The sequence below is a fragment of the Oncorhynchus clarkii genome, chromosome 27, assembly GCF_045791955.1.
Source record: "Oncorhynchus clarkii lewisi isolate Uvic-CL-2024 chromosome 27, UVic_Ocla_1.0, whole genome shotgun sequence".
Classification (NCBI taxonomy): Eukaryota; Metazoa; Chordata; class Actinopteri; order Salmoniformes; family Salmonidae; genus Oncorhynchus; species Oncorhynchus clarkii.
The window spans coordinates 1740276-1859231 of record NC_092173.1 but is presented as its reverse complement, the minus strand read 5'-3'; the positions used below and the strand labels follow the sequence as shown (position 1 = coordinate 1859231).

At 40.5% G+C, this 118956-nt stretch overlaps 1 protein-coding gene and 2 pseudogenes across 1 annotated transcript; 1 reads left to right on the top strand and 2 right to left on the bottom strand.

Annotated features, from left to right (window-relative positions):
• Positions 1-50749: 50749 nt before the first annotated feature.
• Positions 50750-68485, top strand: LOC139386429 (NLR family CARD domain-containing protein 3-like). Its single transcript, XM_071132020.1, is given in 10 exon segments — positions 50750-50775; positions 54961-55056; positions 57136-57252; positions 57563-57647; positions 57777-58005; positions 60985-62719; positions 62998-63171; positions 67063-67236; positions 67413-67459; positions 67932-68485. Coding segments are annotated over 10 exon segments (3237 nt in total).
• An 11693-nt stretch (positions 68486-80178) lies between these two features.
• Positions 80179-80297, bottom strand: LOC139386442 (5S ribosomal RNA; annotated as a pseudogene).
• A 3282-nt stretch (positions 80298-83579) lies between these two features.
• On the bottom strand, positions 83580-118615 carry LOC139386217 (zinc finger protein 271-like; annotated as a pseudogene).
• Positions 118616-118956: the final 341 nt, after the last annotated feature.

Genomic DNA, 118956 nt, shown 5'->3' with positions numbered 1-118956 from the left:
CACACACACACACACACACACACACACACACACACACACACACACACACACACACACACACACACACACACACACACACACTGGACAAACACACACACACACTGGACACACACACACACACTGATACACACACACACTGGACACACACACACTGAACACACACTCACACACACACACATACGTCTCCCTATAATTGTGAGGACCTTGACACAGGACCTTCCAATGAGGATCATCATTTCTGATTGGGAACAAACACACACCTCTTACCATTTCTAAGTGGTCCCACAAACACAGAGGTGAAAATATTACAGGAATATTCTGCAAATGTTGATGAAGACGTCACTCAATCCACCCAAAACAACATGCAGTCTTTCCACAAGACTCGCATGAAGTTATAGTGTGACGTTATGAGTTGACGTTAAAGTAACATACTCAGAACATACTGCACTTGTTTTATACTGTTGTAGATGTATCCTCTGTTTAAACATTTAAACTCCTACAATAACACCGTTAAAATACCAATGTGATAATTTGTTGTGCGTCTTTTATGTTGAATAACAAATTATACAATTAAATATGGACAAACGCTCCATAGTTGTACAAGTATACAAGGATATATTGTACTTTGTATAATAAAACATACTTGAAACAAGGAAAAAGCATGTTAATTGTGAAAACAGTTTAGTTATTATTTTACATTGCCTCTGCCAGTCGCAGGTTGACGTTTGTTATGAATCTTGACCTGGAGGCAGAACTGTGCAATTTCCTCTAGATATGTTAGCTGCAAAGTCAAAATTGGCTGTGGAAAATAACGTTGTTTTATGGTCTTAATTTACAGTTTTTTCCAACTGCTTACACACGTTTTCAAAACTGTCTCTTTTTTCCCAAACTCTACACACAATTCCCAAAAATGCCATAAACACATGTCGGAATGAAGCCTTTGCATCAAATGGCAAACACTGCTTTCATAATAGTACATTTTTGGATATACCATGTAAACACTGTTGTTCTAAATCTAAAGCTCTTTGGTATTTCATAGGCTTATATCTACATTCCAATACAATGTTCTACAGTGAAAGTAATCTGCTGAGAGGGGTAACAGTACACTGTAAACACCAATGCAATGTAGAAACAAAAAATATTTATTAGGCCAAACATTACTGCTGTATACAGTAGCATACAACAAAACCATAAACATATACAGTGCCTTGCGAAAGTATTCGGCCCCCTTGACCTTTGCGACCTTTTGCCACATTTCAGGCTTCAAACATAAAGATATAAAACTGTATTTTTTTGTGAAGAATCAACAACAAGTGGGACACAATCATGAAGTGGAACGACATTTATTGGATATTTCAAACTTTTTTAACAAATCAAAAACTGAAAAATTGGGCGTGCAAAAATATTCAGCCCCTTTACTTTCAGTGCAGCAAACTCTCTCCAGAAGTTCAGTGAGGATCTCTGAAAGATCCAATGTTGACCTAAATGACTAATGATGATAAATACAATCCACCTGTGTGTAATCAAGTCTCCGTATAAATGCACCTGCACTGTGATAGTCTCAGAGGTCCGTCAAAAGCGCAGAGAGCATCATGAAGAACAAGGAACACACCAGGCAGGTCCGAGATACTGTTGTGAAGAAGTTTAAAGCCGGATTTGGATACAAAAAGATTTCCCAAGCTTTAAACATCCCAAGGAGCACTGTGCAAGCGATAATATTGAAATGGAAGGAGTATCAGACCACTACAAATCTACCAAGACCTGGCCGTCCCTCTAAACTTTCAGCTCATACAAGGAGAAGACTGATCAGAGATGCAGCCAAGAGGCCCATCATCACTCTGGATGAACTGCAGAGATCTACAGCTGAGGTGGGAGACTCTGTCCATAGGACAACAATCAGTCGTATATTGCACAAATCTGGCCTTTATGGAAGAGTGGCAAGAAGAAAGCCATTTCTTAAAGATATCCATAAAAGGTGTTGTTTAAAGTTTGCCACAAGCCACCTGGGAGACACACCAAACATGTGGAAGGAGGTGCTCTGGTCAGATGAAACCAAAATTGAACTTTTTGGGCAACAATGCAAAACGTTATGTTTGGCGTAAAAGCAACACAGCTGAACACACCATCCCCACTGTCAAACATCGTGGTGGCAGTATCATGGTTTGGGCCTGCTTTTCTTCAGCAGGGACAGGGAAGATGGTTAAAATTGATGGGAAGATGGATGGAGCCAAATACAGGACCATTCTGGAAGAAAACCTGATGCAGTCTGCAAAAGACCTGAGACTGGGACGGAGATTTGTCTTCCAACAAGACAATGATCCAAAACATAAAGCAAAATCTACAATGGAATGGTTCAAAAATAAACATATCCAGATGTTAGAATGGCCAAGTCAAAGTCCAGACCTGAATCCAATCGAGAATCTGTGGAAGAACTGAAAACTGCTGTTCACAAATGCTCTCCATCCAACCTCACTGAGCTCGAGCTGTTTTGCAAGGAGGAATGGGGAAAAATTTCAGTCTCTCGATGTGCAAAACTGATAGAGACATACCCCAAGCGACTTACAGCTGTAATCGCAGCAAAAGGTGGCGCTACAAAGTATTAACTTAAGGGGGCTGAATAATTTTGCACGCCCAATTTTTCAGTTTTTGATTTGTTAAAAAAGTTTGAAATATCCAATAAATGTCGTTCCACTTCATGATTGTGTCCCACTTGTTGTTGATTCTTCACAAAAAAATACAGTTTTATATCTTTTTGTTTGAAGCCTGAAATGTGGCAAAAGGTCGCAAAGTTCAAGGGGGCCGAATACTTTCGCAAGGCACTGTATAAACCAAAAGTATATTCTTTAGAATACAGTAAAGAACACAATTGTGTGTGTGGGGTCCCAGGGGGGCAGTCCAGGAATTGGTAGGGGGGGGGGGGGGGGGGGGGGGCAGTCACCAGTGCTAAGCTACGCTTCATCTCTTCTCCGGCCTGAGTCTGGCCACAATACTTCGTCCACATCACAAGATACGTTTTGTCTTGCCAAATATCGAGTGAAGTATCTCCTAGCATGGCGTATCCAACCTTGGACAGAGGAAACCTCTATGTCCCCACATGCATCCTCCATTGCCTGGAGAAGCGTCATGCGGGCATAGGGTTGGCGATCATACACTTTCCAGCCCGGTGAAAACTAACATTGTCCCATAAAACCACAAATCTAGCAGGCTCCTGATCTGGATCAGGGACATGCATTGTGTAAATTGCATCCAGAAAAGTGAGCATATGGCCAGTGTTGTACGGACCCAGTGTGGTATTGTGATGCAGGACCCCGTTTTGAGTGATGGCAGCACACATAGTTATTACCCCCATGCTGTCCAGGGACATTGGTAATTGCCCTGTGTCCTACTACATTTCATTCGCGGCGCCTGGTTTTGGTGAGGTTGAAGCCAACCTCAGCCACATAAATAAATTAATGGAGAATTACATGGGCATCCAGCTCCAATACTCTCTGTAACAGACAAAAGTATATACAGATGAGTAAATATGGTATGTCTGAAGTACTGGAAGTAGTGTTGCATACATACCTCTACAAAGTCGTGTCGCATATTCTTGACTCTGTCAGAGTTTCTCTCAAATGGCACCTTGTAAAGTTGTTTCATCGTCACTCGGTGCCATTGGGGCATGCGTTGTATGGTCGACAGGCTTACAGCATTGATGTTGTTAAATATGGTGTCATTATTCAAGATATGCTCTCTTATCTCCCGAATCCTAATTGCATTGTTGGCCAAAACCATATTTCTAATTACAGTTTCTTGTACATACGTAAACAAGCGTACTCGTCCTCCAATATGTCTTTGCCTTTCCACTCTGTACAGGATTCAAACACAGTATGTGTTCAGCATAGGAACTGTAAACAATGTACAAAAAAATGTAGTACAGCATGATAACCAACCTCATTCATTAATTGCAGTGCAGTAAATGGATGGCTATAGTTGCATACCTGTTCTCATTTCTGAAGGTTAGAATTATGGACGCCACTGTAAATCGACTCTCAGTCCAGCCTCTCTCATGGTCAAACCGTGGTTGATCACATGATCACATGATCAACAAGTGTTGCCCTAATCTCAGAAGGATGGCTCTCCTTCCTTCTCTTCTTTGCCCCGTCCTCTTCTTCCTCTTCCTCTCCCTCCTACTCCTCTTGCTCTCTGTCCATTGTTGGCATCCATTGTTCAAAACAGGTCATCTGACCTTTGACCTATTTATAGGCCTATACTACAGTAAAGCAGTGATTGGTAAGTGATCAGTTAAGCTATTAGTGTTTGCACATGTGAGGAGTGTGTGTGTGACCTGGTGAATAATTGTAGCATTTTGATTGGTTGTGTTTGGAAAAGGAAAGCAAGTCACTTCCTGTTAGATTTTTGTGTTTTAGGTTAGAGAATTGTGTGTAGTGTTTTGAAAAAAGTGTTTTATGCAATTGACAACTGAGTCAAAGGCTGAGAAATAGCTTATGGTTTTGGATATTTGGTGTGTAGTTTTGTACTTTGAGTGAGAGGTTTCAAAAATCGTGTGACATGAAAAGATTTTGTGTGTAAGCAGTTGGAAAAAACTGTACAACATATTATACATTGAGAGAGATAACATTATAGATACAGTCCACATTAGAGGTCGACCCATTAATCAGAATGGCCGATTAATTAGGGCCGATTTCAAGTTTTCATAACAATCAGAAATCGGTATTTTTGGGCACCGATTTGCCGATTATTTTTTTAAATATGTTTTTTTTATACCTTTATTTAACTAGGCAAGTCAGTTTAAGAACGCATTCTTATTTTCAATGACGGCCTAGGAATGGTGGGTTAACTGCCTTGTTCAGGGGCATAATTTCACCTTGTCAACTCGGGGAACCAATATTGCAGCCTTAGAGTTAGTCCAAGCAATAATGACCTGCCTCTCTCTAGTTGCACTCCACAAGGAGACTGCCTGTTACGCGAATGCAGAAAGCCAAGGTAAGTTGCTAGCTAGCATTAAACTTATTTTATAAAAAACAATCAATCATAATCACTAGTTAATTACACATGGTTGATGATATTACTAGATATTATCTAGCGTGTCCTGCGTTACATATAATCTGACTGAGCATACAAGCATACAAGTATCTAAGTATCTGACTGAGCGGTGGTAGGCAGAAGCAGGCGCGTAAACATTCATTCAATCAGCACTTTTGTGCGTTTTGCCAGCAGCTCTTCGTTTTGCCAGCAGCTCTTCGTTGTGCTCAAGCATTGAGCTGTTTATGACTTCAAGCCTATCAACTCCCGAGATGAGGCTGTTGTGACCGAAGTGAAATGGCTGGCTAGTTAGTGTGCGCTAATAGCGTTTCAAACGTCACTCGCTCTGAGCCTTCTAGTCGTTGTTCCCCTTGCTCTGCATGGGTAACGCTGCTTCGAGGGTGGCTGTTGTCGTTGTGTTCCTGGTTCGAGCCCAGGGAGGAGCGAGGAGAGGGACGGAAGCTATACTGTTACACTGGCAATACTAAAGTGCCTATAAGAACATCCAATAGTCAAAGGTTAATGAAATACAAATGGTATAGAGGGAAATAGTCCTATTATTCCGATAATAACTACAACCTAAAACTTCTTATCTGGGAATATTGAAGACTCATGTTAAAAGGAACCACCAGCTTTCATATGTTCTCATGTTCTGAGCAAGGAACTGAAACCTTAGCTTTCTTACATAGCACATATTGCACTTTTACTTTCTTCTCCAACACTTTGTTTTTGCATTATTTTAACCAAATTGAACACGTTTCATTATTTACTTGAGGCTAAATTGATTTTTTTGAAGTATTATATTAATAAACCTTTAAATAAATGATCCATATTATTATTAAACAATACTACACTTTAATACCCAAAAAGTGTTTATATGTATAATTATTGTTTGTAGGACAGACTGTTTATTATTATTATTTGCTCCTTGATCAGGGTGATGTCACCAAGGGTTCTTTCTTAACTTATACCACCTGGTGATGTCACCAAGGGTTCTTTATTAACTTAAACCACCTGGTGATGTCACCAAGGGTTATTTATTAACTTATGCCACCTGGTGATGTCACCAAGGGTTCTTTCTTTATCTTATACCACCTGGTGATGTCACCAAGGGTTCCCTCTTAAATTATAGCACCTGGTGATGTCACCAAGCAAGCCAAAGCTCCATCAATGTTAAACCTGCTGATTAGAAGGTGCTATGTAGATTCTATTTTCAATCAGCAACTATCAGGAAATAACACTGTTATTTACCTGGAGTCCTTTCCTGCAGTCAGATTACCTAGTGACCTCATGGTGGAATATTATTCATATTATATCATTATTACCGAGTGACCTCATGGTGGAATGTTATTCATATTGTATCATTATTACCTAGTGACCTCATGGTGGAAGGTTATTCATATTGTATCATTATTACCTAGTAACTTCATTGTGGAATGTTTTTCATATTCTATCATTATTACCTATTGACCTCATGGTAGAATGTTATTCATATTCTATCATTATTACCTAGTGACCTCATGGTGGAATGTTATTCAAATTGTATCATTATTACCTAGTGACCTCATGGTGGAATGTTATTCATATTGTATCATTATTACCTGGAGCCCTTTCCTGCAGTCAAATTACCTTCATGCTGGAATGTTATTCACATTTTTTATAATTTCATAATTAATAAAGAATTTGTTTTTTATGCCGAAGATCCGGTGTTTCTATGCCAAATGGATTTGCTATATTTCAGTCATCTGTGATCTATATAAAGTGTAATATTGGGATGAAAAAAAACAATATGGATTCCATTTCAACTCCATATCTGATATGGTACAGGTGTCTTCTTTCATTAAGCCCGTAACCATGTGTTTGTGGTGCACACCTTTGTTTCAAAGTAGATTGGTTTTAGACTTCCAACAAACACTGTGTGACCCTGATTCAGACCACTGCATTTCAAGTTCAATCATTAAAAACAACACCGTATGAACAACTAGCAGTCTCCAGGACCATTGATTCAAGTCTGAAGCCTGTCCCAAGTGGAACCCTATTCCCTATATAGTGCACTACTTTGACCAGGTTCTATAGGGCTGTGTAGTGTATTATGGGGAATATGGTGCCATTTGAGGAGTGTTCATTTTGTTACCATGAATGTAAGAATGACAAACTAACAAAATTGTGTATTCGTCGCCCTCTAGTGGTATGTGGTGATAATGTCTCCGGTCTCCTCTCTCTTCGCTCCTCTCTCCGTCTCCCCTTCTACAGTCTCCACACTCACACTCCCCCCTCTCTCACAAACATTGACCCTGACCTGTCCAATGAGCTAAACTGATTAAATAATCCCACAGTACCTTTCTCTCTCTCTCTCTCTCTCTCTCTCTCTCACTCTCACTCTCTCTCACTCTCACTCTCACTCTCACTCTCACTCTCACTCTCACTCTCACTCACACACACACACACACACAGTGTAGGCCTGCCAGGCTGTTAGGTTAATGGACTATGGAAACCTACTGAGAATCTGCCATACAGAGAGAGTTTCAAATTAACATGATTAAAATGAAACCGTGTTAAACACAATTCCATGTATGTTGTTGTCTCTCTGTTTACAGGACTAGAAATATGGCTCAATCAGGTCAATACAGCCAGAGAATGAATTATATATCCTCAAACTTATACTCAATCAGGTCAATACAGAGAATGAATTATATATCCTCAAACTTAGACTCAATCAGGTCAATACAAAGGATGAATTATATATCCTCAAACTTAGACTCAATCAGGTCAATACAGAGAATGAATTATATATCCTCAAACTTAGACTCAATCAGGTCAATACAGAGAATTAATTATATATCCTCAAACTTAGACTCAATCAGGTCAATACAGAGGATGAATTATATATCCTCAAACTTAGACTCAATCAGGTCAATACAGAGAATGAATGATATATCCTCAAACATAGACTCAATCAGGTCAATACAGAGAATTAATTATATATCCTCAAACTTAGACTCAGTCAGGTCAATACAGAGAATGAATTATATATCCTCAAACTTAGACTCAATCAGGTCAATACAGAGAATGAATTATATATCCTCAAACTTAGACTCAATCAGGTCAATACAGAGAATGAATTATATATCCTCAAATCTTAGACTCATGTCCATCCACATGCTGGCTTCAACCAAATCCAACACTAACCTAACCCAACCCTAAACCAACCCTAACCCCAACACTAACCTAACCCTAAACGTAACCCAACAGTAACCTAACACTAATTGTAACCCTAACCCTATCCCAACCCTAAACCAACCCTAACCTCAACCCAACACTAACCTAACCGTAACCCTAACCCTAACCCAACCTTAACTCAATCCTAAACCAACCCTAACCCAACCCTAACCATAACCCAACTAAACCAACCCTAACCCTAACCCTAACCCAACCCTAAACCCGCCCTAACCCTTTCACAACCCAACCCTAACCCAACCCTACCCTACCGTACCCTACCCTACCGTACCCTACCCTACTGTACCCTAACCCAACCCTAACCCAACCCAACCCTAACCCAACCCAGCCCAGCCCAACCCAACCCAACCCTAGCAATGACTTATACCAAGTTGTTTGGGTGAATATATAACAGCCTGATATATTCAATATACCATAAACTATTGTTTTTTTAACAGTTCATTAATTCATTCTAATTAACTTAATAATTATGACACACCCCTCACTATTGTCATTGGTTGCACTAATTGCACTGTTTGTCTACATAACCGAGTTCAAGTATTCATGACATCACCCTGAAGAAGGAACAGTGATGCTGAAACATTGGTAAAAACCCAATACATTACTGGGAGTTTATATATGGAGTGTGGGACTCTCTTTTTTTAACTTTATAGTTTATTTGCCGTTAGTCAGCACCTCCACACAAAATAATGTTTCTGGGTGTGTGCCAGCTTAATGTTATTTATTGTGCCAGACCACAACAACATCTCTGAGTTCTTTATTAGATTAGAATGTTCCGTATTGTTCCCATATTGGAGCCAAATTAGTAGAATGCTTGAGCACTTATTAAACTTCTCTTCCTCTAGTCCCACTTTACAGGGAGAATCTGGTCCTTCTGTCTCCATTTCAGTAGTTATTATTCTGAGACCTGTCCCCAAAGGTGTCCAGGGTGTTCATATCTTCTTCACTCGCAGCAAGTCTTTTATTAACTGTTTTCCAAGGTATTGATACCCACTTCCCCAGAGAATAGTTATGGTATTGATACCCACTTCCCCAGAGAATAGTTATGGTATTGATACCCACTTCCCCAGATAATAGTTATGGTATTGATACCCACTTCCCCAGAGAATAGTTATGGTATTGATACCCACTTCCCCAGAGAATAGTTATGGTATTTGTGCCTTTTAATTGGTCACGGCACTTAATACTTTGTATTAGAACCAATACTATAGTGTATGTTAATGTATTACTGGAGAATATGGGAGACCAAATGTCTTCTTCCAGTGTTACACCTCAAATATCACTGTTGTTGATAACACACCTTACCAACATTATTCACTGTTGTTGATAACACACCTTACCAACATTATTCACTGTTGTTGATAACACACCTTACCAACATTATTCACTGTTGTTGATGACACACCTTACCTACATTATTCACTGTTGTTGATAACACACCTTACCAACATTATTCACTGTTGTTGATAACACACCTTACCAACATTATTCACTGTTGTTAATAACACACCTTATCAACATTATTCACTGTTGCTGATAACACACCTTACCAACATTATTCGCTGTTGTTGATAACACACCTTACCAACATTATTCACTGTTGTTGATAACACACCTTACCAACATTATTCACTGTTGTTGATAACACACCGTACCAACATTATTCACCGTTGTTGATAACACACCTTACCAACATTATTCACTGTTGTTGATAACACACCTTACCAACATTATTCACTGTTGTTGATAACACATCTTACCAACATTATTCACTGTTGTTGATAACACACCTTACCAACATTATTCACTGTTGTTAATAACACACCTTACCAACATTATTCACTGTTGTTGATAACACACCTTACCAACATTATTCACTGTTGCTGATAACACACCTTACCAACATTATTCGCTGTTGTTGATAACACACCTTACCAACATTATTCACTGTTGTTGATAACACACCTTACCAACATTATTCACTGTTGTTGATAACACACCGTACCAACATTATTCACCGTTGTTGATAACACACCTTACCAACATTATTCACTGTTGTTGATAACACACCTTACCAACATTATTCACTGCTGTTGATAACACACCTTACCAACATTACTCACTGTTGTTGATAACACACCTTACCAACATTATTCACTGTTGTTGATAACACACCTTACCAACATTATTCACTGTTGTTGAAAACACACCTTACCAACATTATTCACTGTTGTTGATGACACACCTTACCTACAATATTCACTGTTGTTGATAACACACCTTACCAACATTATTCACTGTTGTTGATAACACATCTTACCAACATTATTCACTGTTGTTGATAACACACCTTACCAACATTATTCACTGTTGTTAATAACACACCTTACCAACATTATTCACTGTTGTTGATAACACACCTTACCAACATTATTCACTGTTGCTGATAACACACCTTACCAAAATTATTCGCTGTTGTTGATAACACACCTTACCAACATTATTCACTGTTGTTGATAACACACCTTACCAACATTATTCACTGTTGTTGATAACACACCGTACCAACATTATTCATCGTTGTTGATAACACACCTTACCAACATTATTCACTGTTGTTGATAACACACCTTACCAACATTATTCACTGCTGTTGATAACACACCTTACCAACATTACTCACTGTTGTTGATAACACACCTTACCAACATTATTCACTGTTGTTGATAACACACCTTACCTACATTATTCACTGTTGTTGATAACACACCTTACCAACATTATTCACTGTTGTTGTTAACACACCTTACCAACATTATTCACTGTTGTTAATAACACACCGTACCAACATTATTCACTGTTGTTGATAACACACCTTACCAACATTATTCACTGTTGTTGATAACACACCTTACCAACATTACTCACTGTTGTTGATAACACACCTTACCTACATTATTCACTGTTGTTAATAACACACCTTACCAACATTATTCACTGTTGTTGATAACACACCTTACCAACATTATTCACTGTTGTTGATAACACACCTTACCAACATTATTCACTGTTGTTGATAACACACCTTACCAACATTATTCACTGTTGTTAATAACACACCTTACCAACATTATTCACTGTTGTTGATAACACACCTTACCAACATTATTCACTGTTGTTGATAACACACCTAACCAACATTATTCACTGTTGTTGATAACACACCTTACCAACATTACTCACTGTTGTTGATAACACACCTTACCAACATTATTCACTGTTGTTGATAACACACCTTACCTACATTATTCACTGTTGTTGATAACACACCTTACCAACATTATTCACTGTTGTTGTTAACACACCTTACCAACATTATTCACTGTTGTTAATAACACACCGTACCAACATTATTCACTGTTGTTGATAACACACCTTACCAACATTGTTCACTGTTGTTGATAACACACCTTACCAACATTACTCACTGTTGTTGATAACACACCTTACCTGCATTATTCACTGTTGTTGATAACACACCTTACCTACATTATTCACCGTTGTTGATAACACACCTTACCAACATTATTCACTGTTGTTAATAACACACCTTACCAACATTATAACACTGTTGTTGATAACACACCTTACCAACATTATTCACTGTTGTTGATAACACACCTTACCAACATTACTCACCGTTGTTGATAACACACCTTACCAACATTATTCACTGTTGTTGATAACACACCTTACCAACATTATTCACTGTTGTTGATAACACACCTTACCTACATGATTCACCGTTGTTGATAACACACCTTACCAACATTATTCACTGTTGTTGATAACACACCTTACCAACATTATTCACTGTTGTTGATAACACACCTTACCTACATTATTCACTGTTGTTGATAACACACCTTACCAACATTATTCACTGTTGTTGATAACACACCTTACCAACATTATTCACTGTTGTTGTTAACACACCTTACCAACATTATTCACTGTTGTTGATAACACACCTTACCAACATTATTCACTGTTGTTGATAACACACCTTACCTACATTATTCACTGTTGCTGATAACACACCTTACCTACATTATTCACTGTTGTTGATAACACACCTTACCAACATTATTCACTGTTGTTGTTAACACACCTTACCAACATTATTCACTGTTGTTGATAACACACCTTACCTACATTATTCACTGTCGTCTTCCTATTTCCACAAATAGAAACCTTTTATTTGGCACTAAATAGGCACTTATTATAGTAATTTCTTTATTTAACCTTTATTTAACCTTTTTTTTACAAATTTGAATGTGTTCTTTATAACAGAATGTTAAAATGATGGGAAGTTTTAGTTATGGATATAAACTGGTAATAATCTAGTGGCCAATCTTCATTGTAAAAGGGTCAACATGTTTCTGATAAGATTTCAGTTTGACTTGGATGCATATTTGATGTGGTTGAAAAATGATCAGCTTTTATGATGCTGATAAAGAGGAACTTTAACAGATGGACTCTAACTGAGCAGTGTAGTCTACAGGTTATGCACTGAGTGGACTAGATATTATTCTAACTGAACAGTGTAGTCTACAGGTTATACACTGAGTGGACTAGATATTACTCTAACTGAGCAGTGTAGTCTATAGGTTATACACTGAGTGGACTAGATATTATTCTAACTGAGCAGTGTAGTCTATAGGTTATACACTGAGTGGACTAGATATTACTCTAACTGAACAGTGTAGTCTACAGGTTATACACTGAGTGGACTAGATATTATTCTAACTGAGCAGTGTAGTCTATAGGTTATACACTGAGTGGACTAGATATTACTCTAACTGAGCAGTGTAGTCTATAGGTTATACACTGAGTGGACTAGATATTACTCTAACTGAGCAGTGTAGTCTACAGGTTATACACTGAGTGGACTAGATATTACTCTAACTGAGCAGTGTAGTCTACAGGTTATACACTGAGTGGACTAGATATTACTCTAACTGAGCAGTGTAGTCTATAGGTTATACACTGAGTGGACTAGATATTACTCTAACTGAGCAGTGTAGTCTACAGGTTATACACTGAGTGGACTAGATATTACTCTAACTGAGCAGTGTAGTCTATAGGTTATACACTGAGTGGACAAAATATTAAGAACACCTTCCTAATATTTTGTCAACCTCACCCACCCCTCCCCCACTTTTGTCCTCAGAACAGCCTCAATGGATTCTACAAGGTGTTGAAAGCGTTCCACAGGGATGCTGGCCCTTGTTGACTCCAATGCTTCCCACAGTTGTCAAGTTGGCTGGATGTCCTTTGGGTGGTGGAAAATACCGGTGCGGAACATACCGGTGACACATACCGGTGCGCTTGGCACTTACTACCATACCCTGTTCAAAGGCACTTACATATTTTGTCTTGCTCACTCCCTCTCTGAATGACACACATACACAATCCATGTCTCAATTGTATCAAGGATAAAAACGATTCTTTAACCTGTCTCCTCCCCTTCATCTACAAGTGCCATCAATAAGGGCTCATAGCTTTCACCTGAATTCACCTGGTCAGTTTGTCATGGACAGAAAGGTGTCCTTAATGTTTTATACACTTAGTGTAATGTTTTTTAATTTGCTGTTTTATGATTTTGTTATACTCTTGTGAATTCTATGGTTTTTACTAGATTACTTGTAGTTTCTCATGTTGTTTGTCTGTCATTTTTGTAATGACTTGGTGCTGCCTATCGTGGCCAGGATGCTCTTGAAAATAGATTTTAAATCTCAATGAGCCCTTCCTGGTTAAATAAAGGTTTAATAATAATAATAATAATAAATTGCACACATAATTATACATTTATTGATTTTTTTATGTAGCCTATTGTTTTCTCTTTAATCAACCTGCCATCTACCCATCTGGGGACTGAGGGTTATGAGAGAACCCCCACATCACTAGCTTCTCTTTATTCAACCTGCCATCTACCCACCTGGGGACTGAGGGTTATGAGAGAACCCCCACATCACTAGCTTCTCTTTATTCAACCTGCCATCTACCCATCTGGGGACTGAGGGTTATGAGAGAACCCCCACATCACTAGCTTCTCTTTATTCAACCTGCCATCTACCCACCTGGGGACTGAGGGTTATGAGAGAACCCCCACATCACTAGCTTCTCTTTATTCAACCTGCCATCTACCCACCTGGGGACTGAGGGTTATGAGAGAAACCCCACATCACTAGCTTCTCTTTATTCAACCTGCCATCTACCCACCTGGGGACTGAGGGTTATGAGAGAACCCCCACATCACTAGCTTCTCTTTATTCAACCTGCCATCTACCCACCTGGGGACTGAGGGTTATGAGAGAACCCCCACATCACTAGCTTCTCTTTATTCAACCTGCCATCTACCCACCTGGGGACTGAGGGTTATGAGAGAACCCCCACATCACTAGCTTCTCTTTATTCAACCTGCCATCTACCCACCTGGGGACTGAGGGTTATGAGAGAACCCCCACATCACTAGCTTCTCTTTATTCAACCTGCAATCTACCCACCTGGGGACTGAGGGTTATGAGAGAACCCTCACATCACTAGCTTCTCTTTACAACCTGCCACAACCTGCCATCTACCCATACCCACCTGGGGACTGAGGGTTATGAGAGAACCCCCACATCAGTACCTGCATCTACCCACCTCTGAGAGAACCCCCACATCACTAATCAACCTGCCATCTACCCACCTGGGGACTGAGGGTTATGAACCCCCACATCACTAGCTTCTCTTTATACAACCTGCCATCTACCCACCACATGAGAGAACCCCCACATCTAGCTTCTCTTTCAACCTGCCATCTACCCATCCTGCCTATCTACCCACCTGGGGACTGAGGGTTATGAGAGAACCCCCACATCACTACCTGCCATCTACCCACCTCTGAGAGAACCCCCACATCACTAGCTTCTCTTTACACAACCTGCCATCTACCCACCTGGGGACTGAGGGTTATGAGAGAACCCCCACATCACTAGCTTCTCTTTTACAACCTGCCATCTACCCACCCTGAACCCCCACATCACTACCCACCTGCCATCTACCCACCTGGGGACTGGGGGTTATGAGAGAACCCCCACATCAGTAGCTTCTCTTTAATCAACCTGCCATCTACCCACCTGGGGACTGAGGGTTATGAGAGAACCCTCACATCACTAGCTTCTCTTTATACAACCTGCCATCTACCCATCTGGGGACTGATGGTTATGAGAGAAGCCCCACATCACTAGCTTCTCTTTATCCAACCTGCCATCTACCCATCTGGGGACTGAGGGTTATGAGAGAACCCCCACATCAGTAGCTTCTCTTTAATCAACCTGCCATCTACCCACCTGGGGACTGAGGGTTATGAGAGAACCCTCACATCACTAGCTTCTCTTTATACAACCTGCCATCTACCCATCTGGGGACTGATGGTTATGAGAGAAGCCCCACATCACTAGCTTCTCTTTATCCAACCTGCCATCTACCCACCTGGGGACTGGGGGTTATGAGAGAACCCCCACATCACTAGCTTCTCTTTATACAACCTGCCATCTACCCACCTGGGGACTGGGGGTTATGAGAGAACCCCCACATCAGTAGCTTCTCTTTAATCAACCTGCCATCTACCCACCTGGGGACTGAGGGTTATGAGAGAACCCCCACATCAGTAGCTTCTCTTTAATCAACCTGCCATCTACCCACCTGGGGACTGAGGGTTATGAGAGAACCCTCACATCACTAGCTTCTCTTTATACAACCTGCCATCTACCCATCTGGGGACTGAGGGTTATGAGAGAACCCCCACATCAGTAGCTTCTCTTTAATCAACCTGCCATCTACCCACCTGGGGACTGAGGGTTATGAGAGAACCCCCACATCAGTAGCTTCTCTTTAATCAACCTGCCATCTACCCACCTGGGGACTGAGGGTTATGAGAGAACCCTCACATCACTAGCTTCTCTTTAATCAACCTGCCATCTACCCACCTGGGGACTGAGGGTTATGAGAGAACCCCCACATCACTAGCTTCTCTTTATCCAACCTGCCATCTACCCATCTGGGGACTGAGGGTTATGAGAGAACCCCCACATCAGTAGCTTCTCTTTAATCAACCTGCCATCTACCCACCTGGGGACTGAGGGTTATGAGAGAACCCCCACATCACTAGCTTCTCTTTAATCAACCTGCCATCTACCCACCTGGGGACTGAGGGTTATGAGAGAACCCCCACATCACTAGCTTCTCTTTAATCAACCTGCCATCTACCCACCTGGGGACTGAGGGTTATGAGAGAACCCCCACATCACTAGCTTCTCTTTATACAACCTGCCATCTACCCACCTGGGGACTGAGGGTTATGAGAGAACCCCCACATCACTAGCTTCTCTTTATACAACCTGCCATCTACCCATCTGGGGACTGATGGTTATGAGAGAAGCCCCACATCACTAGCTTCTCTTTATACAACCTGCCATCTACCCATCTGGGGACTGAGGGTTATGAGAGAAACCCCACATCAGTAGCTTCTCTTTAATCAACCTGCCATCTACCCACCTGGGGACTGATGGTTATGAGAGAACCCCCACATCACTAGCTTCTCTTTATACAACCTGCCATCTACCCATCTGGGGACTGAGGGTTATGAGAGAACCCCCACATCACTAGCTTCTCTTTATCCAACCTGCCATCTACCCATCTGGGGACTGAGGGTTATGAGAGAACCCCCACATCACTAGCTTCTCTTTATACAACCTGCCATCTACCCACCTGGAGACTGGGGGTTAAGAGAGAACCCCCACATCACTAGCTTGTATGTTCTGCAGCCTTGTAAAGATAAGGAGGGGATGACTGGGAGGCAGGTTGGTATGCTTTTCACAATTAACATGCTTTTTCTTGTTTCAATAATGTTTTATTATGAAAAGTACAATATATTCATGCACAATTTTTTATTCAGCATAAAGACAACTAATTATCACATTAGTATTTTAACAGTGTTATTGTAAGAGTAATGTTTAAACAGAGGATCCATCTAAAACAGTATAAAACAAGTACAGTATGTTCTGAGAATGTTACTTTAACGTCCACTCATAACGTCACACTCTAACTTCATGGGAATCTTGTGGAAAGACTGTATGTTGTTTTGGATGTACTGAGTGACGTTTTCAGTAGTTTATTTGCCATTTGCAGGTATTAAAAGTAATACATACATTGTAATTCCTTGTTGGAGCTCTCTCGCATATAGGACAGTACATAGTGGAGGCTGCTGGGATAGAAGCTGTTCTAGAACCTGTGATCCAGAAACGGATTTAACAGGCAGATAGAACTTGGATAGAAGCTGTTCTAGAACCTGGTATCCAGAAACTGCCTGGCAACCACTGGTCCTCCCAAGTTGGTGCCCTACATGGCAATTTTTCAATTAAGGTCCTGTGTCAAGGTCCTCACAATTATAGGAAGATGAGTATATTTGTGTGTGTGTGTGTGTGTGTGTGTCCAGTGTCTGTATGCCAATGTGTTTGTCTGTGTGTGTGTGTGTCCAGTGTGTATGTGTTTTGTCCAGTGGGTGCGTGTGTGCCTTATGTCTGTGTGTGTGTCAGTGTGTCCAGTGAGTGGGTGTGTGTGTGTGTGTGTGTGTGTGTGTGTGTGTGTGTGTGTGTGTGTGTGTGTGTGTGTGTGTGTGTTTGTGTGTGTGTGTGTGTGTGTGTGTGTGTGTGTGTGTGTGTGTGTGTGTGTGTGTGTGTGTGTGTGTCCATGGAGTGTGTGTCAGTGTGTCCAGTTAGTGTGTGTGTGTCCAGTGTTTGTTTGTGTCCTGTGTGTCATGGTGTGTGAGTCCAGTTTGTATGTGTCTGTGTGTGTGTGTGTGTTTGTCCAGTGTGTTTGTGTGTGTACAGTGAGTGTGTGTGTGTTTGTGGGTCGAGTGTGTGTGTGTGTGTGTGTGTGTGTGTGTGTGTGTGTGTGTGTGTGTGTGGTGTGTGTGTGTGTGTGTGTGTGTGTGTGTGTGTCCCATGGCCCTACTTTCTATAACTAAACATTTAAAGTCCTCTGAGTTTTGTTTAGTGTCCATTTACTTATGTATTATGTACTTGTTGTATATTGGATTTGTGCCTCAGAGCATCATGGGGGTTTGTATGTGTCGATATGATCACATTCCAGATAAATGTTTGAACTTATTCCTGTCTCCCGTCTCATCATTATTGAATTGTTATACAGACTTGGTTATGAAACCCACAAAACATCACAAAAGATTGGCGATGAGTAAGTCTGAATATACAGGAACTATTCTGTCTGGAAGAAGTTGGTTTTTACAACTATTGAAAACAAACATACTGGACACACACGCACACACACACACACACACACACACACACACACACACACACACACACACACACACACACACACACACACACAGTACAAACACACACACGCACAGTACAAACACACACTGGACACACTGACACACACATTGGACAAACACACACACTCCCTGGACACACACACACACACACACACACACACAGTACAAACACACACTGGACACACTGACACACACACTGGACAAACACACACACTCCCTGGACACACACACACACACACACACACACACACACACACACATATTGTCAAAGCAACTCTTTGTAAACTTTGGTGTCCCTGATTACTACTTCAGTAGAATTACAGCTGATATTTAATATGACCAAGTAAGTAATTATGGTGGTCTTTGACTTGAATTAAGACTTATTCTTAGTCATATTCTTCACAGCAGTCAACACTCACATTTTCTAAGCCCAGGTATCATTGTGTACTCTCCACCATGTTCCACACTGTAGCGGTAAGCAGAAGAACAGACAATCATTGAGGGATACACCTGAACTCTCACACACACACACACACACACACACACACACACACACACACACACACACACACACACACACACACACACACACACACACACACACACACACACACACACACACACACAGACACAGGACACACACACACACACACAGACACACAGGACACACACACACACCCACACCCACACACACACACACACTGGACAAACACACACACACACACTGGACACACACACACTGGAGACACACACAATGGACACACACACAATGGACACACACACACACTGGGGACACACACACACAGGACACACACACACACATGACACACACACACTCACTGGACACACACACAGTCAGCATATAACTTTGTCCAAGTGGTGGTGGGAATGTTTGTAGCCTGATAAGTCAAACATGTCTGATATGAACATTGACATAAACCCTCTACATACTTGAGTTTCTCCAGTCTGCAGTGTGGATCCTCCAGTCCAGCAGAGAGCAGTCTGACTCCTGAGTCTCCTGGGTGATTGTAGCTCAAGTCCAGCTCTCTCAGGTGTGAGGGGTTTGACCTCAGAGCTGAGACCAGAGAAGCACAGCCTTCCTCTGTGACTAGACAGCCTGACAGCCTGTAAATAGTCACATCATATTAAAATCACACTGCTATTAATTGGTGGTGACAATAGAGCCAGTATATTTGTTTCTACATTTTGAGATGCATCAGTGTCCTGAAACCTTCCATTTCTATTCATAAATGAATGTATTATTATTATAAATGATCATAATATTACTGGGGTTTTTCCCACCTAATAGGGTATTAAAGTAGTCAAAAGTGTAGTATTTGGTCCCATATTCTTTGAACACAATGACTACATCAAGCCTGTGACTGCAATGATTGAGAAAGATCATGAATGAATCATGAATAATAATGAGTGGGAAAGTTACAGAGGCTACAACAAAACATTACTAACCTCTCAACATTACCAGTAACAGAGGCTACAACCGAACATGCTAACCTCTCACCATTACCAATAACAGAGGCTACAACAAAACATGCTGACCTCTCTCACCATTACCAATAACAGAGGCTACAACAAAACATGCTAACCCCTACCATTACCAATAACAAAGGCTACAACAAAACATGCTAACCTCTCACCATTACCAATAACAAAGGCTACAACAAAACATGCTAACCTCTCACCATTACCAATAACAGAGACTACAACAAAACATGCTAACCTCTCACCATTACCAATAACAGGGATGAATACTTTTGCAAGCCAAATCAAATCAAATTTTATTTGTCACATACACATGGTTAGCAGATGTTAATGCGAGTGTAGCGAAATGCTTGTGCTTCTAGTTCCGACAATGCAGTAATAACCAACAAGTAATCTAGCTAACAATTCCAAAACTACTACCTTATACACACAAGTTTAAAGGGATAAAGAATATGTACATAAAGATATATGAATGAGTGATGGTACAGAGCGGCATAGGCAAGATGCAGTAGATGGTATCGAGTACAGTATATACATATGAGATGAGTATGTAAACAAAGTGGCATAGTTTAAAGTGGCTAGTGATACATGTATTACATAAAGATGCAGTAGATGATATAGAGTATAGTATATACGTATACATATGAGATAAATATAGGGTAGGGTATGTAAACATTATATTAAGTAGCATTGTTTAAAGTGGCTAGTGATATATTTTACATCATTTCCCATCAATTCCCATTATTAAAGTGGCTGGAGTTGAGTCAGTCTGTTGGCAGCAGCCACTCAATGTTAGTGGTGGCTGTTTAACAGTCTGATGGCCTTGAGATAGAAGCTGTTTTTCAGAGTCTCGGTCCCAGCTTTGATGCACCTGTACTGACCTCGCCTTCTGGATGATAGCGGGGTGAACAGGCAGTGGCTCGGGTGGTTGTTGTCCTTGATGATCTTTATGGCCTTCCTGTGACATCGGGTGGTGTAGGTGTCCTGGAGGGCAGGTAGTTTGCCCCCGGTGATGCGTTGTGCAGACCTCACTACCCTCTGAAGAGCCTTACGGTGATACAGCCCGACAGGATGCTCTCGATTGTGCATCTGTAGAAGTTTGTGAGTGCTTTTGGTGACAAGCCAAATTTCTTCAGTCTCCTGAGGTTGAAGAGGCGCTGCTGCGCCTTCTTCACGATGCTGTCTGTGTGGGTGGACCAATTCAGTTTGTCTGTGATGTGTACGCCGAGGAACTTAAAACTTACTACCCTCTCCACTACTGTTCCATCGATGTGGATAGGGGGGTGTTCCCTCTGCTGTTTCCTGAAGTCCACAATCATCTCCTTAGTTTTGTTGACGTTGAGTGTGAGATTATTTTCCTGACACCACACTTCGAGGGCCCTCACCTCCTCCCTGTAGGCCGTCTCGTCGTTGTTGGTAATCAAGCCTACCACTGTTGTGTCGTCCGCAAACTTGATGATTGAGTTGGAGGCGTGCATGGCCACGCAGTCGTGGGTGAAAAGGGAGTACAGGAGAGGGCTCAGAACGCACCCTTGTGGAGCCACTGTACATACAGTGCCTTGCGAAAGTATTCGGCCCCCTTGAACTTTGCGACCTTTTGCCACATTTCAGGCTTCAAACATAAAGATATAAAACTGTATTTTTTTTGTGAAGAATCAACAACAAGTGGGACACAATCATGAAGTGGAACGACATTTAGTGGATATTTCAAACTTTTTTAACAAATCAAAAACTGAAAAATTGGGCGTGCAAAATTATTCAGCCCCTTTACTTTCAGTGCAGCAAACTCTCTCCAGAAGTTCAGTGAGGATCTCTGAATGATCCAATGTTGACCTAAATGACTAATGATGATAAATACAATCCACCTGTGTGTAATCAAGTCTCCGTATAAATGCACCTGCACTGTGATAGTCTCAGAGGTCCGTTAAAAGCGCAGAGAGCATCATGAAGAACAAGGAACACACCAGGCAGGTCCGAGATACTGTTGTGAAGAAGTTTAAAGCCGGATTTGGATACAAAAAGATTTCCCAAGCTTTAAACATCCCAAGGAGCACTGTGCAAGCGATAATATTGAAATGGAAGGAGTATCAGACCACTGCAAATCTACCAAGACCTGGCCGTCCCTCTAAACTTTCAGCTCATACAAGGAGAAGACTGATCAGAGATGCAGCCAAGAGGCCCATGATCACTCTGGATGAACTGCAGATATCTACAGCTGAGGTGGGAGACTCTGTCCATAGGACAACAATCAGTCGTATATTGCACAAATCTGGCCTTTATGGAAGAGTGGCAAGAAGAAAGCCATTTCTTAAAGATATCCATAAAAAGTGTTGTTTAAAGTTTGCCACAAGCCACCTGGGAGACACACCAAACATGTGGAAGAAGGTGCTCTGGTCAGATGAAACCAAAATTGAACTTTTTGGCAACAATGCAAAACGTTATGTTTGGCGTAAAAGCAACACAGCTCATCACCCTGAACACACCATCCCCACTGTCAAACATGGTGGTGGCAGCATCATGGTTTGGGCCTGCTTTTCTTCAGCAGGGACAGGGAAGATGGTTCAAATTGATGGGAAGATGGATGGAGCCAAATACAGGACCATTCTGGAAGAAAACCTGATGGAGTCTGCAAAAGACCTGAGACTGGGACGGAGATTTGTCTTCCAACAAGACAATGATCCAAAACATAAAGCAAAATCTACAATGGAATGGTTCAAAAATAAACATATCCAGGTGTTAGAATGGCCAAGTCAAAGTCCAGACCTGAATCCAATCGCGAATCTGTGGAAAGAACTGAAAACTGCTGTTCACAAATGCTCTCCATCCAACCTCACTGAGCTCGAGCTGTTTTGCAAGGAGGAATGGGAAAAAAATTCAGTCTCTTGATGTGCAAAACTGATAGAGACATACCCCAAGCGACTTAAAGCTGTAATCGCAGCAAAAGGTGGCGCTACAAAGTATTAACTTAAGGGGGCTGAATAATTTTGCACGCACAATTTTTCATTTTTTGATTTGTTGAAAACGTTTGAAATATCCAATAAATGTCGTTCCACTTCATGATTGTGTCCCACTTGTTGTTGATTCTTCACAAAAAAATACAGTTTTATATCTTTATGTTTGAAGCCTGAAATGTGGCAAAAGGTCGCAAAGTTCAAGGGGGCCGAATACTTTCGCAAGGCACTGTAGGTATGTCTCATTGATAACAATAGCAAAGCTGACATTGTGATGCAGAACATTGGGATGGGAATAGAATGTTCAGAAGGTGAGTTGTTAATCAATGCAACGTGTTATTCAGGGGCAGAGCCCCACTTGGTATTCAGGTACAGAGCCCCACCTGTTATTCAGGTACAGAGCCCCACCTGTTATTCAGGTACAGAGCCCCACCTGTTATTCAGGTACAGAGCACCACCTGTTATTCAGGTACAGATTCCCACCTGTTATTCAGGTGCAGGGCCCCACCTGTTTTGCTTTTTTTGGTTGCCTGTTTTGCATGTTATTTTGGCTTTAATATGTGTCATATTGTCACACTCTGACCATGGTTTACGTTGTTTGTTTCTATGTTTTGTTTGGTCAGGGTGTGATATGAGTGGGCATTCTATGTTGTATGTCTAGTTTGTCTGTTTCTATGTGTTTTGGCCTGATATGGTTCTCAGTCAGTAGCAGGTGTTTGTCGATGTCTCTGATTGGGAACCATATTTAGGTAGCCTGTTTTGTATTGTGGCTTGTGGGTTATTGTCTATGTGATGTTGCATGTTTGCACACAGTATTGATAGCGGTCACATTCGTATTATTATTTTGTTTGTTTGTTTGTTTAGTGTTCTTTGTGTTAAAAAATTATTGGGGGGAGGCACACGGGGAGTGTGGTGAAACCAGGTAGGAGACCTGCGCCAACTCCCCGTACTTACCGTGGAGGGAGAGGGTGTCGTACCGGGCAGGCACCGTGTTATGCGCATAGCCCGGTGCGGTACATTCCAGCTCCTCGTATCGGCCGGGCTAGAGTGGGCATCGAGCCAGGTGCCATGAAGCCTGCTCTACGCATCTGGTCTCCAGTGCGTCTCCTCGTGCCGACATACATGGCACCAGCCTTACGCATGGTGTCCCCGGTTCGACAGCATAGCCCAGTGCGGGCTATTCCTCCTCGCCGCACTGACCTGGCTACGGGGAGCATTCAACCAGGTAAGGTTGGACAGGCTCGGTGCTCAAGAGCTCCAGTGCGCCTTCACGATCCGGTCAGCCAGGAGCCTCCAGCGCCGTCAGCCAGCCAGGAGCCACCAGAGCCGTCAGCCAGCCAGGAGCCGCCAGAGCCGTCAGCCAGCCAGAAGCCGCCAGAGCCGTCAGCCGGTCTTAGGTCCAAGGTCGGCGGCGAGGGTCGCCACTCTAAAGAGGCCCTTGAAGAGGGCAATGACTATGGTGGAGTGGGGTCCACGTCCCGCGCCAGAGCCGCCACCGCAGACAGATGCCCTCCCAGACCCTCCCCTATAGGTTTAGGTTTTGCGGCCGGAGTCCGCACCTTAGGGGGGAGGGGGGGGGGGTACTGTCACACTCCGACCATGGTTTACGTTGTTTGTTTCTATGTTTTGTTTGGTCAGGGTGTGATATGAGTGGGCATTCTATGTTGTATGTCTAGTTTGTCTGTTTCTATGTGTTTTGGCCTGATATGGTTCTCAGTCAGTAGCAGGTGTTTGTCGATGTCTCTGATTGGGAACCATATTTAGGTAGCCTGTTTTGTATTGTGGCTTGTGGGTTATTGTCTATGTGATGTTGCATGTTTGCACACAGTATTGATAGCGGTCACATTCGTATTATTATTTTGTTTGTTTGTTTGTTTAGTGTTCTTTGTGTTAAAAAATTATTGGGGGGAGGCACACGGGGAGTGTGGTGAAACCAGGTAGGAGACCTGCGCCAACTCCCCGTACTTACCGTGGAGGGAGAGGGTGTCGTACCGGGCAGGCACCGTGTTATGCGCATAGCCCGGTGCGGTACATTCCAGCTCCTCGTATCGGCCGGGCTAGAGTGGGCATCGAGCCAGGTGCCATGAAGCCTGCTCTACGCATCTGGTCTCCAGTGCGTCTCCTCGTGCCGACATACATGGCACCAGCCTTACGCATGGTGTCCCCGGTTCGACAGCATAGCCCAGTGCGGGCTATTCCTCCTCGCCGCACTGACCTGGCTACGGGGAGCATTCAACCAGGTAAGGTTGGACAGGCTCGGTGCTCAAGAGCTCCAGTGCGCCTTCACGATCCGGTCAGCCAGGAGCCTCCAGCGCCGTCAGCCAGCCAGGAGCCACCAGAGCCGTCAGCCAGCCAGGAGCCGCCAGAGCCGTCAGCCAGCCAGAAGCCGCCAGAGCCGTCAGCCGGTCTTAGGTCCAAGGTCGGCGGCGAGGGTCGCCACTCTTGAAGAGGGCAATGACTATGGTGGAGTGGGGTCCACGTCCCGCGCCAGAGCCGCCACCGCAGACAGATGCCCTCCCAGACCCTCCCCTATAGGTTTAGGTTTTGCGGCCGGAGTCCGCACCTTAGGGGGGAGGGGGGGGGGGGGTACTGTCACACTCCGACCATGGTTTGCGTTGTTTGTTTCTATGTTTTGTTTGGTCAGGGTGTGATATGAGTGGGCATTCTATGTTGTATGTCTAGTTTGTCTGTTTCTATGTGTTTTGGCCTGATATGGTTCTCAATCAGTGGCAGGTGTTTGTCGTTGTCTCTGATTGGGAACCATGTTTAGGTAGCCTGTTTTGTATTGTGGTTCGGGGGTTATTGTCTATGTGATGTTGCATGTTTGCACACAGTATTGATAGCGGCCACGTTCGTCTTATTATTTTGTTTGTTTGTTTAGTGCTCTTCATGTTCATTCGTCTAACATTAAAATAATGTATTCACACCACCCTGTGCTTTGGTCTCCTCACTACGACGATCGTGACACAGATATCAGTTTGCAAACAATGTAAAAAAAAAAATCTTTGAGTTAATAAGCCATATACAAACATGGTCTCCTTTTTGTTTTCTTGCGTAAGGCAGCTCCAAAATGCAGCTGTTTCAGCCTAGCTCAGTGCTTTCTGCAGTGCTGGGGCAGACAGCGGGAAATACTGAGCGTAGGGATTGGTAATGTTCTGTAGTTGCGCCTTGATTGGCTCAGTGTTCTATCACTCATGGAGACACTACGTCACCGCAAAATCTACAGGGAGAGCTTGAAAATTCAAGCCCATTGGGTGCTGCCCTAGAGTTACATTAGAAGTGCCCATTCAAAAGGCTCAAGGTCATTGGCCACAGATAAAATGACGTCAAATCACGTTTTGTTTACAGTAGCTTTGATTGGACTGATCATGTCAACATCATACGTTCAAAATCTTAGCTAGCAATGAGTGGTTTGGAATGAGTGGTTTGGAAGGAAGCTGTGGCTAACTGCATGCATTGCAAAGCAATCACTAGCCAGACAATTCAGTGGAGAGGGTTGTGGTCCAAATCTGCGTTTAATGGTCTCTTTTCCAAGCTTAAAAGGGGACAATTCACCTGCAACACCATGGGACAGAAAATGTTGAATACATTGGCCATGCTGTGAATCCAGCATGACTTCTGCTGTGTTCAAAACAACTGAAACTGGGAAATCTCAGACTTCAGTGAGTTCAGGACAACTGGAAACCCAGAAAAAACCAAGCTCCTACTGAGAAAATACGGTTTGAACAGTCATCCAACTCGAAATTCCAAGTCGGTAACTTAGGCCTCTTTCTAGAGCTCCGACCTGAAGATCACAAACATCATAATTCAAACTTCCCAGTTTCATTGAAAGCACCATAAATCCAGAGAATGACAGACTTTGATGACAAAATGTGCCCACAAGAACCGCTGCACCACCCTAACCTAGACAAAACATTTTAAGTGTTTCTACAATTCTTTATGGGGAAAACGTATGGTGGAAAAACTATTGTATTTTGACAGCAATGCTAAAAAAATGACAGATAAATTCAGAATGAGAGGCTACAAGGACAAAACTCTTGATGCTGCAATGATGAAAATATCTCAAAAACCAAGAGAGGAATTGCAAAACAATCTACCAAAGAAGAAAAACAACCGTCTTTTGCACCAAGTATTCAGAGAAAATGAAAGCAATCCTGAAAAAGCACTGGCATATTCTGCAATCAGACAAAACAATCACACACCTCTTCAAGGAACCCCCACTGGTGGTCTATAAGCGTGGTCGCAATATTGGAGATATCTTGGTGAGATCTGACCTGCCCCCTGAGCCCACTCAGACACTCTTGGAGATATCTTGGTGAGATCTGACCTGCCTCCTGAGCCCACTCAGACACTCTTGACACCCATTCCAAATGGGAACTACAAATGTAGCTCATGCACACAGTGCAATAGCACAATAAAAACATCCTTCTTCTGACACCCACATACAGGTAGAAACATCCCTGTTAGGGGATCATCTCATGCAAGACCAAGGGAGTAATCTATCTCATCACCTGTTTATGTGGAAAAGCATATGTAGGACAAACGAAAAGACAAATAAAACAATGCATAGCTGAACACCACAGCTCAATCAGGTGACATTGACTATCCAGTAGCAGCTCACTTTGTTGAAGCTAACCATCCAATCTCCTCCCTCAAATACACAGGCAGTGAGCATGTTGCTCTACCAAGGAGAGGAGGTAACATCAAGATCCTACTACTACAGAGGGAGGCTTACTGGATATCCTGTCTAAAAACATTGACCCCTAGTGGTCTGAATATTGACTGATCTCAGGCCCTTCTTATGAACAATTCTCTTTTAAATTGATATATTCTTTCTATAGCTTATCAGAGTATACCCAACATGTTCCCCCTGTTGATGATGCTTATTATGCTTTATGCTTGAACCAAAATATTACATGAAATAGGAAACAATTAAATATGTGAAATTGAATTAAACAATAATGTATGTTGATGCTAATGTTATGTACAATATTCAATTATGTTTCCATATGATAACAATAGCCTAATATATCCAATATACCATAAACTATTGTTTTTTTTAACAGTTTCAATAATTTATTCTAATTAATTAACTAGAATTAATTAACTATTAACGAATTAACTTGATCATTATGACACAACCCTCACTATTGTCATTGGTTGCACTAATTGCACTGTTTGTTTACATAACCTGGTTCAAGTATTCATGACATCACCCTGAAGAAGGCACGGTGATGCTGAAACTTTGGTAAATACCCAATAAATTACTGGGAGTTTAAATATGGAGTGTGGGACTCTCTTTATTATTTATAGCTTAAGGTTTATTAGCCGTTAGTCAGCACCTCCACATTGAAAAAATAATCTCTGGGTGTGCGCCAGCTCATGTCTTTTATTGGAAAAACTATTGGAACCATTTCCCTGTTTGACCGCTAGGTGTTATGGGTATTATGACACCACTGTGGGGCTCTATAGCGCAAATGAAATGGAGTTTCATCTTGCTGTGATGTTCTCAGTAAAATGTCAAATGCTAAAATCTATGAATTTAAAATCTTTAGAACTATTAATATTTTGACAAATTGTAAAATAATCCCTACGCCCAGTTAGCGCCATTTTGTATGATTATTTTATTTTATTTTTATTTATTTTTTTTTTACCCCTTTTTCTCCCCAATTTCGTGGTATCCAATTGTTGTAGTAGCTACTATCCTGTCTCATCGCTACAACTCCCGTACGGGCACGGGAGAGACGAAGGTTGAATGTCATGCGTCCTCAATGTCATGCGTCCTCCGATACACAACCCAACCAGCCGCACTGCTTATTAACACAGCACGCATCCAACCCAGCCAGCGCACCAATGTGTCGGAGGCTACACCGTGCACCTGGAAACCTTGGTTAGCGCGCACTGCGCCCGGCCCGCCGCAGGAGTCGCTGGTGCGCAATGTAACAAGGACATCCCTACCGACCAAGCCCTCCCTAACCCGGACGACGCTAGGCCTATTGTGCGTCGCCCCACGGACCTCCTCCTACTGTAGTCTACACTACTCTATTAATGGATATAACATGTCTATGTTGCCTACTGTAGTCTACACTACTGTATTAATGGGTAAAACAGGTCTATGTAGGCTACTGTAGTCTACACTACTTTATTAATGGGGTAAAACAGGTCTACGTAGCCTACTGTAGTCTACACTACTTTATTGATGGGGTAAAACCGGTCTATGTAGCCTACTGTAGTCTACACTACTGTATTAATGGATATAACAGGTCTATGTTGCCTACTGTAGTCTATACTACTTTATTAATGGGGTAAAACAGGTCTATGTTTCCTACTGTAGTCTACACTACTCTATTAATGGATATAACAGGTCTATGTTGCCTACTGTAGTCTACACTACTGTATTAATGGGTAAAACAGGTCTATGTAGCGCACTATAGTATACACTACTTTATTAATGGGTTAAACAGGTCTATGTAGACTACTGTAGTCTACACTACTTTATTAATGGGGTAAAACAGGTCTACGTAGCCTACTGTAGTCTACACTACTTTATTAATGGGGTAAAACAGGTCTATGCAGCCCACTGTAGACTGCACTACTTTATTAATTGGGTAAAACAGGTCTTTGCAGCCTACTGTAGTCTACACTATTTTATTAATGGGGTAAACAGGTCTATGTAGCCTTCTATAGTCTACATTACTTTATTAATGGGTAAAACAGGTCTATGTAGCCTACTGTAGTATACACTACTTTATTAATGGGTTAAACAGGTCTATGTAGACTACTGTAGTCTATACTACTTTATTATTGGGGTAAAACAGGTCTACGTAGCCTACTGTAGTCTACACTACTTTATTAATGGGTAAAACAGGTATATGTTGCCTACTGTAGTCTACACTACTTTATTAATGGGGTAAAACAGGTCTATGTAGCCTACTGTAGTCTACACTACTTTATTGATGGGGTAAAACCGGTCTATGTAGCCTACTGTAGTCTACACTACTGTATTAATGGGTAAAACAGGTCTATGTAGCATACTGTAGTATACACTACTTTATTAATGGGTAAAACAGGTCTAATAAGCCTACTGTAGTCTATACTACTTTATTAATGGGGTAAAACAGGTCTATGTTTCCTACTGTAGTCTACACTACTCTATTAATGGGGTAAAACAGGTCTATGTAGCCTTCTGTAGTCTACACTACTTTATTAATGGGGTAAAACAGGTCTATGTAGCCTACTGTAGTCTACACTACTTTATTGATGCGGTAAAACCGGTCTATGTAGCCTACTGTAGTCTACACTACTGTATTAATGGGTAAAACAGGTCTATGTAGCATACTGTAGTATACACTACTTTATTAATGGGTTAAACAGGTCTATGTAGACTACTGTAGTCTACACTACTTTTTTAATCGGGTAAAACAGGTCTACGTAGCCTACTGTAGTCTACACTACTTTATTAATGGGTAAAACAGGTCTATGTAGCCTACTGTAGTCTATACTACTTTATTAATGGGGTAAAACAGGTCTACGTAGACTACTGTAGTCTACACTACTTTATTAATGGGGTAAAACAGGTCTATGCAGCCTACTGTAGTCTACACTACTTTATTAATGGGGTAAAACAGGTCTATGTAGCCTACTGTAGTCTACACTACTTTATTGATGGGTAAAACAGGTCTATGTAGCATACTGTAGTATACACTACGTTATTAATGGTTTAAACAGGTCTATGTAGACTACTGTAGTCTACACTACTTTATTAATGGGGTAAAACAGGTCTATGCAGCCTACTGTAGTCTACACTACTTTATTAATGGGGTAAAACAGGTCTATGTGGCCTACTGTAGTCTACACTACTTTATTAATGGGTAAAACAGGTCTATGTAGCCTACTGTAGTCTATACTACTTTATTAATGGGGTAAAACAGGTCTATGTTTCCTACTGTAGTCTACACTACTCTATTAATGGATATAACAGGTCTATGTTGCCTACTGTAGTCTACACTACTGTATTAATGGGTAAAACAGGTCTATGTAGCGCACTGTAGTATACACTACTTTATTAATGGGTTAAACAGGTCTATGTAGACTACTGTAGTCTGCACTACTTTATCAATTGGGTAAAACAGGTCTATGTAGCCTACTGTAGTCTACACTAGTTTGTTAATGGGTAAAACAGGTCTATGTAGACTACTGTAGTCTACACTACTTTATTAATGGGCTAAAACAGGTCTATGTTGCCTACTGTAGTCTACACTACTTTATTAATGGGGTAAAACAGGTCTATGCAGCCTACTGTAGTCTACACTACTTTATTAATGGGGTAAAACAGGTCTATGTAGCCTACTGTAGTCTACACTACTTTATTGATGGGGTAAAACCGGTCTATGTAGCCTACTGTAGTCTACACTACTGTATTAATGGGTAAAACAGGTCTATGTAGCATACTGTAGTATACACTACTTTATTAATGGGTTAAACAGGTCTATGTAGACTACTGTAGTCTACACTGCTTTATTAATGGGGTAAAACAGGTCTACGTAGCCTACTGTAGTCTACACTACTTTATTAATGGGTAAAACAGGTCTATGTAGCCTACTGTAGTCTATACTACTTTATTAATGGGGTAAAACAGGTCTATGTTTCCTACTGTAGTCTACACTACTCTATTAATGGATATAACATGTCTATGTTGCCTACTGTAGTCTACACTACTGTATTAATGGGTAAAACAGGTCTATGTAGGCTACTGTAGTCTACACTACTTTATTAATGGGGTAAAACAGGTCTACGTAGCCTACTGTAGTCTACACTACTTTATTGATGGGGTAAAACCGGTCTATGTAGCCTACTGTAGTCTACACTACTGTATTAATGGGTAAAACAGGTCTATGTAGCATACTGTAGTATACACTACTTTATTAATGGGTAAAACAGGTTTATGTAGCCTACTGTAGTCTATACTACTTTATTAATGGGGTAAAACAGGTCTATGTTTCCTACTGTAGTCTACACTACTCTATTAATGGATATAACAGGTCTATGTTGCCTACTGTAGTTTACACTACTGTATTAATGGGTAAAACAGGTCTATGTAGCGCACTATAGTAATGGGTTAAACAGGTCTATGTAGACTACTGTAGTCTACACTACTTTATTAATGGGGTAAAACACTACGTAGCCTACTGTAGTCTACACTACTTTATTAATGGGGTAAAACAGGTCTATGCAGCCCACTGTAGACTGCACTACTTTATTAATTGGGTAAAACAGGTCTTTGCAGCCTACTGTAGTCTACACTATTTTATTATTAAACAATGGGGTAAACAGGTCTATGTAGCCTACTGTAGTCTACATTACTTTATTAATGGGTAAAACAGGTCTATGTAGCCTAATGTAGTATACACTACTTTATTAATGTGGGTGGGTAAAACAGGTTTAACAGTAGTCTATACTCTATGTAGTACTACTGTAGTACTACACTACTGTATTAATGGGTTTATGTACTATGGGGTAAACAGGTCTATGTAGACTACTGTAGTCTACACTACTTTATTAATGGGGTAAAACAAGGTCTATGCAGCCCACTGTAGACTGCACTACTTTATTAATTGGGTAAAACAGGTCTTTGCAGCCTACTGTAGTCTACACTATTTTATTAATGGGGTAAACAGGTCTATGTAGCCTTCTATAGTCTACATTACTTTATTAATGGGTAAAACAGGTCTATGTAGCCTAATGTAGTATACACTACTTTATTAATGGGTTAAACAGGTCTATGTAGTCTACTGTAGTACTACTACTTTATTATTGGGGTAAAACAGGTCTACGTAGCCTACTTTATTAATGGGTAAAACAGGTATACTACTGTAGTCTACACTACTTTATTAATGGGTAAAACAGGTCTATGTAGCCTTCTGTAGTCTACACTACTTTATTAATGGGGTAAAACAGGTCTATGCAGCCTACTGTAGTCTACACTACTTTATTAATGGGGTAAAACAGGTCTATGTAGCCTACTGTAGTCTACACTACTTTATTGATGGGGTAAAACCGGTCTATGTAGCCTACTGTAGTCTACACTACTGTATTAATGGGTAAAACAGGTCTATGTAGCATACTGTAGTATACACTACTTTATTAATGGGTAAAACAGGTCTAATAAGCCTACTGTAGTCTATACTACTTTATTAATGGGGTAAAACAGGTCTATGTTTCCTACTGTAGTCTACACTACTCTATTAATGGGGTAAAACAGGTCTATGTAGCCTTCTGTAGTCTACACTACTTTATTAATGGGGTAAAACAGGTCTATGTAGCCTACTGTAGTCTACACTACTTTATTGATGCGGTAAAACCGGTCTATGTAGCCTACTGTAGTCTACACTACTGTATTAATGGGTAAAACAGGTCTATGTAGCATACTGTAGTATACACTACTTTATTAATGGGTTAAACAGGTCTATGTAGACTACTGTAGTCTACACTACTTTTTTAATCGGGTAAAACAGGTCTACGTAGCCTACTGTAGTCTACACTACTTTATTAATGGGTAAAACAGGTCTATGTAGCCTACTGTAGTCTATACTACTTTATTAATGGGGTAAAACAGGTCTACGTAGACTACTGTAGTCTACACTACTTTATTAATGGGGTAAAACAGGTCTATGCAGCCTACTGTAGTCTACACTACTTTATTAATGGGGTAAAACAGGTCTATGTAGCCTACTGTAGTCTACACTACTTTATTGATGGGTAAAACAGGTCTATGTAGCATACTGTAGTATACACTACGTTATTAATGGTTTAAACAGGTCTATGTAGACTACTGTAGTCTACACTACTTTATTAATGGGGTAAAACAGGTCTATGCAGCCTACTGTAGTCTACACTACTTTATTAATGGGGTAAAACAGGTCTATGTGGCCTACTGTAGTCTACACTACTTTATTAATGGGTAAAACAGGTCTATGTAGCCTACTGTAGTCTATACTACTTTATTAATGGGGTAAAACAGGTCTATGTTTCCTACTGTAGTCTACACTACTCTATTAATGGATATAACAGGTCTATGTTGCCTACTGTAGTCTACACTACTGTATTAATGGGTAAAACAGGTCTATGTAGCGCACTGTAGTATACACTACTTTATTAATGGGTTAAACAGGTCTATGTAGACTACTGTAGTCTGCACTACTTTATCAATTGGGTAAAACAGGTCTATGTAGCCTACTGTAGTCTACACTAGTTTGTTAATGGGTAAAACAGGTCTATGTAGACTACTGTAGTCTACACTACTTTATTAATGGGCTAAAACAGGTCTATGTTGCCTACTGTAGTCTACACTACTTTATTAATGGGGTAAAACAGGTCTATGCAGCCTACTGTAGTCTACACTACTTTATTAATGGGGTAAAACAGGTCTATGTAGCCTACTGTAGTCTACACTACTTTATTGATGGGGTAAAACCGGTCTATGTAGCCTACTGTAGTCTACACTACTGTATTAATGGGTAAAACAGGTCTATGTAGCATACTGTAGTATACACTACTTTATTAATGGGTTAAACAGGTCTATGTAGACTACTGTAGTCTACACTGCTTTATTAATGGGGTAAAACAGGTCTACGTAGCCTACTGTAGTCTACACTACTTTATTAATGGGTAAAACAGGTCTATGTAGCCTACTGTAGTCTATACTACTTTATTAATGGGGTAAAACAGGTCTATGTTTCCTACTGTAGTCTACACTACTCTATTAATGGATATAACATGTCTATGTTGCCTACTGTAGTCTACACTACTGTATTAATGGGTAAAACAGGTCTATGTAGGCTACTGTAGTCTACACTACTTTATTAATGGGGTAAAACAGGTCTACGTAGCCTACTGTAGTCTACACTACTTTATTGATGGGGTAAAACCGGTCTATGTAGCCTACTGTAGTCTACACTACTGTATTAATGGGTAAAACAGGTCTATGTAGCATACTGTAGTATACACTACTTTATTAATGGGTAAAACAGGTTTATGTAGCCTACTGTAGTCTATACTACTTTATTAATGGGGTAAAACAGGTCTATGTTTCCTACTGTAGTCTACACTACTCTATTAATGGATATAACAGGTCTATGTTGCCTACTGTAGTTTACACTACTGTATTAATGGGTAAAACAGGTCTATGTAGCGCACTATAGTATACACTACTTTATTAATGGGTTAAACAGGTCTATGTAGACTACTGTAGTCTACACTACTTTATTAATGGGGTAAAACAGGTCTACGTAGCCTACTGTAGTCTACACTACTTTATTAATGGGGTAAAACAGGTCTATGCAGCCCACTGTAGACTGCACTACTTTATTAATTGGGTAAAACAGGTCTTTGCAGCCTACTGTAGTCTACACTATTTTATTAATGGGGTAAACAGGTCTATGTAGCCTTCTATAGTCTACATTACTTTATTAATGGGTAAAACAGGTCTATGTAGCCTAATGTAGTATACACTACTTTATTAATGGGTTAAACAGGTCTATGTAGACTACTGTAGTACTACTACTTTATTATTGGGGTAAAACAGGTCTACGTAGCCTACTGTAGTCTACACTACTTTATTAATGGGTAAAACAGGTATATGTTGCCTACTGTAGTCTACACTACTTTATTAATGGGGTAAAACAGGTCTATGTAGCCTTCTGTAGTCTACACTACTTTATTAATGGGGTAAAACAGGTCTATGCAGCCTACTGTAGTCTACACTACTTTATTAATGGGGTAAAACAGGTCTATGTAGCCTACTGTAGTCTACACTACTTTATTGATGGGGTAAAACCGGTCTATGTAGCCTACTGTAGTCTACACTACTGTATTAATGGGTAAAACAGGTCTATGTAGCATACTGTAGTCTACACTACTTTATGAATGGGTAAAACAGGTATATGTTGCCTACTGTAGTCTACACTACTTTATTAATGGGGTAAAACAGGTCTATGTAGCCTTCTGTAGTCTACACTACTTTATTAATGGGTTAAAACAGGTCTATGCAGCCTACTGTAGTCTACACTACTTTATTAATGGGATAAAACAGGTCTATGTGGCCTACTGTAGTCTACACTACTTTTTTGATGGGGTAAAACCGGTCTATGTAGCCTACTGTAGTCTACACTACTTTATTAATGGGTAAAACAGGTCTATGTAGCATACTGTAGTATACACTACTTTATTAATGGGTAAAACCGGTCTATGTAGCCTACTGTAGTCTACACTACTTTATTAATGGGTAAAACAGGTCTATGTAGCATACTGTAGTATACACTACTTTATTAATGGGTAAAACAGGTCTATGTAGCCTACTGTAGTCTATACTACTTTATTAATGGGGTAAAACAGGTCTATGTTTCCTACTGTAGTCTACACTACTCTATTAATGGGGTAAAACAGGTCTATGTAGCCTTCTGTAGTCTACACTACTTTATTAATTGGGTAAAACAGGTCTATGCAGCCTAGTGTAGTCTACACTACTTTATTAATGGGGTAAAACAGGTATATGTAGCCAACTGTAGTCTACACTACTTTATTGATGGGGTAAAAAAGGTCTATGTAGCCTACTGTAGTCTACACTACTGTATTAATGGGTAAAACAGGTCTATGTAGCATACTGTAGTATACACTACTTTATTAATGGGTTAAACAGGTCTATGTAGACTACTGTAGTCTACACTACTTTTTTAATCGGGTAAAACAGGTCTACGTAGCCTACTGTAGTCTATACTACTTTATTAATGGGGTAAAACAGGTCTACGTAGACTACTATAGTCCACACTACTTTATTAATGGGGTAAAACAGGTCTATGCAGCCTACTGTAGTCTACACTACTTTATTAATGGGGTAAAACAGGTCTATGTAGCCTACTGTAGTCTACACTACTTTATTGATGGGTAAAACAGGTCTATGTAGCATACTGTAGTATACACTACATTATTAATGGTTTAAACAGGTCTATGTAGACTACTGTAGTCTACACTACTTTATTAATGGGGTAAAACAGGTCTATGCAGCCTACTGTAGTCTACACTACTGTATTAATGGGTAAAACAGGTCTATGTAGCATACTGTAGTATACACTACTTTATTAATGGGTAAAACCGGTCTATGTAGCCTACTGTAGTCTACACTACTTTATTAATGGGTAAAACAGGTCTATGTAGCCTACTGTAGTCTATACTACTTTATTAATGGGGTAAAACAGGTCTATGTTTCCTACTGTAGTCTACACTACTCTATTAATGGGGTAAAACAGGTCTATGTAGCCTTCTGTAGTCTATACTACTTTATTAATTGGGTAAAACAGGTCTATGCAGCCTAGTGTAGTCTACACTACTTTATTAATGGGGTAAAACAGGTCTATGTAGCCTACTGTAGTCTACACTACTTTATTGATGGGGTAAAAAAGGTCTATGTAGCCTACTGTAGTCTACACTACTGTATTAATGGGTAAAACAGGTCTATGTAGCATACTGTAGTATACACTACTTTATTAATGGGTTAAACAGGTCTATGTAGACTACTGTAGTCTACACTACTTTTTTAATCGGGTAAAACAGGTCTACGTAGCCTACTGTAGTCTACACTACTTTATTAATGGGTAAAACAGGTCTATGTAGCCTACTGTAGTCTATACTACTTTATTAATGGGGTAAAACAGGTCTACGTAGACTACTATAGTCTACACTACTTTATTAATGGGGTAAAACAGGTCTATGCAGCCTACTGTAGTCTACACTACTTTATTAATGGGGTAAAACAGGTCTATGTAGCCTACTGTAGTCTACACTACTTTATTGATGGGTAAAACAGGTCTATGTAGCATACTGTAGTATACACTACGTTATTAATGGTTTAAACAGGTCTATGTAGACTACTGTAGTCTACACGACTTTATTAATGGGGTAAAACAGGTCTATGCAGCCTACTGTAGTCTACACTACTTTATTAATGGGGTAAAACAGGTCTATGTGGCCTACTGTAGTCTACACTACTGTATTAATGGGGTAAAAAAGGTCTATGTAGCCTACTGTAGTCTACACTACTGTATTAATGGGTAAAACAGGTCTATGTAGCATACTGTATTATACACTACTTTATTAATGGGTTAAACAGGTCTATGTAGACTACTGTAGTCTACACTACTTTTTTAATCGGGTAAAACAGGTCTACGTAGCCTACTGTAGTCTACACTACTTTATTAATGGGTAAAACAGGTCTATGTAGCCTACTGTAGTCTATACTACTTTATTAATGGGGTAAAACAGGTCTACGTAGACTACTGTAGTCTACACTACTTTATTAATGGGGTAAAACAGGTCTATGCAGCCTACTGTAGTCTACACTACTTTATTAATGGGGTAAAACAGGTCTATGTAGCCTACTGTGGTCTACACTACTTTATTGATGGGTAAAACAGGTCTATGTAGCATACTGTAGTATACACTACGTTATTAATGGGGTAAAACAGGTCTATGTGGCCTACTGTAGTCTACACTACTTTATTAATGGGTAAAACAGGTCTACGTAGCCTACTGTAGTCTACACTACTTTATTAATGGGTAAAACAGGTCTATGTAGCCTACTGTAGTCTATACTACTTTATTAATGGGGTAAAACAGGTCTACGTAGACTACTATAGTCTACACTACTTTATTAATGGGGTAAAACAGGTCTATGCAGCCTACTGTAGTCTACACTACTTTATTAATGGGTTAAAACAGGTCTATGTAGCCTACTGTAGTCTACACTACTTTATTGATGGGTAAAACAGGTCTATGTAGCATACTGTAGTATACACTACGTTATTAATGGTTTAAACAGGTCTATGTAGACTACTGTAGTCTACACAACTTTATTAATGGGGTAAAACAGGTCTATGCAGCCTACTGTAGTCTACACTACTTTATTAATGGGGTAAAACAGGTCTATGTGGCCTACTGTAGTCTACACTACTGTATTAATGGGGTAAAAAAAGGTCTATGTAGCCTACTGTAGTCTACACTACTGTATTAATGGGTAAAACAGGTCTATGTAGCATACTGTAGTATACACTACTTTATTAATGGGTTAAACAGGTCTACGTAGCCTACTGTAGTCTATACTACTTTATTAATGGGGTAAAACAGGTCTACGTAGACTACTGTAGTCTACACTACTTTATTAATGGGGTAAAACAGGTCTATGCAGCCTACTGTAGTCTACACTACTTTATTAATGGGGTAAAACAGGTCTATGTAGCCTACTGTGGTCTACACTACTTTATTGATGGGTAAAACAGGTCTATGTAGCATACTGTAGTATACACTACGTTATTAATGGGGTAAAACAGGTCTATGTGGCCTACTGTAGTCTACACTACTTTATTAATGGGTAAAACAGGTCTACGTAGCCTACTGTAGTCTACACTACTTTATTAATGGGTAAAACAGGTCTATGTAGCCTACTGTAGTCTATACTACTTTATTAATGGGGTAAAACAGGTCTACGTAGACTACTATAGTCTACACTACTTTATTAATGGGGTAAAACAGGTCTATGCAGCCTACTGTAGTCTACACTACTTTATTAATGGGGTAAAACAGGTCTATGTAGCCTACTGTAGTCTACACTACTTTATTGATGGGTAAAACAGGTCTATGTAGCATACTGTAGTATACACTACGTTATTAATGGTTTAAACAGGTCTATGTAGACTACTGTAGTCTACACGACTTTATTAATGGGGTAAAACAGGTCTATGCAGCCTACTGTAGTCTACACTACTTTATTAATGGGGTAAAACAGGTCTATGTGGCCTACTGTAGTCTACACTACTGTATTAATGGGGTAAAAAAGGTCTATGTAGCCTACTGTAGTCTACACTACTGTATTAATGGGTAAAACAGGTCTATGTAGCATACTGTAGTATACACTACTTTATTAATGGGTTAAACAGGTCTATGTAGACTACTGTAGTCTACACTACTTTTTAATCGGGTAAAACAGGTCTACGTAGCCTACTGTAGTCTACACTACTTTATTAATGGGTAAAACAGGTCTATGTAGCCTACTGTAGTCTATACTACTTTATTAATGGGGTAAAACAGGTCTATGTTTCCTACTGTAGTCTACACTACTATATTAATGGATATAACAGGTCTATGTTGCCTACTGTAGTCTACACTACTGTATTAATGGGTAAAACAGGTCTATGTAGCGCACTGTAGTATACACTACTTTATTAATGGGTTAAACAGGTCTATGTAGACTACTGTAGTCTGCACTACTTTATCAATTGGGTAAAACAGGTCTTTTCAGCCTACTGTAGTCTACACTATTTTATTAATGGGGTAAACAGGTCTATGTAGCCTTCTATAGTCTACATTACTTTATTAATGGGTAAAACAGGTCTATGTAGCCTACTGTAGTCTACACTAGTTTGTTAATGGGTAAAACAGGTCTATGTAGACTACTGTAGTCTACACTACTTTATTAATGGGCTAAAACAGGTCTATGTTGCCTACTGTAGTCTACACTACTTTATTAATGGGGTAAAACAGGTCTATGCAGCCTACTGTAGTCTACACTACTTTATTAATGGGGTAAAACAGGTCTATGTAGCATACTGTAGTCTACACTACTTTATTGATGTGGTAAAACCGGTCTATGTAGCCTACTGTAGTCTACACTACTGTATTAATGGGTAAAACAGGTCTATGTAGCATACTGTAGTATACACTACTTTATTAATGGGTTAAACATGTCTATGTAGACTACTGTAGTCTACACTGCTTTATTAATGGGGTAAAACAGGTCTACGTAGCCTACTGTAGTCTACACTACTTTATTAATGGGTAAAACAGGTCTATGTAGCCTACTGTAGTCTATACTACTTTATTAATGGGGTAAAACAGGTCTATGTTTCCTACTGTAGTCTACACTACTCTATTAATGGATATAACATGTCTATGTTGCCTACTGTAGTCTACACTACTGTATTAATGGGTAAAACAGGTCTATGTAGGCTACTGTAGTCTACACTACTTTATTAATGGGGTAAAACAGGTCTACGTAGCCTACTGTAGTCTACACTACTTTATTAATGGGGTAAAACAGGTCTATGCAGCCCACTGTAGTCTGCACTACTTTATTAATTGGGTAAAACAGGTATTTGCATCCTACTGTAGTCTACACTATTTTATTAATGAGGTAAACAGGTCTATGTACCCTTCTATAGTCTACATTACTTTATTAATGGGTAAAACAGGTCTATGTAGCCTACTGTAGTCTACACTAGTTTGTTAATGGGTAAAACAGGTCTATGTAGCCTACTGTAGTCTACACTACTTTATTAATGGGTGAACAGGTCTATGTAGCCTACTGTAGTCTACACTACTTTATTAATGGGGTAAAACAGGTCTATGTTGCCTACTGTAGGCTACACTACTTTATTAATGGGTAAAACAGGTATATGTAGCCTACTGTAGTCTACACTACTTTATTAATGGGTAAAACAGGTCTATGTAGCCTACTGTAGTCTATACTTTATTAATGGGCTAAAACAGGTCTATGTTTCCTACTGTAGTCTACACTACTCTATTAATGGATATAACAGGTCTATGTTGCCTACTGTAGTCTACACTACTTTATTAATGGGTAAAACAGGTTTATGTTTCCTACTGTAGTCTACACTACTTTATTAATGGGTAAAACAGGTTTATGTTTCCTACTGTAGTCTACACTACTTTATTCATGGGTAAAACAGGTCTATGTTGCCTACTGTAGTCTACACGACTTTATTAATGGGTAAAACAGGTCTATGTTTCCTACTGTAGTCTACACTACTTTATTAATGGGTAAAACAGGTATATGTAGCCTACTGTAGTCTACACTACTTTATTAAAACCTGTTATGGCAAGGTGATCCCCGAGGGGAACTCCCCCCCCCCCCCCACCCATTCAGCTGAAAAGGAATTCAAAAATATGATTTCGAAATATTTAACTTTCACACATTAACAAGTCCAATACAGCAAATGAAAGATAAACATCTTGTTCAACTACCCATCATGTCTGATTTTTTAAATGTTTTACAGCGAAAACACAACATAGACCACCACCAAAACAAAGGGAAAACGCAGACATTTTTTCCAGCCAAAGATAGAGTCACAAAAGCAGGATTAGAGATATAATGAATCACTATCCTTTTGAAAATCTTCATCAGATGGCATTCATATGACATGTTACACAATACATTTATGTTTTGTTCGATAATATGCATATTTATATCCACAAATCTCGGTTTACATTGAAGCCATGTTCAGAAATGCCTCCAAAATATCCGGAGGAATTATAGAAAGCTACGCCAGATAACAGAAATACTCATCATAAACTTTGACTAAAGATACATGTTCTACATATAATTAAAGATACACTGGTTCTTAATGCAACCGCTGTGTCAGTTTTTAAACGTTACGAAAAAAGCCTACCATGCAATAATCTGAGAAAGTGCTCAGACGTAAAAGTATTTCTCCGCCATGTTGGAGTCAACAGAAATACGAAATTACATTATAAATATTCCCTTACCTTTGATGATCTTTCATCAGAATGCAGTGCAAGGAGTCCTAGTTCCACAATAAATCATTGTTTTGTTCCATAATGTCCAATACTAGTGTCCAATTAGCTGCATTTGCTAGCACTTTCAGCTCACGTGCCCAAAAGCTGACGCTGGTCCAGGACAACGCACAGGAAAACTTCAAAAATATATATTCCAGGTCGAATAAAACTGGTCAAACTAAATAGAGAATCAATCTTCAGGATGTTATTTTCATATATATCCAATAACGTTCCAACCGGATCATACATTTTCAGCTGCAGCCAAATGGAACGACGGTGGCACCCACAGAGAAATGCGCCACAGGGAAATTGCATTCTGCCAAGACCTTGACAATTTCCCCTCCCATTCGGTCAAAGTTCACACCAAAAGCTCCATTCCACGTTTAACTGAATGAGGACATCTAGTGGAAGGCGTAGGATGTGCTACCAGATCCATATTTTGTTGGGAAAGGAAGGGGCGATGACGTCAAAGTTGACCCACATTCAGAATTTAACTTATTGTTTGGAAGATTGCCTGCCCTATGAGTTCTGTTATACTCACAGACACAAATCAAACAGTTTTAGAAACTTCAGAGTGTTTTCTATCCAATAGTAATAATAATATGCATATATTAGCAATCTAGGACAGAGTAGGATGCAGTTCACTATGGGCACACAATTCATCCAAAGTGAAAATACTGCCCCCTATCCTCAACAGGTTTAATGGGGTAAACAGGTCTATGTAGCCTACTGTAGTCTAAACTACTTTATTAATTTCAACATTAGTTTTAGAACAATTAGCTTGATAGTAAGAGAACATGCCACTCTCAAAAAGTAACAAAAGAAAGGTGGATAATGAAAATCGAAGTTTCAGGGAATAATGGACAGAGATATGCATTCATCTAACCATCTATCTCCAAAAAGACAGAGAGATATGCATTCATCTTACCATCTTTCTCCAATGCCAAGCCAGTGTGTCTTGTTTGCTGTGAAAATGTCACTGTTTGTAAAGAATTCAATCTCAGACAGCATTATGAATGTAAGCATGGTACTTTCAAAGTGGACTTCCCACCCCAGACAGAGGTACGACGCAGAAAAATTGAAGCATTAACTACAAGCTACAAACATGGCAGTAGAATCCTCCTTCGTGGCCTGACCCAACAACAGAAGGTCACAAGTGCTTCCTAAAAGCATCCTGGGTTTTAACCAAACACAACATGCCCTTCACAAACGAGGAGCTATTTAAAAAGTGCATGGTGACAGTTTTGGAGGAATTGGCTACAGACAAGTCTATGTATAGCATCATTGCGTCTGTCAAAAAGGTGCCCCTGTTTGCATCAACAGCCAGACACTGTTTCCGTGCTCTGGCGGATGATGTGCATAGGATTGTTCTGGAGGAGCTCAGTGAGGCTGAGCATTTTCCCTTGGCTATTGATGAGACAACTGACAACAACGATGTAGCACAGTTGTGTGTATATGTCCGTTATTTTCATGGAAATTACTTTAAAGAAGAGCTACTGGCACTGATTCCCCTGGAAGGACACACCACCGGAGACGTTCCCCTGGAAGGACACACCACCGGAGACGTTCCCCTGGAAGGACACACCACCGGGGACGTTCCCCTGGAAGGACACATCACCCGGGGACATCCTGTTCACAAAGCTGGAACAATTGTTTACGCAGCATGGCTTGTCATTCGAAGAAGTCAAATTTGTGGTCCCCGACGTGGCTCCTGCTATGGTGGGCAGACACAGGGGCCTGGTCAGCAGGTTGAAGGAGATTGATGAGAGAACTGTTGCTCCCCTGGCTATTGATGAGAGTACTGACAACAACGATGTAGAACAGTTGTGTGTTTATGTCCGTTATTTTCATGGAAATGACTTTAAAGAAGAGCTACTGGAACTGATTCCTCTGGAAGGACACACCACTGGAGACGTTCCCCTGGAAGGACACACCACCGGAGACGTCCCCGACGTGGCTCCTGCTATTGTGGTCTTTGACAGGGCTCCTGCTATGGTGAGCAGACACAGGGGCCTAGTCAGCAGGTTGAAGGAGATCGCCCTACAAATTAATCCACTCAGGAGTGCTGAATCCTTGTGTGCACAATAAAGAAACATGCCTTTTAAGTGCTAACAACGAGTCCTGCTTTTCTTCTATGAATGCAATCAAGACTCACGACAGGAACCGGCTTTCACCTAAGTCAATCGAGGACTGTCTGCGCATCAAAATCACATCCCTCTCACGCAACATTCACAAGATCATGTCCGAGGGGAAATGCAACTTTTCCCATGAAGTAAATAACTTAGTATTTAATAAATAGTCATATAGGCTGCTAATATTACTGTGATTATTATTATTATTGTGATTATTATTATTGTGACTATTAGTGCTTATCCTTGTCTATTTTAGGTCTCATGTTGACAGTATTTTCTGTTTGTTTTGTCGTTACAGGAGCAGGTTATCCCAGACTCTTGATACAGGACTACAGACATCACCTTTATTATCATTATTAATATTATTATAACAGGACTACAGACATTACCTTTAATTATCATTATTATTATTATTATTATTACAGGACTACAGACATGACATTTAATTATCATTATTATAATTATTACAGGACTACAGACATCACCTTTAATTATCATTATTATTATTATTACAGGACTACAGACATCACCTTTAATTATCATTATCATTATTATTATTATTACAGGACTACAGACATCACCTTAAATTATCATCGTTATTAGTATTATTACAGGACTACAGACATCACCTTTAATTATCATTATCATTATTATTATTATTACAGGACTACAGATTTTCAGACACAGACATCACCTTTAATTATCATTATTATTATTATTACAGGACTACAGACATTCAGACACAGACATCACCTTTAATTATCATTATTATTATTATTACTATAACAGGGCTACAGACATTCAGACACAGACATCACCTTTTATTATCATTATTATTATTATTACAGGACTATAGACATCACCTTTAATTATCATTATTATTATAACAGGACCACAGACACTCAGACACAGACATCACCTTTAATTATCATTATTATTACTTTATTACAGGGCTACCGACGCTCAGACATAGACATCACCTTTAATTATCATAATTATTATTATTACAGGGCTACAGACACTCAGACACAGACATCACCTTTAATTACAGTGCCTTGCGAAAGTATTCGGCCCCCTTGAACTTTGCGACCTTTTGCCACATTTCAGGCTTCAAACATAAAGATATAAAACTGTATTTTTTTGTGAAGAATCAACAACAAGTGGGACACAATCATGAAGTGGAACGACATTTATTGGATATTTCAAACTTTTTTAACAAATCAAAAACGTACAAATTGGGCGTGCAAAATTATTCAGCCCCTTTACTTTCAGTGCAGCAAACTCTCTCCAGAAGTTCAGTGAGGATCTCTGAATGATCCAATGTTGACCTAAATGACTAATGATGATAAATACAATCCACCTGTGTGTAATCAAGTCTCCATATAAATGCACATGCACTGTGATAGTCTCAGAGGTCCGTTAAAAGCGCAGAGAGCATTATGAAGAACAAGGAACACACCAGGCAGGTCCGAGATACTGTTGTGAAGAAGTCTAAAGCCGGATTTGAATACAAAAATATTTCCCAAGCTTTAAACATCCCAAGGAGCACTGTGCAAGCGATAATATTGAAATGGAAGGAGTATCAGACCACTGCAAATCTACCAAGACCTGGCCGTCCCTCTAAACTTTCAGCTCATACAAGGAGAAGACTGATCAGAGATGCAGCCAAGAGGCCCATGATCACTCTGGATGAACTGCAGAGATCTACAGCTGAGGTGGGAGACTCTGTCCATAGGACAACAATCAGTCGTATATTGCACAAATCTGGCCTTTATGGAAGAGTGGCAAGAAGAAAGCCATTTCTTAAAGATATCCATAAAAAGTGTTGTTTAAAGTTTGCCACAAGCCACCTGGGAGACACACCAAACATGTGGAAGAAGGTGCTCTGGTCAGATGAAACCAAAATTGAACTTTTTGGCAACAATGCAAAACGTTATGTTTGGCGTAAAAGCAACACAGCTGAACACACCATCCCCACTGTCAAACATGGTGGTGGCAGCATCATGGTTTGGGCCTGCTTTTCTTCAGCAGGGACAGGGAAGATGGTTAAAATTGATGGGAAGATGGATGGAGCCAAATACAGGACCATTCTGGAAGAAAACCTGATGGAGTCTGCAAAAGACCTGAGTCTGGGACGGAGATTTGTCTTCCAACAAGACAATGATCCAAAACATAAAGCAAAATCTACAATGGAATGGTTCAAAAATAAACATCCAGGTGTTAGAATGGCCAAGTCAAAGTCCAGACCTGAATCCAATCGAAAATCTGTGGAAAGAACTGAAAACTGCTGTTCACAAATGCTCTCCATCCAACCTCACTGAGCTCGAGCTGTTTTGCAAGGAGGAATGGGAAAACATTTCAGTCTCTCGATGTGCAAAACTGATAGAGACATACCCCAAGCGACTTACAGCTGTAATCGCAGCAAAAGGTGGCGCTACAAAGTATTAACTTAAGGGGGCTGAATAATTTTGCACGGCCAATTTTTCAGTTTTTGATTTGTTAAAAAAGTTTGAAATATCCAATAAATGTCGTTACACTTCATGATTGTGTCCCACTTGTTGTTGATTCTTCACAAAAAATACAGTTTTATATCTTTATGTTTGAAGCCTGAAATGTGGCAAAAGGTCGCAAAGTTCAAGGGGGCCGAATACTTTCGCAAGGCACTGTATCATTATTATTATTGTTACAGGACTACAGACATTCAGACACAGACATCACCTTTTATTATCATTATTAGTATTATTATTACAGGACTACAGACATTCAGACACAGACATCACCTTTAGTTATATCATTATTATTATTATTATTACAGGGCTACCGACACTCAGACATAGACATAACCTTTAATTATGATTATTATTATTATTACAGGACTACAGACATCACCTTTAATTATCATTATTATTATTATTATTATTACAGGACTACAGACATCACCTTTATTTATCATCATTATTATTATTATTACATGACTACAGACATCACCTTTAATTATCATTATTATTATTATTGTTATTACAGGGCTACAACACTCAGACACAGACATCACATTTAATTATCATTATTATTATTATTATTATTATAACAGGGCTACAGACACTGAGACACAGACATCACCTTTAATTATCATTATTATTATTATTATTACAGGGCTACCGACACTCAGACATAGACATAACCTTTAATTATCATTATTATTATTATTACAGGGCTACAGATATTCAGACACAGACATCACCTTTAATTATCATTATTATTAATATTAGTATTATTTCTATTACAGGGCAACAGACATTCAGACACAGACATCACCTTTAATTACCATTATTATTATTATTATAACAGGACTACAGACACTCAGACACAGACATCACCTTTAATTATCATTATTATTATTATTATGATTACAGGGCAACAGACACTCACTGTAACCACCACTGTCCCATTGTCCTGTAAAAGAGATGTCTAATATACCTGGATACAACTTCATAGTTGTTGGACCCCAGGAAGAGTATCTGCTGCTACCACCACTGTCCCATTTTCCTGTAAAGAGATGTCTATTATACCTGGATACAACTTTATAGTTGTTGGATCCCAGGAACAGTAGCTGCTGTTACCACCACTGTCCCATTGTCCAGTAAAGAGATGTCTAATATACCTGGATACAACTTTATAGTTGTTGGACTCCAGGAAGAGTAGCTGCTGTTACCACCACTGTCCCATTGTCCTGTAAAGATATGTCTAATATACATACCTGGATACAACTTCATAGTTGTTGAACCCCAGGAAGAGTAGCTGCTGTTACCACCACTGTCCCATTGTCCTGTAAAGAGATGTCTAATATACCTGGATACAACTTTATATTTCCCAGGAACAGTAGCTGCTGTTACCACCACTGTCCCATTGTCCTGTAAAGAGATGTCTAATATACCTGGATACAACTTTATATTTGTTGGATCCCAGGAAGAGTAGCTGCTGTTACCACCACTGTCCCGTTGTCCTGTAAAGAGATGTCTAATTTACCTGGATACAATTTTATAGTTGTTCTATCATTCTATCAGATCTGCTGGAATAATTTATAAGACCTCTATGATTCATTTAATTATTCAGTTCTACCAGCTAATGTGAGATATTTAGATTCCAGAACATTTGAGAACACCTACTGTAATGTATCTGGCCACCTTTCCCCCTCCCTTTCTGGCTGCCCTCCCCCTTCCCTTCTAAGTTCAAGTTTGTTTATTTTCATATACATGGAGAACACAGTGTGTTTATTTGTCATATACATGGAGTACACAGTGTGTTTATTTGTCATATACATGGAGTACACAGTGTAAACGTATATGTGTCATATACATGGAGTACACAGTGTAAACGTTTATGTGTCATATACATGGAGGACACAGTGTGTTTATTTATCATATACATGGAGAACACAGTGTGTTTATTTGTCATATACATGGAGGACACAGTGTGTTTGTTTGTCATATACATGGAGGACACAGTGTGTTTATTTGTCATATACATGGAGTCCACAGTGTGTTTATTTGTCATATACATGGAGGACACAGTGTGTTTATGTGTCATATACATGGAGGACACAGTGTGTTTATTTGTCATATACATGGAGGACACAGTGTGTTTATGTGTCATATACATGGAGGACACAGTGTGTTTATTTGTCATATACATGGAGTACACAGTGTGTTTATATGTCATATACATGGATGACACAGTGTGTTTGTTTGTCATATACATGGAGTACACAGTGTGTTTATTTGTCATATACATGGAGGACACAGTGGAATGAAATGCTTCCTTGCAGGTTAACCTCTTGCCAATGCAACAACAATAGAACAAGTCAGTAGCTAAGATAATAAAAAGAGTACTACAATAGTAATAAACCCTTCATTCATCAGTATCCTAAACATAGCTGGGTGTTTCTGGGATAAAAGTCAATATATTCAGCAATGAAGTAAGATTCTGAGACACAATCACTTACTATTGGTCAGCTGCAGGGAATATCCCATGTCTCTGAGACACAATCACTTCCTATTGGTCTTCTGCGGGGAACCTCCCACGTCTCTGAGACACAATCACTTCCTATTGGTCAGCTGCAGGGAACCGTGTGTATTTTAGGCAGTAAGTAAAACTGCCTGGGCCTTGGAGAATCTGGCACAAAAAGACAGACAATCTGTTTATCTGTAATGTTCTTATCCTCATACAGTTTATCTCCTGGATCCATCTTTGTGTTTTCTGGTTGTGTTGAGTGGGACAATGGAACATAGTGTTTAACATGATCCCATTGTCGACTGGCTTCAAGAAGATTTTCACTTTATCCATTACAACAATCTGAGCCCCTTATCTGCTGGTTTAATCACAATATTTCTATAGCTTTATTTTTGAAACATTTGTAAGGTTAAGCTGATAAAAAGGTCTGGTTCCGAATTATGAAAAGGTAACCACATTCCTATATATAAGAGTCTGTATAGTTTCTGACACTGACTCCAACTGAGGTTCCCAATGTGAGGGGTTTGGAAATAGTATATGAGGAAAATCTGTGTCATATTCAAAATGATCTGATAACTTTAATATTCTATGACAGACGTGTAGATCCCTCCGGAACTCCCCCAGTCCACCTGTTTAGGAGTTGGTATGAAAGTCAGTCCTCTTTCTAGAACCTCACTCTCAGCTTGGTTGAGCCCAATGGGACATTGCTGGTCAAGACCTCAAATCAGTTGTGAAGTAGTATGGGCATATTGATGGAACAAGGTCACTAAACTGGTGGTTAGACAGGGTTGATCCAAGAGCCTCATCTAGAGGGTGTTTCTCTGTAATGCTTGACACATGGAGACCCAATGGAGGCCCAGTGCAAGTGCTCAAAGTAAGGCCCAAACAATTGTTTGTAAGGCTGGGATCTATAAAGCAGTATGTTCTTAAATTGGATGCCAACTAATATTCATACAGGGGCAATAGGTGGGGCAGGAGGAAGAATGGTGGTCCTGATTTTCACAATTCCTCTTTTTTCTTGAGAGCTTCAGATTGGGATTGTTGTTGTTCTCCAATATGTTTTTCTTCAGTGTTGCACACTGGGTTCTCCAAGGGAAATACTCCCCCTATTCTCCTCTTGACAGTTGGAGCTCCATGCTTTTGCTGGGAATTGTCCACTTTTGGTATCTAGTTTTAGCTGAGTCCCCAGTTAGAATCCATGTGGTTCATTTAAACGTTTCCAAAAATAATAAAAGTCCATTTTTCAAAATGCACTCCTCGACATTTCACCACAATGGGCTTTTTCAGACAATGGACAAAAAGTAGCCAATCAAAGCCAAAGGAGGACGATGAGCATCAGCAGCAGCATCAGTGTCTGGAATACTGGGTTACTGAAGATGCTGAATTGCTGTAAGTTCTGAGTGGGGTCCATCTATTGGGAGATGCCTAACTAGTCTGTATATTCTACTGATTCATATGAATACCAGTCCATACATTGGCTGTAAAAGTTGATTTAAAAAAGCATGTAACTGTAGCTATGTGGTCTTTACTTGAGTGTGTTACAGCAGGGTGAGGTCAGAGAGATGCTTCCAAGTCAGTATTTTTCTGAACTCATAAAATCCTTTACACAATCTGATGGGATGGATGTTCAACCACATTAAAATGACCATGAGGTCTATATAGAAACTTTAAGTTAAGACCTCACAGATCTGTTCATAGCAAAGCAGTTCAATTAATGATACAAGTTGATTCTTATAGATTATAACTTCTAAATCATCTTGAGGAGTCACCTGTGACAGTATTCATAAAGAGTATGAGAGCTGATCTTGGATCAGTTTAGCCTTTTAGATCATAATGAATCAGATTACATGGAGAGGAGGACCTGATCCTAGATCATAATGAATCAGATTACATGGAGAGGAGGACATGATCCTAGATCATAATGAATCAGATTACATGGAGAGGGGGGACCTGATCCTAGATCATAATGAATCAGATTACATGGACGAGGGGGGACCTGATCCTAGATCATAATTAACCAGATTACATGGAGAGGAGGACCTGATCCTAGATTATAATGTATCAGATTACATGGAGAGGAGGACCTAATCCTAGATCATAATGAATCAGATTACATGGAGAGGAGGGACCTGATCCTAGATAATAGTTAATCAAATTACATGGAGAGGGGGAACATGATCCTAGATCATAATGAATCAGAATCAGAAATCAGATTACATGGACAGGGGGACCTGACCAGAGATACTTCCCTGGAGTCACCAGGACCAAGAAACCAAACACTTACTGTTGTAAAGTCTAGTTACAGCAGGTGTTTACTGCCATCTAGTGGAAGATACCAATAAAACACATTTTAATCAGGGTGGGGAGGAGGCTGAGTGAAACAGAAAGTAAAGTTGTTATTTTGTACAGGATACATGGTGAGATGACAGAGCAGAAAACACTATATTGAGAGAAGTACAAATAAAGTATTTGTGAACAATAAAGGACAGAGTTAGAGAATAAATACCTGGAATGACATATTATTACTAGTTAGTAGATCTCGCAGGGTTCTGTCGTCATTATTTTACCGTACACCAGTGACGCCAGGGGGGACGTGATTTCCTCAACTCAAAGTTCGTAACAGAAGGGAGACAACGTGGAGACAAGGAATAACAAAATATATGTATTAATAAAGTAACCTAAATACAATTAACAATGGTGTGTGTAATCAGTAGTGTAAATGAGTGTTTCCAAGCATAAATGCAGGGTGTTGAAAGGTGCCAAAGCAAAAAAACAAAAGGCCACAAAAATACCACAGCAAAATCTATAAAGGTGTCTGCATGGGGAAGTGGTGTATTTATCCTGGGACACACTCGGGCACAATGAATGGGGAAGAGGTGCATGCTGAGGACCCTCCCGGCACCGCCCACTGCAAAACAAGAGCAAAGAGAAAGAATACGGTAGACAGTGGGAGGGTCGTCATAAAGGTGACAAATCACAAGAAATCTACTTTAGGTTCTCTAGAGCGCGTTAGATAATTCACTTGAAGGTGGTTTAAACTGCGTCTTAATGTCGACTTTGCTGATGGAAAACCATATCATGCGGAGGTTTTTACTCATGCTCAGTTCTGGTGTCTTGTTTTTACGCATGCTCAGTTATTGGGTCTCTGGAGTGGAAATTCTGGAACTCCATCATGTGCTTCTGTTATGAGAAAAATTCCACAATGAAACTGACTTTAAATGTGGAGAATGAAACATCTGTTGGCCATCAAGTAGCCTATTCATCTTTATGCCCATCTAGGCTACTGTAGGCTACCATTATACTATACATATGTTGAAATGACTGGAGTCGTTGTAAATCGTTTTGTGCCACTTGTGTAGCCTACCTGGAGCTGGTAAACTGATTTAATAAATATCCTGTAACTTCAGTTTATTGTTGTTGTAGCCTTGTGTTATTATGCAACTATTAATGTCCATGTTTAGTTAATTCAATTGGAAGTTATCAAGTGTGACCATGGTAACACATCTATCTCAATGGCTGATCAGCATGTTAGAATGCATTAGATTGAAGGTAACATTCAGTCAGATTAGGCTACTGGTAATAAAACCCTGGCTGTTGTTGACAAGCATCGACTTGTTCAGTTCATTACCACAGTATTAATATTAGATTCATAGACCTGTTCAGTTCATAACCATAGTATTAGATCATAGACCTGTTCCGTTCATTACCATAGTATTAATATTAGATTCATAGACCTGTTCAGTTCATTACCATAGTATTAATATTAGATTCATAGACCTGTTCAGTTCATTACCATAGTATTAATATTCGATTCATTGATTGAAATCACGACCCCATCCTCAGTAGCCTATTGCAGCAGGCTACTGGGCAACAGAAGCACTTCATACCTCTAAATCGCCTTGCTATTTATGTTAAATAAATTAATCTGTCAATTTGAACTAAGCAAACTGCTAAATCATCTTGCCCACTGTATGCGCTAGTCGGCTGGCCCTCGCTACATATTCTTCGCCAGACCCACTGGCTCCAGTTCATCTACAAGTCCTGCTAGGTAAAGCTCCGCCTTATCTCAGTTCACTGGTCACGATGGCAACACCCATCGTGTATCTCACTGATCATCCCGAAAGTCAACACCTTATTTGGCCGCCTTTCCTTCCAGTTCTCTGCTGCCTGTGACTGGAACGAATTGCAAAAATCGCTGAAATTGGAGACCTTTATCTCCCTCACCAACTTCAAACATCTGCTATCTGAGCAGCTAACTGATCACTGCAGCTGTACATAGTCCATCTGTAAATAGCCCACCCAATTTCCCTACCTCATCCCCATACTGTTTTTATTTATTTACTTTTCTGTTCTTTTGCACACCAGTATCTCTACCTGCACATGACCATCTGATCATTTATCACTCCAGTGATAATCTGCAAAATTGTAATTATTTGCCTACCTCCTCATGCCTTTTGCACACAATGTATATAGACTCTTTTTTTATTTTTTTCTACTGTGTTATTGACTTGTTTATGGTTTACTCCATGTGTAACCCTGTGTTGTTGTCTGTTCACACTGCTATGCTTGGCCAGGTCGCAGTTGTAAATGAGAACTTGTTCTCAACTAGCCTACCTGGTTAAATAAAGGTGAAATAAAAAAATAAAAAAGGTTATCTGAATTATATTATTTTTATTTAACTAGGCAAGTCAGTTAATAACAAATTATTTATTACAATGACGGCCCGTCAGGGGCAGAACGACAGATTTTTACCTTGTCAGCTCTGGGATTCAATCCTGCAATCTTTCGGTTACTGGCCCAATGCTCTAACCACTAGGCTACCTGCCGGCACAAGATAAGATGTAGGCCTATCATGGCCTAGTTTTCAGGCCTTGTGGGCGGGTTTTGAGTAGTCATTGGGCTAGAAAAAGTCATTGAATTAAATCACCTGACTGTATGTGTATGTGTCTGTTAGTAAATGTTTAATATCTAAAAGATAATGAACAAAAGAGAACAATTGACGTTCAATAATTATTTGTCACGGTGTTAACCACACCCAACATGCTGGATGTCTGTTTAGGGGTCAGTGCTCTAAAATGAGTCTCTCTCGGGAGAGAGAGGAGGGCCCTGCCTCTAAAATGAGTCTCTCTGGGGGGCATGACACCAAAACTAAGAGGTGAGCTGACAATGTTATTTAAGAATGTATATTCTAAAACATTTTTAAATCAGAAAATATTGCTTATGGGTACATTCTATATACGTATTCTACATTTTGTTTTGTTTTGTTATTGATCTATTTTTCATCAAATCAAGTCTGGCATTTTTAAGTGGAAATTACCCACTTTTTAAGCCTTGAAGTCATTTAATAATTTCTATAAGCAATCAAATATAATTTAACAACATTTCTGAAAGTGGACACAGCGTTTTGGAATGTAACTCTTCTTATGTTTCCCCATCTGAGCTCAGAGTAGATGAGATGTAATATTTGTCTCTGTTGTGTTGAAGACCAACAAGGCGGAAGAGACCAGCCTCCCCTGTACCCAGCTGTGTGTCCATGAAGAGTGACTGGTCTATGATGCATCCTATATTATTTAGAGAGAGAGATTTTTCTACTAAACAAAGGTAAGAAGAACTCATGGGTCAAGGTCAGTGAGTTAAACAACACTGTCTCTAGTAATTTCTCCTCTCACATTCTCCCATTTATTGTTGTTATTTTCATAATCCATAGGCCAAATCCTTTTTTTAAATTTCATAGTCCTAAAACAAAATTGAACAAACACAACGTTCCCTTCCTGTGTGTGTGTTTGTGTGTCTGTGAGTGAATGAGTTGTGTGTAAACTCCCTGGATGAGGAGATGTAATCTCTAACCTGATTGCCTAGTCACTTTTACCCCAACCTACAAGTACATATTACCTCAACTACCTGGTACCCCTGCACATTGACTCAGTACTGGTACTCCTTATAGTTGAATTATTAACTCAACTACCTGGTACCCTACACATTGCCTCAGTACTGGTACTCCTCAACTTTGTTCTGAATTTATCTGCAGTCACAAAGAGATGGATAAACCATGTGATTCTATGTTTAGCTTAGATGCCTCTCGATGCTTCTGTGTATAAAGTCACGCGGAAGGGCAAAATAGAATCTAACGATGCTGTCACGCGGGGCTAGGTGGGTGAGGAAGGAATCTGGCGCAGAGAGTTCCACTGGGAAAAGGTGCACTTTAATTCGGCACAAAAAATAACAAGCCCAAAACACAGGACAATAATGTGGACCACCCAAAACACACGGTGCCAGGTCTAGAAACACGAACACCTCTACCTAATGCACACACGTAACACAGATACAATCCCGCACAAAACAAGGGCGGGTACACGTATTTAAATAAGGAAGCTCATTAAGCACAAACAACAGGACACAGGTGAAACTAATAAGACAAAACAAACATGCAACGAAAAAGGGATCGGTGGCGGCTAGTAGGCCGGTGACAACGACAGCCGAGCACCGCCCAAACAGGCAGGGGAGCCAACTTCGGCAGAAGTCGTGACAGATGCACTCAGCTATTCTAGTGGTCTGAGGCAGGAGGTAGATGACGAGCGTTTTCAAGTGCAACGTTAATTACAATGGTTTTTGGAAACAGCTCGAAGATATTATTATATATTATATTATTACTGTGTAAAACCTAGCAGTACTACTGATTTCTCTGAGAGTGAGGCAGATATATATTATTACTGTGTAAAACCTAGCAGTACTACTGATTTATCTGAGAGTGAGGCAGATGTATATTATTACTGTGTAAAACCTAGCAGTACTACTGATTTCTCTGAGAGTGAGGCAGATATATATTATTACTGTGTAAAACCGAGCAGTACTACTGATTTCTTTGAGAGTGAGGCAGATATATATTATTACTGTGTAAAACCTAGCAGTACTACTGATTTCTCTGAGAGTGAGGCAGATATATATTATTACTGTGTAAAACCTAGCAGTACTACTGATTTCTCTGAGAGTGAGGCAGATATATAGCATTTAGCAAAATAACATGATTACTTGTCTCTCTGAACTGAAACTGTCAAGTGAAAGATTTTAAACAAATACAAGTCTGTCATTGAACAACCCCATGCCATGAATAGATAGTGAGAAAACACCAATCTCTTTCAAAATGTCTTTAAGAAACAAAAGCTTATTGTGTTTTCCCCACCTGAGCTCAGAGTAGATGAGAGATGTAATGTTTGTTGTCTCTGTTATGTTGAAGACCAATCAAGCAGGAGAGACCAACCTCCCCTGTAACCAGCTGTGTGTCCATGAAGAGTGACAAGTCTATGAACTGTCCTATAATGTTTAGAGGGGGAGACCTTTCTACTGAACAAAGGTAAGAAGAACTCATGGGTCATGGTCAGTGAGTTAAACAACACTGTCTCTAGTTATTTCGCTATCATTTTCCCATTTATTTTTGTTGTTTTCATAATCCATATGCTAATCCTTTTGTCCATTTTCATAGTCCTAAAACAAAATTCCTTCTGTGTGTGTGTGTGTGTGTGTGTGTGTGTGTGTGTGTGTGTGTGTGTGTGTGTGTGTGTGTGTGTGTGTGTGTGTGTGTGTGTGTGTGTGTGTGTGTGTGCGTGTGCGTGTGTGTGTGTACTCCCTGGATGAGGAGACGTAATCTCATGTTTTGTCCACAGACACCAACACGAGGGATCAGAGTCAGAGATTCTCATTGGTCAGTCTTCCCAAAGTCATCAAACAGACCTGGCCTCCATATTCAGTGTATGTGGTCCTGTTATGTACATTTGTATTTGTTTACCTCAAGTCAAGTTGATATGTCAATCATTCATTAATGTGTTAATGAGAAAGCATTTTGTCTCTTCCTTAACTTTTTTACTTGATTTTTTTCAGTTGCTCGAAGAGAATATTATGACATTTGTGAAGAACGAGCTGAAGATGTTCAAGAGGATTCTTAGTCCAGAACTCCCAGAAGGCTTTGAGAGTCAGAAGCAGGAAAAGGAAGTGGTGGACACTGAAGATGAGAAGCAGGAGAGCAGTGCTAGATAGGGGGCTCTGAAGATCACACTGCACATCCTGAGGAAAATGAACCAGAAGGAGCTTGCTGACACATTGGAGAAAGGTAAGAGCTGTCTGACTCATGTTGAATGCTGTTTTATAACATTTAAAAGCTGTAGCTAAAGTACAGCTAAAGTAGCTGTGTAACTCAATGATATTATTTATACATTTAACCTTTATTTAACTAGGCAAGTCAATTAACTGACTATCCTAACGATCCTCGACTTCGACAATGTCATTTACAAAATAGCTTCCAACACTTTACTCAGCAAATTGGATGTAGTCTATCACAGTGCCATCTGTTTTGTCACCAAAGCCCCAAATACTACCCACCACTGCGACCTGAATGCTCTCGTTGGCTGGTCCTCGCTACATATTCCTCGCCAAACCCACTGGCTCCAGGTCATCTTGAAGTGTCTGCTAGGTAAATCCCCAACCTTTTCTCAGCTCACTGGTCACCATAGCAACAGCCACCCGTAGCACGCACTCCAGCAGGCATATTTCACTGGTCATCCCCAAAGCCAACACCTCCTTTGGCCGCCTTTCCTTACAGGTCTCTGCTGCCAATGACTGGAATGAATTACAAAAAGCATTGAGTCTGGAGACTTATATCTCCCTCACTAACTTTAAGCATCAGCTGTCAGAGCAGCTTACCGATCACTGCACCTGTACATCTGTAAATAGCCCACCCAACTACCTCATCCCCATACTGTTATTTTTGCTCTTTTGCACCCCCAGTATCTCTGCTCGCACATCATCATCTGCACATCTATCACTCCAGTGTTAATGCTAAATTATAATTATTTTGCCACAATGCCCTATTTATTGCCTTACCTCCCTAATCTTACTACATTTGCACACACTGTATATAGATTTTTATATTGTGTTATTGACTGTACGTTTGTTTATTCCGTGTGTAACTCTGTGTTGTTGTTTTTGTCACACTGCTTTGCTTTATCTTGGCCAAGTCGCAGTTGTAAATGAGAACTTGTTCTCAACTGGCCTACCTGCTAAATAAAGGTGAAATAAAAAATAAATAAAATTAAGAACAAATTCTTATTTACATTAAATTATTTGCTGAGTTGTTACCTTTACCATGTCAGCTCGGGTATTCAATCTAGCAACCTTTTGGTTACTGGCCCAACGCTCTAACCACAAGGCTAGGTGGCCTGCCACCCACCACTATTGACCTCATCAGATGTGTTGTGGTGATTAGAGTTAATAATAACATCAACAATAATAATATACAGTGCCTTGCGAAAGTATTCAGCCCCCTTGAACTTTGCAACCTTTTGCCACATTTCAGGCTTCAAACATAAAGATATAAAACTGTATTTTTTTGTGAAGAATCAACAACAAGTGGGACACAATCATGAAGTGGAACGACATTTATTGGATATTTCAAACCTTTTTAACAAATCAAAACTGAAAAATTGGGCGTGCAAAATTATTCAGCCCCCTTAAGTTAATACTTTGTAGCGCCACCTTTTGCTGCGATTACAGCTGTAAGTCGCTTGGGGTATGTCTCTATCAGTTTTGCACATCGAGAGACTGACATTTTTTCCCATTCCTCCTTGCAAAACAGCTCGAGCTCAGTGAGGTTGGATGGAGAGCATTTGTGAACAGCAGTTTTCAGTTCTTTCCACAGATTCTCGATTGGATTCAGGTCTGGACTTTGACTTGGCCATTCTAACACCTGGATATGTTTATTTTTGAACCATTCCATTGTAGATTTTGCTTTATGTTTTGGATCATTGTCTTGTTGGAAGACAAATCTCCGTCCCAGTCTCAGGTCTTTTGCAGACTCCATCAGGTTTTCTTCCAGAATGGTCCTGTATTTGGCTCCATCCATCTTCCCATCAATTTTAACCATCTTCCCTGTCCCTGCTGAAGAAAAGCAGGCCCAAACCATAATGCTGCCACCACCATGTTTGACAGTGGGCATATTATGTTCAGGGTGATGAGCTGTGTTGCTTTTACGCCAAACATAACGTTTTGCATTGTTGCCAAAAAGTGAAATTTTGGTTTCATCTGACCAGAGCACCTTCTTCCACATGTTTGGTGTGTCTCCCAGGTGGCTTGTGGCAAACTTTAAACAACACTTTTTATGGATATCTCTAAGAAATGGCTTTCTTCTTGCCACTCTTCCATAAAGGCCAGATTTGTGCAATATACGACTGATTGTTGTCCTATGGACAGAGTATCCCACCTCAGCTGTAGATCTCTGCAGTTCATCCAGAGTGATCATGGGCCTCTTGGCTGCATCTCTGATCAGTCTTCTCCTTGTATGAGCTGAAAGTTTAGAGGGACGGCCAGGTCTTGGTAGATTTGCAGTGGTCTGATACTCCTTCCATTTCAATATTATCGCTTGCACAATGCTCCTTGGGATGTTTAAAGCTTGGGAAATCTTTTTGTATCCAAATCCGGCTTTAAACTTCTTCACAACAGTATCTCGGACCTGCCTGGTGTGTTCCTTGTTCTTCATGATGCTCTCTGCGCTTTTGACGGACCTCTGAGACTATCACAGTGCAGGTGCATTTATACGGAGACTTGATTACACACAGGTGGATTGTATTTATCATCATTAGTCATTTAGGTCAACATTGGATCATTCAGAGATCCTCACTGAACTTCTGGAGAGAGTTTGCTGCACTGAAAGTAAAGGGGCTGAATAATTTTGCACGCCCAATTTTTCAGTTTTTGATTTGTTAAAAAAGTTTGAAATATCCAATAAATGTCGTTCCACTTCATGATTGTGTCCCACTTGTTGTTGATTCTTCACAAAAAAAAACAGTTTTATATCTTTATGTTTGAAGCCTGAAATGTGGCAAAAGGTCGCAAGGTTCAAGGGGGCCGAATACTTTCGCAAGGCACTGTAATCAGTCACACCAGTCTGTAATGCAATATGAAAACATTTACACATTTATACAGTCAGTTAAGAATAAAGAGAATCAATTATTATAATGTACAACTTTATAACAGTCCTACAATAATGTAGGCATTAAAACACACTTAATATTAATATCCTCTGTGTTATTTCTAGATTCAGATGAGCTTGATGTGATTTGCCAACGTGAACTCAAATCTAATCTGAAGAAGAAGTTTCAATGTGTATTTGAGGGGATCGCTGAACATGGAAACCCAACACTTCTCAATAAGATCTACACAGAGCTCTACATCACAGAGGGTGGAACAGGAGAGGTCAATAATGAACATGAGCTGAGACAGATTGAGACAACATCCAGGAAACAAGCAAGACCAGAGGCTCCAATCAAATGTAAAGACATCTTCAAACCCTTAACTGGACAAGACAAACGTATCAGAACTGTGCTGACAAAGGGAGTCGCTGGCATTGGAAAAACAGTCTCTGTGCAGAAGTTCATTCTGGACTGGGCTGAAGGAAAAGCAAATCAGGATGTCCAATTTATATTTTCATTCCCTTTCCGGGAGCTGAATTTGATGAAAGGTGAACAAGTCACTTTGATTGAACTTCTCAATCACTTCTCAATGGAAACCAAACAATCAAGAATTTCCAACTTCGACAAATACAACGTTTTGTTCATCTTTGATGGTCTGGATGAGTGCCGACTGCCCCTAGACTTCCAGAAGAACAAGATCTGTTGTGACGTCACAAAGTCAACCTCAATGGATGTTCTGCTGACAAATCTCATCAAGGGAAATCTGCTTCCCTCTGCTCTCCTCTGGATAACTACCCGACCTGCAGCAGCCAATAAGATCCCCTCAGTGTGTGTTGACCAGGTGACAGAGGTACGAGGGTTCAATGACCCACAGAAGGAGGAGTACTTCAGGAAGCGATTCAGTGATGATTCCCTGTCCAGCAGAATCATCTCACACATAAAGACATCAAGGAGCCTTCACATCATGTGCCACATTCCAGTCTTCTGTTGGATTTCTGCAATAGTCCTTGAACCCATGCTGAAACATAAGAGAGAAGAGATGCCCAAGACTCTGACTGAGATGTACACACACCTTGTGGTGTTTCATACCAAACAGAGGAATGAAAAGTATCTTGGGAATGAAGAGACAGCTCCACATTGGAATCAAGATAGCATTCTGTCACTGGGAAAACTGGCTTTTCAACAGCTTGTGAATGGCAATCTGATTTTCTATGAAGAAGACCTGAAAGAGGCTGGAATTGATGTCAATGAAGCCTCAGTGTACTCAGGATTGTGCACACAGCTCTTTAAAGAGGAATGTGGACTGTACCAGGACATGGTGTACTGCTTTGTGCATCTGAGCATTCAGGAGTTTCTGGCTGCTGTATATGTGTTCCTCACATTTATCAACAACAATGAGAATCTAATGGACAAACTGCAAACAAAAGATGAGCCTGAAGTTTTTTTCTACAAGAGTGCTGTGGATAAAGCCTTACAAAGTGAGACGGGAAACCTGGACCTTTTGCTCCGCTTCCTTCTGGGCCTCTCACTGGAGTCCAATCAGAAGCACTTACAAGGTCTACTGACAAAGACAAGAAGCAACTCACAGACCCATGAAGAAACAGTCAAGTACATCAAGGAGAAGATCAGGGAGAATCCCTCTCCAGAGAGGTGCATCAATCTGTTCCATTGTCTGAATGAACTGAATGACCATTCTCTAGTGGAGGAGATCCAAGGCTACCTGAGATCAGGAAGTCTCTCAAAACCCAGTCTGTCACCTGCACAGTGGTCAGCTCTGGTGTTTGACCTGAAGAAATACTCCAGATCAGAAGAAGGTCTTCGGAGGCTACTGCCAGTGGTCAAAGCCTCCAGGGCTGTTCGGTGAGTAAATAAAATGACATTTAAGAACTATTCATCAGGAAGAAATATTAAGTTTAGGGAAAAATATAGATTGTATATAATATTTTCTTGATAAACATACTGAATCAATACATTAATTTTCAAATTAGTAATACAATTTGACCATACAATTCTAGGAGGTGGAAGATTAATGTATATGTTGTTTGAGAGAATAAACCAAATGCATCTGCCATTTGTCCTTCTACGCTACTCGTTAAATCAACAGCGTGTTTGTAAAGTCATGATGATCTCTTTGTCAGGCTGTCAGGCTGTGGAGTCACAGAGGAAGGCTGTGCTTCTCTGGTCTCAGCTCTGAAGTCAAACCCCTCACACCTTAGAGAGCTGGACCTGAGTAACAATGACCTGAAGGATTCAGGAGTGAAGCTGCTCTCTGCTGGACTGGGGAATCCCCACTGTAAACTGGAGACTCTAAGGTCAGAATTCCTGTTGTTGGTCAACAAGTTCACCAGAACTGTTCACCATAACTGTTCACCAGATCCACGTGTTTACCAAACACACAACGTCCACACCATATGTGTTTGGACAGTGAAGATTACAGTTTTAAATTTGGTGCTATGCTCCAGCATTGTGTATTTCAGATATAATGTTTCATATTAGGTGACAGTCCAGAATGTCACCTTTTATTTGAGGATAATGGTGAGAGATTAGTATGTTTTGTTGTATCCTCTGTTTTTGGTAATGGTGAGAGGTTAGCATGTTTTGTTGTAGCCTCTGTTATTGGTAATGGTGAGTGGTTAGCATGTTTTTATTGTAGCCTCTGTTATTGGTGATGGTGAGAGGTTAGCATGGTTTGTTGTAGCCTCTGTTATTAGTGATGGTGAGAGGTTAGCATGTTGTGTTGTAGCCTCTGTTATTGGTGATGGTGAGAGGTTAGCATGTTTTGGTGTAGCCTCTGTTATTGGTAATGGTGAGAGGTTAGCATGTTTTGTTGTAGCCTCTGTTATTGGTAATGGTGAGAGGTTAGCATGTTTTGGTGTAGCCTCTGTTATTGGTGATGGTGAGAGGTTAGCATGTTTTGTTGTAGCCTCTGTTATTGGTAATGGTGAGAGGTTAGCATGTTTTGTTGTAGCCTCTGTTATTGGCTAATGGACACAAACACACACAAACACACACTGGACACACACACACGCTGGACACACACACACACACACACACACACACACACACACACACACACACACACACACACTGGATACACACACACACTGGACAAACACACTCTGGACACACACACACATGCTGGACACACACACACTGAGCAGACACACACACACTGGACACACACATACACACACATACTGCACACACACACTGGACACACACATACACACACATACTGCACACACACACTGGAAACACACACGCACTGGAACCACACACATACTGGAACCACACACACTCTGGAACCACAAACACACTGGAACCACACACACACTGGACACACACACAAACACACTGGATATACACACACTCTGGACACGCACACACACGCTGGACATACACACACTGGACACACACAAACTGGACACACACAAACTGCACCCACACACTGGAAACACACACGCACTGGAACCACACACTAATTGGAACCAAAAACACACTGGACACACACACAAACCCACTGGACAGACACACTGGACACACACACTCTGGACACCCCTGCTGGCCACACACACACACACACACTGGACATACACACAGTGGACACACACACACACTCGATGGTCACCCTTCGCTTTTGGTTCTTAGGAAACTATGCAGTAATTTGTTTTTTTATATGTTATTTCTTACATTGGTACATTGGAAATCTTAGGTTTTATGACATACAGTCAGGAGGAACTATTGGATATAAGAGCAACGTCAACTTACCAACATTACGACCAGGAATATGACTTTCCCGAAGTGATCCTTTGTTCGAACCTCCACCCTGGACATTGGATCTAATCCCAGAGGCCCACCCAAAAACACGTTTCCGCAGGAGAGGCAGACTGAGGGGCTTACTGGTCAGACTTAGAAGGCAAGCACACCACCCACCGCTTCCGAACATATTACTCACCAATGTCCAGTCCAAGAGATTATAACATTACCTGTTTCAGAGAAACATAGCTCACTCTGGGTCGGTAGAACTAACAGTTAACGAGTCGGTACAGCTAACGGGTTTCTTCATGCGTCACACCGACAGAAACAAACATCTCTCTGGTAAGAAGAAGGGCGGTGGTGTATGCTTCATGATTAACAACTCATGGTGTAATCAGTTCAACGTACAGTCCTTTTGTAACCCGACCTAGAATTCCTTACAATCAAATGCCAACTACATTAACTCCCAAGGTAATTCTCTTTGATTAGTCACAGCCTAATGAGATACCTCGACAACCCTCAAGGAACTTCACTGGACTCTATGTAAACTGGTGACCATATATGCTGAGGCTGAATTTATTGTAGGTTGGGATTTTAACAAAGCTATTTTGAGAACAAGCCTACCTAAATTCTACCAGCACATTGACTGCAGTTCCCGCTCGAGCAAAACACTGGATCACTGCTCTAACTTCCAGGCCCTCCCCTGCCCACCTTTCGGCAAATCTGACCACGACTCCATCTTGCTCCTACCATCCAAAAGGCAGAAACTCAAATAGGATGTACCCGTGACTAGAACCTTACAATGCTGGTCTGACCAATCAGAATCCATGCTTCAAGATTGTTTTGATCACACGGAAATGTTCCAGGAAGCCTCAGACAATAACATTGATTTATTCGCTGACTCGGTGAGGGAGTTTATTAGGAAGTGCATTGTAAATATTGTATCCACTGTGACTATTAAAACCTACTCCAACCAGAAACCGTGGATTGATGGCGGCATTCACTCAAAACTGAAAGCGCGAACCACCACATTCAACCATGGTCGGGAAATATGGCCAAATATAAACAGTGTAGTTATTCGGCATAGGGACAAAGTGGAGTTGCAAGACATATGTGGCCTACATATGGCCACGTCACGGACACTGACGTCTTGCTCCCAGACAAGCTAAACACCTTCTTTTCCCGCTTTGAAGATAATACAGTGACACGATGCAGTCCGCTACCAAGGACTGCAGGGTACCCCTCTCCTTCTCCGTGGCCGAAGCGACCAAAACATTTAAACATGTTCCTTCACGTAAACATCACGGACAAACTGAAATGGTCCACCCACACAGACAGCATGGTGACGAAGGCACAACAGAGCACACACACACACTGGGCACACACGCTGGACACACACTGGACAAACACACACACACTGGACACACAAACACACACTGGACACACACACACACTCACACACACTGGACACACACACTTACACACACTGAACACACACACACACAATGGACACACACACACACACAATGGACACACACACTGGACACACGCACACTGGACAAACACACTAACACACACACACAATGGACACACACACTGGACACACACTGGACACACACACACACACACACACATTAGACACACACACACTGGACACACACACACTGGACGCACACACACTGGACACACACACACTGGACACACACACTGGAACCACAAACACACTGGAACCACACACACACTGGAACCACACACACACACACACTGGAACCACAAACACACTGGGATTAATTTACTGGTATTTAGAAATGTCTACTCAGTCATCATCCACCATTCAATTACTATTGGTTACTGTTGGGCAAAACATAACCCAAAACACAACCAAATCAAGCATGGTGTAGTCATTGGGTGCAACGAATATGGGACCAAATACTCAACTTTTGACTACTTTAATGATCTGGTCGAAATACTTAGGACTTCTTCAAATAGGGGGACTAGATACATAAATTGCTTTCATTTTTCTAAATGGTGAAACAGATATGTATTAAAATATCCTCAAATAAAAGGTGACATTATATACTGTCACCTCATATGAAACATTTGATCTGAAATCCAAAATCCTGGGTTATAGAGACACATTTAAAATGTTAGCTTCACTGTCAAAATAGATATGGTGTGGAATTTATACTCAATACAATCTAAATCTGACACCTCACTGTCTGTCTTTTGACTGAAACTGCTTTTTAAACTGGTAACTGGTATAAACTTCTATCTGCAGGCAATACTTTGATAATTTGTCATTTATAATAATGATACATTCATTTATGAATAGATATGGCAGGTTTCAGGACACTGATATATCTGAAAATGTAGAAAGAAATATTCTGCCACTATATTCACCGACAAAGAATATCAGTATGATTTTAATATGATTTTACTCTTTGCAGGCTGTCACGCTGTCAAGTGACAGAGGAAGGCTGTGCTTCTCTGGCATCAGCTCTGAGGTCAAACCCCTCACACCTGAGAGAGCTGGACCTGAGCTACAATCACCCAGGAGACTCAGGAGTCAGACTGCTCTCTGCTGGACTGGAGAATCCACACTGCAGACTGGAGAATCTTAAGTATGTAGAGGGTTTATGTCAATGTTCATATCAGACATGTTTGACTTATCAGGCTAATTAAGACAAACATTCTTACCGACACTTGGGCAAAGTTATATGCGTGTGTGTGTGTGAGAGAGAGAGAGAGTTCAGGTGTATCCGTCAATGACTGTATGTTCTTCTGCTTACCGCTACAGTGTGGAACATGGCGGAGAGTACACAATGAAACCTGGACTTAGAAAATGTGAGTGTTGACTGCTGTGAAGAATATGACTAAGAATAAGTCTTATTTCAAGTTAAGTCAAACACCAACATCATTACTTACTTGGTCATATTAAATATCAGCTGTAGTTCTACAGAAGCAGAAATCAGGGACACCAAAGTTTAGAAAAAGTTGTTTTGACAATGTGTGTGTCTGTGTATGTGTGTGGCTTGTTTTTGTTGCATAGGAAATATGTGTTTGTGTTCATGCATGCATACAGGTGTGTGTGTGTGTGTGTGTGTGTGTGTGTGTGTGTGTGTGTGTGTGTGTGTGTGTGTGTGTGTGTGTGTGTGTAATTAATGGGAATAAGTGTGTTTTATATTACCATACAGTATAGCATATGATCTTCTTGATACCTAGAAACATCTACATTAAATGAATTAGTGAAAAGTGAGTTAACATTCTTATGTGAATGATGATGATTTCTAATATTGTGTCTGGTTTCATCCCTCAGATTTCTGTGATCTCACACTGGACCCAAATACAGTAAACAGACTCCTCTCTCTGTCTGAGGAGAACAGAAAGGTGACACGTAGGAGAGAGAAGCAGCCGTATCCTGATCACCCAGAGAGATTTGAGGGCTGTGAACAGGTGCTGTGTAGAGAGGGTCTGACTGGGTGCTGTTACTGGGAGGTAGAGTGGAGTGGGAGTTGGGCTGGTATAGGAGTGACATATAAAGGAATCAGCAGGAGAGGACAGGTTAAGGACTGTTGTCTTGGATGGAATGACAAGTCCTGGAGTCTGTTCTGCTATGACAACAGTTACACTGCTTGGCACAATAATAATCCCACTACCATAGACATCCCCTCCTCCAGCTCCCACAGAGTAGGAGTGTATCTGGACTGGCCAGCCGGCACTCTGTCCTTCTATAGAGCCTCCTCTGACACACTGACCCACCTGTACACATTCACCTCCACATTCACTGAGCCCCTCTATCCAGGGTTTCATCTTTGGTATGAAGACTCCTCAGTGTCCCTGTGTCAAACACAACATGATGTTTCACTCTAATCATGGTCATGTTCAGTCAGACACACTGAAGCAACAATGTAGAATATCTCTCTAGTGTGTAAACCTCTCTATCCAGGGTGTTTGGAATGAATATCTCTCTAGTGTGTAAACCTCTCTATTCAGGGTGTTTGGTATGAATATCTCTCTAGTGTGTAAACCACTCTATCCAGGGTTTTTGGTATGAATACTAGTGTGTAAACCCCTCTATCCAGGGTTTTTGGTATGCTAGTGTGTAAACCCCTCTATCCAGGGTGTTTGGTATGAATATCTCTCTAGTGTGTAAACCTCTCTATCCAGGGTGTTTGGTATGAATATCTCTCTAGTGTGTTAACCCCTCTATCCAGTGTGTTTGGTATGAATATCTCTCTAGTGTGTTAACCCCTCTATCCAGGGTGTTTGGTATGAATATCTCTCTAGTGTGTAAACCTCTCTATCCAGGGTGTTTGGTATGAATATCTCTCTAGTGTTTTAACCCCTCTATCCAGGGTGTTTGGTATGAATATCTCTCTAGTGTGTAAACCTCTCTATCCAGTGTGTTTGGTATGAATATCTCTCTAGTGTGTTAATTACCTGGCTGGTCCAGTCAGCCCCTGCCCAACTCAAATGCGCCGCAGGTGGAATGTGTTGGCGGTACACATTCTCTGCATCTCTCATCTTCTCTGACATACACCCTCTGCCTGTGTACTCTGCAGTTAGTTATGAGGAGTCCTGGGTCGTCGCGGAGAATGATTCCCGTAGGGGGTCCGTTCGTGATTACGTCTGCTGGGTTGGTTTTGACCAGGGCGCAGAGAGTCAGGATCAGCCAATAGAACTCCATCCTACAGAAACACATAATCAGAGATTGGTGGATTAAGAGCCCGGCTTGCTTTTGATGCTTCAAAAGCGGTGCTTGCAAGTTCTCGGAGCCTCGAGTTTGGCAAACCAACGTGGGCAGTAGAGCCCAAGTAGTTAATGAAGTTGGGAGACATGTTTGACAAGAACAGTTGTTTAAAACCTGTTACGGCGAGGAGTTCCCCTCCCCCCCCCCCCCCCCGTTCAGCTGAAAAGGTGGCGCAGGGAATTCAAAAATATTATTTTGAAATATTTCACTTTCACACATTAACAAGTCCAATACCTCAAATGAAAGATTGTTCATCTACCCATCATGTCAGATTTTAAAAATGTTTTACAGCGAAAACACAACATATATTTATGTTAGACCACCACCAAACCAAAGAAAAAACGCAGCCATTTTTTCCAGCCAAAGATAAAATCACAAAAGCAGGATTAGAAATAAAATTAATCACTAGCCTCTTGAAAATCTTCATCATATGACAGTCATATGACATGTTACACAGTACATTTATGTTTTGTTCGATAATATGCATTTTTATATCCACAAATCTCGGTTTACATTGATGACATGTTCAGAAATTCCTCCAAAATATCCGGAGGAATTATAGAAAGCTACGCCAGATAACAGAAATACTCATCATAAACTTTTACTAAAGATACATGTTCTACATACAATTAAAGATACACTGGTTCTTAACCAGTTGCGTCGACCCGACATGCAAGCGTCCCATCTAGACACCTGGAAATGCAAATGCGCTACGCTAAATGCTAAATGTACTCGTTAAAACTCAAACGTTCATTAAAACACACATGCAGGGTATTGAATTAAAGCTACACTCGTTGTGAATCTAGCCAACAAGTCAGATTTTTAAAATGCTTTTCGGCGAAAGCATGAGAAGCTATTATCTGATAGCATGCAACACCCCGAAATACCTGAAGGCGACGTAAACAAATAATTAGCGTAGCCGGCGCTACACAAATAGCAGAAATAAAATATAAAACATTCATTACCTTTGACGAGCTTCTTTGTTGGCACTCCTATATGCCCCATAAACATCACTATTGGGTCTTTTTTTTCGATTAAATCGGTCCATATATACCCAAAATATCCATCTATGGAAACTGTGTGATTCAGAAAAAAACACAGTTTCAAAACGTAGCGTCATTTTTTAAAATTAAAAAAGTTGACGATAAACTTTCACAAAACACTTCAAAATACTTTTGTAATCCAACTTTAGGTATTAGTAAACGTTAATAATCTATCAAATTGATCACGGGGCGATGTGTATTCAATAGCTCCACGTCTTCAAATCATGTTTGGGAAATCTCTCTTCCAAAACTTCCTGTCGGAGACCGGATGGAATGGAATCTCTCTCCTTTGTTTGACCAAGAAATAAACAAGAAATTGACAAGACTGGTGACATCGTGTGGAAGCTGTAGGAATTGCAATCTCAGCCCCATTTCATTTGGTGTCCCTTAAACAATACATGCAAGTGGCGCATGGATATTCTTTCCAGTTTTCAGTGACCACTTTTTCTTTTTCTTCATACTAATCATATGCATATACTATATTCCTGGCATGAGTAGCAGGACGCTGAAATGTTGCGCGATTTTTAACAGAATGTTCGAAAAAGTAGGGGGTCGACTTAAGAGGTTTTTAATGCAACCGCTGTGTCAGATTTTTTTTTAACGAAAAAAGCCTAACATTGCAATAATCTGAGACGGCGCTTAGACGTAACCGCCATGTTGGAGTCAACAGAAATACGAAATTACAACATAAACATTCCCTTACCTTTGATGATCTTTCATCAGAATGTAGTGCAAGGAGTCCTAGTTCCACAATAAATCGTTGTTTTGTTCCATAATGTCCAATACTAGTGTCCAAGTAGCTGCATTTGCTATCACTTTCAGCTCACGTGCCTAAAAACTGAGTGCTGGTCCAAGATAACTCGCACAAAAACTTCAAAAATATATATTCCAGGTCGAATAAACTGGTCAAACTAAGTAGAGAATCAATCTTCAGGATGTTATTATCATATATATCCAATAACATTCCAACCGGATCATACGTTTTCATCTGGAGCCGAATGGAACAGCCGTAGCACCCACAGAGAAATGCGCCACAGCAAAATGGCATTCTGTCGGGACACTGACTATTTTCCCTCCCATTAGATCAAAGTTCACAGCAAATGCTCCATTACACTTTCTACTGATCGAGGACATCTAGTGGAAGGTGTAGGAAGTGCTTCCAGATCCATATCTTGTTGGGAAAGGAGGGGGCGATGACGTCAAAGTTGCCCCAACTTTCAAAATTTCACTTCTTGTTTGGAAGATTGCCTGCTGTTATACTCACAGACATAATTCAAACAGTTTTTAGAAACTTCAGAGTGTTTTCTATCCAATAGTAATAATAATATGCATATATTAGCAATCTAGGGCAGAGTTTGATGCAGTTCACTATGGGCACGCAATTCATCCAAAATGAAAATACTGCCCCCTATCCTCAACAGGTTTTAAATGGTAAAAGATCTTCCATTCCGGTTTCAGTGAGCATGAAAATATATCCTTTTTCGATGCAGACTAAAAATTAAAGCTGAACGAAGCCGGTGATAGTAGGCTTGTGGATGTTCATTTCGAGCTTGTCTGATATTGTTAGCCAACGAGCTATCGTGTTTGCGAGTCGCAGAACCACTGAATTCTATTTTCAAAACCGTGGCAAGTTTAGTATAGTCGTTTGGCACGTGTTGCTCTTGTAGACGGATAAACCTTGTCACATGTCTGTTGGATGTTCGCTTCAAAAGGTAGAGCCTGTCTGCATTCATAGCATTTGGGTAGCCATCCAAGGTGTCCTCTATGTCTGCTAAGAATGTCTCAGTGTCGTTTGGCTTTCCCGGAACGGGGTCAAAGAGGCGGACATTTTTGACGATTTTGTCAATGCGATCCCCTCCAAGGAGCATCTGCACTCTCCCGTGGGGAATTGTGGGCCGAAAGGCAAAGAGGAAAAGTCAAACTGTGGTTGTGTTGACGAGGAGGCCCCAATTCACGGTGGGCCAAATTGCCAAGAGAAAGAGGCTCAAATCTCGGTCTCTGAGCTCCGGATGTGAGCTAGGTTGCTTGGTTTGGTTGTCCCACAATAGCACGTCACTGTACTGGAGTTCCTCCAGATGATACCTAAGGGTGGTGTTCTGCTGCATCGCAGAGTCCACCTGGGAGTTGAGGGTGTTTATTTTAGACACGTAAGTGTCGCCCTTGCTCCGCTCGGCCTCATACTTATCTGTAATGGTTTGCAGTGAGAGGTCTCGAGTGTGGAGTGAGAGATCCAGTGAAGCGATGTCCTCCTTTTGTTTAGAGGTCACATTTTCCAACTTGCTCACCTGGTCTTTCTCATACTTCATTAAATCAGCGACTTCAATGAGTTCTGCTGTTTTGTCCTCCAACTTAGTCATTGTGTTCATTAACTGATCGTCTTTGGTCTGCAGCTTTTGGAATAGAGCATTATTGCTTTGAGTGGTTTCATTCACAACCGCTTGCAGGGCATCAAGTTGCTCGCACCGGTTTCTAGCTAGCTTGTTAGATTAATCTAGTTTTGCGTGGACTTCATCGTATTTAGTTTTGGCTAAAAGAAGTTGTTCCTTTAGAATACGGACTTGGTCAAGAGTTTGTTCGCGTTCTTTGTTATAAGTGTTATCTGTCCTCACACACAGTTCCTCAGCTAGCAGTAGCTTATCCTTTTCGGCTTTCGATGCCAGCTCCCTGTTTCTCTCCACCTGTGCCTTGAACTCCCCCGCTTCCTGCTCGTGCCTTTGCTGGGCACAGAGGTACTGGTGCACTGTCCATCTCTGCTGGTGGGCATAGTTGAGAGCTGAACTGGAGAGAACCTTGACCAGGCCTCCGCCTGGTGGTCTATTTTGAAGAGCATCTATCACAATGTCTGCATTTTTCTTGCTTATGGCATCGAAATCTAACATTTCCAGCCCCTCGGCATAGTTAGGATTGGCATCGTTGCGGAGGTCAGCGATCAATCTTTCAGTGGGTGAAGGTCCACTGATTAGAGGGGAAATGGGTGGAAACCCATTTGATGGATTGCTCATTGTTACGATTATCAGTTATTTCAATTTACGTAATGTTTGGGTTTTTGAGTTGGAGGCTGCAAACACGATTTAAAACTTCTTATGGCTAGGGGTGCCGCTTATGGCTAGGGGTTCCCGCGCTGAAAAGGCAGAGCGGGAAATTCAAACATATTTTTCTGAAATACCAAGAGAAAGAGGCTCAAATCTCGGTCTCTGAGCTCCGGATGTGAGCTAGGTTGCTTGGTTTGGTTGTCCCACAATAGCATGTCACTGTATCCACTTTATGTCCACAAATCTCGGTTTACATTGGCGCCATGTTCAGAAATGCCTCCAAAATATCCGGAGTAATTACAGAGAGCTACGTCATATAACAGAAATACTCATAAACTTTGACGAAAGATACATGTTTTACATATTCCTATATTAGATTCCTCAACACGGGGGCGCTAATATGGCGTGACATTGTATTAGTTAATGTGACGACTGTTGTTCATCGAATGATTAAAGTTTCTAATTGCGTGAATAAACCTTGTTATGGCTGCAATCCCGTTAATGGGATAATTGTCATCCACAACCGCTGAATAGCATAGCGCTAGATTCAATAAATATTACAAAAAATATTTATATTCATGAAATCACAAGTGCAATATAGGAAAACACAGCTGAGCCTTTTGTTAATCCACCTGTCGTGTCAGATTTTGAAATTATGCTTTACAGCGAAAGCAATCCAAGCGTTTGTGTAACTTTATCGATCGCTCGACAAAACATTAAGTACACTTAGCATCAAGTAGCTCGGTCACGAAAATCAGAAAAGCAATCAAACTAATCGTTTACCTTTGATGATCTTTGGATGTTTTCACTCACGAGACTCCCAGTTACACAACAAATGTTCCTTTTGTTCCATAAAGATTATATTTATATCCAAAATACCTCCGTTTGTCTGGCGTGTCATGTTCAGAAATCCACAGGAAAGAGCGGTCACGACAACGCAGACAAATTCCAAATAGTTTCCATAATATCCACAGAAACATGTCAAACGTTTTTTATAATCAATCCTCAGGTTGTTTTTGAAATATATAATTGATAATATATCAACCGCAAATGTCTTTCACAGTAGGAGAGGGAAAAACAATAGCTGTCCAAACTCTGTTGCTCGAGCAAAACTCACGTGACCATTTGACGCGATGTTATCTTTCTGGACAATTTTTCAAAATAAAAGCCTGAAACTATGTCCGAAGACTGTTGACACCTTGAGGAAGCGATAGGAAAAGGAATCTGGTTGATATCCCTTAAATGGAGCAATGGGAGGCTATGGAACATGGAGTTTTCAAAATAGAAGACACTTCCTGTTTTGATTTTCCTCAGGCTTTCGCCTGCAATATCAGTTCTGTTATACTCACAGACAATATTTTGACAGTTTTGGAAACTTTAGAGTGTTTTCTATCTAATACGAATAATAATATGCATATATCAGCAACTGAGACTGAGGAGCTGGCCGTTTACAATGGGCACCTTTTCATCCAAGCTACACAATACTGCTCCTGCAGCCATATGAAGTTAACTGAATCAAGCAATTATTAACTCATTAACCTGGGGCACCATGGGAAAAATTGTTTTTATTGAGTTTCTATTACCCAAATTAACTCAAAGAAAATCAGAATATCGATTTTACAGCAGCCGCTAATTAACCAGTTGCTTCTACCAATCTCGTTCTGAACGTCGTATAGCCCGTGAATCTGCACGGACCCGGGTCTCACCAATGAATTCGTACCACACCAATCTCAGTTGAATATTTATTTACTAAAAAGCTAAAATTATGATAAGAGATACACATAGACAAAACACATTATAGGCTATTGTTTAGAACTTAGTATAATGGGCCAACACACTATGGCGCGTGTTTCCCACAATGGGGATTTCAAAAGAGAGAGAAAAAAGAAAGTACACGAGAAATATACATTTGGGTGAATTTGTCAGCTATGCTATTCTAACCCAGCCTTGCCCCAAACTGCCGCTCTTATGGGTCAGAATATAATGATGTAATTACATGGGGATGATCTCCGAGGATTCTCTGAGTGGACCGTTCAGCTGTTCGATGACGCACTTCTCCTGCGCACCTCCCTGCTCGTCCTCCCGATGTCAGTGTCCTTTTGGCTTAGGAGTCTGTTCCCTCACCCTTTGCTCTGGAAGGGGTCTTCTGAGGACAGACAGCTCTGTAGCTCAGAGCTCACAGCATAGGAATGAAACCCTTCACATACCACGATTCAATGGGAGATGGAGGCTAGGTGGTTCGACTTGAATTCACCCGCTTAGACACAGCTACTCATCTATAGCTTGGATAGAAAATGATTTATTTGTCTTCAAACTTGTTCTGGGTTCGTTGACTTTTTAGACCTTGCTGCAGCTTGGGTCACGTAGTCTCCTTGTAAATTCTATAGTCACAAGTTTTCTACCCTTGGGTCAGAAGTGGGCGTTACCGCCTTTAGGGCAATTCTCTGGGCGTACCAAGTTAATTAATGAGGCAAGGTCTAGATAATATTCAAATCCAATTTTAGACAACTAACTTAACATTTCATCTTCCCCAAAACATTCTCTTTGATTTGGATATTTTCCATACAACGTACAATGTATAAACATCAACCATCTCTACTAGGAAAACTCTTCACATTACAATGTTTTCGTAATAACGTCATCTATTACCCTTTAATAACAAAACAAAAATGACATACATTTCCATATTCCATCTATCGTCATGACCACCATTGTGGCTGACGGAAATCATTGTTCCAAAGTCCCTTTATTTCATGTTTAATGTTCTGAGGCTGGTTCTCCATAGTAACAGGACAAAGGAATTTGTCTGTGGCCTACAATTTACCAGGGCGTGAGTTGTCATAAAACCCTCCACATCTTCAGACCCCTAGATCTCTCCTCCTCTGTTGGGGTTGAGATATAATCTGTAGGGTTGTGGTCTCCTGTAACCTGACCTGGTCAGAACAGTCATGACACCTTCAATGGGAAAAGAGTAGTAAATCGTCATTGAATGAGCGCTAAAGGGGCCTCAGAATATGGCCATTCTGATATAAATTATAAAATTCCTCAGATAAGACCGAAAAAGTGTCTGGAAGTATCAGCAACCCACAGGGTAAGAGTGACAACAGGTCCACATGGGGGAAATCTTAACAAATGGCGTATTGGGTATTTTAAACACAATAGTGTTTTGATTTATTTTTAGGGTTTAACAAGGCAGCTCACCTGTGACCTGTGGCTTGACATTAGATTAGAGGGGGATGCGGCGACTTCGATTACCCTGCAGACTATATTTTTGTTCTTCCCACCAATACAATCCACTGACAACGACCGACGAGGTGTGCGTTCCGAGATGCCTTTTGTTATTTGCCTGTTTGCCCGCCTGTGAAATTGCGCGATTCTTGCAATTCTCTTTCAGCCTCTCATCAACGAGCTGTTTTTGCAGAGTGATAAAAATACGATAGTTATTCACTACTCATATTAGCTACTGGCCTGAGTACACCTGATCTCGTCAGATCTCGGAAGCCATGCAGGGTCGGTCCTGGTTAGTACATGGTTGGGAGACCGCATGGGAATACCGAGTGCTGTAAGCTTTTTGTCACTAGGGGGTGTTCTTGCATCATTTCATCAGCAGAATGAATGACTTGTAGAATTAAAACTCTTTGTCCATTTTTTCCCAAAAGGCTGAAAAATGTGCCCTCGCTTTGAAATAAGTAAGCAAGGTTTGTTTGTATTTCATCCAACGATCTGTGCTACAAAGTGATGGCTACAGTATATGCAATTTCTTCCACTTTTTGAGTGACAGAAAGATGCTTATCTAAATGGTGAAAATGCAACATCTGTTAACTTGTTGACGCACCCCCTCCCAGTATGCAATGAATATCTGTAAAATTCGGTTTACTCCTTGCTGATAGTTCTAGCAGCAGTTTCTGTAGTGTAGTGGTTATCACATAATCTTAACATGCAAACGTTCCCCGGTTTCATCCTGGGCGGAAACAACGCTCTTTGATACTTACAAAAAATTACCATATTTGTAACAGAGAATTCTTCTTGTCATAAATTCCTTCCTTTGGAAATTTGAATTTATGCAATGATTATCTGTAAAATTCGGTTTACTCCTTGCTGACAGTTCTTGCAGTAGTTTCTGTAGTGTAGTGGTTATCATGTTAGCTTAACACGCGAAAGGTCCCCGGTCCGAAACCGGGCGGAAACAGTGCTCTTTGTCACATGCAATAATTACCGTAGTTGTAATAGAGAGTTATTTTTCATAAATGCCTTATTTTCTAAATTTGAATTCATGCAATGAAAATCTGTAAAATGCAGTTTACTCCTTGCTGACAATTCAAGCAGCAGTTTCTGTAGTACAGTGGTTATCACGTACCCTTAACATGCAAAAGTACCCCGTTTTCATCCTGGGTGGAAACAGCGCTCTTTGATACATACAAAATTACCATATTTGGAAAAGATAATTATTCTTGTCATCAATGCCTTCCTTTGGAAAGTGCTGATAGTTCTTGCAGCAGTTTCTGTAGTGTACTAGTTATCACCTCTGCTTAAAATCCCCAACTACAGTACAGTTTCCCTCACACCATTTTCCTAATTCTAAAAATAAATCTTTGCGCTCTATTTCAGTATTTGGCGCCAAAATATCTATAATTCTAAAAACCATACTCATATATTCAAAATCTAAAATTAAAATCCTCCCATTATTATCATTATACGTATGTTTCACATTATCTACCACATCCTTCCTCAATAAAATAGCAACACCACTTGAATTCCCCCTGCCATTGTTAACAAAAATAAAATCTCTCCATATTTTTTAAAATAACTCCATAACTTCTAAAATACATATATTGTCCCAATGTGTTTCTTGAAGGCATAAAATATCAGAATTCTTCATTTTTACTATTCTTTGGAATTTTTCCATTGTTCTTAAACCATTCGCATTGATTGACATAAAATTAAACATTCCAATAAATAATAAAAATAAATATTTTCTCATTATCCTCTACCTGTTGTCATGTTTTTCTTCCCTTGCTGTCCTTTTTCACCTCCACCGATGCTTTCCTCTTCCTGTAGCCTCCCCTTGTTCTATCAATCTTTTCCATGTCTTCTGAATCTGAAATGGACTCTAAATCCATCTCATCCAACCAACTCAAAATATTTTTTCCTGTGCCTGTTGTGCTTCCTGTATCCATTTGCGTCTCCTGTATCGTTGTCAGCGTCCCACTCCCCTCCACTTCACCTCCTTCCGAGGCACCCACATAGCCCGAGGCCCCCCCCAAAATCTGTGAGTCCCCAGTGCCTCCACCCAGCCCACTCCCCCCCTCCTCCTGAAAACTCCCTCTTCTTATTTCTGAATCAATACTGCCCCCTATTTCATTCGTCTTCTGTTCCATCTTCTCCCCTCTTCTTTTCTCCGTCTCTCCATCCTCCACCAGGTCCTCTACTCCATCTTCTTCTCCTTCTTGCGGTGACACAACTGCTTCCTCGAAAAGTTCCTGCCTCCCCTCTTCAGCCAAAACCTCTCCACAGTTGCGCTCCTCTAGTCTCTTTCGGCATCCACCACAAAAAGACCTTTCCTTCCCTCCAACACATTCCCTCGCATAATGACCCTGTTTACCACACTTGAACTCAGGGCAGTCTTTGACTATGTGCCCAGGCTAGATACACAGTCGACAAACCCTGACCTGACCATGTATTACTCTAAAATACTCTCCTCCCTCCAGTGTCTCAAATTTTGTCAAATATGGCAATGATTGTACTGTTTCAGTGAATTTTACTTTACAAAATCTTGTTCCGTCCACTATCTCCATACCTGGCCAAACTCTCCTCCTTATTTCTGAGACAGCAGTTACACCCCAGCTACTCAGCTTATCCAGTATAACTTTGTCTTCGATGTGTACAGGAAAAGTCATGAAAGATACGACTAGCTCGTTTGCAATCATATCTCTCGCCATGATCCTTGTGTCTTTTATCATTAAACCATCCATTAAACGATCCTTTCCTTTTCCATTTCGCATTATAATTTCGTACTTTCTTTCTCCTTTCATTCTACATCCAACCACCTTCCCACACACCTCCTTAATCGAAAGTAGTATCTCCATCGTTGTAACTTTATCTTCTCCCATCAACTCCACTGCCACCGTAAATTCTTTGCCATATTTCAGGCCTCCTTCATCTCCATGTTTCTTCCGTTGAGCATTTTCTTTGTCCTTGTCCATTCCGTTAGTCACTGCCATGTTGTCCGTCATAATAAACATAAATGAGACCGAAAAACAAAACTCAAAGGGGGAAAAAAACGAACCAAACTTAAACTTGTTCAAATGCAAAAATTCAAAATTATACTTCAAAAAAACGTTGAAAATAGCCAAAAAAAGTTCTCAAGCAAACAAACACTCACTCACAACTTAATCACCAACACCTGTCTCACTTTCCAAGCAAGAAGTGCTCACTCAGGCTGGTATGGTCGTAAGCGAGACATTATCTCTTGTTGCACTATTTCAAGTCAAAGTGAGTCTGATTAACAGATGTTGCATTTTCACCATTTAGATAAGCATCTTTGTGTCACTGAAAAAGTGGAAGAAATTGCATATACTGTAGCCATCACTTTGTAGCACAGATCGTTGGATGAAATACAAACAAACCTTGCTTGCTTATTTCAAAGCGAGGGCACATTTTTCAGCCTTTGGGGAAAAAACGGACAGAGTTTTAATTCTTCAGGTCAGTGATGCTGATGAAATGATGCAGTGGACAAAAAGCTTACAACACTAGGTATTCCCAAGCGGTCTCCTATCCAAGTACTAACCAGGCCCGACCCTGCTTAGTTTCTGAGATCTGACGAGATCAGGCTTACTCAGGCTGGTATGGTCGTAAGCAAGAAACTCTCTTGGTGCACTATGTAAAGTCAAAATGAGTCTGATTAACCGTTTGCGTGTAGGGGGCAGTATTTTTGTTTTTGGCTAAAAAACGTACCCATTTGAAACTGCCTATTTCTCAGCCCCAGAAACTAGAATATGCATATCATTTTCAGATTAGGATAGAAAACACTCTAAAGTTTCCAAAACTGTCCAAATATTGTCTGTGACTATAACAGAACTGATATTGCAGGCGAAAACCTGAGTAAAATCCAATCAGGAAGTGCCTCTTATTTTAAAACCGCTCTGTTCCTATGCATGCCTAGCCTCCATTTAATAGAGTTGTGATAACATACTATGTCGTGGAGTAACAATATTATCCTTGTCTGCAAAAGCCAACTTTGACCTGGAGGCATGCTTTGTAGACCATTCAAAAGCGTTCCGATACCTTGTCCCCAAGAAAAAAAACACGTTATGATATCTTATAGACAGTAGTAGGCAAATGAAGGGACAAAGTTCCAATATTAAGATTTTGGAATAACATTTCTAGGGTCTATTTGTTTGTAATTGGAAACACGCCCCTTTCGAATTTCGTCCCGTTCCTAAACACATCCATCCTATAGTGTAGGTTTTGAAGATTCATAATCTATGTTTGTAGTCATCAAAAGAAGATTGAGGAACGGTTGGTAGATCCAAGAAGTACAAGCCCCCACATCATTCTCCAACCTCTGAAGTGTTGTCTTTGATGTGTGCATTTTCAAGTACCCTTTAATATTTAGTGTCTGTCTGTCTGGTAGAGTGGTGGTTATGGTGACTGCTCCCCAAACCAGAGTTTGAGAGTTCAAATCTGAGGAGAGAATTTTTTTAGAGAGCCATTTTTGATGTTGCCTTTTGTTGGCATGAAAGAGCTAACTTGAGGTTTGTACCCCCTAGTTCAAATCCCAGAGAAACAGTTAATGTCGCAACTTCTTTCTTGTTGCCTTTGTGGGCCTGAAAGAGAAAACAAGAGGTATGTAGGGGAAAAGGGGCTAGTTCCCATCAAATAGCAAGAATGAAGTGACACCTTGTTCCAAATGTGATTTCAATAGAGTTGTGATAGCATACTATGCTGTGGAGTAACAATACAACCATACCCTGCAAAAGCCAACTTTTACCTGGGGCCATTCTTTGAAGACCATTCAAACGTGTTCCTAGTCTTGGTCCCCCTGAAGAAAGCCACATGTTAAGATAGTTTAAAAATAGTTGTAGTAGTAGTTATGGTGGTGAATTCCCAAAGGAGAGGTTGTGAGTTAAATTCCTTTCAAGAGCATGCCAACTTGCTTTTGTTGCCTTGACAGAACAATGTTGAGGTGGGGTTCCGGAAGGACATAGACAGCAATGGAAATGGGATTATAAAATGTTAGGGTACAGCAACTGGTGTTGAGTAAGAGTGCTGATCTACGATCAAACCCACCCCTGTCCATATAATCTTATTCCAGAGACAACTGATTCAGAATGATCTAGGCAAAGCTGATCGTAGAAAAGTGCTCCTCTGTACGCATTTATGAAATGTCTCAGGCTAAGACTGCTGAACTGGAATCAGTACCCCCCACCCCCCAACAAAGTAATGTTATTCATTCTACTCACAAATGCTAAACAGATCCTAGTTCAGCACTCCTACTTCAAGCCACCAAGTGAATGTTGGGTATTGGGTGCTAAATGTCTTGAACAGTGGTTGAAAAAGCACCCAATTGTCATACTTGAGTAAAAGTAAAGATTTGTTAATAGAAAATGTCTCAAGTAAAAGTGAAAGTCACCCAATAAAATACTAAGTAAACGTCATTGCTAAAAGATACTTAAGTATCAGTGGTAAAAGTATAAATTATTTGACCTTCCATATTATTAAGCAAACCAGACAGCACAATTCTCTTGTATTTTTATTTAAGAAATAGCCATGGGAACACTCAGACATAATTTACAAACGAAGCATGTGTTTAAGTGAGTCCGCTAGATCAGAGGCAGTAGGGATGTTCTCTTGATAAGTGTGTGAATTGGACCATTTTCCTGTCCGGCTTAGCATTCCAAATGCAAAAAGTACTTTTGGGTGCCAGGGAAACTGTATGGAGTAAAAAAATATATTATTTTCTTTAAAAAGTGTGGCGAAGTAAAATTGAATGTTGTAAAGAAACGGAAAGAGTAAAAGTACAGATACAAAAACCCCAGATATAAACAGAATGTAGTGGAGTACTTTAAATACATTTTTGTTAAGTAATTTACACCACTGGACTTGAAAGGAACACCGGTACCCCATGTATATAGCCTTGCTATTTTTATTTTACTTCTGATTTTTTATTATTTGTTACTTTTATTTCTTATTTTTTACTTAACACATTTTTCTTACAACTAAATTGTTGGTTAAGGGCCTCATTTCAGCATTTCACTGTAAGGTCTACATATGTAGTATTCGGCGCATGTGACAAATACAATTTGATTCGTTACACATGAAAACATGTTGTGAACCTGGTGTGACATTATTGAAGCTGTGCTGACACCTAGTGGACATCAAGAAGACCTACACTACACACATATACACACACACTTTAACCTTAAAACAGATGGGATGCTTTACATAAGTTGCTCTTTTTTATTAGACACTAATATATATGTCCAATAAACATACGTTCAAAAGTCGGAATGTAAATCAAAAACGCCTGGAAAGTTATTCAAAAGCAGCTGTAGTGAATCAAGCATCTTGGGGTTACCTGAAATAGGTCAAAGTATATATTTGAAATGTTCTAATTTATTTAATCTTTATTTTACTAGGCAAGATGAACTCAACAACATCGACACAAGTTACCTGCTATATTTGGGAAACAGGATTAACACAGAGAGAACTTGGCAAAATACAATGTATGTTTCTGCAGTACGAGTAGGTATATACAGTATCATCGGTAACAATTGTGTACAAGCCACCTAGCTAATTAAATACTGGGGCTTGCGGTCATCAGTTACATTTCAACCACAGCGATTCCCCAATTGAGGCGCAACAGAGTTCACCAGAAAATGCAGGAACACCGGAAATAACAACTAAACCAACGAATGAGAAATGGTGGAGGCCACCAGAACGACGATACATTTTTTCAGAATAAACGTGGTGAGTGAAAAACGTAATTACATAGCTCACTCCCTATTCGGTATCTCATTCTACTGTTATACGACTCTGTATGCGTTGTTTGTTGGCAACCTTGTTATTTACGAAGTTTTTGGAACGGATTCCTGTTGGAAGGTTCCACAAATTATACCCACCCGGGGTCCAGCAAAATAAAGGCAGTTATACAATATTAAAAACATTACAATACATTCACAACACACGGTGTGCCCTCGGTCACCTTGTCCTAGAGAGATTTACATGGTTATCAAAACATCACACCAGGGTAACCCTAAACAAAACACAGCCCTATGGGAAAAATGAATGGTGGAAAAAGGATTGGAACCATTTCCCTGTTTGACCTGTAGTTGTTATGGATATTATGACTCTACAGAGCCCCACAGTGGAAGGGTCACAATATGTTACATTGATAAAGCACACTTTATTTAACCTCCATGTCATCTTGTTTTTACATGGCATTGTAGATTTTAGCGGTATATAGTATGCATTTTGGATACTTTCAGTGTATTTTCAACGCTTTCAGACAATGAATTAATCACAAATAAAAAATTGTGCACTAACATTACACAAAGTTATCTCAAGTCTGACAGCCCAAACAAAAACACACATTCTCAGTCAAAAACACAAGTCAGAACACAGCCTCTCGATTCTCTCGTGTGATTTCAGGTCCTCTGACTGGGAAAATGTCTTTCCACAATGAGAGCAGTGGTATGTCTTCTCCTCCTGTGTATTTGTATGTATTCTTTCATGCTCTTTCAGGTACCTTAACCGGGTAAATCTCTTTCCACAGTGGGAGCAGTGGTACGTATTTTTTCCTGTGTGTGTCCTCTCATGCTGGTTCAGGTTTCCTAACTGGGCAAAATGCTTTCCACAATGGGAACATTGGTAAGGCTTTTCTCCTGTGTGTATTCTCTCGTGCTCCTTCAGGCTCCCTAACTGGGTACAACTCTTTCCACAATGGGAACATTGGAAAGGCTTTTCTCCTGTGTGTGTCCTCTCATGCCTTTCGACGCTCCCTAACCACCTAAAACTCTTTCCGCACAAGGAGCAGTGGTAAGGCTTCTCTTCTGTGTGTATTCTATTGTGTGTTTTCAGGCTCCCTAACTGAGTAAAACTCTTTCCACACTGGGAGCAGTGATGTCGTCCTGCTGGTTTAGACGTCTCAGGGTCTGGTTCCCCTGAAGGACTCTTCCTGCTGTCAGAAGGAGGGTCTGGTCTCTCTCCTGTCAAAGACAAACCAATTATTTAATTAAACAGAGACCTGAATGTAACCTCCACATGATAAAACTTCATATGATGTTTAATCTAGACTAGATCCCTCAATCACCTGAAGTCAGGTTTTACAAGTATTATTAAACCGACTTCAAAATGCAGGTCTCTGTGTGGTTCTTAGGATGTCCAGGCAGGTGATTCACTTCTAACCGAAGTCTTGCAGGTGTTTACATGGTTTGACACATCTGCCAGGTCATTGAAAAATCTGATTTCAGTACGAGTGTATTATATATTTTTTCTCACCAATTTTGTTTAATCCAATTACACTCCTCTACGGACTCCGGGGAGAGGTGAAGGTCGAGAGCCATGCGTCCTCCGAAACACGACCCTGCCAAGCAGCACTGCACTTCTTGACACACTGCTGAAACACGACCCTGCCAAGCCACACTGCACTTCTTGACACACTGCTGAAACACGACCCTGCCAAGCCACACTGCACTTCTTGACACACTGCTGAAACACGAGCCTGCCAAGCCGCACTGCACTTCTTGACACACTGCTGAAACACGACCCTGCCAAGCCGCACTGCACTTCTTGACACACTGCTGAAACACGACCCTGCCAAGCCACACTGCACTTCTTGACACACTGCTGAAACACGACCCTGCCAAGCAGCACTTCACGACACAATGCTGAAACACGACCCTGCCAAGCCACACTGCACTTCTTGACACACTGCTCGCTTAACCCGAAAGTCAGCCACACCAATGTGTCGGAGGAAACACCGTCCAGCTGGCACCTGAAGTCAGCGTGCATGGGCCCGCCTGCCACAAGGAGTTGCTAGGGCGCGATGGGACAAGGACTTCCTGGCCGGCCAAACTCTCCCCTAACCTGGACGATGCTGGGCCAATTGTGCGCCGCCCTATGGGACTCCCGATCACAGCCGGTTGTGATACAGCCTGGATTAGAACCAGGGACTGTAGTGACGCCTCACTGAGATGCAGTGCCTTTGACCGCTGGCCACCGCTCTGCTTAAATATTTAAATTCCGAAGTCTGACATCGTGCTGATATTTATTCATTTATTTCTTGTTATCTTGGGGATTTGTGTGTGTATTGATTTGTATTGGTAGGTATTACTGCACCGTTGGAGCTAGAAACATAAGCATTTCGCTGCACCTCTTTTTGTAATGGATGAGAATTAAAACTTAACATTTTAACGCTGCATTTAAGACAATGTCATATTCATTCAGTCAAACAAACGCTCTGCAGCCTAGTTTAACAGTGATCTACGTTCTATGAATGCTGCTGGGAGCAAACTGGGGAACAGCTAGAGGAAAACAAACCTAACTGTATCCCCAGGCCAACAGACTATCAACAGACTGCATGCCCAGGCCCTGGTATATCACCAGACTGACTACAAAGAGGCACTGAACACACAAGTTACACTTTACCAATCTCATTGCAAATGGTGACGGGAACCCCATAATTATATTTTCTGTAGTAAAGAGATTAGTTCAACCACTCGCTAATGCCTCCTTTGAATAAAGTAACATTTTTCAATTCCCCAAATCCGAAAAATAAAGAGCATTTACATCAGTGTCCAACCTACCCCTTGATTCAGACCTGCCCTCTGCATCACACTGAGCCTCCCAGCTGCAGTTTCACTGTACAATCTACCCCTTGATTCAGACCTGCCCTCTGCATCACACTGAGTCTCCCAGCTGCAGTTTCACTGTACAATCTACCCCTTGATTCAGACCTGCCCTCTGCTTCACACAGCCTCCCAGCTGCAGTTTCACTGTACAATCTACCCCTTGATTCAGACCTGCCCTCTGCTTCACACTGAGCCTCCCAGCTGCAGTTTCACTATATTCTCATTGAAAACCTAAACATCTGTCTCTGAAATGGTCAATTATATGAGGTCAACTACCTGCCCCTTGGACCCTATTCCCACAAGAATCATACAATCATAAATCACTTTAATTCAAGCACTGTGCCTAATTCCCTTAAAACTGCCTCCATCAAACCAACCTTGATAAAATCTGCATGACACCCTTCAAGTCTGGCTAGATACTACAGAACTACCTCTCTACCAACAATCTGCATGAACCCTTCCAGTCTGGCTAGATACTACAGAACTACTTCTCTACCAACAGTCTGCATGAACCCTTCCAGTCTGACTAGATACTACAGAACTACCTCTCTACCAACACTCTGCATGAACCCTTCCAGTCTGGCTGTATACAACTACAGAACTACCTCCCAACTACAGGCGGCTGGTTGAACCTTAATTGGGGAGCCACGGTGCTTCTACATCTGCATTGCTGTTTGGGGTTTTAGGCTGAGTTCCTGTATATCACTTTGTGACATCGGCTGATGTAAAAAGGGCTTTATAAAAATATATTTGATAACAAGGTGTGAAGAACATCATAGTATAGTAGTGGTACTAGTAGTGGAGCTAGTACAATAACAAGGTGTGGAGACCATCATAGTATAGTAGTGGAGCTAGTACAATAACAAGGTGCGGAGACCATCATAGTATAGTAGTGGTACTAGTAGTGGAGCTAGTACAATAACAATGTGTGGAGACCATCATAGTATAGTAGTGGAGCTAGTACAATAACAAGGTGTGGAAACCAGCATAGTATAGTAGTGGAGCTAGTACAATAACAAGGTGTGGAGGCCATCATAGTATAGTAGTGGTACTAGTAGTGGAGCTAGTACAATAACAATGTGTGGAGACCATCATAGTATAGTAGTGGAGCTAGTACAATAACAATGTGTGGAGACCATCATAGTATAGTAGTGGAGCTAGTACAATAACAAGGTGTGGAGACCATCATAGTATAGTAGTGGAGCTAGTACAATAAGGTGTGGAGACCATCATAGTATAGTAGTGTAGCTAGTACAATAACAAGGTGTGGAGACCATCATAGTATAGTAGTGGAGCTAGTACAATAACAAGGTGTGGAGACCATCATAGTATAGTAGTGGTACTAGTAGTGGAGCTAGTACAATAACAAGGTGTGGAGACCATCAAAGTATAGTAGTGGAGCTAGTACAATAACAAGGTGTGGAGACCATCAGAGTATAGTAGTGGAGCTAGTAGTAGAGCTAGTACAATAACAAGGTGTGGCGACCATCATAGTATAGTAGTGGAGCTAGTAGTAGAGCTAGTACAATAACACGGTGTGGAGACCATCATAGTATAGTAGTGGTACTAGTAGTGGAGCTAGTACAATAACAAGGTGTGGAGACCATCATAGTATAGCAGTGGAGCTAGTACAATAACAAGGTGTGGAGACCATCATAGTATAGTAGTGGTACTAGTACAATTACAAGGTGTGGAGACCATCATAGGAACGCTGGTGTGTTCTGATATAGGAACGCTGGTGTGGTCTGATATAGTAACACTGGTGTGGTCTGATATAGGAACACTGGTGCTGGTGTGGTCTGATATAGGAACACTGGTGTGGTCTGATATAGGAACACTGGTGTGGTCTGATATAGTAACACTGGTGTGGTCTGATATAGGTACACTGGTGCTGGCGTGGTCTGATATAGGAAAACTGGTGTGGTCTGATATAGGAACACTGGTGTGGTCTGATATAGGAACACTGGTGTGGTCTGATATAGGAACACTGGTGTGGTCTGATATAGGAACACTGGTGTGGTCTGATATAGGAACACTGGTGTGGTCTGATATAGGAACACTGGTGTGGTCTGATATAGGAACACTGGTGTGGTCTGATATAGGAACACTGGTGTGGTCTGAAATAGGAACAAATAGGAATCAATCTGTCCACTTAGGAAGCAACACTGATTGACAATAAATTGCACATGCTGTTGTGCAAATGGAATAGACAACAGGTGGAAATTATAGGCAATTAGCAAGACACCCCCAATAAAGAGTGGTTCTGCAGGAAGGGACCACAGACCACGTCTCAGTTCCTATGCTTCCTGGCTGATGTTTTGGTCACTTTTGAATGCTGGCGGTGCTTTCACTCTAGTGGTAGCATGAGACAGAGTCTACAACCCACACAAGTGGCTCAGGTAGTGCAGCTCATCCAGGATGACACACGAGCTGTGGCAAGAAGGTTTGCTGTGTCTGTCAGCGTAGTGTCCAGAGCATGGAGGCGCTACCAGGAGACAGGCCAGTACATCAGGAGACTTGGAGGAGGCCATAGGAGGGCAACAACCTAGCAGCAGGACCGCTACCTCCTCCTTTGTGCAAGGAGGAACACTGCCAGAGCCCTGCAAAATGACCTCCAGCAGGCCACAAATGTGCATGTGTCTGCTCAAACGGTCAGAAACAGACTCCATGAGGGTGGTATGAGGGCCCGACATCCACAGGTGGGGGTTATGCTTACAGCCCAACACCGTGCAGGACGTTTGGCATTTGCCAGAGAACACCAAGATTGGCAAATTCGCCACTGGCGCCCTGTGCTCTTCACAGATGAAAGCAGGTTCACACTGAGCACATGTGACAGACGTGACAGAGTCTGGAGACGCCGTGGAGAACGTTCTGCTGCCTGCAACATCCTCCAGCATGACCAGTTTGGCGGTGGGTCAGTCATGGTGTGGGGTGGCATTTCTTTCTTTCCTCCATGTGCTCACCAGAGGTAGCCTGACTGCCATTAGGTACCGAGATGAGATCCTCAGACCCCTTGTGAGACCATATGCTGGTGCGGTTGGCCCTGGGTTCCTCCTAATGCAAGACAATGCTAGACCTCATGTGGCTGGAGTGTGTCAGCAGTTCCTGCAAGAGGAAGGCATTGATGTTATGGACTGGCCCGCCCGTTCCCCAGACCTGAATCCAAATGAGCACATCTGGGACATCATGTCTCGCTCCATCCACCAACGCCACGTAGCACCACAGACTGTCCAGGAGTTGGCGGATGCTTTAGTCCAGGTCTGGGAGGAGATCCCACAGGAGACCATCCGCCACCTCATCAGGAGCATGCCCAGGCGTTGTAGGGAGGTCATACAGGCACATGGAGGTCACACACTACTGAGCCTCATTTTGACTTGTTTTAAGGACATTACATCAAAGTTGGATTAGCCTGTAGTGTGGTTTTCCACTTTAATTTTGAGTGTGACTCCAAATCCAGACCATCCAGACCATGGGTTGATAAATTTGATTTCCATTGATAATTTTTGTGTGATTTGGTTGTCAGCACATTCAACTATGTAAGGAAAAAGTATTTAATAAGAATATTTCATTCATTCAGATCTAGGATGTGTTATTTTAGTGTTCCCTTTATTTTTTTGAGCAGTGTAGGAACACTGGTGCTAGTGTGGTCTGATATAGTAACACTGGTGCGGTCTGATATAGGAACACTGGTGCTGGTGTGTTCTGATATAGGAACACTGGTGTTTGTGTGGTCTGATATAGGAACACTGGTGGTGTGGTGTTCTTGGGTTGTACTCATCCTTCTTCTTCCTCCAAACACGGCGAGTGGAGTTTAGACCAAAAAGCTCTATTTTTGTCTCATCAGACCACATAACCTTCTCCCATTCCTCCTCTGGATCATCCAGATGGTCATTGGCAAACTGGACATGCGCTGGCTTGAGCAGGGGGACCTTGCGTGCGCTGCAGGATTTTAATCCATGACGGCGTAGTGTGTTACTAATGGTTCTTTGAGACTGTGGTCCCAGCTCTCTTCAGGTCATTGACCAGGTCCTGCCATGTAGTTCTGGGCTGATCCCTCACCTTTCTCATGATCATTGATGCCCCACGAGGTGAGATCCTGCATGGAGCCCCAGACCGAGGGTGATTGACCGTCATCTTGAACTTCTTCCATTTTCTAATAATTGCGCCAACAGTTGCTGCCTTCTCACCAAGCTGCTTGCCTATTGTCCTGTAGCCCATCCCAGCAGGTCTACAATTTTATCCCTGATGTCCTTACACAGCTCTCTAGTCTTGGCCATTATGGAGAGGTTGGAGTCTGTTTGATTGAGTGTGTGGACAGGTGTCTTTTATACATGTAACGAGTTCAAACAGGTGCAGTTAATACAGGTAATGAGTGGAGAACAGGAGGGCTTTATAGAAAAACTAACAGGTCTGTGAGAGCTGAAATTCTTACTGGTTGGTAGGTGATCAAATACTTATGTCATGCAACAAAATGCTAATTAATTACTTAAAAATCATACAATGTGATTTTCTGGATTTTTGTTTTAGATTCCGTCTCTCACAGTTGAAGTGTACCTATGATAAAAAATTACAGACCTCTACATGCTTTGTAAGTAGGAAACCCTGCAAAATCGGCAGTGTATCAAATACTTGTTCTCCCCACTGTATGTGAGAATGCTGGTCATTGACTACAGCTCAGCGTTCAACACCATAGTGCCCACGAAGCTCATCACTAAGCTAAGGACCCTGGGACGAAACACCTCGCTCTGCAACTGGATCCTGGACTTCCTAATGGGCCGCCCCCAGGTGGTAAGGGTAGGCAACAACACGTCTGCCACGCTGATCCTCAACACTGGGGCCCCTCAGGGGTGTGCACTTAGTCCCTTCCTGTACTCCCTGTTCACCCACGACTGCGTGGCCAAACACGACTCCAACAGCATCATTAAGTTTGCTCACAACAGTGGTAGGCCTGATCACCGACAACGATGAGGCAGCCTATAGGGAGGAGGTCAGAGACCTCCATGTGATTAAGACAAAGGAGATGATCGTAGACTATAGGAAAAGGCGGGCCGAACAGGCCCCCATTGACATCGACGGGGCTGTAGTGGTTCAGGTGGAGGATTTGAAGTTCCTTGGTGTCCACATCACCAACAAACTATCATGGTCCAAACACACCAAGAAAGTCAGGAAGAGGGCACGACCAAACCTCTTCCCCCTCAGGAGACTGAAAAGATTTGGCATGGGTCCCCAGATCCTCAAAAGTTTCTACAGCTGCACCATCGAGAGCATCCTGACCGGTTACATCACCGCCTGGTATGGCAACTGCTCGGCATCTGACTGTAAGGCGCTACAGAGGGTGGTGTGTACGGCCCAGTACATCACTGGGGCCAAGCTTCCTGCCATCCAGGACCTATATAATAGGCGGTGTCAGAGGAAAGCCAATAATATCGTTAGTCACCCAAGTCATAGACTGTTTTCTCTGCTACCGCACGGCAAGCGATACCGGAGCGCCAAGTCTAGAACCAAAAGGCTCCTTAACAGCTTCTACCCTCAAGTCATAAGACTGCTGAACAATTAATCAAATGGCAACTGGACTATTTACATTGCCCCCCCCAGTACTGCAATGTAGAGAAATGCATTTCACTATACATTTATGTTCCCTGAACTGATTTTAAACCCCAGATTTCAGCATATATTTCAGTTTCCTGAACTGATTTTAAACCCCAGATTTCAGCATATATTTCAGTTCCCTGAAGCGATTCCAACCTCTGACTTCAGAATATGTTTGTAAAGAGAATCTTAGCTAGAACACGTAACTTTCAAGTTATCAACAATTGCTTCAGTAGAAGTCTGAAGAAAATATCTCAGAACAAGCACACTGAATGTGGTGAATGGAACAGCTTCTGAAGAGAAGATACGATCCATCACATCCACAACCGTTATGTATGTTACTGACATCATAAAGCTGAAAAAACATACTGACAATGAAAATCAGGAATTATTATAAAACCTTGATGAAATGTCACTTTCCAGAGTAAGTTTCAAGATGATCTGATGTCAGGTGCAGGTTTTACATTTCCTAAAACCTTTATGGATGTTACATTGCCTGTCTCTTCCATTGGGTCTGTACTGTTACATTGCCTGTCCCAGTCAACCCCCCTATCTTTGGGTCTGTACTGTTACATTGCCTGTCCCACACGATCTTTACAATACTTTAAAACAACACTCAAGACTCTTCCATTGGGCCTGTACTGTTTCATTAACGTCCATAACTAATACTGGGGGACAGCTATGTCGAAAACATCACCAGCTATGAGTGGAAAACAAGACCCGGGAAGTCCATTCTAAAAGAAATGAAATATGATTGGCTGAAAAGCCTTTTGGAGACGTGGCCACCTGCTCTGTAATGATCAGAATTCATGCAATGACCTGTTTATAGGCCTTAAAGCTGCAACATATAACTTTTTAGGTGACCTGACCAACTTCACATAGAAAATGTGTGTTATAGATCTGTCATTCTCATTGAAAGCAAGTCTAAGAAGTCACAGATCTGATCTATGTGCGGTATGTCTATGCTTCCAAATCTTAAGTGTTGTTTTTGAGTCTTATCTTCAAACTGTTGAAAATATTTGAGGTTTTGGAAAATATATTTAACAGCGGTTTAGATAATACAATGATTGTGACAAAACAAGCTTGGAGTGTAGACATACTGAAATCAGGCGAAATATCACAATTTTATCAAATGGTGGAGAGATTTCTGCATATTGAACCTTTAAGGATAATTATCACTGTGGTTCAGGTTCACTTTTATGCAAAATCACCCTTATAAATGTTGTAAAAATTGATTAAATGGTTCCCAATATCTGTAACGTTTTGTTGGTGACCCCCCTCTTTGTAGCTTCATCAATTCCCTCAGAACATATCCAAGTGGCTAATTAGAATATTGGGACGTTGTTTGAAGCCAACATAGCAACAATGTTGACATTCTGAAATGCGACCTCTGACCTGCCGTAGGGAATGGATGAGACAGCAACATTTTCTGCTTGGCTAGAAACTATAGAACGAACAACAAGTGTGATTCGCCAGAAACAATAGAATGAACAACCAGTGTGATTGGCTAGAAACTATAGAATGAACAACCAGTGTGATTGGCCAGAAACAATAGAATGAACAACCAGTGTGATTGGCCAGAAACTATCGAATGAACAACCAGTGTGATTGGCCAGAAACAATAGAATGAACAACCAGTGCTTTTGTCTCTCAACCTCAGAAATATAACTAATGATTGTCTCATGCCCAGATTATATCTGTTGGAGACATTTAGAAATATAACTAATGACTGTCTCATTTTGGTATCAGAAAGACAAAGTATTTGTAGATATGTTTGATATTGAATAGAATGTTTTATAGAATTATTTATAGTATATAGAATTAACATAGAAATGCTGACTGTGTACAGCGTTGTATGGAAGTTGTTTATTTGTATACAGAATATCCCTCTGTTTGTCATGACCTCTCGTGGCCAATTGTAGGTGCGTTTCATTAGTTGGATTATGGGAAGACGGGATCAGTTGAATTCTACATGGAACAGATGATGGGTGCCTGTATAGAAGACGCTGTTTTAAGATACAGTTTTCAACCATTTAATATCATTGTTTTATGTAGTTTTATTGTGGATTATACCTCTGGATTGACCTTTTGACTTCAAGCTTTTCACCTTCATAATTGCTGTAGCATTTGAACATCAATATCCATTGGAATCTGTCACTGCTTCCTTGTTGTAGCTCTAAACCAACTCCTTGAAGTGTCCATGACATCACCACTTCCTATCAAACCAACTCCTTGAATGCCCTACTACTTGAAGTGTCCATGACATCATCACTTTCTATCAAACCAACTCTTTGAATACTCTACTACTTAACGTTTGCAGTTGTCTATTAAACGCAATTTTCAAAGTAATATGTGTTTCCCTTTAGTGTGTTTATACTTTAATGTATTTATATATCACTTTTCAACAGGAAAAGTAAAAAGTAAAAATCACTGGAGGACGTCATGAACGATTCATATAGTACAAAAACATATTCAAGTGTAGATTTTAAAAATCACACGAGTTCAACAACTGCAGTTTGTGCCCCTATTTTTTAAGATAGTACTCACTGTATTTACTGGTGTTAATCAGATCTCCAGTCTTCTCTTCTTCGTCCTCCTCTAATGTGACAGTAATCTCCCCCTCTTCATCCTTCATTAAAAAAACGTGGTCATCTTCTTTCGCTGTCACAGTAACCTCCTCCACTCCAAAAACGGCTGCCTCCTCTTTCTCTTCCTCCTCTTCTTTTACTGTAACATCCTCCTCCTCTTTCACTCTGAACGCATCTTTCTCTTCTTTCACCGTAACAGCCCCACCCTCTACTTGATTTTGTATTGTAACAGCCTCCTCTTCCTCCTCCTCTTTGACGAGAGCTTCTTTCTCCGTCCAGCAGACGTCCTCTTCTTTATCAGGAGGAGAGTAGTTTATTGAACTCATGGTCGTGGATAATAGCTAATTAGTATTAGCGACTAGACTAGTGCTAATTTAACCAGCCAGCTAGTTGACTTACAACGTAAATATAAAATTAAATGAGGTAGCTAGTTGTTTCCACATAAGTATGTTTAAATCATAGTGGCAAATAAACCACGAAATTGTCTAAAGATCTTGAATGTTCCGACTTTGTTGTCTAGCGAGATACCGAGGTGGCTGCAGGTGTTGAAGAAGCGTTCCGTCCACTAAATTATACGTCACAGTAGAAACATCACCTGAAAGACACATATCGCCATCTGCTGTCTGGAAGGAGTAAACGCAGTTGAGGAGGGAAAACCTTTTTTTTCCTTCAATGAATTATAATACTATAAAGCAGTTTAGGGAAACGTTTTTTTCCTCTCCATTAAATATGAATATTATATCAACACGTACAAAGAGCAACAAGTGTTGTTTGAATAGTTCAGATTTGTAATGAGATTTTAAAACAAACTCTACATCTACTCCACATCTGTATTCCTGATTCAGTCAAATAACTAGTTATCAAAATAAGCAACTAGTTATTGATACCCTTGATAGAGATGAGCAAAAATTACTGTATAAAATAAAATAAATAAAAACTTTACCCACTACCAGGATATTTTTGCCACCAAACCTGGTTACCTCTCTGCTAGGAGGCTGAAACGTGGCCATAAGTGGATCTTCCAGCAAGACACATCAACATCCACAAATACATTTTTATAAAATCAAATATACGTACAGAACTTGTCTGATGCTTTAACCTGCTTTAACCTGTCTGGCACCAGTGGGACAGGTAGCGTCCCACCTCGAAAACAGCAAGTGAAATTGCAGGGAGCCAAATTCAAAACAGAAATCCCATAATTAAAATTCCTCAAACATACAAGTATTATATACCATTTTAAAGATACACTTCTTGTAAATCCAACCACAGTGTCCGATTTCAAAAAGGCTTTACGGCAAAAGCACACCATCTGATTTTGTTAGGTCAGCACCTTGTCACAGAAAACCATACAGACATTTTCCAGCCAAGGAGAGGGCTCGCAAAAGTCAGAAATAGCGATTAAATTCATCACTAACCTTTGATCTTCATCAGATGGCACTCACAGGACTTCATGTTACAAAATAAATGTGTGTTTTGTTCGATAAGGTCCCTCTTTATGTCCAAAAATCCCAGTTGAAATTGGCGCGTTATGTACAGTAATCATTGTTTAAAACAAGCATCCGGTGAAATTTCAGAGAGCCAAATCAAATTACAGAAATACTCATCATAAACATTGATGAAAAATACAAGTTTTATACATAGGATTAAGATAAACGTCTTGTTAATCCAGCCGCTGTGTCAGATTTCAAAAAGGCTTTACGACGAAAGCACATCATGCGATTATGTTAGGGCAGCGCCTAGCCACAGAAAACCGTACAGCCATTTTCCAACCAAGGAGAGGGCTCACAAAAGTCAGAAATGTCATTAAAATTAGTCACTCACCTTTGATGATCTTCATCTGGTGGCACTCCCAGGTCTCCATGTTAGACAATAAATGTTCAATTTGTTCGATAATGTCCCTCTTTATGTCCAAAAACCTCAGTTTTGTTGGTGCGTTTAGATCAGTAATCAAAAGTCACAATGCGCGCTCTCAACATCAGACGAAATGTTTAAAAAAGTACAATTAAAGTTTGTAGAAACATGTCAAACGATGTTTAAAATCAATCCTCAGGTTGTTTTTGTCATAAATATTCAATAATATTTCAACCGGACAAAAGCTTTGTCAGTAGAAAAGGTAAACAAGAAATGCGCGCTCCCGATCACGCGCTGGGCTCATGGCTGCAAATTTCCACTGCCCACTCATTGAAAGTGCTGTATCTCCCTCATGTTTCAGAGTAAAGCCTGAAACAATACCTAAAGACTGGCCACATGTAGAAGAAGCCATAGAGATCGTGAACTGGGTCCTAAGTCTTTGTATGGTGGATAGGCTTTCAATGGAATAACAGCCTTTCAAAATAATAGTACTTCCTGGATGGATTTTCCTCAGGTTTTCGCCTGCCATATCAGTTCTGTTATACTCACAGACAATTTTTTTAACAGTTTTGGAAACTTTATATTTTCTATCCAAATCTACTAATTCTATACATATCCTAGCTTCACGGCCTGAGTAGCAGGCACACTTTTCATCCAAAATTCCGAATGCTGCCCCCTGCCCTAGTGAAGTTAAGCATTCTGTTTAATTAAATAATTAAGACACACAAATGACTCGAAGTCATAACCAGAGGGAGCCGCTCGTCAACGCAACCTGACCAGGGGGAGCCGCTCGTCAACGTAACCTGACCAGGGGGAGCCGCTCGTCAACGCAACCTGACCAGGGGGAGCCGCTCGTCAACGCAACCTGACCAGGGGGAGCCGCTCGTCAACGCAATCTGACCAGGGGGAGCCGCTCGTCAACGCAACCTGACCAGGGGGAGCCGCTCGTCAACGCAACCTGACCAGGGGGAGCCGCTCGTCAACGCAACCTGACCAGGGGGAGCCGCTCGTCAACGCAACCTGACCAGTGGGAACCGCTCGTCAACGCAACCTGACCAGAGGGAGCTGCTCGTCAACGCAACCTGACCAGAGGGAGTGGGGGACTCCCACTCTGCTGCTGGACTTTGTAAATTCTGCCGTTCTGCTCCTGAAGTTTGCAGTAATAGACTAATAGACTACAGATAGATACCATTTCTGCTAATCTGTGTGCCAGTTATGATTTTCATATGCACATTTTCTTGGAACAGTTTCATTTAAATTTATAATAATATCTCAAAATTGTCTGTGATTAATATACATTCTATCTAAATCTAAATGAAAATTATAGATATCTAAAAGTAACTTTTATTGCCATTACCAACTATGTAAAAAAAATGCCTACATAAAACCAACAAATAAAAACATTAAATTCTGCAAGTAGAAAATATCCTGATAAAAATAAATATCCTAGAAATCACATTGGCTGCAAATGGCCTGTCTACAACAAACTTGAAACATTGTATCAACTGGGTCAGGAAACTCAGATAGCAAGCTTGCAACATTGTATAAAATATTTGAGGCCCTCAGGTTCCTGCTCCAGTGAGTTCTGGGCAGACACAGCTGTAGGCTATTTGTTCAAAGGATAAGAAGTAATCAGGTATTTTATGACATTTCCACTTAATCAGAGCATTACATGTTTTCCTTTTATGCTGAGTGGTTATCGAAAGGGTGAGAGCTGGAAATATTTTATGAAAATACTTTGAGGAACTATTCTCATTTGCAATTGATTTGGATTAGACTTTGTTTATTTGCTGTTTGAGGTGAATAAAGCATTACTTTGAGAAGCTCCACAACTCATTAGTGGTGGTGCGTTAAGACAATCAGAAATACTATCAGGCATCCCCAAATGTGCACATTTATAGGCCTACATTTGTGTGCATGCCAGGTAGACTAGTCCTACTTCTATATGCATAATTGGGTGTGTGTCTTGTGGGGTCAGGTCTGGGTGGTCTGCCAGGGGCCGTTTCATTTAGTATCCCTCCTTCAGGGAACAGTAGTTATAGTCATAACGTTACTCTTGTCATATGATGAACTTCAACTTAAATAGGGGATCTTGCTGTCTGACAGTTTTTTTGTATTCTGAAATGCACTCGAACTATGTATCATTTAGTGGCTCCTTATGTTACGCTGGGAAAACAGTTTTAATGGGCACAGAAATACTAAATAATTTCAGAGTTTGCTTGATCCAATCTTGTAATCAAAGATGGCGTAGCATGAAGACGTGTTTGTTGTAAATGGTATGGTTTTTTCGTCTTTTTTTAATATATTGTAATATATAAATCTTTTTCATTTAAATTAAATATACCTTCCGGAAACCCGCCTCACCCAATGTGATATGGATCTGCTATTTTTTTAGACCTTATAGCTAGAACCTTCATCAGATGCTAGCCATCAGAACATAGAACATCGCCTGTCATATCAGTTCTGTTATACTCAGACATTATTTTAACAGTTTTGGAACCTTTAGTGTTTTCTATCCAAATCTACCAAGTTTACTTTCATCCGGAGGTGAAAATAGTGCCCCCTATCTTAGTGAGGTTAACAACCCGGCCGTCCTACAATCCAAGCTAGATGCCCTCAATCTCACACACATTTTCAAGGAACCCACCAGATACAACCCTAAATCTGTAGACATGGACACCCTCATAGATATTATCCTGACCAACTTGCCCTCCAAATACACCTCTGCTGTTTTCAATCAGGATTTCAGCGATCACTGCCTCATTGCCTGCATCCGTTATGGGTCCGCAGTCAAACGACCACCCCTCATCACTGTCAAACACTCCCAAAATCACTTCTGCAAGCAGGCCTTTCTAATCGACCTGGCCCGGGTATCCTGGAAGGATATTGACCTCAACCCGTCAGTAGGGGATGCCTGGTTGTTCATTAATTGTAATTTCCTCACCACCTTAAATAAGCAAGCCCCTTTAAAAAATGTAGAACTAAGAACAGATATAGCCCTTGGTTCACTCCAGACCTGACTGCTCTCGACCAGCACAAATACATCCTGTGGCGTCCTGCACTAGCGTCGAATAGTCCCCGCGATATGCAACTTTTCAGAGAAGTCAGGAACCAATACACACAGTCAGTTAGGAAAGCAAAGGCTAGCTTTTTCAAACAGAAATTTGCTTCCTGTAGCTCTAACTCCAAAAAGTTTTGTGACACGGTAAAGTCCATGGAGAATAAGAGCACCTCCTCCCAGCTGCCCACTGCACTGAGGCTAGGAAACACTGTCACCACCGATAACTCCACCGATAACTCCACGATAATCGAGAATTTCAATAAGCATTTCTCTACGGCTGGCCATGCTTTCCTCCTAGCTACCCCAACCCCGGCCGACAGCTCCGCACCCCCCGCAGCTACTTGCCCAAGCCTCCCCAGCTTCTCCTTCACCCAAATCCAGATAGTTGCAAAACCTGTTCCCGTACAAATCAGCTGGGCTAGACAATCTGGACCCTCTTTCTAAAATTATCCGCCGCCATTGTTGCAACCCCTATTACTAGTCTGTTCAACCTCTCTTTCGTATCGTCCGAGATTCCTAAAGATTGGAAAGCTTCCACAGTCATCCCCCTCTTCAAAGGGGGTGATACTCTAGACCCAAACTGTTACATCCATCCTGTCCTGCCTTTCTAAAGTCTTCGAAAGCCATGTTAACAAACAGATCACTGACCATTTAGAATCCCACCAGTGCAATCCGGTTTCCGAGCTGGTCACAGGTGCACCTCATCCACGCTCAAGGTACTAAACGATATAATTTCCGCCACCGATAAAAGACAGTACTGTGCAGCCGTCTTCATCAACCTGGCCTGTTGTCCGGACCTCTGGCAGTCTTTATGGGGTTACCAAAGGGTTCAATTCTCGGGCCGACTCTGTATATATCAACGATGTCGCTCTTGCTGTGGTTGATTCCTTGATCCACCTCTACGCAGATGACACCATTCTGTATACATCTGTCCCTTCTTTGGACACTGTGTTAACAAACCTCCAAACGAGCTTCAATGCCAAACAACACTCCTTCTGTGGCCTCCAACTGCTTTTAAACGCAAGTAAAACTAAATGCATGCTCTTCAACCGATCGCTGCCCGCAACCACCCGCCCGACTAGCATCACTACTCTAGACGGTTCTGACTTAGAATATGTGGACAACTACTAATACCTAAGTATCTGGTTAGACCGTAAACTCTCCTTCCAGACTCATATTAAGCATCTCCAATCCAAAATTAAATCTACAATTTGTTTCCTATTTCGCAACAAAGCCTCCTTCACTCACGCTGCCAAACATACCCTCGTAAAACTGACTATCCTACCTGTCCTTAACTTTGGCGATATCATTTACAAAATAGCCTCCAAAACACTCTACTCAGCAAACTGGATGCAGTCTATCACAGTGCCATCCGTTTTGTCACCAAAGCCCCATATACCACCATCCACTGCGACCTGTATGCTCTCGTCGGCTGGCCCTCGCTACATATTTGTCGCCATACCCACTGGCTCGAGGTCATCTATAAGTCTTTGCTAGGCCGCCTTAACTCGGCTCACTGGTCACCATAGCAACACCCACCCATAGCACGCGCTCCAGCAGGTATATCTCACTGGTCATCCCCAAAGCCATCACCTGTTTGGCTGCCTTTTCTTCCAGTTCTCTGCTGCCAATGACTGGAACAAATTGCAAAAATCGCTGAAGTTGGAGACTAAAATCTCCCTCACTAACTTTAAGCATCAGCTATCTGAGCAGCTTACCGATCGCTGCAGCTGTACACAGCCCATCTGTAAATAGCCCATCCAACTGCCTACATCATCCCCATATTTGTATTAACTTTTTTGCTCTTTTGTACACCAGTATTTCTACTTGCACATCATCATCTGCACAGATATCACTCCAGTGTTCATTTTCTAAGTTGTAAATACTTCGCTACTATGGCCTATTTATTGCCTTTCCTCCTTACTCCATTTGTATATAGATTTTCTATCATGTTATTGACTGTACTTCTGTTTATCCCACATGTAACTCTGTGTTGTTTTTGTCACACTGCTTTATCTTGGCCAGGTCGCAATTGTAAATGAGAACTTGTTCTCGACTGGCCTACCTGGTTAAATAAAGGTGAAATAAAAAATTAAATCTTAACTTTATTGACAACACCCAAATGGATACTGTCATTAACGCGGTTCTTCAATAATTACACATAATTCATACTGTAGCAAACATTATATTAAACAGGACATTCAAACGAGCCTTACAATTATAATCCAAAGTAGTGTGAAATGCACTCATAAGCAACCTGGAAATGGAGGTTACTCCCCTGAGTTTTCCCCCATCCACAATTCAGAATACATTGTGAAAAACTAAAATCTTTGCTCACCATTTTTGCTCCAGGCAGATATAGTACATCCATAACTATCGGTTTCCTCATTAGCAGGTAGGAGTTTCTGTAATCAAATTGCCCTCGTGCCGCAATTTTAGCAAACACAGAAGGGGGCCTTGGAGACCAAAGTCGTCTGGCACTCTGTTTAGAGTTTCAACAACATGAATATCCTATTTCTAGCCGACAATCATCGATGTTACTACTAATGTGAAAAAAAGACAAAATATGACTTTTCTTGCTCATTTTAAGACAATTGTCAAATAATGTTAACATTGATTACAGACGTCAATTGCTGTACAACTTCATGGCTACGCTGTTTGCATCACCTTTTACAATGGATTACCTCTGTTGTGGGCCTTTAGTCATCTGTCTGACTTTGTTGTTCACACAGGAGAGATACGGGACTATTGTGGATCCTCTGGGGAGCCTCAACAACCACATGATGCTGAAGAGGCAGAGAAGAGTCTCTCCAGATCAGAACACCTCATACACCTGCAGAGATCCACAGGGAAGAGAACTCACTGCTGCTCTGACTGTGGGAAAAGATTTGCCTCATCAGGCATTAAAATTCACCAGAGAACACACACAGGAGAGAAACCTTATAGCTGTAATCAATGTGACAAGAGATACTTTGATAAAAGGTGTCTGATCAAACATCAGAAAATACATGAAGGAGTTGTTTCATGATATCAATGAATTAATGTTGAATGTTAACACTTTAGTAGGAGTATTTGAATAATGTCACAATGTAGAAGCCTAAACATTTGCCCCCTTATCATTTGATTTCAACATGATATGGATATTAGCCTCAGGGGGAAAATCCAGGCTCTGAAATGGAAGAGTACTATTTATGTGATTTAACAAAAAGTGACTAACACAATAATAGCTGTTTTACACTTACCATGTTGGTGACCCACTTGAGTCAAAATGCAACACTTCAAAATGTAGCTAGCTGTTTTCTACAAATTGTCCTCTAACCAGGGATGTACACATTACTCCCAGATTCCGTGTGGTTTTTGAGCTGTTAGTTTTAACAGGACGTGCAACCTCATCTCTCTCCTCTCGCACAAATGATTTTAGCATGATATCGATGAGTGATGAAAAATAAGTGTTGCATTTAGTTGCTCCACCTTTTTGGTTTGCTTCCTGTCTTTAAGTTTGGTGTGAGTTTTTCTTTTTGGGGGGTTGGATATTGCATCCAATTAATATTTTAATCAATGGCATTTTCTTAGGGTGCTCATTAGTCTGTTTGTTGTGTACTAAATATTTCTGTTTATTTTCATTTGTTTTTTTCCTGTGAAGCCATTGTGTTGCATTCATGTCTGAAATGTGCTGTACAAATAAAGCTTGATTTGATTTCAACAAATGAACCCAATGACCGACCAATCGACAGACTCTTGATCCCTCTTAGTATGAAAATCAGTATCAATCCCATGTGAAAGGATTCAACTACTGCAAACTGAAACAAACGGATCAATCCCACTTTTCCAGCCTGCTGAAGGCGTGGTGGAGTGGTAAACACCACCCCCGGCTCTACCAGAGGCTTGAGGTGGTCTCCCACCGCTCTGCTTATGTCATGTTCTGTGGCCTTGCCGTTCCATTTCTTGACTGCCCCTGCAACACAGAAAGAAACACATTTAGTCATATTATATAAAACTCTCAAAGTAATGGATATGGAGCATCTATGTCCTCAGTTACACCTATCAACTAAATGTGACTTCTGTCATCCGATCACTCTAAGCTGCATTAGGTTCAGAACAACCAGGATGGGCCTTTGACATAGTCAGGCCACCAAATATGCATAAGCAATGTAAAGAGATGTGGGGAAAAGTACATTGCACACAAATGACCTTCATAATATCAAAGAACAAATGTGTGTGCCTGGGGGAAAATTAACTTTCATACAGCCAAAAGGGGTGGGAAATTACACCAATATCAGTGGACAATTTGCACTAATGTAAATAAACATAGATGGAACATATTCCCTTTTGCTGACGTGATGAACCCCTAAGGGGACATAAATATTTACTATCTAAACCATGTGTGTCCTCTCACCTCTCTGGCTGTAGAAGTGTTCTTCCTAACCAGTCCCTCAACAGCTCTCTGACTGAGCTCCACCCTCACTGGGTCTTTAGAGGAGAGGAAGGCTGAGGAGGGATGGAAGGATGTCAGTCAGTCAATAAAGTGTAGAGCTGCTGTCTGACAAAATCACTATTTTAGTAGTTCATTAAAGTAATTAAGGATTTATGACTGCTGAATACCAACTATAAATCACTTAGATCATGTATTTTCTGGTAGAGATACATCCTTGGGACATCACTAGCCTGTTGAAGTTGACATTTAAAATGGTTAAGGTAGGATTTAGGGTAGGGATGTCCCAAGGATCCCGGATAGCATTGACCATTGTGCACTCTTCTGTCTCTTTTACATAGCAGGTGATGGGTTCTGACTTCTGAACTTGAAAATATGAAATGTCCTTATTATGTGAAATTGAATGAAACAATAATGTATGTTGATGCTAATATGATGTACAATATTCCATGATGTTTCTATATGTTAACAATATATGCCATATACTATTTTTTAACAGTTTCATTCATTAATTTTAATTAACTTAATTATTATGATTCGACATCAGTTCACCTTCTCACCTTATACTGTGTTGGAGCAGCAGCAACTGACTTGATCGTTGATGCTAATCATCATGTTTTGAATCTGAGAGTAAATGGATCTGACTACAACTCAAAAAATGCAGGGTTCAACTGGAGTTGTTCTGAGATCCCCTAAGAACCATAGGGTTCTTGGTCAATGAAAAACAGCCCCAAAAGGTTCTTCAAATAACTTGTTAGAAGGTGGTTAAAATAATTTATTACAATCAATACCATTCATACTATTACAAAATCATAATTCTCATTCATTCTTAATTAATTGTATTTACAAAAACATCAAACAAAAACAAACCTCAGGGGAGCATCGTCCCTCCCCGTCATACCTAACCAATACCTAACCCTTTCCCTATCTCCCCTTCCCTAACAGCCCCAAAAGGTTCTTCAAATAACTTGTTAGAAGGTGGGTTCATCGAGGAACCTCCGTTGTTGCTGGACTTCTTCCGGGAACTTCCCAATTACAACTGAAAACGATGGTGACAAGTTTGGATGCGACAACAGTTAAAAGGTTAAGTTGGATTGATGTTTGGCTCTGAATATGTCTCGAAATAATTTATTATAATAATATAAGATACTAATGATGAATAACGAAGACAATTATGGTTTTCTGTGAATATCTTCCATAACGTTACTATAGTTGATTAAGGTAAATATTAGAAACCCGGATTTGACCGTCGGCGTTGTATAAGCTACAGTACAGTACCGTTATCTAGCTAGATAACATTATGTCCTAACTAGGCAGAACTAGGTTTGGATTATTTCCCTGAACTATATTCGTTCCCATATATTGTTTATCGTTTCCATAAAGCCAACATGGCTTTACACTCATTAACGTAAGTTTCCAATCTAGAGCAGTTCTCGGTTTTGTGATAATGAACTAGCTAACTAACTAACTAACGACGGTGACCTGTCCAGGCGAGATGTTACAACGAACTGAATCGTCAATGGAGGTCTTCCTCTTTATATAGCCTGCTACAGCATGTAATACTATTAACTCACAAGGGGGCATAACGTTACATGTACAATACTATCCCATTTTGGAAACGTTACATGGACAATACTATCCCATTTTGGAAACGTTACATGGACAATACTATCCCATTTTGGAAACGTTACATGTACAATACTATCCCATTTTGGAAACGTTACATGTCTGCGTTAATTATTTTTATTATCTTTTCAGATCTTCTCAGAAATGAATCAAGTCCATGGAATGGATATAGACAAAACGAGAATTCAAGAACTAGCAGAGGTAGAGAGGCAGGGGTGAGGACATCATCCTGCTATGTTGACAGTCCCCGAAGGACAATACAGAAGAGGTACTTGCTCTAATTCCTTCCCTTTCTCTGATGTATTTTGTAATAAAATTTGCAAGTGTAGTAAGATCAATGCTTTACTTTACTAGGACTGGAGACCACATCAGCGATTCTGCTCTTGCCCTACCTCTTCAAAGAGGACCCGAGTGGCCTTTATGTCCATGCCTATGCACCAATCATCTGTTTCTTCATAAACATGAGTGTGTATGCTTATATAAAACTACAGCTGAACATTTGTTATGTTCTTTGTATGTGTATTAATCTTTTCTTACTTTTGTTGACAAAGATTTCACCGCTCTTCACTCCTTTACTGCACATCGGCGGAAATCCATTTCACCATGAGAGTGAAATCCCGCTGGCCTTTGATGGGGAGAACATCCACGCCCTCGAGGACGTCTCCATGGGACTTGGAGCTCTACTAGGGCTGTATTTTTTATTTTCTCTTAAGTTTCCCAAAAATGTCAGAAAAACACTTATGTTGTTAAGTTACTGTGTTCTGGGGATAAGAGAAGTTGGGTGAAGTTACCAGGGCCGGTCATAAAGATGGCAAACTTCCTAACTAAGTGAATATGATATACACACTAAAGTCTACAATGTTGTTAGTTTACCTATGATTCATTTTTAATGTATGTTGTTTTTATTGTACATCATTATTTTGGATTTTTTTTAAATGTCATGAAAAGCACTTTACAAAGTAATTTTATTATTTATTATGGTTTGACATGTCTGCAGAAATGTTGCAATTTTGTAATGTGTTTTGTTTGGTAAGTTGTTTTGTAAATATTAATTCACATTTGTGGTGCCACTAAATAAACAATTATTATTTAAGTCAATATTGTCAATATTATTATATGTTTTTATAATGGAGGGTGGACAGGGAGTTAAAAAAGGAACCCCAAAAGGTTCTTTATGGAACAATGATAAGGGGTTCCAAATAACTTATAGGGGTTCCCACAAAAGGTTCTTCAAATAACTTTTAAAGCTTTTTTGTCTGAAAGTATTTTCTCAACTGCGATACCAACTCCAGTCAGCAGATGGCGATGTGGGTCTTTCAGGTGATTCTGCCACCTATAATCTAGTGGACGGGACGCTCCTTAACATCAACAGTTAGTCACACACTTTGGTTCACTCTAACTTGATGGAAAAAGGTTTATTCAATAAATCTAGCAACTCCTCTCATACTGGGAAGACCCCCACAGGCCTTAAGGGCAGTTTTATGTCAAATGTAGTACCCGGACGGAGAAAATCCAATAAGCGTTTTATAGTTTCATCCTTAGGGTAACTTACCCTAAAGTGGACACACTCCCATCAGTTTCTGACACAACTGCCCAGACTTTGTAGACTGTTTAAAAATGCTTAAACCTCATCTTTATCAAATTATACATTAAAGATACCAACTTAAAACCTATGTTTGTCTACATATGGGTTGTTTAAATTGTATCTAATTATATTCCCAGTTTTACTTTATCAAATCTCTAGTAATCATTAGTAATCACTCGACACATTCAATTCATCATATTTTCATATATTCACAGAATCCAAATAAAACGTAAGAAATTCTTAGGTACTCACGAAAACCATTCAATTAGCTTTTTCAAGGAGTCTCCATAGCTAAGAAGCAGCTCTCCAAACATACACACAGCAGAATAAAAAAAGTTTAAAAAATTCCCAGACATTGACCATGGGATCATCAACGGTTCTCTAACCTCCCAGAGACCACAGTAAAATCAAGCCTCCCAGGAACTATAGACCTTCCGCTGCTTTCTAAAATATCATCCAGTTTATTATCCAAATTTCAATAATCTGAGTAAACATATTTCAGTATATGTAACAGTATATGTTACTATCCAAACGTCAGATTAAGACTCATTTCCACATTCACACAACTCTCATATCAGTCACACAATGCTATTCCCAAACATACCTAATCAATTAGTTGTTTTTCAACAATATTTTAACCTGCAGGAATATTTTCACATTTCTATCTCATGGTTATTTCCTAGGATAATGCAACTCATACATTTACATCTTTCAAGACTTCTAAAATGGGGTCCAGGTTTTAAAAAATTACAGGTGCACCTTACTATCTTATACTATATCATAAATGGTCCTAACTAGTAAACTAGTAAACACAGATTCTAGTTTGAGATGTGGTATCCACTCGGCTCACTGCCTCTCAAAACAAAGGTGGGACCATCTTCTCCGTTCCCAAAGGGTGGTCTCCCTGAGATCCCATGTTTGAGGGATCCCTCGTGCACAATTTACCTGGGTTGTCAGGAGAGGTCACCAAGTGAAGATTAACACCCCCATATGTGGTTAATCTCTTTAAAATCAAATGAGGAGACAAAGTTACCACACAAGTCAGAGTTAAATTTAAATATTTATTCACTTATTAATAAGGGAGCAGGTCAATACAACACACAAATATAAATTGAATCAATTGAGTGCTCTACGATAATGATGGATGGTCGACAAATCACCCCCAGATGATTAGTTGAGAGCCACGATACAAAAGTACAAAGGTTTTTTACAGCCAAGATACACCCCTTTCAACCTACATGACCAACAACAGATGTTTAGAACAGGTCACAAGGTTGAGATTTGTATGAAAGATACTTATAATTCTCAGCAGACAGCATCTGCTGTAAAAACAGTACTCTTTGTGTAGAGGCCAGGGTCTGGCCCTGAGGTCATCTCTCCCTGGTACCATATAGAACAGAAACATTAACTCAAGCTCTGGAATGCCCATCCTCAGTAGAACACACAGACACAATAGTTCTAAGAACCCTCTATTCTGTTGCATAAAACCACCATTTGATGCAATAAAAGTATTATAACATAATGTTGAAGTTTTGCTCTCAGTGCCCACTGAAAGTTGACTAGTAACAACAACTGGGGCCTAAAAGACACCCACCATGAGACCCACTAAATCTGCCAAAGAAGAGGGAAACAAAAGAAAAACCCACACCCAACTTAAAAACAGGAAGCAAACCAAAAAGGTGGATCGACTAAAGGTGTTGACTCTCCACATCTATCAAGACATCCAACCAGAACCAGAACAAATAGCAGGCCAAACTATCCCTCTCAGCACTGCCTGGACTGCGCAAAAATGCAAATGCTTTCCGTTTGAGTTATATTAGGTTTTATTTTCATCCAGACTTTCTTAAATAGAACCTGGACCAGTTCAGGTGAAACACCTTCCCACTAACGAGACGGACAAGCCACTAACGAGGTGACCTCAATCAGTGCACCCTACCTGCTAACGAGCTATACCTCAAAACATAAATGGAAAGACCAAAACCTGTAACACCTTCCCCCTTTAACAACAAATATATGCTATGTTTTTGTTGGACAAGTTTGCTTACCCCCGACAGAAAACAACTTCCATTTCACATAATCAACTACAATAAACATGGTGTCTACTGGCTGTCAACAACTAAAAACAAGATAAAAAACACATTTCTAAATAATTAATCCTTTTTCTTTCAATAGAATCCTAAAACTCACAAGCTTCTAGAACTCTCGTCCCCTTGGAAAGAGCCCCCAAAAACCTTGCCTCCAATATGGAAAAACGTGCAGTCAAAATAAATTGTGATCCATGGCAACGCACTGGCTAAACGCAAAACTTGTTGACTGCCCACCCTTGAGACAATCAGCAACCAACTCCTGCAATATCCGTAGTAACTTTCCACCTCACTGCGGAGCTTCTCTCGCTTCTCAGGGTTCACTCCATAGGCATGTTGTTGGATATAAAAGCAGGGTAACAATGTCAATATAATTGTACCCAAAAATGTTATGTTGGTTGCATGAATAACTTTGATTCCTAAATCTTACATAATTGTAAATATGAAATATCTAAACCAAATGTACACCCCTTTGTTAATATGTATTGGTATTCTGCCCTTGAGTTGCGTTCCCATGCAAAACTAGACAGATAGCTAACAACTAAGTCTTCAATAAAACTCCCAAGGCGTGACTTTTCTTGAATGAATATATTGAAAACGTTTATGTTGTGAAACTGCAAAATACAGAAAATAATATTCAATTCACACCGACATAATGTACATTATACATTTGAAGTTGCATAAATACAAAGCACGTGCTAAGGTACCATGCATCTGGCATGATGCCAAACCATATAGCTAATTGTTACTCATATGGTAATTGGCTCCTTTCATTACTCTAATAATGTACAACCATTTATGTAGAATAACAAAGCATATTACACTAGAAACAGTAACAAAACTACAGTATTGTATATTTTACAATTCGTTTGCACGAGCAAAGTAATACAGGTAACGACATACATGAAAGGCATTGCAATTTGTGAGTAAATGCAACCAACCAACATTGATATGTAAGCAACTCTATCAATGACAAGATTATAATCATTAGCTAAATGCTTGAATCGAACTTACAAATATTTTCCAAGGCTGAAGCGTGACAAGAAATAACTACATTGAAAGACCTGCACCGTAGCGTTGTTTGTAGCTGCTTCTATGCGTGCAGAACAAACTCTCTACTTCCTGTTTGCGTAGTCTTTCTAAGTACCAGAAACATCCACTAGGGAGCAAATAACACCATTGAACACAATGAAAATCCAATTTAACCATTGTAATAAAATAATCTGTTACCTTCTAACAGGATGGCAGCACAATTGGCAATAATTAACTTGATGGTGAGGCATGGAATAATAAAACATGTATCTTTTGTCAGGCTGGATGTTTGAAATATGAGGTGATTTGAGTCATGCTTCATCAGTAGTGGAATAAAGACAATTGGCACTTGAGCAATGTCAAGAAATACTGGAGTGATGTAAGATTGTTAATAAAATTGATTATAGACCAATTTATTATACCCTGGTAGGCCGTCAATGTAAATAAGTCAGTTAAGAACCAATTCTGGCTTACAATGACGGCCCAAAGCTCTAACCACTAGGCTACCTGCAAGTAAGTTGAAATTAAGTTATTTTCAAGTCACTGAAAAAACTACCCGAAAATACATATTTCGGGCATAGTCTTCTTTTCAACATCTTTTCAATTACATTTTGCTAGGTGGGATATCCCGATGTCAAACCACAGTTTTAACCTGTCCAAATCAATAACTAATATGCAGAAACAGTTTGTGATAAATTGAAAACCTAAACATAAAATGTGCAATATCCACAAACATCTGCCACAATAATCATATTACTTGTATTTGTTTAAACAATCACCATATAAACTGCACAAGCACCAGAAACGTTGTTGTTTTGACAAGTAGCAATACATCACTAATATTGACTAGGTTGTACGTGCTGTTGAAACTAACACAACTAAAAAACACATGGAAATTTGAGATATCTTTTACCTCGCTGGTTAGAGGACAACCTGCAGAAGACAGTCAGCTACATTTTGGAGTGATACATTTAAATTTAGGGGTCGCTAAACAAAGGAATGCAACACTTATGTGTCATAACTCATCTGTTGAAATCAACTGCGAAAGGAGGGAGATGAGGTTGCAAGTCCTGTTAAAACTAACAGCTCAAAAACCACACGGAATCTGGGAGAAATGTGTACATCACTGGATAGAGGATAATTTGAAGAAAACAGCTAGCTACATTTTGGAGTGTTGCATTTTGATTCAAGTCGGTCATCAACGTGGTAAGTGTAACACAACTCAACTTTCAATTCTGAGCCTGGATTATTCCCCTGAGGCTAATATCTATATCATGTTGAAATCAATTGATAAAGGGGCAAACATTTAGGCTTCTACATTGTGACATCATTAAAATACTCCTACTACAATGTTAAAACATTCTACATTGTGACATGATTTCATTGATATCATGAAACAACTCCATGTATTTTCTGATGTTTGATCAGATAACATTTATCAGAGTATCTCTTCCCACATTGATTACAGCTAAGATATTTCTCTCCTGTGTGTTCTCTGGTGTCGTATCAGGCTGTTTAACCGAGTAAAACTCTTCCCACATCAATTAGAGCTATAAGATTTCTATTGTGTGTGTGTTCTCTGGTGTATCGTCAGCTGCCCAGATGTAGCAAAACTCTTCACACATTGATTACAGCTATAAGGTTTCTCTCCTGTGTGTGTTCTCTGGTGTACTGTCAGAAGGCTAGATGAAATAAAACTCTTCCCACATTGAGTACAGCTAAAAGGTTTCTCTCCTGTGTGTGTTCTCTGGTGTATCTTCAGATAGCTAGATTGAACAAAACTCTTCCCACATTGATCACAGCTATAGGGTTTCTCTCCTGTGTGTGTTCTCTGGTGTGATATGAGGTTGCTTAGCTTAGTAAAACTCTTCCCACATTGAGTACAGCTAAAAGGTTTCTCTCCTGTATGTATTCTCTGGTGTAGAGTCAGATTGCTAGACCTAGTAAACATCTTCCCACATTCATCACAGCTATAAGGTTTCTCTCCTGTGTGTGTTCTCTGGTGTGATATCAGGCTGCTTAGCTGAGTAAAACTCTTCCCACATTCAGAACAGCTATAAGGTTTCTCGCCTGTGTGTGTTCTCTGGTGTGATATCAGGCTGCTTAGCTGAGTAAAACTCTTCCCACATTCATCACAGCTGTACGGTTTCACTCCCGTGTGTGTTCTCTGGTGTGATATCAGGCTGCTTAGCTGAGTAAAAATCTCCCCACATTCATCACAGCTATACGGTTTCTCTCCTGTGTGTGTTCTCTGGTGTGATATCAGGCTGGTTGAATGACTAAAACTCTTCCCACATTGAGTACAGCTATAAGGTTTCTCTCCTGTGTGTGTTCTCTGGTGTATCTTCAGATGGCCATATTGAACAAAACTCCTCCCACATTGATCACAGCCGTGAGGTTTCTCTCCTGTGTGGATTCTCTGATGAATTTTAATGCCTGATGAGGTGGTGAATCTCTTCCCACAGTCAGAGCAGCAGTGAGTTCTCTTCCCTGTGGATCTCTGCTTAGGTTTCTTGACCCGTTCTGATCTGGAGAGAGTCTTCTCTGCCTTGTCAGCATCATGAGGTTGTTGAGGCTCCCCAGAGGACCCACGGTAGTCCCGTCTCTCTCCTGTGTGAACAACAAAGTCAGACAGATGGTAAAAGGCCCACAACAGCGGAATCCACCGTAAAAGCCATGCTGTTGTACAACAATTGACATCTAATCAATGTTAAAATTATTTGACAATTGCCTTAAAATTAGAAACAATAGTCATATTTTGTTTTGTTTTCACATTAGTAGTAAAATCAATGATTGGAGGCTAGAAATAAGTTATTAAAGTTGTTGAAACCCTAAGCAATGTGCCAGACGACTTTTGGTCTCCAATATAGGCCACTTTCTGTGTTTGCTAAAATTGCGGCACAAGGGCAAAGCACACACAATTTGGTTGCAGAAACTCCTCCCTGCTAATGAGGAAACCGCTAGTTATGGATGTAGTGTATCTGGTTGAAGAAACTCCTCCCTGCTAATGAGGAAGCCGCTAGTTATTGTCATGACTGTCCTGGTCGGGTTACCGGAGACCACAATCCGACAGAGAGATCTCTCACCCCCACCAGAGGAGAAGAGATTAAGGGGTATGAAGATGGGGGGGTTTATGACACCTCACGCCCATTGTAAATCTAAGGCAGCAGACAAAATCACTTTGTCCTCTCACTATGGAGAACCAGCCTCAGAGAATTAAACATGCAATAATTGGACTTTAGGACAATAAGTTTCGAATGGCAACAAAGGTGGTAATGACGAAAGATGGAATATGAAAATGAATGTCATTTTTGTTTCGTTATTAAAAGTTAAAGGACGACGTTATAACGAAAACATTGTAACTTTAAGAGTTTTCCCAGTATACACTTGATGTTTATACATTGAACGTTGTGTGGAAAATGTCCAAATCAAAGAGAATATTTTGGTAAAGATGAAATGTGAAGTTAGTTGTCTCAAATTGGATCTAAGTAAAATCCAGACCTCCAGCCTCTTAACTTGGTAAAAGGCGTAAACACCCACTTCTGACCCGAGGGTATAAGACATGTGAGTTAAGAATTAACATGCTAAACTAAGTGACCCGAGCTGCAGCCAAGATCTGAGTAGTCAACGAACCCAAAACGCAACACGAGGTTGAAGACAAAGGAACCCTCTACCAAATCCATACTATGGATGAGTAACTGTGTCTAAGAGAGTGAATTCAAGCAGGACCACCCGGTCACCACTCTTCATCGAATCGTGCATCTACACTGCTTTCATTCCTACGCTGTGAGCCCTGAGCTACAGGGCTGGCTGTCCTCAGAAGACCCCTTTCAGAACAAGGGCGAGGAAACAGACCACGAAGACAAGGACACTGACAACGTGAGGACAACCAGAGAGTAACACCAGAGAAGTGAAACATCCGAGGAACCCCCCATCGGAGACCTTCAACACGCAATTACATCATTATATTCCGACCGATAAGAGCGGCAGTTCGGGGCAAGGTTAGGGTTAAAATAAGCATAGCTGACAAATGCACCCAAATGTATATTTCTCTCATGTACTTTCTCTTTTACTCTCTTTTAAATCCCCCTTTTGAGTAATACGCTTCATCGTGTGTTGGCCAGTTGCACTAAGTTCTAATCAAGAACTGTGTTTTGTGTATGTGTATCTTATATCATTTTAGCTTGCTAGTAAATAAATAATCAACTAAAATTGGTGTGATACAGACTCATTGGTGGGACTTGGGTTTGTGCAGATTGACGGATATGCGACGTTCAGAATGAGACTGTAGAGGAAATTGATTCATTAGCGACTATTGTAAAATCGATATTCTGAAATTATTTGAGTAGAAACTCAATAAAACTAATTTTCCCATGGTGCCCCAGGTTAATGAGTTAATAACTGCCCGATTCATTTAATCACGCAATTATAAACAGTTAATCATTCGACGAGCAGCAGTTGTCACATTAACCGATACAACGTCACAACATTATGGATGTAGAAACAATCTGGTTGCAGAAACTCCTCCTTGCTAACGAGGAAACCACTAGTTATGGATGTTGTATATCTGGTAATGAGGAAACCACTAGTTATGGATGTAGTATATCTGGTAATGAGGAAACCACTAGTTATTGATGTAGTATATCTGGTAAAGAGGAAACCACTAGTTATGGATGTAGTATATCTGGTAACGAGGAAACCACTAGTTATGGATGTAGTATATCTGGTAACGAGGAAACCACTAGTTATGGATGTAGTATATCTGGTAACGAGGAAACCACTAGTTATGGATGTAGTATGTCTGGTAATGAGGAAACCACTAGTTATGGATGTAGTATATCTGCCTGGAGCAAAAATGGTGAGTGAAGATTTTAGTTTTTCCACAATGTATTCTGAATATTACAGCGCAAGATCATGAGTGCTACTCAAGGAAACTCACATTAAGCTCTGTGTCTATTCACTAATTCACCACCATGGGGGGAAACTCAGGGGGGTTCTCATAGGCTGACAGCAAAAATAGCCTCCATTTCCAGGTTGCTTATGAGTGCATTTCACATTACTTTTGGATTATAATTGTAAGGTTCGTTTGAATCTCCTGCTTAATATGTTTGTGTTATTGTCGCAAATCGACTGCTTTATACTTTTTTTTAAACACTTCAACAAGTAAAATGCTCTTTGGCTAGCTTTGCCATCAGCCTGACAATGAGGGTTTGAACACTAAGTGTTTAACAAATTGGCCCATAACTTTACCTAACAACAACATAGACCAACTGTAGGACCCATAACTTCACCTGATGACAACATAGACCTACTGTAGGACCCATAGCTTTTCATTGGACCTTTATTTAACTGGGCAAGTCAGTTAAGAACAAATTATTATTTACAATGACGGCCTAGGAACAGTAGGTTAACTGCCTTGTTCAGGGGCAGAACGACAGATTTTTACCTTGTCAGCTCGGGGATTCAATCTTATAAACTTTCGGTTACTGGCCCAACGCTCTAACCACTACCTGCCGACCCACTTGCCGCCCCACTTCACCTAACAATAACATAGACCAACAGTAGGAGCCATAATTTCACCTTAAAACAACATAGACCTATCATTTAATATTTCAGGTGAAACATGGAAACTAAAATATCTTTGTCATGACATTTCATAACCTGATCACCAGATAATTTTGTGAATAATCCCACTAGGCTACTCTGTAATGTGTTGTCATTCTAAATGACCTGAATAAAGGAAAATAGCTCTGTGTGTTGAACAATAGCTAATCAATCAAGGAACAGTTCTCTACACATTAGGAACAAAGTATCTCTGTGTCCAAACAGACTAACAAGACCCTACTGTAAATCAAGCACACAATAACACATTATAAACACCATTTTTTTTAGGGATGTTGAATCCAACGTGGAGCACGGCATAACTGTCTTTACCGGTGTAATGAATGAAGAAGCACTTTGGTTGTTGTTGCATGTCGTGATGTTTGTCATTTGACTGTCATTCAGAAAATGATTTCCTGGATCAGCTGATGATTGTTGAACATGTGACTGTAACTAAACAGCTACAGTATTAAGTATTATGTGTAATTATTGAAGAACCGCGATAATGACAGTATCGATTTGGGTGTTAAAGTTAAGGTGACTCTCGGTTAGAACCATTGGATTTAGTAAACTCTGAAATTATTTAGGATGTCTGTGCCCATGAAAACTGTTTTCCCAGCGCAACATAAGGAGACACTAAATGTGACGTAGTTAGAGAGCATTTCAGACTACAAAAAACTGTCCCACAGCATAACATAGTCACTCCCCTTTATGTAAATGATTAATACCCTTTAGCCTTGGCCACCCTTATCTTTCTGCTTAGTTTCCATTCTCTGATTGGCTCAGACATTAGGGCATTGATTCTATTGGTGGCGTGACCATTGCAATGACACAAAAATAAACAGACATGCACACTCCTATTGCAAGTGCCTATAACTGATTAACTAATGTTCCTGTCCAATGGCCTTCACAAGTCCAAGCCTATGGTGCTTCCAAATGATTAACCAATGTTCCTGTCCAAAGGCCCAGAATGACCAGGTGTGTTGATCCAGCTTTGCACAATCACATATGTCTAATGGTTAACTATATTGATTCTGCTACCTACTTCTAAGAAAACAGTACAGATACTGGACAATTCTAAAGGTACTAGAAAATGTCCAATAATCTCCAGGAATTTAAAATAGGAATGGGGTTGCCCTAACGCTGGGGGAACACCAGTAAGCTTAATTCACTGGAAGTTATGCATGCCAGCCAACGGTAGTCAATGTTGGGCTCCCATGTGGCTTGGATAGGATATAGTGCTTGAGGTGTCACTACAGACCCTGGTTAAATTGTAATGGAATGATTAAAATTGGCTGAATATTAAACAATGACTTATAAACAGCTCTAACAATTTGACCCCCACAAGAAATCTACACTGGCAATTCTAGAATATACTATATAGCCTAGAAACATGGTTAAACTATCATTATGACATAATGGATGAATTCTAGAATATACTATATATCATAGAAACCTGGTTAAACTATCATTATGACATCATGGATGAATTCTAGAATATACTATATAGCCTAGAAACCTGGTTAGTCTATCATTATGACATCATGGATGGCCAGTCCTTGTATTCATAGTGTAGAGAATTCAGGGGATAGCCCTGAGCTGAACTCAAACCTGGTTCCAGCGACTGTCAAGTCAACACCTTATAATTGTTACGCCAAGATGTCTGAACTTCTTGACGAGGTCGCTAGGTGTTGGGTTACGGTGGCTACAATAGCTTTCTCTATGAATTTGAGAGTGGTTACATTTCTCAAACCACCATCCCTCAGCTGTTTACCAAACCAAGTCTCAGGGCAGGCATTTTGTTCTGTTTAAATCCTAGGTTGTAAATCCTTTAAATCCCCATCAACCAATCTGCAGTTTAAACAATAACAAAGCTGTCATTCCACCACTGTTTTGGTAATAAGATGATGGATGGGGCTGGAGAAATGTAACTACTCTCAAATTCATAAACAGGCCTATTGATGCAATGACTGACTGACTATCCATGACATCAACATTATATATTTAACCATGTTGAGGCTATACAGTGTTGATTTACATTGTTTCCAAACATTGGAGTTAAACAAGTTTATTTGGGGTCCTGATGGGGTACAACAGTTGAACTAAGCTCATGAGGCATGTGTTATATTCTTCAAGAATCAATGGCTATAAATAAATAATTTAAAATCCAAATATAGATGTAACAATGGCAGATTTCGCCTTTAACACCAAACATCAGTTCAACAACTGCATAGTTTGTGCCTCTGTACTTAAGACAGTACTTACTAGTGTTAATCAGGGCCCCGTTTCTCAAAACCATCTTACGGCTCAGTTCATCGTTAGAACCATTGGTTGCCTTAAGATGAGTTTGGATAACCGGGACCAGATATCCAGTTTCATCCTCCTTTTTGGATGTGACAGTCATCTCCCCCTCCTCCTCTTTCAGTACAAAAAATGCATCCTCCTCTTTCTCTTTCTCCACTGTAACATCCTCCTCCTCTTTCACTCTGAACGAGTCTTCCTCTTCTTTCACTGAAACGTCTTTCTCTTCTTCTTTCACTGTAACAGCCTCACCCTTCACTTGTTTTTTTATTGAAACAGCCCCCTCTTCCTCCTCCTCTTTAACGAGAGTTACTTTCTCCGTCCAGCAGACCTCTTCTTTATCAGGAGAAGAGTAGCTTAGTGAACTCATGGTCGGGGATGTTAGCTAGTTAGCATTAGCGACTTGCCTAGTTCTAAGCTAACTTAGCAAACCAGCTAGCTGACAAACAACGTAAATATATAATCAAATGAGCCAACAAGTACATACGACAGACGTGTGTTTTATACACAGCGACTAATATACACCAAAACAGTGTAAAGAGCGTGAATGTTGTAGCTATGTTTGCTAGAAAGCTACCGAGGTGTCTGACTAGCTGTTGTTGTTGAAGGAGCGTCGACTAGATTATACGTCACACTGGCAGCGTCGCCTGAACCTAACAGACGCTCATTGCCATCTGCTGACTGGAGTGGGCAACGCAGTTGAGGAACCAAAAGTTTATATTTCATTTATTTCATAAAAGTTGATTATTATATTAAGTCGTTCAAAGAGAAGCATGTGTTGATTGATTCGTGTTTAATGAGGGAGAATTTAAAACAAACTTTACACTCACTACATATTTGCAATGAACCATACAGTCCCTTGCGAAAGTATTCGGCCCCCTTGAACTTTGCGACCTTTTGCCACATTTCAGGCTT